Source organism: Cyprinus carpio, chromosome B1 (genome assembly GCF_018340385.1).
Source record: "Cyprinus carpio isolate SPL01 chromosome B1, ASM1834038v1, whole genome shotgun sequence".
Classification (NCBI taxonomy): Eukaryota; Metazoa; Chordata; class Actinopteri; order Cypriniformes; family Cyprinidae; genus Cyprinus; species Cyprinus carpio.
The window spans coordinates 10,281,652-10,425,830 of NC_056597.1; the positions used below are offsets into that span (position 1 = coordinate 10,281,652).

Here is a 144,179-nt window from a genome sequence, read left to right on the forward strand (position 1 = left end):
GTTGCTTAGATCCACATGCGATTATGGTAACAAAGTTTCAGGCTGCGCTGTGTGTAGGTGCGTGCCAAATCAGAGGGTAAAGAGTCCTGGAGCCGACCTTTTCTTGAGCATCCCACGGCCCCTGAGGGCTCCAAGGAGGGGTGGCCTCTGAGCCAAATTAACTTATCTTGTCCATTTGTTTCTCCTAAAACAGATTACAGCGAGGGAGCCCACACTGGATGCACTTGGGCCCCTCACTCACTCACTCCCTGACTGAAGCCCATGGGCGCTTGACCAGCTTTTGTTCATGGTGCATTAACTCTGTCACACATTAGCACTGACCATAGCTAATTGACTGCACTTGAGTCAATTGCTGTATAGAGTCCATATTATCAGCTTTAAAGGGTCTTTAGCTTCAGCTCCCTTTAAACTAACCATGCTACTATGGAGTCACTCTGAAAGCTCTGTGGGAGTAAATATTTTAATGCAGACTTCCAGATTTTGGTCACTATATCAGTTTAGTACAGAAACACAGAAGTGTGGTTTATTTCAGGGAGCTTCCAGAAGTTTTCTTGGATAGCGCTGTTAGGAGAGCAAACAGTTTGGAAGACTGCTGGCAGGGAATCAGACGTGGGCCTAGGAAAATTGATGAGTGTCAAGGAGCCTAAGCTCCAGCACGCAGACTAAATGGCCATATTTATTAGATGTTACAACAACAAATGGATGCTTATTGCTCTAATGGCCCTGATTTCCTTCTTGTCTCAAGGAAATCCGCAAAGAGCAGATGCACGGTGCCATTAGTAGTCAGTCATCTGACCTTTAAAACATTCAAGTCACTTAGACAAAAACAAACCGCAAACAAACTCTCACATAAAGATTTTTGCCTGTTATAGCATGCATATTTATATTTATTTGTTCATATATAGTTGTCAATGTAATATGCTAATTAAGTGCAACAAATTAAAAATGTGTTAAAATACATCTGAACACAGCAGGATACACAAGCCAAACCTGTCAGTCTGCACATGTTCATAGACAATTTATAAAACTGTGCAGATGGAATGCAATGTTTCAGTGTAAATGGTTCAAAACATCTCTAAAATCGAGTGCAAACCAAATGGATTGTTGTGGACTGTGGGTTCAGTTATGGAATTTTACGAAAAATATACAGTTATTCAAAGGAAGGAAGATTTCTGCTTTCAGGTTTCTACTTTTCAGAGCCACAGGTTCACAATAATTAGCACTCAATATAATTAACAGTTTATAAAACTGTGCAAACAAAATATATATTGTCATATGATAATATAATGTTGTTGAATTGTATTTTGGGGGTTTTCTCAGAAAATATTTTCTGTATTTATTTATGCATTTGTTTTGTTATGTGCTTGCTTTGATGATATCAAGTAATTCATTTCATTTAAAAATGCTAAACAATTGAATGCCCTAAATCACACTATTTTAAACAGATCTATAACCAAAGCATCATACAAACAACATAAGGATTCTTTGACAGGGGAGTGTGCGTGTTTACATATGTGTTTGCAGATAATGCATATTAGCCTCTTGTGAGTTTCTCCGTGTTCTATAAACAGCTCAGTGCTATTTAAATCTGGGTGTGACTGAAAAAGCCTTGCAGCATGTTAAAATAGAGGCCTCTCAGTGCAGTAATTACTCCCAACAGGAGGGATTGTTTGACAAGGCACAAGGCAGGGGTCAAAGGTCACGCCCTGTCTGCCTCCCTTGTTTGCCAACATGGACACAAGATCACAGCCCGCCAAGGTGCTGCACGTTCTGTCACATTTTGCCTTCTTGCAAACAACAACAACAGCTCTCAGGAACCCTGTGTCATTTGGAAACACGAGTCTCAGAACTACACATTCTAGTTCTGTTATAAAGTCACTCCTATGTTTGCCATTTTCTTAGCTTCTTAGTCGGCCTCATTGAATGTGGCTGATTAGTAATTATGATAAAGCGCTTGTTGCCGCGAGCAAATTGAGTCCTGGGAGTCGGCCATCCAGTCTGTGATTGATCATTAGTCTGTAACTGGCTTTGTCTCAAACCAGGGGTGTATTTTTAAAGCCGATCACTGGTAAAGAGAAATGTGGCATGAGGCATGATGCCTGAGGCCTTAGTCACAGAGGAGATTGTGTGGACCTTTATCTGCTGGTATGCTGACTGATGAAATATGGAATACAAACATGGTCTGATAGATAGTAAAGAAGTAATTATGTAAATGAACAGATGATGGACAAAATCTGCATTTCCTTAGTACTCTTTTATATACATGTAACTATTGAGGTGTCCTTGTTACAGTAATCATACATTTAAGTACTGAGTAATATCAATTAACTACATGTACCTACTATATGGTTGGGGTTAGGAATAGGGTTTGGTTTAGGGTTACTTGCCTGTAATTATGCATCATTTATGTGTAACAATGATGCTTTAAAATAAATGTTAAACAATAGGAAGGCAGATTGGTTTTACTTTGTAAATCTGTCAGCTCACTAAAACAACTGACCGATTTTTTATATACTGTATTTTTTTTTTCTTTTTTCATTTCCAAATTAAGTGCATTACTACATGAATAACATATATAATAATATGTGACAGTGAGATTCACATATTGGTGATATTTCATACTTGTGTGATGTTGAATGATAATAAAATGCTACCATACTGTTGAAAATTACATTACTTTTTTTTTTAAACATCCCAGAGATTTGTTTTATGAATCAATTTACTATCAAGAAAACTTTTCCCCATCATTTACTAAGGTGATTTGTGTGCACTATCTTTCAAAAACTGATAAGAATTTTGTTTTTAATTTTTTGACAGAAGTGTCTTATGCTTATTAAGGCAGCATTTATTTGATAAATAATATAGTAAAACAGTATTATTATTATAATGTAAAAGAACTGTTTTCTATTTAGCATAGTTTCAAATGTCATTTATTCCTGTAAAGACAAAGCTGAATTTTCAGCAAACATTTCTCCAGTCTTCAGTGTCACGTGATCCTTCAGAAATCAATCTTTCATGTTGATTTAGTGCTCAAGAAACATTTATTGTTATTATCAATGTTGAAAACATTGAGTTATATCTTTCCAGAATCCTTATTATTATTTTCAGAATTTGTGATGAAAGGAAAAGTTATAAAGAACAGCATTTATTTAAAATAGAAAGTTTTTGTAAAAATGGAAACGTTTCTTTAATTTTAAGCAATTCAATGCATCCTTCCTTAAGATACAATCAGATAGTACATAATGTACAAAAGTTGTTTGCCCTAAAACAACAGTTTATTCTTAATAAACCTTACTCTCAAACTGTAAGGTGTTACCTAACGCAGCCCTACTATTTCTACATAGAATGAACTTTCATTGACATTTCAACAACTAAACAGTAAAAAGAAAAGAAAAAAAATTTAATGAAACTATGCATTTAAAGGAGTGATTTTGTGTTATTAGTAGAGTGAATTTAACACTCTCCCACACAATGGAGCATTGCAGTGTTTGAAGGGTGTAGTTGTTTTACTGAAAGGGCACTGGCTCTAAACCATTTACTAGTCTCCTTCAACTCTTTGTGATTTGTAGTTCAAGCTAATCTGTGGTGAAATTTCTGCTACTACCAAAGGATCAAAATGTGGCTGGTTAGCACAATTAGCCCCTGCTGGTAGACACTGAAACTACCCATTTAACTTAAAAGATAGTTTTCCATCTGAGTATCTGTATGAGCAACTGCTCTGGGAATGGGAATGCTAATGGATAGCTTTCTTCAGATTGTATAGAGCCCTTTAGCTACTAGACTTTCCTGTAAGGAGAAACAGTGAAATGATCTGCTGTATATTTACAGTACCAGTCACTACTTTCTCAAATTGCATGGACTGGAAAGCTTGAAAAATTTTATATTCCATCAAGTTTTAAAGATGCTGCACACAGTAAAGTTTCTTTTTCTGTCACTGAAAATTTCTGTATATGAAATCTGCTTACAAACACTCATTAAAAGTGGCGATTTGGGAACTAGGCAACTGCAGCAGATTGTAAACATGCATAACCAAAAACAAGTGAGCCGCATTATTTCAAATTGGATGTGCGTCATAAAACCCACAGCAAGCAGTCTATTCAAAAGAAGGGTAACAGCACAATCTGTTTCAGAGTTCAGAGTGAAATTTTGCAGAAATTGATGCACTGCTGTTTTCTAGATTATGACATGGTGGAGAATTGGTATTATCACGCCAAACAATTATTGAAACAGATAGTGGACCTTATTCATAAAGCACAACCAGAACATATTTCTGTAAAAAATAAATAAAAAAAACCTACTTACAAACTACCCATATGCAAATATATGTGTATGCATATTACATTTCCATACATGAAATACATTGCCATTGTAAAAACATATATAAAACCTGGAAACTGGAACAATTTCATGTATTAACATACTGTCAATTTTGGACATATGTATCATACAAAATGAGTTTCAAAAAAATTATATCACAATTTTGGACATATGTATCATGTACATGTATCCTAAAACCTGTCAATATATGTTGATTATATTATATTATATTATATTATATTATATTATATTATATTATATTGCAGTTGTTGAGATATGATTGCAACATATAGTACCATATAAAAACTATCATATAGATATTATTAACATATGTACATAAAAAATTGATAATGGATATTTTATATATGTCATAACTTACATCTTTATCTACCTGGAGAATGTACATATTTGAAAATTTTATACTGCCTTATAGGTAACATGTATAGCTTCATCACTTATGGGAATGTATGTTATATATTACATTTCTGAATAGGTACATTCAGATTTATCCATTCTGCTTCCAATAAGCAATGAAAAATTATCGGTATAAAAAGGTGGGGGGGCCTGTAAATCCAAAACACCCATCAAATGGACTGCCTGCTGACCTTTGCCCACTGAGCAGCATTTGCGTGCACTGAAGCTTTGGACTACAGGTGAGAAAGCTCTGACCTGTCAGCGGTGTTAGACCCCTCTTCTCTGTGCTCTTCAGGGCGCCAGAGCATATGTGAGGCTGAAGGGAGGAATGTTAACAGTCGTCATTAGTATCTGGGCTTCTGAGGGGGAGAGGGGCCCAGCGGCCCTGCTGCGAGTATGTCACCGGCTCACGCTGCTATCTCTGTTTGGGTTTTCCCACGTTATGTCATGCATAGACACGCATGTATGCACGCACACGGAGTCGTGAGAAGCAGGTAGGGATTTTATTTAGTGTTTAGAGTCCATGACTCCAACTGAGATTTATGGTTGCAGGAATGTATAGATTTCACAGGAGGGTCTGTAGTTCATGTTCAGTGTTTAGAAGCCATGCCCTTTAAATGAATCATTTTAAATTATATTAAATAGTTCAAAATAAAAAAAGTAGTTTCAATATATCTTGGATGAATATCCAAAAGCATTGTAGTATATCCAGTGTATATACAGTAGTATATAGTCAGTACAATTTATTTATTTATCTCTTTATTTATTATTATTATTTATATATATTATATATTGTTTTTATTTTTGGTCCCTTTATATTAGGTGGCCTTGACTACTATTTACTTACATTTAAATTAAACATTTAAAACAATTTGATACAATGCACTTATTGTGTACATACATGAACGTACATACATATGTTTTTGTTTTGTACTTATATTTTTAAAAATACCTCCATATAATTACATCTTTAATTAATTCCTGTAATCTATAATTACACTGTTGAACATCCCTTACAGTCTAACCCATCCTTAAACCTACTCATACCCAAAACCTGTCCCTAACCTTATCCGTTTGTCACCTCAATAGCAGCAAGTGTTTTTCAATACAATATGAACACAGTAAGTACTTTGTGTTAAACTTTATTTTAAGGCATCCATGTTACAGTGTAATTACACATTTTAGTACTGAGTAAAATTAATCTACATGTACTTACTATATAATTAGGGTTAGGATTGGGGTTTGGCTTAGGGTTGCTTGAACGTAACTATGTATAATTTACCGTTATTATAATAGTAAGTACATGTAACGTGTAACAAGGACACCTTAAAATAAAATGTTGCCGTACATTTTTGATAAGTTCAGTCCACCTAATATAAAATGGGACCTTATTTATTTATTTAAGAAATTAATAATTTCACTGAGAAAGGTTAAATGAAACTGCAAAAGACATTTGTAATGTTAAAAAATTATACTGAAAATAATGTGTTCATAAAAGAATATGTGGGAAAAATGATCACAGTTTACACAAAAAATCTAAAGCAGTACATTTTTTAAGCAGTACATTTCTTAATAAGAAACATTTCTTAAGCATCAAATCAACATACTAGAATGATTTTTGAAGGAGTGTGAGACTGAAGACTGAAAATTCTGCTCGGCCATCATACATACAATCTTCTTCTTTGATCAGTTGTAACTCTAAGAAAAATGTTCGTTTTGTAGAATTACTTGCAACTTTTGGTTGTGTCAACTTTAAACTATTCAAACTGCAAATTCCAACCCCATCGTATGTTCACACAAGTGTTTAGAGAGGTATAAACCCTAGAGTGAACACTAACAAACAGAACATTTCTCTTTATAGGGAACATATGACCCCATTACCCTGTGTGACCACCTTCACGAACAGCACCGTCTTGATTAGCAAATGTGTAACATTCCTTCGAACACTTTATGGACAGTTGTGCGCTGAAGTCTGAAACCTGGCTCCCAGTTTGCAACATTAATAGCATGTAGAGTGAATTTATGGTGCGGTACACTGGAGGGTGAGATGGGCTATCCCGGAGGTCAAGCTGACCAGGGCAGATAACACGAACTGATCCAGGGCACCACAGACCACTGCCCCCCCCCCCCCCCCCCCCCCAAAGCCATTCCATGGACCTTCAGCCCCATCTGTGGCTCTTTGAAGTACCTGTGATTTAAGGTTATGAGAGGAGGACTCTGGCAAGGCTTCATTGATCTCAGAGTGTATCAGCGGCTGTGACTCTGCCACGCTTTTGTTGTGAGGAGATTGACCTTAATTTCATCTCTCCGTCAACGTCTGATGACCGGACGGTGGATCCAACCTCTGGCATCTGGCTTCTCTGAAGTGATGCTGTAGAGTGAAATACTGAGTGAGCGGGATAAACATTTGCTTTTATGCTGGAGGTGCCGGAATTCAGCAAGCAGATCTCGGACATCGAGGAAAGCACATGTGGGCTCTAATGGATGGTTGGTTTGAAGATGATTGTGTGCTTATGTGATAAATAGGATTCTGAAATGGCATGAGATTCCACAAATCCTAATCAGAAACTTTTGAGCAAGAAAACCGCTTGCCAAATTGCGGCAGATCTAGTTACTCCAATCAGATTATTATGGTGATAAATGTAGAAAGCACTCGCACACATCAACATTACTGGCTTGCTTGTTGTTCCAGCACCACTCACAATCCTAAGCGTGTGAGGATGCGTGCCATGGAAAGAAAAATGGCTGCGGTAGTTGTTCTTGTCTAATCCATACAGCCGAGCTGCTTTGAAATTTAACAAGCAAAAGAATTACAGCTCCCGAATGTCAAGCGGTTTATTTAGTTTTAATGCTACAGGAAGCAGCTGCCATCTACTGTATGTACACAGCTGAGCCTCTATCATCCATACTGCACTCTGCATCACATTACATTAGGTCTCTGCTACAGTATAGGAACACTACGATGCTCATTCTCTTTTTTCCTCTTTTTAAAAATTGTAATCATTCCTTTTTTTTTTTTTCTTTTTTGCAAAAAGTCACGCTGTCCTGTTGTTAAATCACAGTGCATAACAATGTTCTGTTGTTATATGAGTCAATGGCAAGTAAGAGAGTCCACAACAAAAAGGCTTCTCTGAAGTGATGCTGTAGATATATATATATATATATATATATATATATATATATATATATAATATATATATATATATATATATATATATATTATATATATATAATATATATATATATCTTTGGTTTCGTATTGCTTTGAAAAACCTATATACAATAGACAATAAAGGTATAAATTTAATAACTCTAAAAATGTCATGTGGTATAAACATCAAGTAAAAAGAAATAACATATTTCCCTATAATTTTCTCTAAAGTTTTAGATGTGAACATGCAAATGTTGTCAATGTTTTAATTTTCTTGGTAATATTTTTTGTTTGTTTGTGTGTTTGTTTGTTTTTTAGGATTTATTAAATGTGAAATATCATGAATCATTCATTCATAAATATCATTACGTTTTGTGATAAAAATGTCAAAATTATATTGGAATTTTGTTTTTTTTTACACAGTCGTGAGGGTTTGAAAATGCCCTCTCTGCTTTATGTTGATTGCACTAGATACATTTGATTTGACAGACAAAAGTTTTATTAATAAGCAGTAAAGAAGTTTTGTTAAAATATTGAAAAAAAGAAATTAGTAGTAGTAGTAAAAGAATATGCCAAAGTAATTAATAATTTCTTTTCTAAAATGCCATTTTTTTAATGTAATTTTTAATGATATTAAGACACTCTGTACTGTGTCACTCTGACATCTTATACTTTATGCACTCCACTAAAATATGAAAACTTATTTTAATACAAACATTTAAAACATGAGGCTTTTTAGCATATTAAAGTGATTTGTTGAATATTACTATTTTGTTCTTAGTACTCAGCTCTGTGTTTGCTATTCCAGGAAGCAATCTTTAGTTATTGTTGTGACTGGATGTATTAGGCTATCAGGCTTCACAACAGTTCTCTCAGGTAATTGCTTGTTCATAAAATAATTGAATTATGAAGTCACTTACCACACAAAGCTCTGCTAATTCCCCTTGAACTCGGAAATAGTTTAGCTTGTAGCAGCACAGCAGTCTGTCATGGCCGTTGAGAAGGCACTATTAAAAAAAATTAGTTATAATTGTGAGAAAACATAAACTCTTCATGACCAGATGATCACAGATGGGGTCTCCATGGCAATATTTCCAAGGAGCTGGATGTTGATGCAGAAACAAGATTCATTGTGTTTGCTTTTCTCGAAATGGATTTTCACACTGGTGTCCTTGGTGTCACTTCGATGTTGAGATTCCACACCTATATTGTGGAAAGCTGCCCTAAAATGATTATATACTGCATATAGCAATATGACTTTCCAGAACAAATATTTTAAAGGACATATTCCCAAGGCCTCAGAGCTTAGAAACCACTCCACACTGACATGATCTAGCGGTTAAGTTCTGTCACCTTTCAGCAGAGCTCTAACCACTGCAATGCTTGATTTAACTGTCAGTAGCACTTTGCAAACATGGACTGTTTCACTGGATCCTCCACTGCAAATGTTCTGTTTCATAACAGCACTTCCTAAATCACAGCTGTTCGGGGAAAAAGGTGAATAGAAGGGTCCCGTACCAACCCCTTGTAGCTCTCAGTCTCAGATCAAGGTCTGTGATGTTGTTTGAGCTTCTCAAAATTGAGTGTGATTTATATGTCATAGGGAAAAACTGTCGTTTTTTGCAATTTTGACAATGATGACCTTATGAGTGGGGAATGGTGGACTCCAAGGGGCCTTTTGGGAGACAAGCTGCTGCTTCATCCCAGACAATGGAGCACTGTACTGCATTTCTTGATTATTGCCTTGGATCATTTTTAAACGTATTAGGTCACTGTGATGTGGTCGTTTCATATCGCTGCTCTAAAGCTGACCCTCTGATCGAATTCAAATTAATGATCGTTTTGAGATCAAAAGATCATCTGTTTTTCAGAGATGGATGCTCATGTGAACAATTACATCAACTGTGTAGAATTAAAAAAAATAAAAAACAAAAAACAAATGAATGATTAAAGATCAGCCCCAGGTTATCCACTTATGAGCTCTGACCACATTCCCACAAAATGTCCTTTTGGTCTACAACTTTCTAGGATTTCCATTCACATAATTTTTCTTCTGTTTGTCCATGTCTAATAGTTGAAACATATCTCTCCTGAGTAGTTCTTCTTGGCAGTCGCCACTAACTGGTCTGCAATGGAATGAATTTGGAACAGATTGCAGATTAAACGCGAGGAGGTAATTAGGCCTAAAGAGGAGATAATTTTGCTCCAGCCAGGCTCCTGTTGTTTTAAGTCCTTCTGGAAAATGTGGATTTTCCAATGATGGCCATTTAAAGGTGTCACTGTGGAGCCACGGTGAATTAAAGGGAGGCACTACATAGTCTAAACAAGCAATCTTCTCCATTATCAACAGCCTGACAGGATAATAGAGTACAACTGGTCATGTGACAAAGGCTATGGTGACAAAAGACCGGCATCTATCATTTAGCCGTCTGCGTTGCTGCCCACTTTTTGAATGAATCAACAGGAAAGCAAAAGAAAGGAGAGTGATAAGAAAAACTTGATGTTTATTTGCTAATATCAAAAAATACTTATTTATTTGATAAGAAAGGCTTGGAGTTGATATGAAAATATCAAAAGCTTTTCATGAAATAATAAAAAATATATTTATTTATTTATTTATTAAGTGATAAGAAAGGCTTGAAGTTAATATGCTAATATCAAAAACATTTCATGACACATAAAAATATGTATTTATTTATTTATTTATTTGTGTGATAAAGGATTAAAGTTAATATGCTAATGTTATATTTTTTTGTACAGGTTTCGCTATTATATTTTACATGAAGCTGTTTCTTGTTCTTGTCATAGACTTAACCTAGCGCTAATACAGCATCGTTACCTTGACGAACAAAGCAAAAACTACCACATAAGTTCAAGAGGTTACAAAGGTAAATGATTTCATCTGCCTGGCCCAAGCTACGGCAATGAGCATGGGCCAATAGCAGCACAATGAGCCGGTCCATTCCTCTCTGAGGTGAAAACGGCTAGTTAGAGTCCGTAATCTCCAGAGACTCCTCCAGCTCGGCCCATTCCCGAACTCCCCCGCCAGCAGCTTTTAAGTGGAACCTTCTGAACATCGAGCCAGCGTTTGCTGGATAGCAGGCAGCTGGACTTTGTCATGCATGACCAGGGACATTCTTGTTAGTGTAGTGTAACCTTTTCTGCACTAACACAGATAACACTGGCACCTAGCTGGGTCCTAATCTGCGTGCAGTGCCCAAGCAAGGGGAGGGAAACCGGGGGCAGCTAAGAGGTGGTGGTGGTGTGGGGGTTAAATTATTCCAAACAGCAGGCCAGCAGCGGTGGCTTGGGACCCTGGAACCCCCAATGCCGGTGGTGACCTCACCGCGCTGAGAAAACAGAATCCCATTCAGGGACATTTACTGCATATCTGCTTGAGATCCTGAAGCCAAACTCCTACTGTAGAACAACACTGGTGCCGTTCCTCAGCCAAGTGCTTGACATTCACTTCCCTTGTTTTCCTATCATAGTGCTCAGTTTGTCAGTTCGCATCTGCTTTATGCTGTCTCAGAAACCTTGAGAATGCAAACTGTGGTTGTTTTTCAAAAGCTGCCCCGACAGCATGCAGTATAAATGAGTTGTAGACACATTGCCGTAGTCTGTGTATTTAACTCCTAGCCGCTCGTGCATATGATCCGCCGGAGGATCAAAGCATCGAGAGGTTCTCTATCACATCGCTAAAATGTTCATCTAATCTCAATAGTGCTGTGAGGGATTCACTGTTGGTGTGGAGAGCTTAGCTGCTTCAGGGAGAGGGGCCTTCAGACAGAGAGAGCCAACATGTGTACTCCAGATGCCCAAAAGCAGAGGTGGGTGTGAGCCACGCTAGTGCTGACAATAATTCGGGGACAGCGGGTGTCAGGCTGAGAGAGGCCTACACCTCATCACCCCGCCGGCTAATTGATTTCCAAATGAGCCGCGGTATTTCTGCACAGTAATCTTGAAAGGGGGTCATAAAAATGTCCGGGGATACAGGGTGTGCTGTGCTTTTATCTGAAAAGCTAAAATGTCTCTCGCTTTCCTCTCCTCTATTATTTCTACAACCGCTAACCTTTCTCTCTTCCCCTTTTCTTCCACTCACGCTTTTTCCGCTTTACCTCTATTTACTATTTCTCTTTACAAGCTGGCACACCTGAATTATTTGCTCACATTCAGCCCTTCTCTTTGAGAGGAAATGTCTGAAAGGGCAAGAACATCCAAATCAGAACCATATTGGTGCTCTCCGAACAGAAATATGTGTGTGTATAAGAACAAAGTGAGTACGCATGAAGAATTCCAAATCCTAATAGTGTTCCAAAAACAATGATACATTGTTTTTTCCCATTTAGCTGCTGATTAGGTGATAAATCAGTATGGGGTTTGGTGTTGTGACATTAGCCATCAGTCTCCAGCATATTGTGGTAAATGAAAACCAGGAACTGTGAAAAACATGCCTCTGACATCTTTATCTTTTGTTCGTGTCATCTTTACTGTGAAAATGTACTTTCATTTTTTGAAGATACTTTTATATACCTGATAAAAAACATTTTTGAGAGTGGTGATATAGCTGTCAGGGTACAGTGGAAATGTGGGAAAAGTTAGGAAACATGATCAAATACCACCTGTGGTGTCCAAAGAAAAACTGTTTCAGTGTTTCTTCGACTGTTTGAAAAAGGGTAATTTAACACTGTTTGCAAAACTCTTTCTCTCAGTGAATTCCACTGAGTATGAGAAACAGCAATAAAACCCTAAAGTACAATAAAATGCAGGTCAGCATAATAATCAAGCTGACTCTTTTTTATTATTATTATTTGGCTTTTGTGCTGTAGGGACATTGCTTAACTTTAACTTCTGGGGATAATTTTGGGGTCAAAAATAATATAAAGACAAAACATTCACTAATATAAAAGTGTTTTTTTATTTATTTTTTTATTTATATTATCTTGATATTATATATTTAATGTTCTCAAAGTAAGAACATTTGTATTTCCAACATGTTGTAAAATATTGTAAAGATATTGTACAATTGCATTATTTCATAGATTATACATTTATATACATTATGGTCCGTGCCCACACAATATACACGACAATAATATTATACAATTAAACAACCACAGAATTTAACATTGAATATATAATTATATCAAATAAATATAGAAACTGTATAAATGGTATACCTTAGCCTTTTCAGAAAATCAGAATATATATATGCAAATTATAATTTTGTGTAGTCCTATAAATTTGACTTTATAATGCAGTGTTTGAAACAACAGGCTGTTTCTTTGATTCTTTGACGTACAGAAATTAAAAAAAGAGATGTAAACAAATGTATTCATAACACTTATTGCCTTAACTAAATTTAAACAAAAATTGTAATGAGCTCTGATGATCTGTCATGGTGTAGAATATCTCAAAGCGAATGTTTCCACAGATTACTCAGATCTGCTGTCCGCACCGCTTGGAAAATTTCAACTCTGCAGTATCTTTGGGTAGAGCAGAGGCTGGGCAGAGACATTATACCTGGCATAGCTGACAACTAACTGACCACTTGTGGCTCTGCTGGCATTTTGCCTCTCTCCATATTAGAGCCATCCAAATGTAAATATTTCCTTAGTTACCTTGCTTGTTGATCTACAGACCATTTCCATATTTATATTGGACTCAAAACATTTACTGGAGACAATGTGAATGGACTAAGGTGTTGTTCCATTAACAGTAACAAAACAGTTTGCACACAACTCCTTTTCCTTTCCTTTTTTTTTTTCTCTCAACAGGGAGCTACTGTTCCCTACTCAAATGTGACCCTGGACCACAAAAGCAGTCATAAGTAGCACATGTATATTTGTAGCAATAGCCAACAATACAATGTATGGGTCAAAATGATTGATTTTCCTTTTATGCCAAAAATCATTAGGATATTAAGTAAAGATCATGTTTCATGAAGATATTTTGTAAATGTCCTACCGTAAATATATCAAAACTTAATTTTTGATGAATAAAAAACAACAAAAAAAAAAAAAAAAAACCCTACCCTTTTTCTTTCCACCATCACAAAAAAAGAAAAAAAGTCGCAATAAAATAAAGCATTAGTACAAGAAAATAGCAGTACTTTTTGTTAAAAAAAAATAGTAGTATTAGTCGTTATTATTTGAAGTCAAGCCCTGTTTTTATTTCCTTGAGAGCTAAATCCTAAAAAAAAAAAAAAAAAAAAATTCAGAGTCTGCATTCTGTGAACCTTGTTTCCTGTTTGTCTTTACGACACTTAATACACAAACCAGACCAAACTCGCAGTTTAATCAGCAGCTTTCTGGAAACAGAAACAATTAATCTAATGACTAATCTTACATGGAGCAAAACTGACACAAAATTATATCAACACTGATAATAAGATCAGTAAACAATAAGAGATTTGACATTGAAAATACATTAACCTTTTAATATGTGTGTGCATTTGTGTGGTGGTATAAAATAAATAGAAATGGCAGTTTAAAATGCACAATTAAATACAGTATATTAACATTTTCATTTTTTAGATTATGATAATCAATAGAAATTTCAAATTTCAATCAAAGCGTTAAAAAAATCAGTATTTCAGAGTGTAAATTTCCTTTATCTCTGGACTGATGGCTCCAGAATACGCAGAGCTTGGTGGCTCCTTCTTATCAGAGCCTTGCTGAGCCTATCATCACTTTTAGGAACTACAAGGTGAACTTTGACCTCTGATCCCTCTCTTCACTAAGATATGGATAAGAAACCTAGCTCTGCCAAAACTACTGATAATTAATTGCTAACTTTTAAAAGCACATATTCACAGAATGAGTGGAGTCTGGAAATGTGAAACTTTTGCCTCCTCTTAAAAGTCAAGAGACGCATTAGAGTAAATGAAGCAGAATTTTAAGTACGGAGGCATGGATGGCTATCATATTAGCCAAATGAAGGATTTGAAGGCTAAAAAAAAAAAAAAACATTATGAGATTGGTAAAAGCAACATTATGCCATTGATTCAATAAATCACAGGCAGACCACATCACACCATGCAGAATGGACAAATAACAAAGTCAGCTAAGACACTGTGTCTGTTTCACATTACGATTAATCGTTGCGTATACAATATAACCATGTTATCAACTCTCCCTCTCCTGTTCCAAGAACAACCATACATGCTGGCATCAATTACCCATCCCAAAATTCAGTTAGCTCTTCTTTTCATAAAGCCAAAACAAAAGCCGATGGCTATATGCAGAACCACAGTGGGGCCGAGGCTAAACGGATTAGCACCGGGGCTGCTGGGTATCTGGTGAGTGTCAGCAGTTGCCTGGCCAGGGTTTGAGTTTGCAAGCGTGTGTTCGTTGGACTGGCTTTAGACATCCTCTCTCAGTCCTGAGGCTTCATTCACTGATCCGTTGTTTCGCGGAGCCGGTTTTGAAATCGGGTTAGGGCGACAGGGAGAGAATTCAAGCATTTGCTCGCTGATTTGATTTAGCGAGGGCAATCAGTCGGGCAGTTTGTCTGATTTATAGCTTCCTGCTTCCCTTTTGCTCTTCACGTCGCCCTCTCACATACTGTATCATGCTGCTAGTGGATGAGGGCACTCATACTGACCAAAACATACACGCTTGGCTACTTATCAGTGGTCACTTAAACACTGGGTCAGAGCTAAATTTATTTATTTAAAGATGAAGAAATGCTTCCCACACAGCAGTTAGGGAAATCCTCAATGGCTTTCTGGCAGTCGGCATGCAAGACTTTTCGACTCAACAATATCATTTATTTCTGGCTCGGCAGTTGCGAGGTTGGATAATGGCGGTCTTTGACAATGCCACCCGCAGACTGAGAGGGACAGTGGAGATGAAAGCTGGCATGCTGCTAACCTTTGTGTTACAGAGAGATGATTCTCCTAATTGCTTGTGACTGCACGAACAGCCATGAAGATGACTGCAGTGCGGACAGTGTTATTAGGGTGTGCCCGATGCTTGTGTGCCCACACACACAGTGCCGTACAAAAGGCCTTCAGAGCTGCAGAAACCAGAGTAGCCATTGTGTAGAACCGCTATGATTTACACATGGAAACATGGAGCCTAGAAACGGTTTCCAAGATTTTCAGTGATTGCATATTTTTCCCACAGATACCACAGCATTGCCAACTCCAGTGTTCTCTCACTTTCTCCCTTTTTTTTTAATCATGGAAATTGCTGATGTTGGTCATTTAATATGATAATGTTTTATACAATTTATATTTTATATAGTGCACTGATAAAAATGAATCATTGAGGCTGCATGTATAGCATTTATTTATTTTATTAAAATTTTTTTAAATGAGTAGTCCACTTAAAATGAATTTGTAGTTAATTTTTTTAGGTTATATATTATTAAAACGTGTGTGTTTAAATTGAATTTATCTAAAATATTTGCTGATAGATTTGTTTATTGCAATGAACCATTTAAACATTTGATGTAATCAAAAATAAAAAATTAACGATTTCAGTGCATGTTTACTTTAATATTAACAGTGAGTTATTACATCGTATATGTTCACCTATAAACATGGTTAAAATTGATATATCATTGATTAATATAATAATAAGGTGTTTGAGAGCTATGCTTTAATATTTAAAAAAACAGCAAAAAATGTAACAATGAAAAACTAGAAATCCTGCTCTATAATCTAAACTTACTACTTATAAACCAATATATATATTTTTTTTATATATTATAGCCATTACCGAATTACACATTTTAAACAATTATTAAATAATTGTGGCCATACTGATAAAATAAATCTTATTTTGTTCAGTATGATTAAAAAAAATATGTTAACCTGCAATTTGTGTTGAATTTTCTTTGCTGGTTATTATATGGCTTTTGGCAGAACAATAGTTGTTAAAATGTTAATGTTTCAATTAAAGTAATAGTTCACCCCAAAATGAAAATTCTATTATCATTTACTCACCCTAACATCGATCCTGTATTTTTTGTCCATACAATGGAAGTCAATGGTCAACAAAATTGTTTGGTTACCAACGTTCTTCAAAATATCTTCTTTTTATGTTCCACAAAAGAAGAAAACTCATATGAGTTTGGAACAACATGAGGGTAGGTAAATGATGACAGAATTTGCATTTTTTGGTGAACTATCGCTTTAATGTGTTGATCATTTTATGTCTGAATTCAATTAACACACTTAATAATTATTTCTGCATTATTACCCATGAGAATTCAATTTGATGGTAACCTGTTCAGTGTTACTCATAGGCATACAAGCAATGGGTGACCCAGTTATGGCCCATTAAGAGCCTCTTATTTCCATCCACAGCTGTCCTCAGCCCAGCCTGCTGTCCAGAGTCCAGCCACCTATCTACCAGCTGGCCTTCAGTGCCGCTAAAGCCTCTGGTTTTAGGGTATGAGACATCAAGGCATCCACGCAAAGGCCTAATCACGTTAACATCCACAACCAGACGCTCCACTCATTTGACTAATCAAAGAGAACAGCTCGTTCAGAAAGAAGAGAGGCACTGTATGAGGTACTTCCTATCTCTTTTTCTTATCTGTTCATCCCTGTACAGCACCTATGCAGCATGCACTTAATGTGGTCTGGACTCACTCATTAACTTCCACATGTAACCTGAAATGCTCTGCAGTGGGGGAAGGTTTGTATGGCATATACTGATGGTTTTTTAAAGGCAATGGGTGAAAAAAAAAAAAAAAAAAACACTCCATAGGTATTATGGTATTATGAATTTTATTAATGTTGTTTCTCTAAAAACAATTGAATGAAAAAAGAAAGTAATTTTTAAGCATATGCACTGTTAATCACATTTTGAGGTCAAATCACAACGACAAAATTAATGTGGGCTTTCATATATAATACGACAGATTTAATCTTCATTTGTTTAAGTAAACATTTAAAAGCAATGAATTTTAACATTAGCATGCAAATGTTCTTTCTGTGTTTATTTTTATTTATTCTACATTGTGTTTTTGCAGAGATTGCGTTGATTTATTACATTTCTGAAACGTCCATATCTACTTTATATTTAGATCAGAGCTTCAGTATTATCTATTGTGCCTATATGATTTTAAGTAAAAATAAATTTGTATTAAAAAAAAATATCTAAATTACTATACAGAAAATAAAGATCAGTCTCAGCAGAACATGAGAAAATAACATTAATTGAAAAATATAGTAACAATTCAAACTGATATAAAAGATATAATAAAAACAACTTATTTCCCATAATTTCAGTCATCAGTTTTGAAGCATGGACAGCATTCCAACATCAACACTTATCAGAGACTTTTCAGCAGGAGCCATTTCTGCACAGAGCGAAGATTGGCCCTATCCTGGTGGTGAACGATCTCTATAATGTTAAGCACAACAAATGACAAAACCATCCAGGCGCGCACATCAGCGCAGGGGTCAGGGAAGGTAAGGAAAAAGAGGCCCTCTATGACATATCTACTGTGGGAAACGGGCCGCAGAGATAACCGAGCTTTAGTGTTTCATCTCTGCTTCATCCCATACACATTATCACTGACCTTTCACCCTGCAATAAGAAAGGCTATGTAACCCAGAGAAACACACAGCCGTAAATCTCTCTATTCAGCGCTGTAAAAATGCAGGATATTCAAATGATGTGAACTGTCGAAACAGGAAAGCATAAAAAAAAAAAAATTTGCCTTTGTCCCAGTGTGGAAAAGTAAAGTTAAAACGGAGAAGACACGCAGCCACAGGAAATCCAACATAACTACATACACACCACAAAGCCAGTTTCAAAGCGATAACGAAAAAATTTGATAGCTAGATTGTTTTAGTTATTGGCCCTAATGAGACAGTTTTCCATGAGAAATGATCCCACAGTGAGACAGGGACATCTGTTAATTGGTACATACACAATTACAGCATGAAGTACATTCATAATTGACTCTTTGCATATCACGATTGCCAGTAAACACAACAGATATGTATCACTTATGCCTACATAATAGTATCTTAGGAATTCAGTAATATTTTATTGTATATTTGTAAGACTTTTGCTTATAATTTATTTTAGTTTCTTTCTAAATATAAAGCAGTAAAACAGGAATAAAAAAGTCATTTTAGTTTTAGAAAGACTAAAAGGTAGGTTTGCCGTGATGTCATAGAAGAACCATTCCCCAAAGAACCTTCCAATAAAGCATACACACCACACAGCGATAAAGGAAAAATGTGATGGCTACATTGTTTCTGTTTTGGGTCTAATCAGATTTTATTCTTGTTTTTATGCTTTTTTTTATCCTTGAAGATTCTGATAAGTGCTAATATTGGAATGTTGTCCAAGCTGCAAAACTGATGACCAAAATTATGTGGGAAAACTTTATTTTTATTATGCCATTTAATGATTTTAATTTCACTACATGTAGTTTATTTAAAACATAGCCTGCAATAAAGGTTCCAAAAGTGGGGGTTTTGCAATGATGCCATAGAAATCCATTTTTTCATTGAACAGTTCATAAAAGTACTTTAGTGTGAAGAATATTTTAATAATCTAAATAATGCTTTTCCACTATAAAGAACCTTTTGTGTAATGGAAAGATTCCATAGATGTTAAAGTTTCTTTGCGAAACCACCGGTGCTAATAAAGAACCTTTATTTTTAAGAATGTAGATTTAAAGTGATAGCTCACCGAAAAAAAAAAAAAAAAGAAAATTCAGTCAGCATTTACTCAACCTCCTGCCATTCCAAACCTCTACACATTTCATTCCTTTGTCGAACCCAAAAGAACATTTTTCAATAAAAGTTAGTAATAGTTTTTGTAACATTTGTATTGGGGTGGGGGTATACAGGCTCATATAAGGGTGAGTAAATGATTATAAAAATCTGGGGTGAACTATCCCTTTAAATACAAACATTAATTAGGTTTTAAGCTTTAAAAGTCAAAGCCGGGACATAAATTTGTAATACACAAAACATACTTGCTTTATTATTGCAAAGGCAGGTAAAAATGTCCTGGCTTTACTCGTTCAAATGCTTGGATGGGTTTTATTTCAGCTAATGAGGTGTGAAGCCTTACCCTGAGTGTGTGTGTGTGTGGTGCTGCCCATAAACCAAAAGTGAGAAACAGCTTGTTTGGTAGGAATTAGGGGTTTACGTTTCCCTTTTTCCACTCACTGAATGGTTGTCCATGTCTACATTTTATGCATGAATTTGAATTACTAATGGTTTTTCAAATATACTATTACAGATTTGTGTATACGTTATATTAAGCATATCAAAACAAATTATAATGGAATTTGAAATTTGTGAGTCAAGTCGATGAATTAATTTCATAACCATCTTGCTTTCTGAAGCTTCTCTTTAACATGTCTATTTTAAGAAGGTATTGCTCTCAGTGGTTTATTAGTTGTTTTGGCCTCTCTTATTGTCATCTCATGCCTGTCTGTGTCTCGCAGACATGGGGCCCCTTACCAATGCAGCCATTAACTAAGGTCATTACAGAGAGAGGCTTTGTCATTAAGACCACATGGGTTCTACATGAGTCATGCTAATAACTTTTTGCATTTATCGTTTTATTCTGTATATTCTCCTTCACTATTGATTCCCTCAAGGGTTTAGGCAAAATTGAAGTGAACATAGTATCACCTTCAAGTGTCAGGAGAGGTGTCTGGGTCAATGTCATCCTCTCAGACAAACATCCTTTTAGTGGCTCTTTGAATAAAGCATGGCTATTGTTCCGCATTGACAGCACATACTTGGACCTGTCAGTCAAAGTGTCACGAAGGGCATATTGACGAACACAGAGGTTGCGTTATCGCTGAGAGTAATAAATCTGATGCCATTTAATGCAGTGCATTTCAAGTATTTTAACAGCTATGTAATCGGTGTGACAGAAACTGCCAGAGCTGTTATGACATGGGAAAGTTGCCTTACCACCCAGGTGCTAACACCCTTTTGAGCAGCTCTGCTTAGCATTGGCGTCTCCTCCAAAGCTTTCAACAGCACTGTTACTCAGTGGTGCTTTACAGACTCGCAAAGACCTCTGGGAGATGCAGTCTTTTGGAAACCCAACGAATTTGCATCACTCATAAGAATCCTGCTTGAAGAACATTTTGCTGTTGTGTTCAGAGCTTAGCCTTGAGCACAATCACAGGCTGGAAAACACAACAGATTCCTCGCGTTCATTGTAGCCGGGCTGGTAAATGCAAGCCGCCATCTGTTTTTTTTCAGTGAATGCCAAAAGTAACCCAAGGGGATGGACGAAGCCTGTGATTGGGTCGGCACCCTGTTGCTTCAGAGGCCTGGTCTCTGTATCAAACAACGCCATGCTGGAGGAAAGACCCATGGCACAGGGGATACTGTTATGGAGGCAGTGACCTGGATGTGTGTCAGTAGGGAGTGTGGTTTATCTCCTTTCTATTTGTCATTTGTTCTTTTCCTTTTTCTATCACTCCTCCCCCATTTTAAAAGGGCAGTTTTGCTTCCCTGTTCTACGTCTTCTTGTTTTCCATCTGTTTTTCCATGAAATCACTCGTCTGTCACTAGATCCTGGCCATCGAACACAATTCAATTGTCTCAGAGGACGTCGCACAATGAGTTCCTTGTCCTCTTTGATGCTTTTGTCTCGAATGAAGCCTGAAACAAAAGCAGTGGTGCTTTTAAGCATGTTTAGCCTCTGTTTGTTTTATTTCAGTCTGAATTGAAAGTTGACCTGAGTCTCATTCGTATCGCAGTGCACCATTAAAAAGCCTCATGGACTCCCGGATTTACAACTCACCGTTTTCCCTCAGGGCTTTGGAGGCCATATTATACCTGACTCAACTGATCCCCCCCATCCCAAAAAAACTGAACTCAATGCATTCTAAGCCACTATAGGCGGTCAAGGCCCATAAAAGCCTAACAGTCTCTGCTGTGGCTGTTGGTGGTCTGCCTTGTTCCTTGCCCTTTAGATGGCAGAAGGGGCCTTTTTGACTGTGTGTGTGTGTGTATACGTACGTCTTTTGCAGGGACGTCTGTGAGAAAAACATCAAAAGGCAACATAATCCAGGTACAGGGCTTCACTTTTAACTTTTCAGCAACTAGTGTCAGAGGCAGCTATAAAACTGTGGCCACTGGGATGAGAAATGTGATTGATGCTGAGCACAGCTTGATTATAAGAGATTTAGCTGCTTGTTCATAATATAGGGGTTTGGTCAGTACTGAGATTCATTCAGGGTTGGATCTTCATAATTTAGCTAGTCATTCACACATATAGGTGTGTGGATTGAGACACAGGATTCTGAGAGCCAACCATACATACATTTAAAGTGGTTCATGTTGTAAAAATAAAGAATGCTTAGGTAAGCATTTAATGTAGCCTATTGTTGCCATCTCTTCATTTCCTTTTTGAATTTTTATTAATGTTACTTTTTTTTCATTTGGCAGTTGTACATTATACAGTTCAAAGAGGCGGGGGAACGCAGCCTTCATGTGGCCACCTGGGTTCTTCTCAAGTCTGACCCACTCACAGAACACCCATAAAGGTCTGGGTGAGTAAGAGAGTTTCTTAGGGACAATTTTTCTTGTAAGTATACAAGTCCGGTTGGAAAAGACATACAGAGGGAGCTGTGAGGGGGGAAGTGAAAGAGTACACTTTGGGGGCTTCTCAGGCTCTGTCATAATCTTTATTGCATGATGTGATAGAAAATGAATGTTTCTGGATCATTGAGATTGACATGAGCTTACAGTTTAAGGGTGTATGACTGCATAACATCCAGTTTTATTTTTCTCTTTCAGTGTCATTCACATGCATGTGGTTTTATGGTGACCTGGTTTTATTTTGATCAAGTCTAGAGGGATGTTAAAGAGAGCGCTTGAAAGCCTTCCACTAAACCACATGGTTGAAGAGGTTTTTTATCTCCACCTAGTGGTCTAAAGGGTTAAATGTTACCGGTGAATACTTTGCAGTGAACCTTCTCAGTGATCTATTACTGTATGAATGCATGCGCTTGAAACTGTTTTTAGAGGCACATTTCAAAGCAATATTTACACCGAACCAACACTGAAAGCAACAGTCTTTTTTTAAAAGGAAAAAAAAATGTTTCCAATAAATTAGAAAATGTAATTTAACATAAAATCATAAAACTGGTGCAAGAGGACAGTCGGCTATGTCTCAGTGTTTTTGTAAACAGTTATGAGGGTTGGTGTAATTTTCATTGTAACGGTAAAATTTAATTGTAAATGCATTTTTTTCTACTCATTAAGCACCAAGTGAATGTTATTTTCTGTTTCTTCGTTAAATTTCCCAATTCATGGTGAATAGAGGTTAATATTTAAAATAAAGAAATAGTTTCTGCTCACATTTGAGAACTTTTTTTAATTAAAAAAGTTATATTAAATTTTAAATTTTCTATTTTTATTTTATTTTTTAAAATGAATAAATGTTGTCAGTGCAGCATATTTACCAGTACAGCACAAAACAATATGCGTGCAATATCTTTATATAAAGAAAATATTACTTTCCAAGACACGGGATTTATGAATAAATATATTTTTCTCTACCACGAATTTACGGACTATACGAAACCAAATCCATATAAAGGGCATCGATATTATTGACATAATTTTCGATAATGTGCTGTTATTATATTTTATTGTGTCCTGGTTTTGGTCTTTATTGTTAGCTATACATTTTTAAAAATGCACGCGCACATTGCACATTCCTGAAAACAATACAGTTATTTTTAAATCAGTTTGTAAAATAATGTAAAGAAAGAAAGAAAGAGTAGTTATAATGTCTTGATTGAATATTATTCTTTTCATTTAATACTCACGATACGATAGTATTTTGTGTTAAAACCTTTGTATAAAAATAAATGTATATGCTATTGTTTTTAGTCCTCAAAACTTTTTTTTTTATTTAGTTATTTGTTTGTTTTAATCTAATGTTTTGCCACCTAATTGGCCGTCTGTGCATGGCATTATCGGTGATTACGGAATGATCTTGTATAGTCTAGTCTTCATATTTGGTGATAAATGTTTTAGACAAGCCACTCTTGACATTCTTACTCAATATCCTCGATGAAGCCATAAAGGAGAGAGCTGGAGCTGCAGCAGAACCTGTTCTTTCTCAAAGCACATTCGAGTCACTCTGACTGCACAATGATGAATACCCACTCCAAACTTCTTCAATTTGCGTCCCAAATATAGATACAAACATTTAACCAACAAAAACCCCAAAATACCTCCATAACAACTTCACACATACAATCAAATAACATCTATTTCTCAACCCAAAAAATAAAAATAACTTCACACATTCCATTTAATGTCATCTTTTTTGTCAGTTTAAGAATAAACACCATGACAAAATTTCGTTCTCAAGTAGGCCTATTCAACACATCACATTATTATTACTGTATTTATTTTAAATAGGATGACAGTAATCGTGATCAAACGTGAAAGAGAAATGGCTTGAGCCATGTGTCGTATTGGCACTCTGTCCTCTGAAGTCAGAATGTGCTTTCCGTGTATAATGCACACACACCTCTGAGTTTTATTAACTTGGTTTCTTTTTTACAACGTAGTAATGTGTGAAAATGGGGAGGGTTCATAGTCAATTAAGACTAGAAGCAAATCTCCACAGCTTTGCACCGAAGAACTCTAATGAGGAAGATGATGATGCTAATAATAAGAAGAAGAAGAAGAAGAAGACAAACCATACAATCGCACTTTACCTAAAACCAGTTGCATCGGAAACCTTAAATGAAACTGTCAAAGTGAAATCCGTGCGCTGATATTAGCAGATGAGATATGCATAATTGTGATCATCAACTTGATGAGAAAATTGGATAGGCTATTAAATTAAATCCTTATTAGAAGTAGCTACAAAGCTAAAGACTGAGATGGAGCAGATAAAATAGTAAATGATAAATCAGCAGAAGTCTTTGCGCAATATTTATGGTCAAAAAGAAATAGGCTATATCAAATACACGACAAACATGTAGTTAAGTTATGTGCAAAACAATGTAGCTGTGGCGATTTTCCAAACAGTGGACTTGCGAACGTAGTGTGTTTCTCCAGCAGTGTTGCCACCAGAGATCAAACAGTTTGACACTGGCACAATGAGCGCAGCTTATGAAGGGGATCCGAGTGCTGTGTTGGGTGCTGGCTGGGGAAATGTTATGATCTTGTAATTACGGGTCTTGGACAGATGCATTATCCAGGCTCAGCGTTGGAGCCACTGGATATTATTGTAGCCAGAGAGCCGGAGGGCCAGACACCTACCATAGGGGAAAGGGGCTGACCCTGCTGGCCCTGCACTACGGCTCCTGCGCCATATTGCACATTTAAGCACGAGGGTTTTCCAAGTTCACCGGCGTTGTTGATTAACAGGCCAGCTTTGAGGTGAAATGATGTCTGCATTCTCCAAACGAGTTCCCAACAATCCACACGCGGTGAGGTCATTCTGATCTATAGGTCGTGGGTCACTGGAACGGCAATATTAACCCGTTTTGTTTCATGTTGTCCCCTTTAGCGTTTGTTCAGATCTGTCTGCAGAGGAACATCCAAAATTACAAGCTGTTGTACTTTTTCTTTCTTTCTTTCTTTCTTTCTTTCTTTCTTTCTTTCTTTCTTTCTTTCTTTCTTTCTTTCTTTCTTTCTTTCTTTCTTTCTTTCTTTCTTTCTACTTGGGATTTATAATAGTGATTCATAAAAACATCAAGTTAATTGCAAATGCTCTAATGTTAGCTATATGTTGTCTTTGCTTACATTTTCGTAAATTTCGTAGAAAAACTATATGGATTTAATTTTTTTTTTTTTTTTTTTTTTTTTTTTGGTGGGATATAACTGATATAGGATAGCTAATTTTCCACTGTCTGCAAACACATTTCAAACATAAATTGGAAGCAATTAAAGAAATAAGCAATTAACAACTAATTGCACGGTAATGGCCTATGTTTTAATGAAAAGCTGATTTATGTAATATTTAAATCTAATGACAAATAAAATAATAAACCAAAATTATACAATTTACAGCTATTTAATAGGTTAAAATGGTGGTGTTACTGTTTGGTGTGCAGATTTGGCAAACTTCAGGGGTAATACAGAACAAGGCCTTATAAGATAGATGCATAAGAGAAAGAGTTATGATATTTAATTTGTGAATGTTTCTTTATTTTAAATAGCTCATCCTTAGACTGCAGGACTTCTTGTTAATTCCGTGCAGATAACGGAGCTATACTACATTAATTCAAATCCACAAGACAGCATGAAGCAGTTGAGCAGTGGATGGTTATACCTCTAGGCTATATAAAATGTCATGCTCTACATGAATGTCTTCCATCGGCTTTTGGGTCCTGGAATAACTCTTTTCTTAATCCCACAAGTGTCAGACACCGGCAAACGTCAAGCGTCCTGTATGTCATGATGTGACAGTGGACAGCCCCTGTCAAAGAGATACGGCTTCATGCATAAACAAACCATAAAACATACCTCTGCGATCACGGCCACGGTAATATTTAAGATGGGCTTCAATAACTCTACTTGCTTGTGAAGAGCGCTTGCTCGTGTCTCACATGAAAAGCTCACCTCAGACAGGTAAAGAAACAGCTCTCATGAGCACAAGCTTACAGCTGTGGCACACCTGTGTAGAACTGTGCGATGGACAGAGTTCGTGAAGGTCGTTATAGCGTGAATGATAAAAGACTCTATCTAAGCATCACGGACCTGAGACAGGCAACATGCTCAGCTCGTTTAGGAAGCTCATATCATCTCCACTGTTCTGATCTTATAAGGTGCGATCATGAATAAGAAGAATTTTGATCAAAAAAACACGTTACTTTAATGCCCATATGAGATATAACCTAGTGTCCTACCCTTTGATATTGCCTTTATATATATATATAAAAAAATGTATAAATATATATATTATATATATATATATATATATATATATATATATATATATAAAATAAAAAATAAAAATAAAAAAATTGATTGAAGCATAGACTAGGTCTGTAAAAATGAATTTAAATCAGCCGCAAATAAATTAATCTGCTCATATATGTTCACTTTTTAAATTCCTCCCTCCCCCAAATTACGCAGTGGACTGCAAATGCGCTGTTTTGGAGATTTATTCTTTTACGCTAATTTATTATTATTATTTTTTTAAAAGCCTAGTAGCCTATTGCACCATATTATATGCATTAGCATAATTAATTATTTATTTGGGCTATTTATTTGTTTAGGCTATTTCTTGATTCATTTATTTTGAAAACATAGATGTAGAGTCAGTTCTGTAAGGTCTATTTAAATCATGCATCTTGCAAAAGGAAATGATGCAGTTCCAGGCGCGTCCATCATCAGCACCACAGTTGATTTCATACTGGCCTAAATTCCTGCATCCAAATGAGCATGACTATGAAAACATGGAGTAGGCTAGGGCATTTTAATAAGCTAAAACAGGTAGACAGTATAGGCCTATATTAAATTCTTGTGAATTTTAAAAGCGTTAACACTATGCTGAAAACAAACAAAATCATCTTAAGCCAGCCTGAGGTAGTTTACTGGTCTTAGCTGGTTTAAATTAGTCTCACACTCACAGCCTGGACAAACAACCTTGCTAAGCTTATTCAGCACGTTTCTTAGTTTAACGAGCTTAAAAGTGACCTAAAACCGGCCAAAAGACCAGCGAGGTTGGGAGACCAGGAAACTTTGACTGGTAACCTTTAAAAATGAAGTAATTTATCGCATTGTCTCAACCATGACATATGACTAAGGTAGTTAATCAATCTAAATAATCACTCACTCAGAAATTCTTGATTATTTAGTACAGAAACCTACATTGCGTTTGAGGCGGTGGTCGCCGGGTGATGGTGGGGGTGGTTTTCAGGAAACAATTATAGAAACAGGGGCACTCCCGTCCTCAGGACAGGGTCTGGGTTATACCCGCATTATAGAGGAGGACACCTAGAAAGAGGACCAGCCTAAACAACCTGCCGTCATCACACAAAACAGCTATATCCCATGTCAATATTTGAATTTACGTAGTATTTTACATATAGAATTGTTTCAGAACTCACACAGGTGTAGGCTTCTGGCAAACTAGTGCGAGATCATAAAGAATGCAGCATACACAAGATCGTTTTCCCCCCGGCAAAAAGCGTTTGAAATCAAATTCGTTTATTCGAAACAAATTTAGACGATATCAAGGGTAAATCAGGGGACAAAACTGAAAAGAGAAAGAGAGAGAGGGAGAGGGGGGAAAACAGACACACTCTTTGTGGCCTTGTCTCTATTGGAACGGATTCAACGCTCCTGCCTTTCAACACAGAAAAAAAGACAATTTATCGACTTCAAAGAGAGCAGATCGAACTAGCCTCTTCCATGGGCCCGACAATAAACGTTAATATTAAACTAAAACCAAAAATCCAATTACTCAAGACATTTGCTATAAAAGCGGAGAGCTCCGGGTTGGCAATTGTGGTTCCTTTTTTTTTTTTTTTTTGAGCATCATGACGTTTGGCATCTGCTTGGCATTCATGCCGACGAACGAAGTGCGTGACAGAAACACTATTAAAATACACCAAAGCACTTTCCCAGAAGAAGCAGCATTTCCAAAATAATAATATCAGAACATTCATGATCTGTTATTCTCCTTAATGTTGCGCAGATCAGCTCCTGCTTCCGATATTATTTTATTAATGTCTAGGCTATAATAATTCTCGGATGACTCTTAATATAATTTAGTATTTAGATTTGATGATTTCTTTCTTTTCTTTTTCTTTTTTGTAGCCTATTTAAAACATATTAGCCTATTATTATTATTATTATTATTATTATTATTATTATTATTATTGACATTTAAATAGCATAGTTTAACAAGGCCACGGTTACCATTTCTCCGTCATCACAGAAGTGTCAAATCACAAGGTCTTTGTATTTTACTCCGCGGTGTCAGGTAGACCAGACGCAATTTCAGGCGTCAGAGAGGCTCGCGCTGGTTTTGAGCCAGTTGTATTGATAAAATGCAGTCATAGCGAAGGCAAGGACTTCATCAATCATGCCAAATTATAGCCAAAACTCTGCCATTAGACCTGAGAAACATAACGTCACCACAGATAAACAACATTTTAACGGCACACCTTTGATAAATCCGTGGACAAAACCGAAAAAGGATGGGCCTGCTATAGGTCATATATTTGCAAAAATACCGTGTATTTTGATTGAATAAATCTTTTATTGTTTTCACTATTTAACTTGTTGATAACATATATGCTATAGGCTATTCAAGGTCGGGCAAAATAATAACATGAATCATATAGTTTGTTTTATTATAAGAAGTAAGGGGAAGCCGGGGACAATTGTCACACTTTTTACACCAATCAATATAATTTATGGGTGCATACCTAAAAGTTTTGATTACAAAAAATAAAATAAAAAAAAAATAAATAATAATAATAAAACAAACAAACAGATGCTGTTCTTTTAAACAACAACTTCTTGTTCTCCCAATCGTAATGGCATAAATGTGTATTTAAAACGCATTTTATATCCGTGCATACAGTTTAGTCTTATAATATATCACCAAATATATCAGTTAGGCCTCCATGTATTCAATCTTAAATAGCTTATATTGCACTGTAAGTAGCTTTGGATAAAAGCGTCTGCTAAATGCATAAATGTAAATATCAGAAATGAACAGTCTTAATAATCACATACTCTTTTTCTTCAATTTCAAATTGGACCTGGAAACGATAATTATGTCGTGATGCCTTTCCTATGCAAACTAATCTAGGAAAAAATAAATAAATAAAGTACATCACACTCAATGCGACAATAGTATTCGTTTGTCTGTCCGGTAATTGTTTGTTCTCTACTTTCCAAAAATCAGTGGCCTCTCATATAGATTTAATAAAGGTAGTCGCGTAATTTATTTAAGTTGCAATTTACGGAAAAGCATTCCTAACTTAACTATATATTATATAGCCTAGCAAATAAACGTCATATTTAAACGTTTTTATGCTAAGGATCAGTCAATACACACGTGACTATGCAAACAGCACTTTGCAAAGTTATATTTATTTTTTTGATACAATCTATAAGTGCATTAGTCCAGTGTTATAATTCTGAAATCTATATTAAACAAATCTTTTTTTGCAATTTAACTACAGTTAAGCAGATTTGTTTAAACAGAATTGCATTTGATGGATACATACCTACTTAATGCAGAGCATAGTAAAAATAAAGATCAAAAATCAGAGACAGGTGAGCTGTTATCTGTTATTAAAAATACAGTTCTTTTAGCACTGGATAACAATGGTCAGAATTATGTAGTTTTTGCCATGACATTTCACAAATAAATGCTGCAGCAGTTTTCTGAGTGGTTGAGTGCTCATAGCATCATGACATGGTAAATATGCCAAAAAAAGTGCAAAAGGACAGAATTCACTCTTTTAATTGAGAGAAAAACACAACTCTTAGTTAAAATACTCCAAAATAAAATGGAATGTTTATAAATTTCTGTACTTAAATATATACATTATGTGCAAATAAAATGTCCCGACATTAAATTAAACTATGCAGAGTGTGTGAATAATAATAATTTTACATTATTGTGTATATAGTTAGTATTTAATCCTCACTATTGGCACCCAATTGTAGTAAGTCTGAATAAAAGAAAAAAAGAAGAAGAGACACATTTATGAACTGAGAGTAAATATTCAACTAAAAGACAAGATGCCCTATGAATTATTAGAGAAAAAGGACATTTCTCTGGCTGAACATACTCAAATGTTTACATGAAATGGATAGCTAATTTCTTTTGCATTTAAGTGTTTGTGTATATAATTTAAACATGATTGGAAAATGGTCTAACATAATGTGATGCACAAAAAAAAAGGGCATCAACAATCCGTGGAAAGGAAGATGACGACAAAAAAAAAACCTATGAAAGATACTTAATAAAAATTCAGTGCATACAATGTCTCACAGGGTTTTACTCTTCTCAAAGAAGATGAGACATAAGAGACAATGCACAAACACAAAGCCCCCTAAAACAAGAAAGTACACACAGAATTAAAATAAAAAAAATGCTTTTGTTCATAATCAATATTATAGGTGTGCCGTTTTAGTCTGTCAATCCTTTGATATCACAGTGACCATAGAACTGAATGTCTCAGACTTGCCTGAATTTTGTAGATATGGCAAAAAACCTGACATTCATTTGATAAGCACGAGAAGTTTCCAAATTAGAACGAAAAAAAAAATATATATATGTCTTTGTAAATATGACGCAAGCCCCATAAAGTCTACATTCAGCTTTAACTGACTTCATAGCTTATCTCATATATCTTCATGTAGCTACACGGTTTTGCATGTTTTAGAGGTTTGTGGTAGATAAACCTTTGTGGCTACCATTGCTAGCCTGCTAACAACTGACTCGCTTTAGCGGATTCTTCACATTGTGGCTGTCTTCCACTCCTTTGCAATGCAGCACATCATATCAAGGGCTTCACTCATAAGACTTCAGTTTAAAATGACCTGGAGAGTTCTGACAGTGTTTCTTCCAGCTTCAAGCAGAATCCTTCCTAGTCCAGTCGTTAATGTTTTGCGTGCCAGCAGTCTCTCTCTAACACGTCAAGCGCTGTAGTGCCTAGGCCGCCACGTGGCCGATCAGATAGATGTTGTCATAGAGGTGCCCTACAAAGTCCTCGCTGATGTTCTGAGCAGCCCGCCGTGTATTTCGGATAAACTCCCTCTTGGACATCTTGTTCTTTACGTGAGGGCTGGTCAGATCGATGGAGAGAAGGATCAGGGAGTAGCACAGCACATACACTGCATCTGCAAAACCAGAAGAGAGAGGTGTGTTGTATATGACGCTTAGCACAGTTAACAGTGTAACCCCTTCATCAAATAAAAATGCCTGCATTATGCAGAAACATCTTTAATAAATATGAACATAGAATGATGCTAAATGGATGACAATTTCCGAAATGTTTCAACAGCCAATTTATAAAGCATCCATAATTACTAAACAGTTTCCTAAATGCAACTATTCTTGGAGCATATCTTGACTTGAAGCGCGAGTTCTGTCAGTAATTTATAATAAATCTTCCTGCTTGCACAGTAGCACACATGCACTACAAGTCACATGTTATTGCAGAAGGTAACTGTGATTGGTTGGACTCAGAGCAGGGTCGTCTTTTGTGAACACTTTAAGCCAGCAGGCTTAGCTCAGCTTTAGAAACAAACGACGGTGTTAATACAAGGATTTCTCACTTGTTGCTCTATACAAAGACAAGATCACACAGATCTGCTGCTAATAAATTATGGTTGACAAATCAATACATTACAATACTAATCCTGCAATCTGTGATATGTATGTACCAATACTAGAACCAGTATTTCAGCTTTCATTTTCGCTTAAGGCAAAAATCAGTGTATGTCACTTGTGATCTGCTGACACACCTGAGAACCAGCAAAGCAAATCACAGTGTTCTTGATGTCACAGTTACACACTAGATCACTCTGTAGTATAAGTGCCAGTCTGGGATCTTTTATGACTGTGTTGTACTTCACTTACCAGGACTTAAGCCCACTTCCTGCACCAGAGTGGGGTTACAGGCACAGAAACGATGAGAAAACTTAGTGATGAGGGTCTCCAGGTACTCGCCCCTCTCCTCCGGGGCATGAATGTGTCTGAAGAAGTCTCTCAGTGCATTAGGGAGGAACTGGTTACTAAAGTTATGAAGTGTGACAAGCTCGTCCAAGACATCTCGCCTGCAAACAGTAGTTTCATCCACATTTGTAGTTATTATCAGCAGCCGAATACGTATAATGTATATTTGTGTGTATAAATATATCAAATCCAAAATTAGCAAATTTCATGGTATTGATATTCACAGCTCGTCGGAAGTTATAAATCTGCACATCTTCTACATTAATAAAAGACATAAATAATATACATTTAAACAAACCGTTCATCAAGATAAATCTGCAGCATCTTCCAATTCAGCATTCTGGTATAGAATATAAACTTGGCAATTTCCTTCGGGTGGTCCACAAGAATACCTCTGGACATGAAGTAACTGATACCCTGAATGAAAGAACCCACATAAAACAGGGTGTGGGGATTAGGAGGAAAGAGAGAAGGAGGGGGCACACTTTTTACCAGACACCGCGATTTGGTCCGGAGCAAGGCTATCGCATGTCCTTTAAGTGGACAGCTAAAGCTTTGCTAATCTAACCTAAGACACGAGCGAGGGGGAGTCAAGACAGTCGAATGCATCTCTGAACAGAAATGATGTTTTAAGAGCAGCTTGCATGAGAAAAAAGCCATCCATTTCATTTTGATCCAGGTTGTGGTCTAAAAGCCTATGTCATGCACCATTATTCATTCTAGGTGAGCTTGTAAAAATAATATCTTTAGTCTCCAGTATGAGCATTTCTGGGTTATGTGGGAATTTACAGGGTGGAGGAGGAAACCGTCATATTAATCATAGCTAGCTGGTCAGAATTGTATTTCCAAAGCACGCTGTGGCTATGATCATTTCTCTGTTTCTTGCCCATTTAAACATTAAACGGTTTGCCCTCTAATTAAGGAGACGTTATTGTGGCGAGGCAGAACAAAAGCTTGTGTTTTTTTGTACCTCTTGCGGGTTGGCGTTGAAGGTTAGACTTCCTTCATCTAATTCCATGTAGAGTTTTCTGTATGAAAATCCAGATGGAAGCCTTCGGTTGTATATGGAACAGTGACCCCAAGTGGACTTGCACAGGCTAGAGGGCAGACAAAGAAAAACAAGAAACTGAATTGGAGAAATGCTAATACACTTTCTTAAGTAGTGAATATTTAAAAAATAGGTCATATGTCTTTAAAATATTATTTATTGATTGATTGAATTGCTGGAAATCTAAAAGCAGAAATAATTCATATCATTTAGTTTGCATAAAATCCATTGAAAAATTACACTACCATTCAAAGTTCAGAATAATTAAGATTTATTTTTCCTTATACTCACCAAAGCTGCATTTATTTAATCAAAAAATATTATTTGAATATTATTGGAAACTGTGATACATTACTATTCAAAAGTTTGGGGTAAGTACAATAAGTAAGAACATTTTATATATATATATATATACATACTTTTATTTATAAGTGAAAATATAGACATTTATAATGTTATAAAATATTCCGGTTTCAAATAAACGCTGATCTTTTGAATTTTCCAAGCTTCAAGGAATCCTGAAAAAATTATTTATTTCAACATATAAATAATAAAATAAAATAATAATAATAACTGAGTACCAATAATAACTGATAATGCATTTCTTGTCTCCCTTATGTAGTTTTCCCTTATTTATTATTGAAAAAAATATTTCAGTAAATACTCAAGATTTTATATGGAAGCTAAACCCCTCACTAACCCCTGCCACAGGTACTCATCATTCCCCAAGTCCTGCCACACGCAGGAGGCCAGGCACAGGTCGGTAGCATTCAGGTAGGAGAGGATGGTGATGCTGAGTTCGGGCGGCAGCATCTCTAGATCGATAAAGCCCCGCTCCTCTTTGCCCTTGCGGACGCGCAGCAGGTAGCTGATGTCGGTGCCGGGCACCTGGCACTGCGGTGTGCGGCGCTGCTGCAGCGGCTCAGCCAGCGGGGGCCCCACCCTCCGGCCCCGCTCTCTGTCCCGCTGCACAACACACTCCACAGACCCTGACCCATCTGCAGATCTGAAAAATGTTGCATTTGAGGGAAATTCAATACTCAATCTGTGGAATGGCAGTGCATGACGGTTTCAAAAATATATATACATATCTGGCTTTAGCTCTCAATGCATTAAAATAGTATACTATAATACTAGTTTGTCTGTAGCGTGAGAAAAAATATAGCATGTATTTAACAGTACACTCACTGTCTAAAGTTTGGAATGTGTGAGATTTTGTGTACTGTTTTGGAAAGAAGTCTCTTTTGCTCACCATTTATACAATTAAATTGTTTTCAAATAAAAACAATTTAAAAATTCAAATCATCAATTTAAAAATTTTCAGCATGTCTTTCTATTTCAACACATTTTAAATTTTCTGTGATGGAAATGCTGAATTGGTTTCAGAATCCTTCAGATATCATTCTAATATTATACCATTATCGGTTATTGGTGCTCAATATTAATAAGTTTTTATTATTATCAATTTAGAATGCTTTAAATGCTTTAATATAAATGTCTGTACTGTCACTTTTAAACTATTCAATTTTTCAACATTGATAATAAAAAGAAATGTTTCTCGAGCAGCACAACAGCATATGTGGAATGGCAGTGCATGACGGTTTCAAAAATATATTAATTATATATTTTCAACATTGATAATAAAAAGAAATGTTTCTCGAGCAGCACAACAGCATATTAGAATGGTTTCTAAAGGATCATGTGACACTAAAGACTGGACTTGAAAATTTTTAAATAAAATATTCCAAAAGTATTCCAAACTTTTGTCCAGTAGTTTAAATACAATGTTTTTCAAATTTAAATTTAAATTTGAAATTGAGTAAATTGAGTTCCAGCATTACTGCTGATCTGTAGAAAACTGATGTGTTGCATGTGTAACATACTTTTTTTTTTTTATTTCTGAGAGTTCTGGTCTTATGGCAGATCAGTTTCTGTTTTTGATTTCATATACATTAAGCAGAAGAAGCTGATGTAATCTCAGCCATCTGAGACATTTGATATGGACAGGCCAGCCTGCTTTTATTTCTTGTTTTGCTTAACGCATCTGAATATCATATAATATCTTTTTGTATTTATTTATTTATTATTAAAGGAAAGCTTTGTGTCTAAAGCCTTTTATCTCTCTGCCTTCTGTAAAACTAAACCAGAGTAATCCAGAGGCCTCAAGCTCTCAGCACTTTATTCTTGATTTAGATCACTTCAGTTGGGTCCCCGAATCCTTACCTCATCAGAACAAAACCGCCTATAGGAAACTGTTTTTAGTGCTAGTGTGCAGTAGTCAGTTGGGAAATAAAAGCCCTGATGGCAGCTTTATCTCCACTGCAGTAGCACTAATCCTCTCGTGGAGATACGCATTAAGCTTTTTTATGTGGCCTCCAAGGACCTTGCCCTCTAAAACATGTCTCTATCTATGAGAAGCCTTGTTATTCTTGTCTCTAATGGCCTCTTGAATGCTCTCTGGTTGCTCTCCTTGTCGCCGAGTCTCTAGCATGACAGGCCTTCTTACGTGAACTAGACATATGCTTGCTCGGGGCTGACGTAATGCTACTACACCTCATCCTTGGCATTCTGTAGGAGGAGCTTGGGAATTCTCAGACCTGCTTAAAACATGGACTGGAAATCTGAACAAGGTCAATGAACTCTTACAAGCAATTTCCCTCTGCTTTGTCTAAGAGGAGGGATTTTTTTTTTTTTTTTTTTTAATTACACTTATTAAAGTTCTTTTATTTTTTTCAGACTTGGTTTAGCTCATCTAACTCTTGTTGTGTTTCTATTAAAAGTGAAAGTAAACAGGTCTGGCAACCCCATGCATGTTCTAATCGTGTTACTCTTGACAACAAACTGATTACTGTAAATTGTGACAAGCTATAGAAAAAAATCCTACAGTATCTGGGAAAAAAAATACATTTTGGGTCAGTTTATTACGCAAAAAGTACTTAAAACGTCGTATAAACCCTGACCTAAATTTCTGCCTTTATTTGAATATCAGTAGCCTTTCAGATTTCAGTCCTAACAAAGGAGAACTCATCTGACACATTACTTAAGTATAAAACATATAAACTTAAGCTCTGAGACGTTATGTATTAAATAAACATCTCTTATTTAGAGTTTCATTCTTATAAACTTGTGAGTGTAATGACTGGCAAACAATTTGAGGTTTTCTACAGCTTACATTCTCTTAGCAATTGGTCTTCCATCATGTTTAACCAAAAAACAAAGCCCCTCCCCAAAAATAAAAATTAAAATTCCAAATTCAAACATAAAACATAAACCCGAACTCTAATTTGAAACAAAACAAAGTGACGCATGGAACTCTACTGTTTTTATTTTCGCAGCGTCAATCGCTCAGAACAGCACCACCCACCTCTGTGTGTGTGAAATACTTCTACCGCCGCCGCGACGAAATGACTCGCTGATCTGCCTCTGTCTCGCGGATGAAATTATCGCAGTCCTTTAACAGGAGCCCAGGACAGCCATCTTGACAGCGCCAACGCCGCTGATCGAGGTGAGACAGTCCTGTGACACTATCATTCATCAGTCCACTCGCTCCTCCTGTCTGTCTCTCCGCCTCCTCTCCACTCTGGCCAGACTGACGTTTCTTGTTATTGGTGGAAGTGACGCAAATCTCTCAGAGTAAATCAACCACAGGTACAAACAAAATAAAATTCTAAAACAAAATAAACAAAATTATTTATTTATTTATTTATTTATTTTAACCATGTTTGTCAAATTCATATGCTTATTTAAAATAAAAGAAAGTGAAATAAAATAAAATGCTAAAATAAATAAAATAAAATCTAAAATAAAGACACTGAATGAACGAAGTAATGATTAAATCAATCAAATAAATACATAAATCATGATTTATTAAATACGTGAAGTAATGAAATAAATACACTAGTAAATAAATCGTTTCATGAATTTACATTACCAAATTTGCAAACATGTGCTTTACGTTTAACACAAAACCTATTAAACGGAAATTATTTAAAAGAAGAAATCGAAGGCGTGAATGTGTAGAAGTGAAACACAGGTTTGAACCGTCGTCTCCAGTGCATAGAAACAAGTCACAACAAACCCGAATATTTCAGCGGCAAAAACAAAAGGTAGAAATTAGCTATAACTCTGGATTACTATAAAATTCAGCCATCGGTAAGACACACAATTGTTGTTGTACTACAAACGCAATTCAAGTGCGAAATATAATCAAGTAAAACAAAAGATTTAACGTTACTTGTTAAAACAACATGCCACTATCTTTTTTTTACATTGTATGGTCAATGAATAGTAAATTGACGGCGGTACATATTACTAAAATGTAATTCTTGATGAAATCCATCCTGAAAATGGCAGAGATGAGCACTGGTGATCTGAAAGGATGTCTGAGAAAGCTGGAAGCTGGTCTCCGTTCTCTGAAGTATCCCAGAGAAGTGGACTATCAAAGGTATGAAACTTGATGAATGTTAAAGGAATAATGCTACCAGAAATAACAGTTCTCTCATTATTTGCTGGAATCTAAACGTACAAAGAAAACCATTTACTTCAGATGGGTATTTAAATTCTACAATCTAGATTATTTTCTTCTTTTTTTTTTTTCTTTTCAGAAAATGACACATTTTTCATATGTTTGACATACATTTAAAATGTAGAAAGTCATCTATGACTGGATTAAACTGTAATAAGATTCAGTTGGCAACTTATTATACTCCGGGGAATTCAGGAGTGTGTAAAAATGTTCAATTCAGAGTCAGCATTTTATAAATATTAATTCTTGCGGAGCATTCATGTTATCAACGATAATTTAAAACGATCATAGCTTGCTCTAAATATTATAATGTGAATGAGTCCTATGGCAGCCCTTTTATGTTTGGGTGACCTAGAGGGGGAGAAAGAAGCCTCGGCTGGGGAGCTAAGGTTGAAGAGGTTGATCAGCTGGCAAAGAGACAAGAAGGTGCAGAATATAGTAAACGAAATTCAAAATGTTTGTTTACCATGTATCTTTTTACTGTTTAAAGCAGGTTTTAGCCTCTATATAAGCTCAATTAAATGAATTAAGGGACCTCCGTTAGTAAAATGTTACCACGGGATAAATCCTAGATTTTGAGTAGATACAAATCTCTGTCACTACACAGGACTCAATCAAGGCTTTATGAATTCATAGCTCTTCTGAATGACTTTTTCATATGCAGTCAGCGGAGACGATATATAAGGGATGTAATTCATTAGACATTGACATCCCCAGCTCCAACCCCACTTTTTTTTGGCCTAGGCTTTAAACATCTTGACTCGTATAAACATCCAAGATGGGGCTCTGCCAGTGTTTCATGTCCACATTTTGTTTTGAAGTTTGGAAAGTTGAAGACTTGTCCAGAGCCTCTCCAGTGCTGAGATATCTTGTAAACAGGCTTTACAAAAACCAGCTCAGTTTCTCCACCAGGAACCCAAGCTGCACATCAGATGCTCAGTGAAGAGGTTTTGATGTGAGATGCATCAAACACAATGTGCTTCTCAAAAAGACAGATCCATTTGGCCTGTATGTGCTGGAGATGATCCAGAAATATGACTTAATTTGTCTCCAGCACGACACTCAAAATAGCTTGCAGACAATTTAAGACTGTTATTTTGTGCTGCCATGTTATAAATAACATTTATATTTGATTTAAAACCTTTCTGTGGCGTTGATTTTGTGATGCTTTTTAATGTGTGGTTTGTCAGTACCAGTGCTTCATAATTTGATGTTGGGTTTTATGCTTCCAGATTGGCTGTGGGAGATCCATCAGCTTGTCTTCCTATTGTGAGCTTCGCCTTCACGTCCTTTTCCCCCTCACTCACAGAGTGCCTGGTTGATTATGGCGTGGAACTAACCGGATTGAATGATTTAAGATTTATTGAGAATGTTTACAAGGTGCATTGCATTACCTTATATACTACTATATGTGACCCTGGACCCAAAAACCAGTCTTAAGTCGCTGGGGTAAATTTGTAGCAATAGCCAAAAATACATTGTATGGGTCAATATTAATGATTTTTCTTTTATGCCAAAATACAATAGGATATTAAGTGAAGATCATGTTCCATGAAGATAATTTGTAAATTTCCTATTGTAAATATATTAAAATTAAATTTTTGATTAGTAATATGCAATGCTAAGAACTTCATTTGGACAACTTTAAAGGCAATTTTCTCAATACTTCTCAGATTTTTTTGCACCCTCAGATTATTACTCAGCCAAATATTGTCCTATCCTAACAAACCATACATCAATAAAAACCTTATTTATTCACACATAAAATAATGTATAAATCTTGCAAAAATGCAAAATTTAACACACAACACTTGACTGAACTTTGACTTAAACAAACAAAAAATTATTAAATATCAATAAATTTCATACATGCAGAACACAAAAGAACATGTTTTAAAGAAATGAAATTTCAGACAAAAATGTATTTGTTATTTATTTATTTTTTTTCTGCAGAACACAAAAGAACATGTTTTAAAGAATGTTGGTAACCAAACAGTTGTGAAACAACACTTTTATATTTCACAGAAAAAGAAATGAAGACTTAATGTTGACTCCATTTTCATTTGTGAGCTATCCCTTTAAAATATATTCATCCCATTCATCGTTTAGGGTCAGAGTTATTGGATAATTTTTATTTGAAATCAACTACAGATCTTTATTAGCATGCATTTTTTGCACCCCCCTTTAACTGGACTTTTATAAACTGTTTGTAATTTCTTTCACGAGCTAGTGGTTTTAAGGAATTGGATGTTTTAAATGGATCAAAGTGGTTGTAGCTGCTTTGTCTCATTCATGAGGACAGAAAGTTCATTTTTCGAGGTCAAACTACATAGAGTTTAGAACTATGAACGAGTTATTAATAATGTTCTTTCACTCCGCCTTTAATGAGGTGGATTTCTTTGTGAAAAAGCAATTTCACATGTAATGAAATTTACTAAGCCAGGCTTTGGGTTGCCTGTCCTAATAGCCTTATTTACTGGCACTGTCCCTGATCTGGGAGGGTCTCACCCCACATCAGAAATGCAGGTCTCTCCAGAGCTCTGTGATTCACAGCATCTGTAGCTCTATTCTCCGGCAAAGCATTCAGATGTTCAGCTGGCAGCTCTTCTCCACCAAGTCTGGAGTAATTACAATTCTCTGCTCATGTCTCTCTCCTGCAGCGAGAGAAGAAAAAAAGGAGGCTGGCCTTCATGTTGGTCCAAGTCATCTGATCTCAGATTTACTCAATGCCGATTCTGTACGCTTAGCCGTGCTCTGTCTTTCGGCACTTCCTCCTGTTCATTGACCTTTCATGCAGTTCTAAAAGAGATCTGGCCTTCGTCCCAGGATAATGTGCAGCTCACATGAAATATTCTGGGGGGAATTAGTGGTCCCATCATATTACCTTGAGGACCTTGGTGGCATTTAACAGGAAATATTTTTCCACTCGTCATTTTCCCTTTGCACTACAGCTCACTGTTTACATCTGGTTTATCCCTGTGATTAGTTTTGGTGGTTCCTCTAGAGTACCTCCTGAACCAGAAATTCTACAAATCAAAACTTTTTTGTCCACTTAGGGGATAATTTTCTTCCAGTTCTTTTAATACATTAAACCCTGTAAGTAAACCATTTATTTTATCACTGTTTTTTGTTGTATCTGCATTTTCATGGGAAAATCTCTTAAAATATAGGTCTTGCGGGATGTTTTCAGCTATAAGCCACTGTTAACCAAACAGCAGTTTCTTCAGTTTGGCTTTGCTGAGAGGAAAGTCATCATTCTCTGTGATATCATTGGCCTTGTTCTCAACAAACACAAAGAACTCACTAAAGAGAGCAAGGTATATGAAAGATTTACCCACATACAGTTTTTTTTTTTTTTTTTTACATAGAGATTTGGTACCATTTCAATTATTGGCCTATATTTATTTATTTGTTTGTTAATTCAATTGATTGTTTGTTTGATATGGTTTATTTTAATTTGTAGTGTTTTTTAATCTATTTAGATATAATATTGCAGATATATAATATAATTTATTGATTATCTGCCATATCGTAATAGGAAAATATATTATCACCTTATAATGTAATATAATATAATATCATATTGTATAAGTAGACATATTGTTTATTCTGTTTTCTTACAGCATGTTAGTAAGCCAAAGAGAAGGCCTCAGTTTAAGAGCTGCACTAAAAATGAGATCTCTTCTGCTGAGAGTAAATCACTGGAGTTAACAGGCCTGACAGTAAGTGATTTGATAATAATAATGATTATTATTATTATTATCATCATTATTATTATAGCTGTTTCCCTTCCTCTTAGTTCCCTCAGAAGCAGCCACTGGTAGAAAGGCATCTTGGCAGCAGCTCAGCACCAGCTCCTCAGAAGCTCCTCAGATGCTCCTCAGAAGAGCAGCTACAGCAGGACGAGGAAACAGAAAAGAGGGGCTTAGACTGCGAGCGTTTTGAGGACTCATCTCAAACTGCAGATTCAATTGTGAGAATGCGTATTCTGCAACACATTTACACTGAGAGAGGTGCATGACAATCAACTAGTCAAGCATTATTTAAAAAAATATTTTTTACCTCAAATGGCTTTAGGAGAATCATTTTGTGTTAGAACTCAACTATGCAATTACTCAAAATGCCAATTCCTAGTACAAAGAATCTTCTTCAAAGTTCTGAACTTGTTCAATCCAATCTAATGCACATGCTGTCTTTGTTAGGAGTGTGTTTTAGAGAGCCGGCTGAGGGGGGTAGAAGCAAGCCTTCTGGAGAGTGTTGGCAGACTGGAGCAGCGGTTGGCCCTTATGGAACACACGATACATGCTCTGGAGAAAAGCTTGGCTGGCAAGATTATCATTGAGAGCAACCAGTGGGAGAACTTGGAGAGTCGCGTGCTGCTGCTGGAGACCAGGCAGGCTTTGACCTCAGCACAGGTATGGGAGTTTAACATCTGTTTGGAGGTTTGGAACTGTAAATTTCAATTTCTATTGCAATTGTGGCAAAATGCTGCTTTCTCCCAAAACTCACTTTGATGATCAAGCTTGCGTTACGTGATGAAAAGCAGTGACATGCTCCAGTGCAGATACACATGCACTAGCAAAGCTCTCACATGTGTTAGTTTCAAAAATGGGAAATTAATTTGGAAAGTACAGTATTTTAGGAAGACTGCAAACTGTTTAAAGGTCAAATAAATCCTTACGGTTCATGAGCGTGTTGTTTTGGGATTTGTTTTAATGGCAAGTTGACATTGCAGAAGTAATGAATATAAGATGAGTTAATGTGTTTTTTGGTGCTTACAAAAAGTTTGCAAAGTTTTTACAAAGTTCTCTCTACTTCTGTAGGGTCTAACTTCAGGAGATGGTGTCCTCAGCACAGACAATGGTAGATTCAAAGAGGACACGGGTATGTGGCAACATTTTAGCTTTAAAATTGCATACATTCCTTAAATCTAAATTCTTTTTTATTTATTTGTATCCGTGTTAAAGTATCTGTGAGTGGTGTTTCTACTGCGATTCATCCACCATCTGACATCAGTGATATCGGACACACTCCAGCAGCTCCCCATCCGAAATCCCACCAATTCACCCACCAACCAAACTATCAATACAACTAAATTTTAAAAATCAGCTATATAAATAACGGCTATATATTTTTTCTTCCTGTTTCTTAGAATTTTAAAGAAAGGCTGGACAGAATAGTTCACATGTAAGTGTTATTTTTATATAAACAGTTTAGCATTTCTCTTGAAGGGTTGTGTTTTGGGTGTGATAAAGAAAACTTGTCACTTAGACAAAGGATTGCACATCAATACATTGTTTTGTTTTTTTTCTGTCCCATTTCAGGATGAAGGATACATCTAACATTCTGCAAAACATAGAACCCACAATGTAAATTTAATCTTAGTCCAGAGAAATGTATTTTAAAGGAATATAATTTTTCATTAAAAAATTGACAAATTCTCATATTGTTCCAAAATTAGTGTACCAAAAACTTTCTGATAAACAGACCAAAATTGTAATTCGTTAAAAGTATTGCCCAATACCATATGGTGGCAACTGTATTTCAAATAAATCAAATAGATACTTTTTTATTAGTCTTCATTGGTTCTTGTGTGTCTCATAACAAAAATTATTAGTGCCACATGTGGCACCATATTTGATTGTGAGTTTTTATAAGTGGCAGATTGAGGTAAAACTCCAACATTTCAGTCTGTTCCACACACAAGCGTGTTTATTATTATTATTATTAATACATTTGTCAATTTTGGAATTTTGTGAATTGTATGGGAAAGATCTGTGTGAAGGGTTCCACTGAAAAAAATAAACAACGTAGAAGACGTGAGGGTGAGTAAATGAAAAAAAAAAAAAAAATTATATATATATATATGTTTTAATATGGCCTACATCTGATTCTGCAGGTTTATTAACCAAAGTGTCTAGTCCTCTAGATGTCACTGCTACCCATGTAATACCTAATGGTAAATTACTTTATGGCGCCCTCTGAAGTCAGTTTTCTGTATTGCACCCTTTCCTGAACGCTGCATTAGTCCATTGCCACACAACAGATGTGCATTCACATGAATCTTAGATAAAGTAAAATGTGTAATGACTGGATGATGTCTTTGTGCATTAATAATAATGCCATTTATTTTTTATTGAACTATTCTTTCTTTAGAACATGCTCCAAAATAGAGAAATAATTCTGAAGTTTAGTTAAAATCCAGTTCTGTTATGACACGCTCATGTATGTAATTGGGATACTACAATCATTCCAAAATCTCCAAATGCCCCCCCCCAACCACCATTTAGGTGCCATTCTGGGTTTAGTCAGATGTATATAATTTTTCTACAATGTATATAAACATTGTGGCTCTGTGGTGCTATTGAAACAGTGCTTTGTTTGTTTAAACATCCTGAATAGTTTATGGCATAGGCTTTAACCAATGGCTTGAGTTTTGGATGTGTCTCTGTGTTTGGGAAACTTAATGATTTTTTTTCTGTTTGCTGTTTTGGTAGCACAGAAATGTTCCACATAAGAAACCTTCTCCTGTACTCATCCAGGGCCATTTTCCCACCTATTTTCCTTTTACCTGGAGTTAAATGTAATACTTTAGGCAACAATCTAAGCACATGCCTGAGGTCAGGTGACCTTTGGATGGTCTCTTGGTGTAAGGCATCATTGTACAAGATATCACATTTATCAGATTTCAATTTGTGTAAAAGAAAAACTTGAAAGATACCTAGCAATGTCTCAAAACAAGACATCAGAGGTCTGACTTGTTGGTCTCACAGGACAACTTTACTCTTCTCATATTTCTTTTTCTGTATGAGGCATGATGTAAAACTGTTTTTCATCAGTGGATTTTCTCTCTGCAGTTGACAACACAGAGAGGGTCACTGACCTCTGTTCGTTCTTCCAGACGTTCCCTTCAGTGCCCTATATACTGCAGACACTATGAGAATCACTCTGAGATCAATTGGACACAAAGCATTCATGGAGAGGAAAAGAAAGGTCAGATGACCTCTGTAATTATGTTGAAGGAGAGTGTGTGCATGTATTTGTGTGGTTTGTTAACAGAGCATGCCCGTGACTGTCTTGTATGTATGTTTGGTGTGTGTGTTTGTGTGTGTGTGTGTGTGTGTGTGTGTGTGTGTGTGTGCGTGTGTTGAATAGGAGTCAGAGTTGGGAGAGGTGCTCAGACAGATTGTTTGGGAACTAAACTGAAGGTACTGCACATTGTCTCCACTAGACACAGAGTTTTGCTGATGTCTGCATATGGGTCAGTGATGTCTTTTTAGTTTTATTATTGAAAATTATATATGTTAAAACTCAATGTTTTAAATTGTAATTTTTTATTTATAATACCTAATCAAAACTTAACTTAAAAAATAAAATTAAATTATCTAAACTAAATTTATATAAAAAAAAAAAAAATATACCATATCAATATATATATATATATATATATTACGTATATATATATATATTAGGGCTGTCAAATGAAATCACGATTAATCACATCCAAAATAAAAGTTTTGTTTACATAACTATGTGGCAGACATATTATTATGTATACATGCATGTAATATTTAAGAAGAATGTTATGTTTATGTTAAATATATTTATATATTGATATAAATATAAGAATATAAATATATAAATGTATATACATGTAAATATTTTCTAAATATATAATTTATGTGTGTGTATTTATATAGACATAATAAATATACCCTGTACACAACATACATTATCTAAACAGGGGCTTTTATTTTGGATGGATTAAACGTGATTAATCTTTGACAGCCCTATCTGATACTGCATATATAGGTTATATATATAGTATATATTATATATATATATATATATATATATATGTTTATATATATATATATATATTACGTTGTCATATCTGAAAACTTTTAAATCCAAACATTTCCAAGAACTTGGCAGACAACTACATGTTTAAAAGTTTTGTTCGTATATGTCATTGAGTCGTATCCTGACCTTGCTACATAACATCATAACTTGGGCCCCAGAAACCCCCTGTGGAATCAACAGGCCTCTGGCAGGGGCCAGATGTGAATGGAAAACTTTGCTTTGCTCTCCTTGAGACTGCATATTAATAATATTATTAAATCAGTCCAACTAGAAACAACATAATTATCAATTAAAAAAAAAACATTAAAAATAGTTTACACAGCAGAAAATTAAGAAAAAAATTAAGAAAAAAATAAAAAATTATTTGACACATTTAATAACACATTAATTAGAAAAATTATAAAATAAATTAAACACCTTTCTTCTTCGTTTTCTGTACATTTCAAATGTAGACTTCACCTGCTGTTCAAAAGTTAAGGGGCATTTTTTTTTTTTTTTAAGAAATTATTATTCAGCAAAGACGCATCAAATTGCTCAAAAGTGACTATTAATACATTTATGATGTTAGGAACGCTATATTGTTTCTAATAAATTCTAATAAATTATTTTGAACTTTCTATTCAACTAAAGAATCCTGAAGAAACTGTATCCCAGTTTCCACAAAAATATTAAGCAGCACTGTTTTCAACATGGATAATAATAAGAATATTTCTTGAGCAGCAAATCAGCATATTAACAAAACCATGTACTGAAGACTGGAGTAATGGCTGGAGTATATTGCATTTTAAAATATTCAAATAGAAAAGTAATTTTAATTGTAATAACATTTAAAAATATGTTTTTGATCATAAAACACTTCTTTCATAAAAGGCTTATTTCAAAAGCATAAAAAATTCAACCTTAATTTTGTGAGACTAGAACATATGATTTTTTTTTTTTTTTTAGGATTTTATTAGGCTCATCAAATCTCCATCCATTTCATCAATTTCTGCAGTCAGTTTGTTTAGTCTAAACTTAAGAGCACAGGTACAGGCAGCGCACCTTATTTGAAATCCATCCAGCCATTTTGACATGAAGACTGAATTGAGAGAAAATAAAGTGTCCCACCACGCGCAAAACAATTAATCTTTTAAACTGGGAAGTTTGCTTTACTTTTTGACTGTAACTGGATAGTTTGGAGCTGGATCATGATGTAATGTGTTGAAATGATGGTTCCTAGATTGCAATAATAATCCTGCACAGGTCTTTATTTGAAAAAAAGGAGAGAGTGAATGAAAGATGAGAACAGGGATCCATTCATAATGACTGTGTCATTAGGTTTTGTTGATTGGCCACTGAACGCATGGCTCTGTTGCTCTCCAGTGCTGTTGTAATCCCCTGCTCTCATTAATCATTGTCCTGAAAGAGAGGTGGGGGAGATGAGAGAAACGACTTGAAGTGGGTGAGAGGGAACACTTTTTGCATTCCTCCTCTTTCTTAAAGCATGTATGTTTATGCAAGCTCCCCTCATTCCATTCCACCAGCCTGGCCATTCCAGATTCCTCCACATTAGGTTCATTTTCACTCCTAATTAGCAGGACCTCATGCATGTCTATGAACTCTTTACCTTCCTGATTAGTTTGTCGCAGCCATGCAGGCATCTGCACCTCTTGAGCAGCACTAGGCTAATTGAGCTAATCGCTCAAGTTAATGAGCGTATTTTTAAAGGGTGGAGGGCATAAGCAAACGAGATGAAGAGAGCGAAATGAGAAAGAGATATAATTAGAATCACAGATGAGTTTACTTATGATGTCCTTGACTTTCAGCTATAATAAAGCTGTATTTTGCTCAATCTGAAATAATTTTTTTATGTAAGTTAAAAAGCTACAGTTAACAGGGAACATTATTATAACATTCTAGGTTCTCTCAAAGCCATTAAAAAACGTTCTTTCAGTAAAATCAATAAAACATTGGATCAAAGTTTTCTCATCATTAATAGCATTCTCAAAAGTAAGTGCAAAATACATCATTCATGAAAGTTATTTTCTTAAATGTTTTAGTTGGACATTCGTCTAACATTTTTAATGTTATACTACTACTTGTTTTAGAACATATAGAGAACATTCAGAAATATTGCCAAATGATAAAATGGAAAGTTAATATAACATTCGCATAACCAAGAAAAACACTGTTCAGAGAACAATCAAAAATAACATTTTCAGAATTTAATGAGAACATTAGCAGAACGTTCTTAGAAATTTTTTGTTAGCTGAGTATTTATTGAGACATTTTCAGTTTGAATGTAGAATATTTGCAAGAAAATTTACAATATTAATGACATCAAGCTAATTGCATTACATGTTTTTGTTGCCTTATGGGCTAAATATTTGTTCTCTGGGAGGCTCTTTTGCTAACCCCCTTAAATTGGCGTTCATTGTATTTCATAGTTTTGTTCCGAAAAGAATTTCCTCCGAGTCCCTTGATTACAAATTTACACCACTCTCAATGCTTATTTTCTTTGCCAATAGGAGGCGAGTTATTATCCTTGGCCAGCCGCCAAGACCTCATTGCCTGCCAGTCAGAACAGTTTTCACATGCGCATGGGAAGCCCTACAATAACATCTTATCATTAGAAACGAGCACATAGGCAAGTATTTGGGCCACTTGGCTCCCCTGATGTAAAATAAACATAGAGGTTCTCGGTAAACCTGCGAGCTGATTGAGTCTCAAGTCCTTAGCAACACCAGTGGGAATGTACAGAGTGATACTTTCCACAAGCTGCTCTCTATATACGTCTCATTCTGTGCAAATCGTCTTTCACATGTCAAGTTTTTGTCTTCAGTTTTAAGATCTGAGATCCACTCAAAATGCCCTGTTCAGATGTCAGGCTGCTCATGCAGCATTTGGCAATGTGTGCAAAAGCAGCAGAGTTTACAATGCCTACAGACACAATCCCAAGAGACCGTCCCTGTTGTGTTTACATTGAAGATTTCTCTTGTATGCACTACTGGAACTGGCAGAAAATAGAATATTGTGTTAGATTTTCCCACCATAGTTCGTAAAGAATATATGAACTAAACACCTCATGCTTATCTTAGATTTATCTGCCTTTCTGCCAACGATAATGGAATGTTTGCACATTTCCTCTTCCCTCTGACAAGGGAGGACACTTTTGGGTCATCTAGATTTTTGCTTCTTTAGAAATCATTTATATGTTAAAAAAATTATCTGAAGAAAGTAAAAGTACACTGAAATACTAATTTGAGAAAACAAACAGCATATATTTTAATATAAATAAAAATAAGTATTACAATGATTGTAAACAAATATAATAAAATACAAAATTAAAAAAAACAAACAGCATATATTTTAATATAAATAAAAATAAGTATTACAATGATTGTTGGCTTTATGGTGAATCACTTTGTGTAAATTGCTTTGGATAAAAGCATCTGCTAAATGGGTTAATATATATTAGAAAAAAAAAAACATAATAGAAATATACAATAATTCTGAAGCCAAGTTCAACTTTTATGTATTGTTTGTTTGTTTCCTAAATAGTATTTCGTTCTTGAAATTAAAATGCACTACTTCATTGAGCAAAACTTACTGTATCAAATCTATGAGACCAAACTTTTTGCAATACTTAAAGTTGCAATACTTTGCTAAGGACTGAGGCATGCTTGCTACTAAAATTGAATAGAGTTTTTTGCTTAATAAGGAGCACCATTAACTCTTGAATGATTCAAAACCAGCAGTTAACTGGCTCTTATCCTTTTCTGAGCCTTGCCTGTCCTACAGATTGCTTCATACTGTGTCAAGATGCTTCCAGTGACAACTGAACTAGAAACCTCTATTAACTGGACGGGTGACGTACAAGGGAGTGAGACATCGCAGAGACATTTCATGCCACGTTTAATCTTAGGGGAAGGGATGTCTCTTATCACAGCTTTTAGCTTTCCTTTGTTGCAAATACTCAAGTCTATTTTTGTTTTACCTCAATTTTAATCCATTTTGTCAAGGACAGATTTGGAAACTGAAAAGGCCTGTCAGATATTTCATTGTTGCAAATACTCAAGTCTGTTTTTGTTTTACCTCAGTTTTAATAGATTTTGTCAAGGTCATATTTGGATTTGGTAACTAAAAAGGCCTGTCCGATATTTCATTCATTGACCAGGGCCAACCTGACCTGAAAACAAAGATTCTTCAAAAAAAGCAAGGTGAAGCATTTCAATTTCTATCTATCGAGATATATATATATTTCTGTATGGGCTGTTATACACATTTAAGAGCTGTTCATCTGTCTATATGAATTTTACTTATTTCTGGGTTTCAGGCCAAAGACCTTGAGGTGATAAGTCCCATTGGCCCATTATGTATTATGTCCCGTGTGACAGTTGTTTGTAGTTCTAAACAATGTTTAAAAACACTTAAGCCGGCACTGTCCAGATGTACTCAGAATGACGCAACAGCTGCATCAGTGTATATAAATTAGACAGCGTTTTAACAAGATTTAACTTTTTTCCCACAAAAATATTTGCTTTGGACTTGACCAGCAATTTATTTTGCTTTTCTAACATGGGTTCTCAGTTAAAAAAATAAAAAAATTTAAACAAGCTTGGAGCATATATGTTTCTGAAAATAATTGAATGGTTCTCCATCCATAAATCACTGTAAGACATCTACTATACAGGGAAGTGTTTTCAAGAGCAGATCCTTTTGAGCACGAACTTGTACATCTTAAACACACACTAAAAAAGTCATATCTATATCTGTCTGTTTCTATGTATTTGAATTGTGTATGACTAACAGTATGAAAGTGTGGAAGTATATAAGTTACTACATTACATTGTTTGGTTTTTGACCTAACAGCCATCTAATTTGTCCTGAGGGGGGCGCCAATAAACTATCAACACGCTGTCAAAAATGAATTTATCTGTGTGTAAAATGACCTACATAATCCCGGATTACTGGGTTGTGTCAGTGATTACACTCGTCAACCAAAATAACGGACTGAGTCACAAAATTCACATTCTCAATCACTGTTTAATTAGAATGATAAGATAATATTTAGTTAATGTATTTAATAATAGTAATAACAATAATGTGTCCAAAACAGGATTATACCAAATGCATGTTAAATCTGCTGGTCTTCTTCTTCAAGTATTGTATTTGTGACCAAAAGCTAAACATTTGCAGAGATCACACACAAACTGCCAGAGACAGAAGGAAACACTCAACCTCTCTCCTTTCTCAGAACTATTACTCATGGAGGAGTTCCAAAACACTCCAGTGAAACTTCCAGTAGAATATTTCTGTTGCTTTCTAGCAAATCTGTTTGATTGCACATTGATTGCCAAAGTGAACATGAGTTATATGCACAAGGGTCAGGAAATGACCAAGGCTTTGGGCTAAAATACCAGTGATAGCTCTGCAGGCACTGTAATGAGCTGTCTGACATATGTGTGTATTCATTTTTTCAGCAGAAACAAAGCGTTCTCTCAGGGGGGGGGGACACACATGTAATTGGGGGAGTAAAATAATATCTGTAGACACACATGTAATTGAATCCAAATTTTTGTATGATAGACAATATGAAGCTGTACAATCTAACAAAGAATACTTTTTTAAATGTTTTTGAGTACAGCGTTTATTTATTTTAGAACATTGTTAATTGTAAAGCATTATTGTTGTTTTCTAACAGCTGTAACTGACCAGACATTTTTTCAGTTTATTAAGTTGAACTACATGAATGCAAAAACAGCCTCTGAATCAACAGCCAATTCCAATATTGTCTCGTCATGAAAGAATTTTTGACAAACTGCGAGCCATATCATTCAACACTTCTCATCTGTTTAACCTGCACTCAAACCCCACCCAAGCTTCCTCGCGGCCTTCTGTGTGACCTTAATGACCTGACTCATCTGGTCTCCTCTCACTTCAGTTACTGATAAAAGTGTGTGAGAGTGTTTTCTCTGTCCGTTTCCCTTGTTGAGAAGACCAGCAGCCTATGTATACAATATTCTGTATGTTAACATTAATTATTATAATAGGTATCATGAATGAACATATGTAACTTGTTATGGTAACTTGTAATAACTTAATGTTATGGTATACATAGAAATGAACATTGATTAACAAGTGGTATAAAAGTTGTGGATTTTTTTGTGTATTGCATTGCCAGAACTATTGCATACTGCAACAGTGTTTCTTTAAAAAAAATGATGATAACATTTGTGGTTCAGTTGTTGCTTTTGCAAGAACTGTTTGTATGATATAGAAGCATATCGAGAATTCTTCAGATGTAGATAGAAAGCTCTGACTATCAAACAGTCAGCTTTAAAAACGACTCCCTCCCAGTCCTCATAGACTTTCATATCTTTATCTGCTGTCATATCAAAGCAGAGTCACATCCCTGTGATGTTTCATCAAAGGAATTTTGTAAAGTCACAGTGTAAAAAGTGAAATTCTGGATACTCTGAGAACTGTTATTGTCAAATTGAACCCCTGTAACCCACCTAGGGCACTTGTAGTTTATTTATATAGAACTGGACTTTTGTGTAGACTTTGTGATTGTACTGATGAATGTTTTTAAAACAGATAAGCCATGTTTTGATTGACCAAGATAATGTGTGCCATGTCACAATATATTCTATTACTGAACCATTTGCAATTGATACATTTTTACTTTGGATGCATTTACATGAGTTCATGAAAAAAAAATATTCTTAGTATGTATTTAGCAAAATAACTTGTTAGATTGAAACCAAACTACTGGAAATAGAAAGACTTTACCTATGTAACTAAAATGTGAAGCCACCGGAGTTATCCATTTCTGGTAATGTGGTAACTGTAGGCAATTGTACAGATTCCTGGACATTACAACTGCACTGATGTAAACACAGCTGCCAGGTGACACTTGTTTCTGGATTTGCATTCCAGAACAGTGCATCTTTTAATGTAGACAGGAACGCAGCCTAGTCTCAAAATCTGTAAGACTACAGATTTGGGATTAGTTTTGGCTAAAACACATATGCTATACACATTTAGCCACAACAAACAAAGTAGGAAACTAAAAGAAGAATTAACTAATAAACTAAACATTTTATTTGTATTTTCAGATATTTATTGGTTGATTTACACATAAGGTATACATAATAAAAGATACTCTCTTTGCAACAAAGATATATATCTAAAATATAATACAAAAAATATACAAAAATTAAAAAAAAAAAATCATTGGTATGCGATATTGAGGTATGATTGACTCGAAAACAATAACTGAATTATTAATAAATATGACTTTCTTTTCTCAAAACCATTTACTCACAGTAAAGCAGTTTCATACAAATTAATGTTCATGGGCACGACATAAAAATGAAAATAAACCGGTTTAGAAATAAGCCCGAATACCAGTATGCAGTCCTTTTTGGTTTTCAAAACTCAAATAATAGACAGGAAAACTTATATCGTCCCTTTTTATTTCTTAAATGTGCCATAGGTTTGTGTCATTCAGCTCGCTGTTTGAGGTGTCTGCACTGGACTTCAATAAAATAAGTGTTCTGATGAGGAATGGAGAGGAGAGAAAAAAGACAAACGTGTTTGATGAAGGCATCACTCTCAAGCTGAGAGAGGTTCATAGGTGTGGAAGTGAATGCCTTTAGAACAGGTGATCTTCATCACTGCTCCGTTTAGGCTTTCATCTGTTATCATTCGCAGCATTCCTTCTGCAATCAGAGATGGTCTGTAGACATAAACACAGACACAACACGGTCATATTTCACATTTTTTTTGTCACTGCTACATGTTAAATCAGCACTTTCTTGCCTGTAAAGGATGTTTTTTTTAAAAAAAGCAAACAAGGCCATTCATGTTTACTGTTTAAAATCAGTCGTCTTGCCTCAAACTTATCTTTTCTATGTTCTTGTTGACATTCTTTAATTTTTAGTGTGTCTACAGAGTGTTTGAGGAAGACATAAATGTTTTATTGGAAAAAATAAAATAAAACAATTTCAGAAACTCCATCAAGACCAAAATAATAGTGTGAGGTGTGAAAAAAGTTTCAGTAATACTGAAGGTGATTTGTTGGCGTGGAGGAGGTTGATTTGATTCAATTTTAAGTGCACGTCAAAAGTCTTGCAAGCAAAACATATGGTTTAATCCACCTTTAATCAGTGGGCGGTGCAAAATGAATGTCTAGATCTTCCAGTAAAGGCAAGTTTAAAGGTTTACAAGCAGTTCATCCACTGATTATTTACTTGCAGTGGTTAAGGTCTGGACTGGAAACAGATTTTTGCCGTTTTCTAAAAAACACTGTTGGTCTCTGCCCAAGCAAACTGTTTATTCAGTGGACTGAATATAACAAACAAAGCTAAACTACTAAGACAATCTAAAACAGCAGAAACAGGTAGTTCAGCAGAACTCTGCTTACTTGAGAACACCATACTTGTCCATCCGTTGCTTGAATTCATCTTTGTACTTGACAAACTTGCCCATTGTTTCCTCATGCTCCACAGTGCGAAGGAGTTGGGTGTCCACGAAGGCTGGGCACAGTGTGTTGATCCTCACTCCATAATTGCCCTGTTCAGATGCGTCCTGCCGACAACAAAACGTGTCCAAACACGGTCAGCCTAAATTACACACACAGCGCAAAGAATGCGTCAACACACAGGGGTGAGAGATCCTATCTGTGATCAAACACAACTACTCTATCAGAGGGAAAAAGCTGGGCTGTGCTGGAATGTACCATATTTCAGTTAACAGATTTACATATGGTTCCGGAAAACTTTGCTTATGGTAAACTGGTGAGACAGGATTGATGTACTCACTGCAATGGCTCTTGAAAATCCAATCACCCCATGCTTTGTCGCTGTGTATACTGGCTGGTGAGGAGAATGGAGAAATGCTAGGAAGAAACAAAACAAATACTAATTCCAAAAAGAACAATATTTCATATGTAAATGCAAAATTTTTAAAGGAACTTTAGAGTATGACCATGATTTTAGGCTCCAACAATGCACCATAAATGTAGCATTCTGAAACCATGCGGTAGATTTGAGTGACAAGCAGGCCAAATTTAAGAAATTGTGATTTCAGAAGAACTCTTCTGCTCCAGTGAGCTGTCAACTGCTACCAAATCATTACTCCTTGACTCAACAGTACCAAAGAAACAGCACAATTAAGGAGATTATTAGGCAATAATGACTAAAATTTCAATGTGTTCCTTAGTTACAGCTCACTGAAGGAGATTATTAGGCAATAATGACTAAAATTTCAATGTGTTCCTTGTATAAATATTTTTTGAAACAGATACTATCACTTTCTGAACTGAAAAGAAATACACTAAAAAAAAACAGAATATTCAAACAAGATTCCACAGATGAAAAAATGCAGACATGTTTGGAACATTTTGAAACAATATTAGTTCATGACTATTATTGCACTGAATTAAGGGTTTTGTAACCAGGGCTGCAATACTAGAGTCAAGCAAGTTTTTTATCTTATTGAGACTGTAGCAAAACAAAGCCTGTGAATGATTTTTAATACCTTCGTCATGGAAAAATCTCTGAATCTTCCAAGGCTGAGGATTTCTTTTTTAATTCACGCATGAAAATCCTAATGGCTCTTGAGTCTGTTTAAAGTGAAACAGCTCTTTGGAAACATAAAGAGCTGAGAACAATTTCCTAAACTAATGTTTTAAACTTTATAGGGCGCTTCATGGGCCTATATAAAAATACAACTTTCTGTGGAAAAGTCATCTGCATTCTCCCCCATCGTCTTATGTGTACACATATACATACATACATACATACATACATACATATATATATATATATATGTATATATACATATTGTATGTATGTATATATATATATGTATGTATGTATATGTACATGCAGATGACTTTTCCAGTTATATATATATATGTGTGTGTGTGTGTGTGTGTGTGTGTGTGTGTCTGTGTGTGTGTGTGTGTGTGTGTGTGTGTGTGTGTGTGTGTGTGTGTGTGTGTGTGTGTGTCTATACAGGGTTGAATTTATACTTTATCTTATGTGGAAGGTTATTGGAAAAGTCAGATGGAACAATGTTTTTTTTTTTTTTTTTTTTTAGCGTTCAGGCTTTGTTATAATAAACAACATTTACAAGCCGCATCAAACCTAGGCAGCCAAGGACGGCAGGGGAAAATACCTGAGACAGTATTTACAATTAAACAGTTATTGTGTGTTCTGGATGAACAAATCTAAGCATAGCATTAATGCACATGCAGTGAATAACCCATTTTACATAAAAGAAGGCTCTGTTTCCCATTCTGGCTGTATTAACATCTTGAAGAGTGTCATCAAGCTTTCTTGCCTTTAAACATTTTAATTAAGGGGTAAGATCATCATAAAAACTAAACCAAACAATGAGGTCATCCTAAAAAGACATGTTTCCATTTAGCATGGTTAGGTATTTCTGCATAAATCCAACAACTTTCCCCTGCATGCTCAAAAACTAGATCCTAGACATATGATTACTTTTGTAGACTGCTTTGTGTATCTGTTCTATGTAATAGTTTTTTGACAAATTATGATTATATAATTTAGATTATATTTATAATGTTCTATTTTTAGCTACATGAGGTCTGTTTAATTTATAGCACCTGTCTCAGGGCAGCCTAGTTCATTCTTTCACAGTTTGTGAGAGTTGCTCATGGCAATAATGAAAACAAGTACAGATACAATAAATAGTTATTTTCATTAAGAAATTAGTTTCTCAATTATTTTAAAGTTTCTTGTAAATATTTGTATATATTCATCATTAATACTGATTCAGTGCTATCAGAGGTAAAGGGGACTGAATCAGGCCCATATTTGAACTTAGTCTTAAAGGAACAGTTCACTCAAAAATGAAAATGTACCCGCCTTCAGGTCATCTGAGATGTAGATGAGATTGCTCATCAGAACAGATTTGGAGTAATTTAGCATTACATCACTTGCTCACTAATGAATCTCCTGCAGTGAATGGGTGCCGTCAGAATGAGAGTCCAAACAGCTGATAAAAACATCATAGTAATCATCCAGTAATCCATATGACTCCAGTCTGTCAATTAACATCTTGTGAAGTGAAAAGCAAAACTTGTTTGCAAAAAAACAAATTGATCATTGAGACTTTTAACTTTAAACCATTGCTTCTGACCAAAATATCACTCCATAATCCATAATAACGCTTCCTCCAGTGGAAAAGTCCATCCTTTGTTATCCTCTCACATCAAAATCCATGCACTTACATATTTGTCTAGAACTGTTCTGGAATTTTTTCTTTTGATCTGTGCATATTTCTCTCCTGATTTAGATAAGACAACATTTTTACTAGAGAAAGTAATATTATGGATAGAGGACTCGTATTTTAGTCATATAAGCAACAGTTTGAAGTTTAAAAAAAAAAGTTTTGATGTATTTGCTTATTATAAACAGACAACTTTTTGTTTCACAAGACATTAACTGGTGGAATGGAGTGGTGTGGATTACTTGTGGATTATTACTTATTGTTTTTCTCAGATGTTTTAACTGTATTAAACTCTATTAAATGTTCTGATGGCACCCGTTCACTGCAGAAGATCCACTGGCAAGCAAGTGATGTATTGCTAAATTTCTCCAAAACTGTTCTGATGAAGAAACAAACTCATTTACATATTGGATGGCCTGAGGGCGAGTACATTTCTTTCTTTTTTTTTTTTTTTTCAGGTAATAATTAATGCAATGCACTGTGTGGTTAAACACAATATCAAACTTCCAACTTTAGAGGAGAGGGCAATGCAAGAAAAACAATGTATCCTCATCAAAATTCCAAGCAAATCAATCTCCAGATACAGTACAAGAAACTAAACTCCATTAATGTAGCCACAAAGTGAGAGTTGTTCCAATCACAAAGAGGAGTAATCACCTTCGTTACATTAGTTAAAGAAACCTGAGAGGTAGTGAGGCAAATAAACCATCCTTTATCCCATCTCTTAGTTGGTAAAGAAAAGGCTGTTTCAAATCCAAGTCTAAAAACCTGTCTGGAGTGTGTTGGGGGTTATAACAAGTTCACTGTCAACCAGGCACAATTCATCATCCAGACTGTACACACATACTGTATATATACAAAATAATAATCATATCTTCAAAACAGTGCCCAGAATCAGGTTATCTATGTTCCAACTGCTCAGTGGCACCAAAACACAGGTATTTGATGACAGATGGATAAGCTGATAATAGCTTTGCTGCTGATTTATGATTCTGTGGATTTTTTGGCATCTTTTGGGGTGCTTAACTATAAAGTTGGTGATATTTTTTCAGTGGGAACTTGGCTTTGCTGGGCTATTGTTTGAATAGTCACAGAGGAAGAGAAAGATACTGTTTTAAAATATGAAAGTATGGTATAGGGTGAACAAACCTCATGTTTCTTGTCCTAGCTTTCTAAATTGCCACAAATGTCTGGGTTTTGGCTTTGCTTTCCTATTGTCTTCTTGACTTGACTTTTTCAAGGTATTAAAAGTTTGACCAATAGCATGCAGGCATGCTACAACAAAACAAAAACTGAGTTTATAAAAGCAGACACTTTTGTAGGTTAAAGTGTCTATATTGTGCAAGCTGTTGTGAGACTGCTATTGTTATTTGCCTTATGGTCTTCCGAGTTCATTTAAAACTGCATTCTTAGGAAAAAAAGGTGTGTCCAAATGACCTGTTTTGCAAAATGTTCTAAGTCAATCATCAAGTAAATGCACAGTATTTATTGTGCAATTTATTACATTTTGGCATAATAATTGTGCATGTGTCATTTTTCAACAGTAGGTACAGATCCTTGGCAACAGAGACAACAGCAGCCCTTTTAACCGGGTCAGATATGTTTGCTTTAGTGTGAGCAAACATTTGACTCACTCTATAGTTTGCTAATAACCAAAAAATACTGTTATGTAATCTTCTTAAGAACAACTCTCTCTCTACAGGCTACAAAACATTTAGGCTAACTTTTTCAAAAAAACATGCACATATATAAGACACATGAAAAAGTTATCAGTATCTTACCTGCCATAGATGAAATGTTGATGATAACCCCTCCTTCTTTTCCATACTCTTTACTCATGTGTTCTAGTGCTAAATATGTCCCCTGTATGACAGATGTCTGAGGAAGACAACAGTTGTGTAAAACTGCTAGCACATAGTGAACAGACATTTTCTATGAAAGTGAGATTATGTTGACATTGACCGGCTATTATGAACAAACACATTATTATACTGCATTATGTCCATTATGAAATCACTCTGCAGAGCATGATTGATTTAAAAGATCTGTAGATTATTTAATACAGTGCATATGTAGGCCTACAAGTGTCATATAATGGTGTTCCTTCTACTTCACGTACTATTGTGAAATCTTTTGGACTGAAAGCAGGGGGTGGAATATTTTTATTGAATTTGTAACTCCTATCCTCCTGAAGTGTGGATGAATGTTGTGCCTTAAAGCACCAAACGTCGTCCACTCTTAGCATGTGTCCAGTGATATGAGGTTAAGTTGAAATGCAACAGTTTGGCATGACCTATCCATTTTTTACAAGTTGGATTACATAATGATTTTTAACTCACCAAATTTACTTCAATGGTCTTTTCCCAGTTCTTCTCATTGTTGATTCCAGCATTATTGATGACAATATCCAACCGACCAAACTTCTCTACTGTGTTTTGAAAGGCATCTAATGAAAGAAAACATTTTCATTTTTCAGTTTTCATTTATAATAATAAATAGCAATGTTTCAATAGTGCCACTTTTGACGCTGTGTAATCAAACCAAATGAGCAGTCCAGCAAGTCAGTTCACCAGGTTTTGAAACACAGCCAGTGTCAGTCTGCATGTGCCCTCACCTGACTTGCAGCTGCAGCATTCCACAAAGAAACATTTAGGTAAGCGTGTCTTTAGAAACAAGTTTAACAGGAATGAACAACCCATTCACCACCGACCCATAAACTCTTGTCTTGGAGAAATAAAGCAACCTAACAAAAGGCTACACATTTAGTGGTAAAACTTCAAAAAACCCAGTAGCATTCCTCAGTGATGACCTGGGGGCCTATGAATGTCTAGTATGACCTAATTCACTTCCCAAACAATCAGGCATTGTTTAGGAATAAGATGCGCTGCACATATGCTACAGGTGCGCAATATACAGTGGAGAATTGCTTCGTTCTAAGAAATCTATTTCAAACTGTGCCAGACTAGACAAATATTATACATTTCCTAACTATAAGAATAAGTATATATATATATCTATATATATATATATATATATATATATATATAAACAGGTTTTACCTCTAAGTTTCCCCGCGTCAGTCACGTCACATTGGATAAAAATACAGTTATCCTCTCCAAACTGGCCATCTAGATCACTTTTACATTCCTCTCCAACGGACTGGTTCAGGTCTACCAGTGCAACCTGAATTTTCAAAAAGTAAATTAATAACGTAATGCTAAAACAAATTATTAGGCCAAATGAAGACGCAACGATGCATGATGAAATAAAACATAATCGGCCCAAAAAGGCAACTGAACTAGTTATAAAGACGTTTTGCACTAGTTTTCCCAACAGTTAATTGGGTTAATCCGCGAAGTCCTTTTTAAAAAGAAATTTGACAAAGCGAAACCTTCGCCCCATTCTCCAGGAGATGTTCCACCCCGGCTCTTCCGATGCCTTGCGCGCCGCCGGTGACCAGAGCCACTTTCCCGTGGAGACTCATGCTGCTCACCGCCGAGCGCACCGCGCAATGCTTTATGTAGGCGTACAGTCAGAAGGGGCGTGTAGATAAGTATTACTACAGTAAACACAGACGGCCAAGTGTCGTTTTACAAACTGACATTTACACCAAAGAGATGATTACTAACAATTTTCTGAGCGCTCCGTGCGTTCGTTCTTCAGTGCCCTCGGCGGCAGTCGAAAAGTGTACAAGTACACACATGTGGAGTGAGTACAATGAACGCACATAAATGAGCAAGAGACAACGGATGCTTTTATAAACATCTTTATTTTTTTCAGTCTTTCTCAGAGGGCTCTTCAGTAAACATATGAAAAGAACTTTACACTTTACATTACAGCGTTTATGTTAACGCAGCCTATTTACTTGACCAAAAATAAACACAAACGTATTTTTTTGTTGTTGCAAAATTGTAATACATTTCGTTATATTATAACTGTTCCGTTAGCTATAGGCTATATACTTGTGTAACACGGACACTATAAAGTAAAGTGTGGCCAGAAGTATTTACAGATGTACACAGAAGAACATACGCGCCTCACCTCTTACAATAGCAGCGAGAACATTGACTGCTGGTTCAATTCACACTGAAAATGAAGTTTAACAGACTTGAGTTCATGCATAACATTTAATAATGTTTGTACAAAATAAATTACAAATGCTCTTGCATTATACTGTAAATGTCTATGAACTTCTTGTGTCCTTTCCATGATGAATGTATGCCAAATGCTGATGTAAGATAGTGTTCAAAACACAGCAGCACTGCTCTATTTACTCTTAGGAATGTGTGAGACTAGATATGCTTTGATCATTTGTATGGCACAGTTTTTCAGCAGATACTTTTGAAAAGAAAAGACATTTCACCCAGACAAAGGGACAAACCAAAAAAAAAAAAAAAAAAAAAAAAAAAAAAAAAAGAAAGTCTAAGAAAGTTTGGTCCCAGCATTTGAACTGTTTTGAACAGTGTTTATAAGTGAACAGACAATTCTGAATTTCGACAAAATAAATATTGATAAATTTGTAAAAATCCGATTCCAAGTACACATTTTCCCATGACATGTTTTTAAATATATTTGCAATACCTTAGGGATATCTTCAGAGGCAGAATTAAATATTGTTCTCTTTTAGAATAATTTAATAACGTCTATTCAGAATTCATAGTTATACAATCCCCATACATGCAGTTAGATTAGTTTAAAACCACTCAAATTATGTTCATAATTATGAATCTCATTTACATTTTTTTGCATTATTATTATTGTTTTTTTTTTTTTGTCTGAGGACTTGTCTCAGAAAACACATTGACTGCAACATTATGCAACACATGTATGACATTATTCACTCCCAGCTGCATTATATTTCTTCTTAGAAAAATAAAACTTTTATGTATGACATTATTCACTCCCAGCTGCATTATATTGCAGTGGCATCATTAGTTTGAAGTGACTGGCAATGGTTTTCGAAACAATAACGCTTTTGTTTGAGAAAAACATGGATGGTTTCAATTTCTTTATGGTCACTGACAGTACACTACCCATTAAAGTTTTCAAAATGTCTTTCCTTGAAGCAGTTAATGTTAAGGTGTTCATATAGGCTAGCTGTAAACACAATTGCCTTCTTTGCTGGTTCAGGGTCATTCTTGAGATTTAGCTCAGAATGTTTTTGGCCTGGATGCTGGTTTCTACTAGAGCTGGTCAACAATCAGGTTGGGACAAAATGTTTAGGGACACATTACGCTGACCAAATGCTAATAAAAACTAGTTAACTCTTCCTTATAAAATAATCAACATTAGTAGATTGTGTTTTGATATTTGTATAATATACATTTCTGCTCTTGCACTCTTGCCATTTTTCAATAGCTGTATATCAAAAATACAACACAGAACATTGGCAGTAAAGTTGTAAGACAACAGAGTCGACAAAACCAGTGCAAGACACACACATCTGTCACTACGAGGGGCTGTAGTCAGTATCGGACTGTGCTTCTGTGTTAAACAGGTGTGTAGAAGTGCTGACCACTTTTGTTGGGGACAGGTGTGTCAGAGGCCCTACGGATACCTATCCATTGCATAGTGAGTGCAGTGTCTTCGTATGGGTGTATAACACAGACAAACTATTGAAATAAACCACCGGTCCTTGACATCACAGTTTCTCATAGTCATGTTAGCATAGATCCTGGCAGGAAATATCAGACTTCATTGATGCAGCTTTGCTGTGTTACTACTGTACCTCCCAAGGTGCAACATGCCATGTTCCATCTATGGCTTGTGCACGTCCTCGTGACGTAGAATTTTGTAAAGAACCCAATAGAAAATATTGAAAAACAGGAAGGCCAGTGGGAATCCGGCACGGGACACAGTGTCGATCTTCTTGGCTCTGTCGATGAAGAGTTTTCTCATCTCCTCATGACTCTTGCCGGCAGTAAGGGCTGGGTCAGAGGGTGTTGTGGCCGCATTATTAGCAGCTTTGGGCACGGCTCCGTCTTTCCCTGCATTGGGTGTGAAGCTCAACCGGCTCTCCCGCACTTCCTCCTCTAGAAAAAGGAAAGGGTACAGAAAGAGAAGCAATCAAGGCTCTAGCACTCCTACATTCACAGAACCTGTTGCTTCCCTTATAGGAAATTCTGTGATATAAGATAATATTGTGAACAATAAAATACAGTATTAGCATTTAGTTTTTATGATGTCCCTAACAACTTTAAATAATTTATGGAGAGGTTCTGCCTTTCTATTGCCTTGCTAGCCAGCAAATGTTAAACCTCAGTCAAAGAGCTGAGAAAAATGTAAAAAAAAAAACCTTTTAAATAAATAAAAATCTTGCTTTGCAAAGATAATTCACATTCTCTTCTGTTGTCTGTGTGATTTTAGACAAATATAGAAGACTTTGGTGGAAAAAGGAAAATTGTTTTGGTAGAACTTGAAATCAAACCTATAAAACACAAGCTTTAACACACAGGTGTCTTATGCTCACCACAAATGCATTTATTTGATCAACAACACAGTAAAAACAGTAATATTGTGAAATAATATTACAATTTAAAATAATTGTTTTCTATTTGAATATATTGTAATGTATTCCTGTGTTTGCAATGCTAAATTTTTTGCAGCCATTATTCCAGTCTTCCGTGTTATATGATCTTTCAGAAATCTTTCTCACACTTTATTTTTATGTCCAATTCTCGTTATTAACAAACCAATAACTACAACCTTTGCCTCAATAAACTCCCAATTTGCTGCTTATTAATAGTTAGTAAGATTTAGAAGTTAGAAAAATTTGAGCATTGGGTATGATTAGGGATGTAGATTATGGTCATACAGAATATGTGCTTTACAAATACTAATAAAGAGCCAATATGTTAATTATAAGCATGCAAATAAGCAGCTAGTTAACAGTGAGAATTGGTCCCTATACTAAAGTGTTACCATCTTTCTATATTTTTGCAGCATATTTTGATTTGCTGCATAGCACTTCCCCCCATGTGTATGTTAAATTTATTCACCTAAATTTATTAGTATGTAGACATTTACTTCCATACAAGTTATTTTATTATAAATTGAGGCTTACTGTAAAGTATATGGAAACAATCATATAACACTTGTATCATATGAATCCATAATCATATGATTAATAAAATACTCAAATGGGTGTTTTAATATTGAATATTGATCACTACTTATCTGAATGTTAAAATAATGTGACATACTGTTTCATGAGGGCTGGACCTGAATGAGCATGGACACATGATGAAGTTGAGTGACTGTATAGTGAACTCATCGGTCAAAGGCATGGACAGAGATGAAGTGCTGTGCTCTCTCTTTACCCCGTCATTGGATTCGTCGAGGTGGCCCATTGATCCATAAACTGGCTCGGCACTGCATAGGCCATTGATGCGACGCAATGACTCAGTAAGCTCCTCATCAAATGTTTGATCGAAAGTCTTTCAGCACAGCAGGGGGATCGAACAGAGAAGGAAAAACAAAGCATGCAAACTAATAAAATATAATGGCCCTCCACATGCAGGATATCATGCAATGTAAATACATATGAACCAATAAGTGGCATTCAAAAATAATAGTATGGGCATGTAAAAGAAATGAAAATGCATAAAAACAAATGTATATTATTCTGAAATCAAGTGTTTTCGTCTCAGAATGCAGCAACCAGTATTGTGGCTGTGCCTGAACTTACAATCTCCTTTGAACTTGTACTGTATAACAGGTTTTCTGCCTTGAAATAATGCCATGAAATATGTTATGCCATAAGGATGCACTGACTACTTCTGTCCTCTAGGAGGCAGTGTTGTTTATGTGAAGGCCTAACAGTGTAGTGGTTTGTGTGATTCCAGTGTAAATAAATGCGACTCTAGTTGATTATTTCAACTGATAGATGCAAATGGCTACATTTTACTGTGTTATATAATCAATAACATATTAATAATCATATAACAACATAATCAACTGATAAACAGGTGTTCATTTTCAATCTTACATGTTTTTCAAACTTAACGTCCTTGCTCCTAGCATCACATCAACTCAACATGCCTGCCAAAACATGCATATTCAATTCATTAAACTGTGTTTGGCTGTGTGTTTTGAATTTATCTGAGCAGAGTCGAAAAGGCACAGAAACTCTGTCAGTCTCCCAATCATCTGCTTCACTTACTGTCAAGTCCAACTGCAGTGACAGTTTCTCCTCATAGGGGGTAAACTTCTTCCCTTAGGATTTCCAAATTTGCTCTTTGTTTTAGTGCTGTGAATGCTATTGTGTTCTCTTCAGAAGTGTTAGGCCTACTGACTGATTAAATTTGTGTGAATGTTTTCTCATTTAAAAGTGCTAGAATATTTAATTTGCTTTATTTTTATTCTTTATATTATATTATATTAAACTGTTTTACAGTTTACTGCTCATTGTTATTCTTCTTGTTATTTCCCTATAGCAGCTAATGAACCAGAAGTCTCGCACAATGACAGAAAATGGCTTACTTCCGTGTTGAAAAATAAGGTGGATAGACCTACAAGCAGTCACGCTTGCAGTCATGTTGTTTTCCCAAAGCACTTCAATTACTTGCGTCACTCGGCGTGAGTCAGCACTCATATAAACACTTTCTTCAAAACTTTCTTTACCTTTCATGATTTTGATGGATAATAGGCAAAATCTTTAACATTTGAGCATGACACTCAACACTTGTGTGTGACAAAACACAGGGATGCAATTTATCTTTTCATAAATGTGGGTTCAGTCCATACCTTGCCAGACTTCTTCCTTTTCCGTCGGAATCGTAAGAGTTCTTTGTGTTGCCGTGAAACAAAGTTGACTGCAGCATACTCCAACAGGGCAGAAAAGACAAATAACAAGCACACAGCCATCCAGATATCAATTGCCTTCACGTAAGACACCTGCACGGCAGAAAGAAACAAACACATCCGTTCTCATATACCTTAGTTAGCCTTTGCCTTTTCATTCCAGCCTGCATAACAACAGCCTAGTCGTTTTATCAGGGATCTGTCAGACTATTGTCCTAATCGCAGCTATGAATCATAGATAATTCTCTGCCAGGTGAAAAATACTTTATTTTTTTCTGGAATGTTTAATTGTGTTACATAACTCAATGTAGCATTTATGAGTTTTTAATATGCAATACACACTGCATGCCAGCTTTCACGCATGGATGCACTTTGCACATTCCACTCTGAGCTGCATTAATAAATGATAACTGAGAATGAATGGCAGAAAAAGAGATGCGTTGAAGTGCTAATAAAACTTACACCATTATACTGACCAGTGATGCAGCATCTTTGTTACAAATGTGAATAAGGGTCTCGCTTTAATACCGTATGCGCTCTTACCTTAGGTAAGGATGTCCTGGATCCAGAGCTCTGAGTTGTCATTGTGAGCACTGTGGTGATTCCGAGGGCAACACGGGCAGGAGCAGCATCCATGTTGATCCAGAAGGAGACCCAGGACAGGATGACGATGAGCAGGCTGGGAATGTACATCTGGATCAGGTAGTAGCCCATCTGTCTTTCCAGGTGAAAACGTACCTCGATGCATGTGAACTTGCCTAGCAGAAAGAAAAGTGGACAGAGGGCATATGAAACTATAGATGAGGATTTATGCTTCTACGATCTGGTAGGTTTGGTTATTTATTATACATTTTTAAAAACAAAAAAAGTTTTAATGCTTTGCTGTATGCTAAAATTATAATAATATACACACTACTGTTCAAAAGATTAAAAAAAAAAAATGTTTTCATAATGGGTCTCTTATGCTCACCAAGGATGCATTTATTTGACAAAAAAACAGTGCTGCTTAATATTTGTGAAAACCAAGATAAATTTTTTTCAGGACTATTTTATGAATAGAAAGATAAAAAAGAACAGCTTTTATTTGAAATTAACAATGCTAAAAATGGTATTCTGCAACTGTTACCTTAATGGGGACCTATTATGCAAAAATCACTTTTATACAGTGTTTGGACACAATTGTCTGGCCACAGCGTGTGAAAACAACCAGCCTAAATGGTAAAAATCCATCTACTATTTTTTTTTAAAATCCCACTAAATCATAAACAGTCTCCCAGAACAAGTGATTCCAGATTTCTCCCTACACACAATCCAACTTAAAAAAAAACACCCACCCATTACTTACTCTCCCCTACCAACAAACACACACACATCAGCAAAAAAACAACAATCAACCAACAATATTTTCTTGCTGTAGCTGCTGGACGTACAAGTGTTGTGTGTTGGGATGCACCAATGAACATAGGGGTCTCCATAGACCCCTCCATCTGAGCTGCTAAGGACACTGTGATTAAATTTCATTTTCAAAGGAAATGTCCCAGAAAAAAAAAAATCGGTAAAGACCACTATAAGTTTAGGGATCAATGCCAACGCTTTGTGCGTGAATGTCAGCTCCAGACAAATTAAGTTGCCTTTCTGAAAGAGCTTCTTGGCACTCTGTAAGGCTAATTGCTAAAGCTACCATTGTCTGTTTTCACTGATGCTGCCTTCACCAGAATGATCGTGAATAGTAATATGGTAGCTAAAAGTTACATATGAAAGCAATGTGAAGTCGACTGCTTGAATTTGCTGAGCTCAAAATCACAAGTGGGACATGGAATAGCAATGGCACCGTGAGACCAGCTATGCCATTACTTTTATCGCGCCATGTTCCCCATCTGTGTAATTCATAAACACAAATTTATTATGCACAGTAAAATCAGATGACTGACTTTCAAAACTGAGTAAGACTAATATAAAAATTACAATCTTCAAATAACAGTGCAATTTTTCAATAGCAAAAGCTCTTGAAGCTCCGCCTTCTTCTGAAAAGTGGGTGGGAGCAACAGGGCCATACAAAAAGTGGGGAGCACCAGCTCATTTGCATTTAAAGGGACATACAAAAAAAAAAAAAAAAACATGCATTTTGGCTCATACCCTAAAATTAGCAATTTTAACAAGCTAAAAATTTTCTGTTGGGTATTCTGAGCTAAGACTTCACATGCATACTCTGTGGACATCAGATACTTTTTTTACATAATGTAAAAGGGGGCATATTAGGTCACCTCAAAAAGCTTTTTCTACTTTATTTAACCCATAAAAGTTTGTTTTATTGGTATAAATATTAAGGCTGATTCAGTGATGTTAATATTTTAGACATGAATAAAACCAATTAATTTCCTTTTTGTTACGTTACAATGTTACTCAAATGTAGGTGAAATATCACAAATACCGTTTTAGTCTGAAAATAATGTGTAAATAAGGATGAAATTGGTCAGACATTGCAAAACCACAATGTCTCCAACAGAAAGTGTGCTCATTTAAAAGTAGATATTTATTTCATGTGTGGTTGATGAAGAGGCATTACAGACGGTTGCGTTTATATACAAAATCCGCATGAAAGGTAGAGAGCACCTACTTAAAAGGTCTGAGAGCTTTCAGCTGCAGTCTGTCTTTTTTGTTCTCTGCTACTGAGCCTTTTCCTCTCTCAAAACAAATTTCTGCGAGGCTTGTCTTTCCTGAAAAGCAGGGAGATGGCTTTCACTATTTCTGTCTCTTTTGTTCCAAAGTCCCTGGGAGATTTTTGCTTGGTAATATTCCACACTGCCCTGCTCTCTAGCTGGAGTACATTTGGGGAAAAATACACTTAAACTCAATAAATGAATGAAACATCTGAAAGCATAAATGTTAGTTTATTTGGAGCCACATAATGTTTGCTTAAAACTAAATATACATGCAATATTGAATATGTGCCTAAACAAGTAGTTGTTAAGGAGTTGTGTAAGAGTGTTTTTGACAGAAATTTTCCCTCTGGAATGCAACCTTTTCACTCTCAAACACACACACTAACACAAACACACACTTCTAGTCTCCTCAGGAGTTTGGATGGTTGGAGCTGTCAACACTGTAGTTGAGGTGACCTGAGAATAAAACCCCTGAGAGACTAAATGAGAGAGGTGAGAGAAACAACAACAGGAGGAAGAGGAAAGGGAAAAGAACAAAAATCAGGAGACAGTCTGTGTTATGGAGCCTGACAGCACCTAGCATTCACAGGACAGAAGTGGGATGTGCTGCAGGCCCAGGAAACAGCACAGCAGAATAAACCTGGGATATTACAGTGGAATGTAGACTTATGTAGACTTATGGATTTAATTTACCTCCTCAGTTTCTGAGCAAATTTATATATATACAGTCGTGGCCAAAAATATTGGCCCCCTTGGTAAATATGATCAAAAAAGGCTGTGAAAATTCATCTGCATTGTTAATCCTTTTGGTCTTTTATTTAAAAAATCCACAAAAATGTATCCTTTCATTGGATAATAAGAATTTAAAACGGAGGGGAAATATCATTTTGAAATGAATGTTTTTCTCAAATACTCGTTGGTCACAATTATTGGCACCCCTATAAATTCTTATGAGTAAAATATCTCTGAAGTATATTCCCATACATATTCACAATTTTGAGCAATCCAGCATGATTATAAACATGAAAGCTCTGGCTTCCTGTTTCACAGAAATATAAAGAGGAGGGAAAACAAAGCCCAAATTCCCTTAATCATCCATCACAATGAGAAAAACCAAAGAATATATTTCTGATATGCAGCAAAAGATAAATGAGCTCCACAAATTAGTGAAGTGGCTTTAAAAAAAGAGCTAGAGCAGTGAAAATTCCCATTTCCACCATCAGGGCAATAATTAAGAATATCCAACCAACAGAAAATATTACAAAACTGCCTGGAAGAGGACGTGTGTCTATATCGTCTTAATGTGTGGTGAGAAGGAGAGTTTTAGGAGAGTAGCTAAAGACTCTCCAAGGGTCACAGCTGGAGAATTGCAGAAAATAGTTGAGTCTCTGGTTCAGAAAACCTAAAAAAAATTGTCAAACAGAACCTACATCAACACATGTTGTTTGGGAGGGTTTACAAGAAAAATTCTCCTAGCTCATTCAAAAAAACAAACTAAAGCATATTCAATTATCAGCCATGACTGGAACTTTAAATGGGAATGGCTTCTATGATCAGATGAAACTAAAAAAATGAGCTTTTTAGCAGCAAACACTCAAGATGGGTTTGGTGAACACAGACAAAAAAAGTACCCCATGTGTACAATGAGATATACTGCTGTATTTTTGATGTTGTGGACCTATATTTCTACTGGAGGTCCTGGACATCTTGTTTAGACACATGGCATCATGGATTCTATCAAATACCTACAGATAAAAAATCAGTAAGTGACTGACTCTGTTAGAAATCTTATAATGGACCATGTTTGGATCTTCCAACCTTACAATAATCCAAACACAAACCTCAAAAACAACACAGAAATGGGTCACTGAGCTCAAAACCAAGCTCTGCTATGGCCATTACAGTCCTCTGATCTAAAGCCTAGATGAGAGGAATGAACTGAAGAGCAGAAAGCACCAACATGGAGCTGGGAATCTAAAGGGTCTGGAGTGATTCTGGATCAGGAATGGTCTCTGCTCTTGTCAGGTGTTCTCTAACCTCATCAGGCATTATAGGAGAAAATTTAGACCTGGAGGTTTCAAAAAGTATTGAATAAAAGGGTGCCATTAATTGTGGCCAGTGTGTATTGGAGAAAAACATTTATTTCATAATGATATTTCCCCCCATTTTAAATTCTTATTATCCAATGAAAGGATACATTTTTTGTGATTTTTTTTAAATAAAAGACCAAAAGGATTAACAATGCAGATGAATTTTCACAGCCTTTTTTGATCATATTTACCAAGGGGGCCAATATTTTTGGCCATGACTGTATTACTGCTGTCAATCGATTTAAACAATTAACTAAATAATCTCACATTATTTTCTGAAATTAATCAAGATTGAATATACTAACATTACATTATAATTGAGAGCTATCAATCTTAACATTAAAGTGAACTTACAACAATCTTTACATAAACCCATTATAATAAATGTCATATTTACCTGTGCCCTTTAGCAAGGAAGAAATATACAGAAATTTAATAAAGTTATCAAACACTAAATAGATAAATTCTTAAAGCTATAATTGCTATAATGCTATAAAGTTATAATGTTCATTGATGAAGAGACATCGCAGCAGCTGGGTTATTAAGTTATTTGGCTGCTATTACTTTAAGATCTGCTGCTACTGAATGTGACGTGGATCTGACATGCACACTCGTAATTTAATTTGTGCTTTAATATGAAATGATTCAGGCTACAGCGCGTGCCACTGTATTTGTGCGTGCAACTGAAGAGCATTCACTACGAGCAAAGTATATTGGCTGACAGGGCAGGAAAATTAGTTTGTAATCTCATCTGACCACATTTCACTGTTGTTCTACTGAAGCTCTTCGTCACCTGTACTGTTTCTGTGCTTGTTTGACTAGTGTCTGGCACTGAGATGAAGTTGAAGTGCACGTCTGAAAAGTCTCCGGTTTGAAGTGATCGTGAAGATGTTCTGCATATAAGTTAATGCAGAGAGACAGAAGCAGCAGTTGTGAGTAGGATGGCCAACCCTAGCTCCACCTCTGCATTAATTGTGTTAAATATTTTTAACACGTTAAACTGGAAAAGTTAATCACCTGTGTTAACACGCTAATTTTGACAGCACTTATATATACATATATATGTTATATTTGTATATTAAATAAATTTTTATAAAATTAAATTATATAAACGTAAATATATACATTTAAATACATGTAAATATTTTCAAAATATATACTGTATGAGTGTGTACAGTATTTACATATACATAATAAATATACAGAGTACACACCCATATTATGTAAACAAATAACAACAACAACAAAAAATAATCGCGATTAATCGTTTCACAGCACTAATATATGAAGAGTTTGGTTCCAAAACACGATAAAAAACTTTTAATAAAATTGAGTTTCCGCCAAAATCTGTATTGTATCTGGTCGGTATTGAAAAGTCAATTTTTAATTTTACGCAAAATGCGATATTAGCAAAGTTATTAGGTCATGTTTTCTCCCTTTTTTTTCCCAAACGTGAGAAACGCCAGTCTCCCTTTTTTCCAGAACGCGATATATCCTCTCAACCAATCACAGCGCACCATTCCACGCACTCTAGACAGTAATGGCAGCTCTTCGAATACACCCGGCATCTTAGTTTTCCTCATCTACTTTGCACTTTGTGATCAACAAACAAGGGCTGCATGAAAAATTGCATGTGATTGTCACGTGCATCTCGTCAGTAAAGCCAGTTCTGTGATTAGTAGTACCGGACCGGTAAATCTCAATCACGTGCTTTCAGATGAAAATTATTCAGATGCATTTAATACACAGAGCCGTAGATCACTGACAAGCTACACTACAGTATATCGCGTTCATTAGATGAATCGCATTAGATTATGAAAGCGATATTGCATAGCTTGTCAGTGTTAGTGTTTTTATTAATGCCATTTATGTTTTTGTTAATACAACACATAGCACTAGTCAGCTAAATTAATTTAATTTTGGAATTTCTGTGGTCTAATGTGATATTATTCATGTTCTTGTTCATGATGAAATTTTATTTTATTGCTTTAATTAATTTATAGCATTAACAAGATGACCCGTTGAAATCATTTTGGAAGTGATGACTGATGAATGTATTTTTAGTCCAGTGCCTGTATATAAGATTAGTATTGACTAAGTTCAGAGGCTGTCAAATGTGGATCAACTTACTATGTTGTGTATTTTCATCATTTTCAATATGAAAAATATCTTTCATATTGATTCAATGGATTTATTAAATTTTGAGAAAAAAAAGTTTCATGGATTTATTGCATTTTGGGGGAAAATGTATAATAAATCTTTGAAAGTCAAAACCTGGAATTGAATTTTTTATGTTATTATAACCTAAAGATGCTATGTGAAAGTTTGAAACAGAAAATAGTGATTTTCATCTTTCCACCTTCTTGGTAAAGAAAACACATTTTTACTTAAATTAATCAAAATGGATTTATTGTCTTTTGGAACCAAACTCTTCATATATATTATAAGCAGTAGTCATAATATCAAGCTCAATTTGGTTTTACAGTGGTAATCTTTTTTTTCTGTAGTGGGAGAGATTGTTCATTAATCATAGATGTGTCTTTATGTTTTAAACATATGAATGTCTGTCATATATTGAATGCTGTTGCTTGTTGATTTACATATACCCTAATCAAGCTGGCTAACATATATGAGATTTTGCTAAATAGTGTGAATGATTTGAAATAGTGTTAGAAACACCAGTAAGATATGTTGCAGTCATATGCCATAATCCCCCCCCCCCCCAAAAAAAAAATTAAAAAAAATAAAAAATAAAATAAAATAAAAAAGTTTGTGCAAGAACCCACATTATAGCTGTCAATGAGTTTCACAATTTTAGCTACATTTAAATTTGCCATGGGGTTTTATCAAAAGTGATTTGCATGACATTCAAGGCGTTCATTAGCTGATTCTCTGGGAATCAAACCCAAAGTCTTGGCATTGTTAGCATCATAATTGACTGTCTTAGCAAATAAATTGTTGGCAAATAGATATTTTTGTTTTTAATATTTATAAAATTATGGAGTGGAATTTATTTATTTATTTTATTTATTGGATATCTAAAAATATATATCCGAATATTTTTTTTTCACAATATATTTCACACAATCCTTCAGAAATCATTCTAATATGCTGATCTGCTGCACAAGTGACATTTCTTGTATTATCAAATGTGCTGCTTAATGTTTTTTTTTTTTTTTTTTTTTTTTTTTTGGAAACTCGTACCTGCAAAAACAAAACAAAACAAAACAAACAAACAAACAAAAAAACGTATTTTTGGAGCTTGGCATAGATTAATTTTTAGTGCACTGCTTAATTTGCATACTTAGGAAACCCAAAGGATCCTCCATCTTTTCACTGACAGGCTTGTTCTGCAGTAGATCAGGGATGAAAACCCACTGTGACATCACTAAAGCTGTGCCATGTGGTTATTTCACATCCCTCATGACTCAACTGACAGAAGATGCGGGAGCTCTGAGCAAATGTATGAGTGTGCAGAACTACATGACAGAGCAGGAAGTCTTGTGTGGCAGAGGAGGAAATGTGTGAGCAATCATGCAGAAGGCCCTGTGTCCATCCTGTCACACTAGAGAGGGGATATCACATTTAAAGTGTTAATGAACCGATGGTGAAAGTAAAATGTCATTGTGGTGTTAAGGATAATGCGATTTTTAGCATCTATTGTGCCCCTGTACCCTTTGGTATAAAAATCCCAAGGTCATCGAGGGCTGATTGTATGAGTAATAAGATTAGGCCTATAGGTAAAAGTTTTTTTTTTTTTTTTTTTTGGTCATTATTCTGCTTGCTTATCTGACAGATCCCAGACTTATTTTGCAATGTGTAACACCAGCATGTAAAAAAGTGCAGTATATTTTCAGAATGTGACAGACTGACAAATATGTGGTCTGTCAGTGAACTGAAAGATGTTGAGTATTGAATTATTGATTCCTTTCTATATAAATGAAACAGAGGTACGGTGGTTTTCAATCAAGCAGAGATGCCTATAAAATATGCTAAGAGATCGACATACTGTATACTGGACAGTGTGAATGAACACCTCTAAACTGCATTCAAACAATCAAATTGAACTACTCAGTTTCACTGTACAAACCAGACTGAGCCAGCATCCTATTACAGTTGTAATCCCACAAAATGCAAACGTACTACACTTAATTATTTGCATCATACTGTAATGAACTGGCTTTTTAGTGCATAAATTGTAGTAATAGTACAGTAATGTATTCTTTGAACATATATTTGCAGACTAGAGTGGCTTTTTGTCTCCAGGGATCTTTGCTCTTATACTCTTTCCACCAAGGAATACTCAGGAAGGAAGGGGGCCTGAAAAAGGGGTTACACCTCTGATGAAAAATATTGTGGGACACTACTGAAGCCAGAGACAGAGCCACTGTACTTGACAGAAAGTCAGCTATTTTGTCAGCCCTGATTACACTGGTTATTTGGTCTGCTCTGATTTAAAATTTTGATAGAGCAGCATTAAACACAACAGTTTACCAAGGTTTCTTCTCCAGAAGCCTCTTTAAGTGTTTGTTTGCAGGCTTGGACCTGTGGCATTTATTACAGGTGTATTAAGAAAGCTCAACGAAGTATTAATCAGTAACTGCCAAAGAGGGAGTGATGAAAAAAAGAGAGAGAATGAAATAAACAAACAAACAAACAAACAAGAAAATGGGTTAGACATCTGTAGATGGTAATTGCTTTGGACTTTATACTCAAGATGTAAGTAAAATAAAACAATATGAATGACATTTATAATGATTTTCATGTGAGTTCATGGCTCTAAACTGCATAGCACATAAGACACCTGTCACATGGTTGAATCCTTTTTAAAAAAAAAAAAAAAATATATATATAATAAGTTTGCCAGCAGATTACATCTCACACCTCCTATGTAAGTCAAATGGTTTCTCTTTTTCCTCTTGAAAGGTAATATGACATTGCTAAAAAGAACATTATTTTGTGTATTTGGTGTAATGCAATGTGTTTATGTGGTTTAAGGTTCAAAAACACAATTTTCACATAATGTACATTATTGTTTCTCCTCTATGGCCTGCCTTTCTGAAACGCAACGATTTTTACAAAGCTCATCGTTCTGAAAAGCACTGTGTGCTCTGATTGGCTTGTTATTCAGTGTGTTGTGATTGGTCGAATACCTCAAGCGTGTGACGGAAACGTTATCCCCCTTATCATACTGTGATGTCGTGTCCCGGTGTGACGAGACAAAAACAATAAAAACCCATTACAAATGAAGCATTTGTTGCATCCAGTGGGGACATATACTGATTATAAAGACTTGTACTGTCTTTTTACGTGTTGCGTTGCATCCTGCCGTGTAAACATAAAATCATGCCTGCATTTCTGATCAGAAAAATGACAAACGACAAACAAGCGCTACTCTACACTGCTCAAAACTCACATTTGAATCATCAGTGGCAAATTCTTTAAATATGAAAATGTACTTACAGGCTGTGAGTCAGAACTACCGGCATTGTAGGCTACTCTCCCAGGTTCAGGAAACAGTTCTCCGTAAAATGTGCTGCACACATCTGAATATTTGGGTTTAACTGTTTTGGAACAGTGTTGTAAATACAACTTAACCACTGATTTCTATTTGTGTCCTCTTTTGGAAGGCCAAACAATGAAGTTTCACTTTCACAATGAAACACACAGCGTCTCCATAACATGGTGGCGGTGGCAGCAACAATACTACAGCGAGAATCAAAGTTACGCCTTCTTTCTTTGCGTAAACATTTGGGTGGTGTTATGCAAATCTTCCCACACAGTGACGTAGACATGTGGGGTCATGTTTAAACGAGGAGTTTTAGGAGGGCGTGGACAAGTCTTAACTCTTGTAAAGAATAGCTCTTTGGGTTTGAGACTTTAGTCTTTGCAACTTTAGGGATCTTATCTATGCACAAATAGCTTGTAACACTCCAAAAAGAATGGACAACTTGAAATTGCATCATATGACCCCTTTAATCTATATGCATATAAATTATATTATTTCTCCCTGTTGAATACATATAGAAATTATGTTATCCATAAACTAAATAAATCTGAATTCCTTTAAAGCTACATATATTAGCTAGGACCTTTGCAGTTGTCTTACCTTTTAATTGGATGCTCATCTTTCAACTCAATCCATATCAATATGCCTTTGTGCGCCAATATTGATTCAATTACTAAATGAGAATTGAGAAATTTGAAGGGAGTCCAGGGAATAATGTGACTGACATGTAGCTCCCTATAGACACATACAGTGCCCTAAACACAACTGGCGAGATATTTCCTGTCAAAAAAGAGACCTTTGAATCTTTTTTTGAATCTTTGAAGTATTTTCACCCATCCCACTCTGTATTTCTTTCATTCTTTTTCCCCTGCGGTTTTCCATTTCTCCTGACTCTCAAGTCTTTTACGGGTGGTCTCTCTCTCATTTTGTCCTTTTACACTGTGGACAATCGTTTGAGGCAACCTGACCTTGACCCACCAGCATCTGTCATTCATCCTGTCAGAAAGTCCCTCTGAGGCAAAACACACAGGGAGACAAAAGCACACACCTCTTCACCAGGGATTGTGTGGCCTATGACTTCTGATATGTGCACCACTGATATGACCACTAATATCAGGTTTCAAAGGCAAAGAGTACTGACCAATTAATTTAATTACATCTGACAAGGCTAATGAGAACTTGGTCTCTTAAGGACTCATTTGCCATGCTAACGTGCACAGTAGATACGTACAATTCTGCAATGCACTGACATGGTTCTTGGCCGAAGGCAGAGCTGGCCGAAGGCATAAGCGAACTAAGTGGCAGCTTAGGGCAACCGGGGCCACCAGAGGGCCCCCAAGAGTAGCCTACATGAAATGACAGTTTATTTTATTTTAATTTGTGATATATTATGTCAATGGACAGTGGTAATTATACGAAAGCGCAATATTAAATTGTTAAATAATCTATATTAATAATCATTTTATTATTTCCATAGCGACGTGTCATGCAGGCACAATAATGACCATGTTGATAATATGCGCTGGATGCTGCCATGTGGATGTATTGGATTAACATCACATAAAATTCACCTGTTTTTCCCCAAATACATGAAAGTAAGTCGCCAGTTAGCTGGAAGTAAACCGGAGTAAACTTTGTAGTAAACTACACAATGTGTATTTGATTGAAATAAAACATGTCGTCCATTAATTGAAAGTATTACCCACTTTCCATAGAAATCAGTGTGAAACCTTTTTTTTTTTTTTCTTTCGGTTGAAAACACAACAGATATTGTGAAATAACAGTCATTATTTTCTTTGAACTATTTTGGTAATGACAGAACTTGCGACCATACTTGCTTTTGGGAAACACAGGATCAGACCCCCCCCCCCCCCCCCAGTTAATTAGCATAGGGTATCTTTTTGTTTTAGGGAAGTTCATGTTTGAACATCAAAACATCAGCAAATAGACATCTTAATATATTATAATATAACATTTTACTTATAGTTTTAGATTAAAGTTTTTGTATTCTGCGTAAAAATATCTTTCCTGGGTATACATTTTTGTAATAAAAATAAGCTTCTGTTTCATAAACTGATAACAGCTTATAATTATTTACCTTAGCTTTTTGGGTCTTTACTGTATTCCAATATCATTATGCCTCAAGATATATAGCTATATATAGATATAGATTTAGAGTTGTTGTTTTATATGTACAGATGTTCTCTGCTGTATTTAATATTTATTATAAAAAAGTATGACTTGTAATAAAAGTGCAACTTTGATTAATAGTTATGTTTTGTTAAAATAACATTTTGTTATGTAAATGCATTGTCTGCTGGTTTATTTAGCTACTTTTCAGCACACCACATTAAGTATGCCACTTAATACTTTAAGACTTTGAATGTTAAAGGGGTCATATGATGCTATTTCAATTTTTCCTTTCTCTTTGGAGTTTTACAATGTCTTGGTGCATGAAGAAGATCTGTAAAGTTGCAAAGACTAAAGTCTAAAATCCAAAGAGATATTCTTTATCAAAGTTAAGACTCTGCCACGCCCCCCTAAAATTACTCATTCAAACACGCCCCCACATGTCTACGTCACTATGTGGAAATATTTACGTAATGCCACCCAAATGTTCACGCAAAGAAAGAAGGCGTGGATTCAGTAACCGCAGTTAGTGTTGAAGCAGCAATGTCAGGGAGATGCTGTGTTTCTAGGCGAAAGCAAAAGCACTTTATTTGGCCTTCCGAAAGTAGATGCATTTAGGAAGCTTTAAGATTACTTACAACAGAGCAGTAACGCATTTTATGGACGACCGTTTCGTGAACCTAAGAGAGCAGGTAATTCAGACTTTGCTACAACAATCTGGCGCTTCTGAATCAGCTACTATGTTTTGTTATTAAAGTATTTGCTATTGACTGTTCAAATGCGGAGTTTTGCGCGTCATGTGTGTGTGTGTGCGAGTCAGCTGTCTTAACCGTCCATGTCTTGTGTACTGCAAACAAATACGAGCATCATCGCTGTGTCTGTCACGTGACTTTGTTCTCCTTTCGGGCTTGAACTGATGGTAAAATAAGGATATTATTAACTATCTTTACATTTATTTTGAAAGATGAAGCTCGCGATTATGGAAAGGGGCGTTACATTTCTGACAAGTGCTTGCGGTGCTCGGCCAATCACAATGCACTGGGTCAGTTGGCCAATCAGAGCAGACTGCGCTTGTCAGAAGCAGGGACTTTGTAGAAAACGACGTGTTTGAGAGAGGCAGGGCATAGAGGACCTACAATAATGTACAGTATTTGAAAAATAATGTGTTTTTTGAACATTAAAGCATGTCAACATATTCTGTTACGTCAAATACACAAAATAATGATCTTTAAAAAAGCATCATATGCCCCTTTTAAAGTGCAAATTAACACCTACTCTTGTAAGTTTGCAACTGTTACAACTGAAAATCGTAGAAGGGTAAAAACATGCCAGGCAGACAACGGTATGATGTAAGCAACACAGCTACAACAAACAAAACTGAGAATGGGTGTGTTAGATTTATAGTATGTGAATAATCAAACTTTGACAATAAGCTTGGCACCAGTATTGGCGGCACCGAGGGGCCCCCAAATAAAATTCTGCTTAGGGCCCCATAAAGGTTTGGGCTGGCCCTGACCGAAGGCATGTAGAAAGCCTATCCAAATTAAGTTTGTTTTTCAAAATCTTTCCTTAGTAATTCTCAGAAGTCTTATGACAGTGTTTTGACCAGTTTCCCAATATCATGCATGTTTTAAAGATTACTTTTTCTAAATTTAATTTGTGTGTGTACTTCAAAGCTACTAAGCCAAATGTGTTACATAAAATTCTGGGCATTGTATAACTTTATTTTCTACTGTAAGTCTCAGACATTGAACACTCACTGACAGTATTTTCCTCTCTCACACACTTGATGTTTATGTGTCAACCACGATAAGGCCAGGTGTGCACTGTGGATGCATAATTAAGACACCAAGAGATGCGATAACAAGCTTTTTCAATAATCATCTGATAAAAGCTGTTCCTTTGCCTCCCATTAAAACACAACTGCTAGAGCATTCCCCTGGATTTCTTTTTTTGTGTCTAAATTAGTGATTCTCAACTAGTGGCCATAAAAAATTGGGCCACATGTCTGGACATATTGAGGGCAATAGAGAAGAGCAATGATAAATGCAAATAACCGAGCAATGATTTGCAATTAATGAAATGCTATAATGCTGAAATCATGCTTGCTCTAGTCAGCACAATGGTTGAAAACACTAGCCAGATAATCTATCAAAGGACACATCCAGTTGAACTCAACCGTTGCGTATGCAATGTGTTTTGTGTTGTGAATTAATGATGGCAACATGAACAGGTTGCGTGACATTCCCTCATCCTTAAAAACCATGAACGAGACTATGCAATGTGTTTTGTGTTGTGAATTAATGGCTTCTGAAAGCATGAAATTATCAAAATTCAATACACAAGAAAAATACAACAGTTTCTAAAATCAAAAACACTAGACACACCTATCTGCACATTTTGTATGTCTTCTTTATTTTAATGCACTTGATTCAGATCATCAGCTCAATAGGAGAGAGCAAGTGTGTCAGATAAGAGAGACATACAAAATGTGCAGAGCACCCAGGACCAACGTTGAGAACCACTGTATTATAGTGTAGTAAAAGTTAATTTTCTTATTCAGTCTAAATCATGTAAATTATTGATGTTGCTGATCATTTGGAGTTTCTATCAGGCTATTAAAATTGTATTATATAGCATGTTATGAAAATTACCTGTGTTGTAGTGCTTGGTGCAGTATCTTAAATCAGAATCATCCTTGAGGATGAACTGTGGGAGTGTCAGTCCTTCTGCAAACTGTACAGGTCCCTTCTCTTGCCACTCAAAGATCAGGTCATTCATTGTGTAGCCAACTAGGAGGAAGATGAAGATTATTATTTTTTTGTTAGATTTTACATGCTGTTTTCAGTATTACTATTTCATAATGGAGAGGTTAATGTGGTAAAATTATCCCTTTATGTATTCTGAAAATATTCCAACAACAATTAACAACAATATTCCAGCAATATTGCACTTTCATTAAAGGAATCTTTCACATACATATTCTGTCATTAATTACTTGCATTCAACGTCATTCCAAACTTGCATGCACTGAATCTTCATAAATATTCATTTTGTGTTCTGTAAACAACATGAGAATGAACATTTTTTTAATTTTTGGATTAACCCAAAGGCGTTTAGCGGCCTTTTGTCCCACAAGGGACTAAGAGGATTAAGTAAGTAAATATTCCTTTAGTTAAACCATTCTGATGGTTTAATTTAAGATCTTAGGTTTATTAATAAAAATGCTGATTTATTTCAGGCCAAATGAGAGGGCTGTTCCAGAAGGCTAGAACATTACAAAAACCATTTACTACATTTCAGATAGATATTAGCAATAGCTTCAGAGGCAACTAATGAACAGTGAATTCAGCTTCAGATTCAAAGTTTAGATTCTAAGGCACTGATGTGATTTTTTTAAAATACACATATATGTAAAAAGAAACCAGCTAATTGTGTTTTTCCCTCTCGATTGTTGACTTAAACTATGACCATACAACCATAAAGCATGTTAACTGGCGTGCATAATAAAAAGGCACACAGCTTCAACATGAAGATAAAACATATCACAACGCATTAAGCAGTTCACCAGCACAATATCCTCAGGGTTGCAACTGCACCGGAAAATGTATGGTGTGATGTTGAAATGGCGGATATAATTATCTCTGTTTCTTCATATAGCTCTGGTGTCACTTGCTTCTCTTGGTGGTACCACTTTACCAGAGGGAAGGTGAGTACGCTCATTGTTCTATTCTATTCTATTCTATTCTACTGAATGCTATTCTAACTATTTCCAACAGAGATTATCTCTTCAATTTAACATTGTTGTCTATCATCAAGAGCCTCTCAGAGAGCAACTCTCTTAACGACATGAACATGGACATGCTAAAATATGTAGTTATGAAGACAGATTCCCCATGGCCTTTCTTTAAAAGCCTCAACCCCAGCTTAGAGCAATAGTCATGGGGGAGATTGATTGAGCTGTGGCATGATTTCAAGTCAACAGAAAGCTCTAGGAATAATGTACCAAACACTTTGATGACTAGCTTCACTAATCTTTAACCAGACAAACGGCACTTAGTGTGTAGAGAATACTCCGTGTCTGTGTCCTTAAGTTACTGTCTAGAATGGTATATAATTTCTCCATGATAATTTTAAGGATGTCTTCAGGGCCCTGCCCATCCATAATGACATAATTTGGTATGACCCTGCCAGGTGAATGCCAGTGTCAAACACACTTTACATCAAATCCGCTATTTACCTCATCCTGGCTACCGGCTGAAGTTACACTATGAAATGAGAAACAGTGTCTGCTTTCCACAAATCTGAACAAGGGGTGGGGGAGTTACGTAACAAGCTCTTGATGAGAGGAGGTCATACAAGATTACTCACAACTCTCCAGCTGCATTATGCACGTCTGCACATCCATGGGGAAATTCTTCAGATCCATCGGACATGAGAGCGTCAGAGTCAGTCTAAAAATTGGACGGAAAAAGGCATAGATTTTAAAAATTATACTCACACCTCTTGTTTCTAATACGTGCTTTTCCAAGTGTAAAACATGGTAAGGAAATTTATATGTGCAAAAAATTCAAATGGAATTCCATCTACATTCTCTGAATGACTAATGTGTAAATCCACGACTCAGACTAAGAAGGGAATCAAAGTGGAGGGCTTTGAGCATCTGAAGCTGCTTGAGTGGTGGGATTTCTGAACGGGGCCACTAAAGCATAGGAGAGACAAGTCTGACAGCCGCAGATTGGCCATGTTTTAATTACACTCCTTTTCCCTCAGGGCACCACGTGGATTTCAGTTAGAGTGAATCCTCTGTCGTCTCACATCTGCACAGCTTTCCGTCATATCTCCTCAAAAGCCTGAAATGATTTACCTCTCACTGTTAACTCCAGCACTTTCCTTCTATCCTATGCTGCCACAGTGAGATTGTATTTCTATGGCTTCACTGCACTGATTAATGTTGAATGACACTGTGATTATCCTGGCATTTGTTGAGGGGTTAGTTACATTTTAGAGTTTGAAGGTATGACTTTAATGACTGCATCAGCTGAGGCATTTGATTACTAGTATGGTGGATTATTATTGTCAAATTTAGGAGCTAGTACAAAGCAGCTGTTTTCACAGACCATGACCTTATACCTACTCAAATGTATGTGTCAAATGTCAGTCAGTGTTAACTCTCAGCTGCTGCTTACTGTAACTATTTGATTGGTGCTGAAGTCTCACCTGATTGAATAGAGGACATTTCCATTCTTGAATATTCTCAAGAGCTTGTTGTCAGTGGTGACCTCATGGAAGTGCGCTCCCTTCTCATTGGCGAAGAACAGATCAGGCTTCCAAATGGAGTCTAACATTGAGGGATCCAGGTCCAGGGAGTCATCTGGGTACTCGCTGTAAGCTAACCGAGGGTCGTTCCATTGCTGCCGGAGAAATATGTTCACTCTGTAATCCTAAGAATAAATGCTTAGCATCAGTCAAGGCAAATAGCACAGGAGATGTACAACAGGCCTCTCTGTCAGTTTTATATCAGATATAATGGGTATTTGCACGTACAAGCATGCACAGCTGACACAAATGAAATAGAAATGAGCATCATTGCTTAAATTTATGGTACATTAAAATGCTATATGAGATTTTCACATATTCAATGCACTGCTGTTTACATTTTTGTGTTTCACAGCTGTAAATACATTAAATCAGTGGTTATCAACCAGTATGTTGCTACTTAATGTTCGTTCTGATAGGGTTGCAATCAAGAGAGAAAAAAACTGGTAATTGCAAATAATAAAACGAAGCAAATTGCACGAGTATGATAGCAAACAATCAGGCTTATTAACGAGGTAGGATAAAATGTTACCCAGATTTTTTTTTTTTTTTTTTTTGGTTGACATTAAATTCACTTGATAAAAGCTGGTTAATTAAGCATAATGACATAAAGCATAATGACAACATGGGCAGGTTGCATATACCCTCTTCTGAAAACCGTGAGCAAAATCCCTCAAGGGCAAAGCAAATATGACCCAGATTTCATTAAATGTGGGTAACAAGTTTAAGAAGCATTACTTTAAATAAACAGATTTTGGACATACTGTAATAAGGTGTGTAATATCATCAGTATGAGGTTGTGACGGGCCATGGAGTATAGCCAACTGTTACCTTGCCAACAGTTATGTAAGGTAAAATGGAAATGCTTTTCGTTTAACAAAGTTTATACCTACAAAAGAAATCCAATCATTGGGCATGTAGAGACACAATCATCAATGAGATATGTTCTTGCCTGCTGTACACTCCATCATGCTCTTACATTTGCCTTGAGGCACATTCAAAAACAACAAACCTCTTAAATGTGGTTCTTAAATTTACAGCTCACAGTCCATATTAAATTAAAGTTCTGTGGAGAAAATGTGATAGTTTTATATATGCCATCATTTTTGGGATATTTGCCTAGATGCCTGGCAGAATTGCATGAGTAATGAAGACAGAACCTCAACAATAAGCTAGGAGACAGATTTACGATAATCTGAAACTAATAAAAGCTGAAATAAATGTTAAAAATGCATCCAAGGAGAGATTGAAGCTTCTGCTTTCTTGACAACAACAGTTCTTTTGTTCTGAATTTTAAGAATATACTATGTATAATCAGACTGAACTTGCCTGAAAGCAACTAAGATAAGCAGCCACTAATAATGAATGGAAGGTGACAGCGCGTGGGTGATATAATTTGTTAGGCAGCAAGGCGGATGGAGAACCGGGCGGTTTTCATATCTTATCTGTGTCTTTCTAAAGCACTCGAAGAACTTCATTAGAAGGTCTGTGCGTCAGAGTGCACGAGTGGTGGGATATTTATATGGAGTTTCACATGGGAAACTAGCGTAACATAGTTAGTGACTAGGCAAACCTCAACTGTGTCAGTTCCCCATTTGTCAACATCCAAACAACATCTCAAGGCTGAGGATGTCGTGTTTAGCAGAAACAAAAAAGAAGTCAAAGCATTAGTTTTCTGCTCCACTTCCTAAAACATCTAACCTGGTTTGTTGACAAGAACATAGCTGACGCTCACAGATTACAGATCACCGAATTGGCCAACATCTCAGCTGATGAAGCATGGCTTACTTTCATCATAGATGTCACACCACTGCTTTGTCAATCTCTTGGTTGCTTTGTCATCAACTTAGCGGCTAATTCTGTCCTCTGCACATTTCTTTGCAGTCGGTGCAGAGGAGCTTGACAGAACCCATGCATCGCATCTGCGATCACTCAACCAACTGCAGGCCTTCAGTGGCTCCATGGCAATCTCCACACATCTGCTGTGTGATTGCCTACTCAAGCGGGACTCACTGGCATTGAGGGGGAATCTGCGCCCATGTCAACAAGCCAACAATTAATCACATCTCCATATGTCTGCGGTTTCTGTACAGTCAGATAGTCCTGTCAATACATTGACCGCTTTGTTAGTGACTACTGAAACACTGAACCTGAATGTTGTCAGCATAACCGTTGGCAACTCTAAGCCTGCATGTTGTCAGCATTTGCCAAAATGAGCAATGGTGAAAAAATTTGTGCCACTTGCAAGTAAAAATCAAGTTCCGCACCTGTCCAGACATGCAAAACCACTCTTCAATGTGGAGATGGAATTAAAAACCTATTTTGGTTGCGCGTTGATTAAATGGAAAATTACACCATCGTAACTCCACTTTATGAAGCCGCAGATAATCTTGAGATTATCGTTCTTATCAGTTGGTGTATAGAACTGGGCTGCTCAGATCTTAATATCAGGATTCTCAAAGACCAAAGAATAATCATACTGTATATAGATGTGTTCAACAACAATGCCTTAAAATTATGTTTTGAAACCACAGCTACTTGTGTTTAGACCTTAACAACCTTATAATCACACAATAGAGGAATAGTGGATTGAATCAGTGGAATAAGAAAGATAATACATGAGAAAATTACTCCTTTTCAAACAATCCAAGGTTTGAAATGTTTGGTAATTCAGTCACACATTTTCAGGTGTTTAGATGTTCCTGTCCTTTGATTTCCTTTCATTTTAGATAACAGTTTACAGAAAGTGGCATATGAATATCAGCTGTCTCGTTCTGGGAACTGAGGATTGTCCAGAATGATGTTCTGTTAATGCAGTGTCCTTTGTTCCTGGATGTTAGGATTATCCCATGACCCTAATGCTGAGGGAAGGCGATCTCCAAGGGCCAGATGGTTAAGGGCAGGGAATCTAGGAAGGGTTACTATAATCCATATGTGACATCGGTAAGCAGAGAGAGAATTCCTTTACATGGCATTTTACCCACTTCTTCACTCTTAAACATTGATTATCTCCTTGATGTTCTGTGTTAAAATGTTTACTTGTTTACCTGTAAGTTTAAAATATTCTAGGGATTCTAACAGAGTGGGGTATGAGTGGTTATGAACAAATGAATGAAATGCATTTGTCTGTGTTTTACTCCACCTCGAATCACACTCGCGGAAAGCGCTCTTGTGGCTTTTTTAGTCTCGAGCAAGACTGTACAACATTCACATTACATGATTTGTCAGATTTTTACGTAGAAAGGGCGACAGCGCACTGCATTAAAAGAAATTATCGTTCATGTTTTCATAACTGCTGGCCAAATTCAAAAAAACGAAATTAAAATTAAATCATCTTGGAGAGCAAGGGGGCCCCTGGTGTTTTGGGGGCCCTACACAGCTTGCGTATTTTGCATATAGGGAGGATTACTAATGTTATTCCTTATAAAATTTGAAAACCTGAACTAAACTTTTCATGCCATTAAACAATCATCTTATATTTTTTTACGTACTGACCTTGTCATGCACATTCATGAGAGTCTACAGGGTCATTTCTGTCATATCACTTCTTGTTTTATAGTTTTCTTGTTACTTGACAAAAAAAAAAAAAAAATCCTGCATGTCTTCAAAAAAAAAAAATAAAAAAAAAAAACAATTCCACTGACATACAAAAGTTTTCATCACAGAAACATATCCATTACAAAAGAGGTGCAATAAGGTCAGAGTCTGTATGAGTTGCTTTTTAAATATATTTTTCAATAGCTTAATGAATCCGGCCCAAAAAATAGTGTCATGCCAATGAGGCTTATTACATGGAGAAATTATTTCTCAAAGCCCAGCTGTACACTGGATCACAAAGAACAGTTGTTGATTGAGTAAATGACAAGAGACTTGTACCCTGCTTGAAGGAAGGAATATTTATGAAGAGAAGTCCACTCAGAGTGAGGAAAAAGCTTTGGCAAAAGCACAGTCTCTTCAGACATAATTACTTCAGAGTATGTGTGCCATCTCACAGCGCATAACTTATTCAGAGCAAGCTGAGGGATGAAGGCGACAAGGCACTCTCAGTGTGTGTGTGCTGAGCATTTGTGTTCACAGACAGCAATGTTGGGACACTTGTGTAGATAAGCTAAAAGCACATCTCCTTCTTGTGTAGTTCTGGGTTGTAATGGGGTGTAATCCCAAATGTGTGTTTGTTTGGCCGTCTGCAGAGTAAGATGTGATCAAACATCAAAAAGAAAAACAAATAAATAAATAATATGCAACATGCACAGTGTTCCATTGCTAAGCACACCTGGAGCCTGTTTCAGTTCAGCCGTGGTGGCATATTATGGACAAACAAGATCCCTGTAGGGATGAACTGCACAAGTAAGAACAATAACCGCTTTCTGCCTCTCACTTACTGATTGCCTGGAGGTTTCAAGATATGGCTAGCTGAATACAAGCAACACAAACCCCATACATCCGAGGCTGGGATGCTTTCTTCTGCATGATTTCTTATCTGAACCATTCTCGCTTTTCTTTTTCCTGGTGTAATTCATCCCAAGGGTTGTTGTTAACCCAAACTGTTGTCTCCAGCTCTATTCGATTTCTATTTGTCTTGAAATTCTTGAAAATAAAAATTTAATAAACAAATATAAATTTGATATATCATAAAAACTGCTATATATACAAATTGATTAGTAATATTTAAACATTTGTCTGCCAAAGGCCAGGTTAGTTCAGGTTGTAAATTGGCATAATTAACTTTAGAAATAACAATCTACTGTGATTTTAGCCCTCTGATTTGAACACTGTTTAAATGGGTTGGTTTATTTTAAGATAAGTTAAGTATTACATGTGGAATTCTTTTGAAAGATTTCTTTAAGATGATAATGTTGATCATAACGATATATTTAGATCTTCTCACGTTGCATAAAATGTTGCAGCATTGAGCATTTTAGCCAATCACAGTAATGTCTACACTCTGATGAATGCGCTTTATAACTAACACAGTGCAAATATAATGTCAAGAATCACTGAGGTTTGTGCAGCATCATTCACGTTTTGGTGAGAGTGCAGAATGCAGTCAGTACTGTATGATTGACAGCTCCAGTGATTATTTTTGCTTACTTATTGTATATAAATTAATCACAATTTAAATAACAATTGATTTCCATGCTACTACGAGGAGTAGTGTGAAGTTGACCATTTAGTCAATGGCTTAATTTATTGATGCATAAATGCCAATAAATGAATGTCTGACTGTACATGACTCCTTACATTTCAAAAGTCACTGATCACAGATTAGGCTTTAGAATCAACACTCTTACATGTTGTTTTTTCTGGGTCCATATCTTTCTGTAAAGGTCTGTTTGCAAAATCAGGATCTAAGTCTGACTTCAGAAAAGAATGCTACTGTAACAAAATTATGTTGTTTAATGATGTAGCAGGATGATTCAGAGTGAAATGAATACAGATAGCTTACTGTAACTGCTTTTTAGCAAACATGAAGACAAAATAACATTTTAGGGTACTGAAAGCTCAAGTTAATTGCAGACTTTAAGGCAGGCATGAAAGACAAAAGGGGTCTAAAGGGGGTCCAAACGGTCTAAAGCCCTCACAACTTTGTCTCACAAAATGACTTCCTAGAAGCCTGGTGACGGAAGCAAGTTTGCACCCCTTATGACTTTCAACGGGTGGACTTCCTAACAGTGTCCTACAGTCTTTCTCACAAAAGCAGAAATGCTCCCTCAATACAAAACACACAAATTTGAGTGTCTGCTATATACTGTTTCCATTTGAATTTTAATGACAGACTATTAGTGCATTAATTACACCCTGTGGGAACAATCAACACAGTGCTAATATAATAGCTATGATTTATATTGGGTAAACACTGCCATGGGGCATTGGTGCATGAAAATGCATGCATCATTGCTGGATTAGGAATACATACCATAGTTGTCTCTGCAATGGAGCCAAAACTGTTAATGAATATGTTGCATGATACATTCACAGGCGGACCTGTGGGGAGAAGAGTGAAATCAGTCATAATACTGTACAGTCTCTACAAAGATACTTTCTATTACACTCACTAGTTCATCATTATATATGTGTGAGTACACATGAGCTATTTAATACTTGTCTGCTTTAATATAACCATTTTTTTTTTTTAATTAAGATGTCGATAAAATGTTTACTTTGTTGAAATTACAACAAAATTAGGTCAAGACTTAATGTGACCCTGGACCACAATACCAGTCTTAAGTCAGTGGGGTATATTTTTAGCAATAGCCAAAAAAACATTGTATGTAACCCAGGTTGATCGCATCAAAATAAATACATTATACATTTTATTATCTGCGCCACTGAAGCTGACGATTATCAGTTGTCTTTTGTAGTGTTGACTAGCCAAATCACACGTTGGTGGGCGGAGTGACGTAGTATAAATAGCTTCAGCCAACAAGGCGGGCTATTTGCACAGTGTAAATAGACACTCCGATTAAGTAAAGATCATGTTCCATGAAGATATTTTGTAAATTTCCTACTGTAAATATATCAAAACGTAATTTTTGATTATTAATATGCATTGCTAAGAATTCATTTGGAAAACTTCAAAGGGAACTTTTTTGCTCCCTCAGATTCCAGATTTTCAAATAGTTGTATCTCGGCCAAATATTGTCCAAACCTAAGAAACTACACATCAATGGAAAGCTTATTTATTCAACTTTCAACTGATGTATAAATCTCAATTTTGAAAAATTGACACTAAAGACTGGTTTTGTGGTCCAGGGTCACAAATGATTGCATGGCCTCCTAATGGTTCAGTTGTATCTCGGCCAAATATTTGTTTTCACTCTGCTTTTTTTTTTCTAAACAGTATAGTACATATACCCCCGGTTTCACAGACAAGGCTTAAGCCTAATGCTAGACTAAAATGTAAATCTGAGTTGTTTCAACTGAAAGAAACTTGCTCTGACTGACCTTAAAATATATCAGTATCAAAATGCACACCAGTAATGCTTTTTCTAAGGTACGTTTATAAAAAATACTTAAATGTCCTAATTGTATTATGGCCTAATCCTGGCTTAATCTAAGCCTTGTCTGTGAAACCAGGCCTAAATGTATTGCTTTATTATACATCTGTTTGTAAGACTCCTACACCAGTTTTTTTATTTTTATTTTTATCTTTTTTTTTATCTCCCTTTACTTGTCATTTATGAATTAGTGGCTTCTGTAAATGAGCTTCCAAAGGGGAAGTCCTTTGCAAGCTTAATAATTTAAGAAAGCTCAGGCTGATTTATAGTTTGAGATAGTTTGGGTTCATGGCCATTCTGTACAGCATAATGAATGAATGTTTTCAGGGTCATGGCAGAAACGTCTAGAAGCAGCTGGAACTAGGAGATGTGCAGCATTATTACATAATCATTTCATAGCATAAAACTGAATATAGAGTCACATCTGCATTAGCTTTGTACCGTATAAAATATGAATCTTATAGACACCAATGATCACTGTTACTAAAGGTTTTAAAGACAACAAATCAAAAACAAGAAGTGGTGGTAAATAACCATTAAAGACAGCACAATGTATTCCTTCAAGGGGAAACAGAGTAAAGGGTAAGGAGAAAGAGCTTGTTTGTACTACCTTTAAAGTTGGGCCTAATTCTGGCATCGTAACCTGAGGTTCTTCCCATGAGCTTGTCAAGGAAGTCAGAGGGTGACGATGCTTTTTCTCCTTGAGGGTTTTCTGGTTTTTTTGACGCTACCAAACTGAGGAATAAAAAGAGAGAGATAAAAATGGGGGGAAGATTTTAGCAAATCAGCTACGACAGTCACCAACGCTACAAATGTAAGAGGCAATACTAATGTCATCTGACATCAAATATTCAGGTTTTCCATTTGGGGCATTAGACAAGGCTGTATAATAAACAGCTTTTGTTCACTCCAACATATTAAGGATGAGAATATAGATATATTTAGGTCTGTACAGTCAGATTTGAAACAGATGCCCATGCATGAGATTTACTGAATTGCCTTAATGCTACCAGTATAATACCCAGCAGAAGAGACATAGATATTATAAGAGTAGTATTTCATCACAATTTCATTTCATTTTGAAATGTTATACATGTTATATAATTCTCTGTGCTGACCTATTGCATTTAAAGATCATACATGGCTAATATGCAACATAAACAGTTGGTCTGCAAGTAAAGCTGTTGAACTCCCAAAGAGAAAACTTCATATTGTGATACACAAAGGAAAACTGTGCTGCCATATTTCCCTTTAGTAATGACTGAAAGACAATCATTTTGTCAGGCATTATTTCTCTTGATAAGGAGTAAAAGGAAGTTCTGTTGGCAGCAGCAGATAAGGGATAAATTATGTCTTGATTATTAGCCCAGTTTTGAGAGGTGCTATTCTTTGTGCGTGTTTATGTGTCTATGTTGGATTTTTGCAGTTGCACGCATCTGTTACTCAACAAGAAATTCACATAAGGCATGCAGTGATAGTCCATATAGGTCTAAGGAAACTACATACAAATGCTTGCCAGTGAATTTTATTTTAAGGAGGATGTGGGAAGGACACTTCATTGATCTGTTTGGTTTAATGAAAACACAAGGCATATTTTCAGGGATTTGTGGACATAAAATTTCATTGATTTCTTTTTCTTTTTTCCTTTTTTTTTGCCTTCATTAATCAGGAGTGAGATGCTCACATAGGAGGGGGAGAAAGACGTGGACAAATATCCATGAGGAATATCCAACATTTAAACCTACTTGGTTTTTATCATAGATTGTTGCATATAAGGATAATGCATACAATCACAAAGATATACTTGTGATGTTTTGTTTTTTATATTTTTATGTATTTTAAAGGAGTTAAAGTACACATCTGCCCACTGTAGTAGACACAATTCATCTAATGTTACAAGGTAAGCAAAGAATATGCCCCTTTTAATCATTAACTTGACTTTATATATGGATATTGAATTTATGCACAGTGCTGAAAGAACATGACAATGACAAGACTATATTGTTTCAAATTTACCTGAATGTTAAATGTATTATGTTTGTATTATAAATGTATTCCTCTCTACTCTCTTTCCTGCCCAGTGTATGCCTATATACCCAGTTTCTGGTGGGAATATTAATCCTAAAATTCAATGTGGTAAAACAAATGTTAGAAAATCTAAGTTAAAATTATTTTAAAAAATATAATTGAAAATGTTATTATTAATATTTTAATATTTTAAATAAATATTTTAAATATACTTTTTTTAAATGAATAGACGTATAAACATTTATGAATTTATTCATCTAGTGTGTTCAGTGTGTGGGTGTTAACATAATGTCAGTGCGCTGAACTGAGCGTGAACCATGATCTGGCTTCATATAGTGTAATCTGTGACATTTCGGGCAGTCGTGTATCAAGTAATGTGACAAGATTGTATCTACAGAAATGCTTGTTTCTGGCTACTGAAGCACTCATTAAGTTTCTGATGAACATAGGTCAGAGGTCAGGCAGTAAGATTAGGATTAAAAGTATGTGACGCAAAATTACTGATACTCGCTGCTCCATCTTGTGAGATGAGCTCACAAACACACACATATCCATCCACACACGTTCACAACTCAGAGGCTGCTTTGCTCAGCACAGATCAGCTTTGCTCACTGCTGTTGACAGTGACATTCCTCTGAGTGCTTTGTTGCAAGTTATTCTCCACCGGTTTCCTCTTTCTTATTTTGCTATGGCTTTGAGTTCTGTTGTTTCAAAGCTTTGAGACTGAGTAAAACTAGACCAGTTTAGAACAAAGCAGAAGTGAATTAAACTTGAGGGGGCTCTAGAGTTTATTTAGCTGAAGCAGCATATAGAATGAAGATGGTTTGCTCTCTATCTTTATTTTAAAGCCAACTGCAGAGAATAATCATAGCCTGGAGTCAACAAGGAAGACCACCCTTGACATCTTTCCACATCTGGGGTCAATATACTGGATTTTGTTAAACGATTTTCTATTTGCACTTCATAAAAAAACGGATTTTCCACTCCATCTGAAACCTTAATAATGTACTTTGTTTACTTGTCTGATCCCCAGTACAGAATTGAATTATATATATAAAAAAGGAATGAGCAGAAAGCCTGTGACACATTTAAACAAGGTTGTGGATTATATTCGAAACTAAAGGCCATGACACACCAAGGGGGGACAAGCACCCCCATTATGTGGCCAAAGATATGACCCTCCAACCGAATATTTGATATTTTTATATAATATTTTTATATAATATAATATTATATCTTATATATAAACCGCAAGACTTGTTTTCATCTCTTAGAACACAAATTAAGATATTTTTGATGAAATCCGAGAGCTTTATGACCCTGCATGGACAGTAATGCAACTGACATGTTCAAGGCCCAGAAAGGTAGTAACGACATCATTTAAATAGTCCAAGTGATATCAATGGTTCAACCTTAATTTTATGAAGCTACAAGAATACTTTTTGTGTGCAAAGAATAACTTTATTCAACAATTTCTTCTCTTCTGTGTCAGTCTGGTGTCATATGGACTATTTTAATGATGTCCTTATAATGTTTCAAGGCCTTGAACATAGTTGCATGGCTGTCAATGCAGGGCCAGAAAGCTCATGGGTCAAAAATATCTTAATTTGTGTTCCAAAGATGCACAAGTCTTACAGGTTTAGAATGACACAAAGGTGAGTAATTAATGACAGAATTTTCATTCCTTGATTTAAATTATTTAAATCCTGTAAATAAAATTACCATGTTGAATTGACATTGGAGCAATCACTGAGAGAGATCATTCTGGCTTTTCAGCTTACCAAACCAGTGCATATAAAGAAAAATTAAAGTGAGCAAACAACAAAGTCATAGAGGGCACATACAGAAGGCTATTTTAAATGTATCTGGGAATTTCAGTAAGCAACTATTTTTGTCTGCTATGAATAAAGTAAAGACTAACTGACCAACATGATTCATATTTAGAATTGTAAGCAAGCACCACTTTGTTTACGGTTTGTATATCTGTAGTCTGGTTTTCCCTTGTTGAATGACAAATACAGATTACTGCCACCTGCTGGTATGGATATTATTTCCTCTCATGCAGCTGCAGAACCTCCATGCTATTTGGCCTCTGGCTATGTGTTTGCAGTGTGTTCAAGCGCAAACTTTTTGGCCCAGACACAGGCAACAACACAGTCGGCTTTCGTCGCCACTAGTTCTTTGATGTCAGCTTGGTGTGGAATGGCCTTAACCAACAGTGATGTTGCTTCTGAAACTGACAGCAAGTTCTGCATCTGTGTAAAAGCCTCTGGCTATAAGCATTGTGTGTCTTGGCGGTGGGCTTTCCTGACTATGCAGAATTGTGAAGTCAAGAGTGCACATCCCACCTTTGCTCCCAGGAGCAGTAGGTAAACTGCAAACCTCCAATTACCAAGCTCCTTCTCAGCAGAAAGAACCAAGCTTCCAGCAACATTCTCTCTCTCTCTCTCTCTCTCTCTCTCTCTCTCTCTCTCGCTTTCTCAGCCTGAAACCCTGGTCTAGGCAGAAACATCCCTACCAGAGAAAGCCATCAGCCATGGATTTGCTCTTGCAACCCCTGGAAGGAGTCACCTCTGGGTCCAAGTGTCTAAATGGTTTCCAGCAGTCCTAGATATATTGTCCTTGACACTTCACATTCCCTCCCGCCAATACCAACAGAGGCCTTGAGACAGTTACCATGGAAACCACAGGCCAATGAAGCATCAATGGTGGTCAGCAGAGCGAGGCAGTCACAGAGGATCCTCATGTTGGAGCCGATCGAAGGGGATTGAGGGAATGGCATGAATGTGCATGTGTGGAGGCAGAATCGAGAATACTGACATCCACAGATTGCAATCTACCTCAGTGCACTGACAAATCAGTGACAGAAATAACATATGGTTAAAGTTAACTAAGAGTTCACACACAGGCTGTCTCTCTCTCTCTCTCTCTCTCACACACACACACACACACACATGCAAAACCTTTCTCTGTGGTGTCTTCTGTTGTATATATTTAAAATGTAAAATTTAAAACGGTGAAATGGAAAGTTCTTTTATCACTAGAATATCACACCTCTGGAAAAGACTCTCAGCCAATCAGATCTGAGAACCAGAAATTGCTGTTGTATAACAGTTTGTATTTATGTGACTTTCTGCTGTACAACTTGCATTATTACAGTGTTTATCGGTACATTTTAAGGTTAAAAGCTGACATTGGCGCTTTTGAATTTTCAAAAAAAAAAAAAAAACAACAAAAAAAAATAGCTGCAATTGGGAAAATTTCGCCAGAAAAATAATTAAATAAATAAATAAAATAAAAAATAGTGACAATAATTCTGTCATTATAGCATGGCATATTGGTGCCTGTATATTTTATAACTTACCATGTATTTAAGTACATTAAATAATGTTGATGTACCAGTCTACTTCTTATCCTGCAAAGATTGCTGGCAGCGCCAGATTTATATAATATAATATAATATAATATAATATAATATAATATAATATAATATAATATAATATAATATAATATTTTTAGTGTAAATTTGACTGTGTGTGAGGATGTTGTATTCACTGATAATCTTTGGTTTCAAACTTTCACTAAGGATGAGCCCGATGGCCAGTATCATAGCATCAGAATATGACAGACTATTGAAATAATGGTTAAAAAAAGATAAAATAAAGTTCAGAATGGCAGATAAGTTGAGAGAAGGACAGGACAGTACTTCAGACGAATTAGGAGAGGAAGGGGAAGGCACTGGATGTTTGAAGAAAGAAAAAGAGACAGATTGAAGGAGCATATCAATGATAGATAGAAACAGGATGGCTGAGACAATTAACTGAAAACATCAGCCCACAGTTCAGTCATTATAAAAGAAGAGTTATAGCTTCACCTTTACAGTGTGACAGCTCTGACTTAATCAAAAGCACTTACAATTCACACACGGTTCACTTCACATTCAGTCCCAGTCAAGAATAAATGCCAGCAGACACCCTCTGCTCAAATTCACACGCAACATTTATCCACATAGATTGTATCTGAAATATGAATGTTGCGTATTGATTATCTTGTTAATACTTTAATATTGTTCAATTACACAAATTACTGCAGAATGATAAAAACAACACACCTGCATCAGCATGTTAGAATGATATATATATTTAATTATTTATATATGTATTTATAACATGCAATATATTTAATTATTTATATATGTATTTATATATATATATCTGTATATGTATTTAATTATTTATATGTACATATGTACTTTTTTTAAAGAATGCTCTTAATGCTCACCACAGCTGTTTATTTAATCAAAAACACAGTAGAAACAACAGTACTATTGTAAAATATTATTACAATTTAAAATAACTTTTCTTATTAAATATGTTTTAAAATGTAAGTTATTCCTTTAATGGCAAATCTGTATTTTCCTTCAGAAATCATTCTAACATGCTGATTTGCTGCTCAAAACACATTTCTTTTTATCATAAATGTTGAAAACAGTGGTATTAATATTCTTTTGTGTGAACCATGATGCATGATTTTTCTTAGATTCATTCATGAATAGAAATAATAGCATTTATGTGAACAAAATAAATGTCTTTACCATAAATATCTTTACACATCAATTAAATGTGTCATTACGTAATAAAAACATTAAACTACTGACCACAAACTTTTAAACACACACACATACACACGTGTACGATTGCTTTATTTGCTGATTTTCATTTCCACCAGCTGATTTTAGTTTTAGAACACTATGTATCACAATAACTACAGTATACAACTATTAGCTACATATCTTCCATCTCATTATGCCTAGCAAGTCTGTGAAATGCATCCAGTTAGTATTAGGAGAGTATAGCTGCATATTTGTTGTCACTCCCTGTAGGCTTCAGTCTCATTGGGTTGTCATTGCTATGGGACAAACAACCCGCTCCCCCACCCCTCGTCTGCCTCCCTTAACGTGAATCCACAGCTAAACTGCTGGATTGGTGTGACCTGTCCTGTCAGCATGGTGTTCGCTGTGTTGTCTTGCTCTGCTAATGTGAGGAGGCTGGACACAATTTTGTTCCTTTGTTTTCTAGTGGTTCACCTTCTCTGAAAGTTGCCCACTGTCATTTTAGTGTTGCATACTGTGTGAGATGCTGATAGAACTCGTGTTGTTTAGCACATGGGCATGCTTCAGCCTGAGGTGTGCTGGACTTGTTATGGTGCCTTACCTTATTAGGTGCTAGTAAGTTTTTAATGTCAATGAGTAATGTTAATGCATACAGGAAAGTGTTGCCACCCTGTCACGCACAATTTCACTCTGTAATGGAGCCCATAGAGTCAAAACGAGTAAAATTAACAATAACATATAAAAATCCAGTGGCATCAGCCAGCTGCAATAATACCTCACTCAGAGAGTGGTACCACTGACTGATTCCAAACCATAGAGTCAAAACGAGTAAAATTAATAATAACAATATTTATAAATAAACATTGAATTGACAGGGATGTGATTTTTCTGATTTCAGCATTTTCCGACCTGAGAAATATGTCACTGACAGTTGAAAATGCAACATGGCAACACAACCATGTTCCCAACTTTGTAATAAGAATTGTTTATACAGCTGTTGTCAACAAAATATAAGCTTCAAGGTCTCCCTGTGGTTTTCCTCCAAAATAAAAGTTCTGGGCAAATAAATTCAAACATCCATACATATTAGTATTGTAATTTTACTGCTGTTCTGTAAATTATAATTTTGTTTACTATATACTTATTTTTTATTGTATAGAACAACATTGTGAATACATATTTTTATTGAGCTGTTAATTTTTTTAATAATTTAAATAATAATTATTATTATTTATTAACATTTTCCTTTCTTTTTGTCCTTTGCTCATCACAAAAACAAACAAACAAACAAACAAACAAAATTTTTATTTTGGTAGCTGCAAACAAGAGAGTATGCAGCCAGATACATGTACTATAAATGAACAAAATGTATGAAAATTCCCCCCTACAGAACACAAAACAAAAAGGCTTTTCAAATCTGTCTGCAGTCTATTTCAGTGCTTTAAATACACGTCTTCACAAAAAATACTTTCTCAAACCATGTTTGGATACTCACGGCCAGTTTCACCGATAGTTGTGATGGTGGAATATTTTCCAAGTACCCATTAACTTTACCTATTTGAGTTGTTTAAGTTATAAAATAAGTTATAAAAAATCCTCAAATCCCATGATGGGAATCCATGTAAGGTTCCATATAGAACCTTTTCTAGAGTGTACCATTCCAGTCATTCCAATGATTTAAATATTTAGTGATGCAGCCCATTAATGAATAGTGCTGAATATATTGTGTATATTTAAAGTGTAAAATATTCATTTATAAATAATGAAGAAGGGATTTACATGTGAGGAATGGTGCAAAAGAAGTGGCTGATCCAGCATTACACTTTTATGGAAAAGCAAAAACACCTAGTGTGCCATTGGTAACTGATTTCCTTAGAGAAATTCCTTGGAGATACAAGCACTCTGCTTTGTCAGCTGATTGGTTGACATATTTGGTAAATTGGATCAAGACTGGAAGCGGTCAGAGGCCCTCCCCTCCCCCATTGCTCTTTGATATTAGGCATGCAAACCCTTTCCAAAATAATCAAAAGGGTGTGCTCATGTGTGTCTATGTGTGGTCAACCACAAAATTGGTAGTAAAGATAACTGCTGTTTGGGTGAAATGGCTTCCCTTGCTTGGAGGCAATGGTACATCTCAACAATAGTTTTTGTCATTATAGCTTAACAAAATTAAAACTCTAGCAAACGCAAACAAGAAACCTTCTAGTAACCACTATGCTTGAGGTCAGCATAGCCGCCAGTTGTAACAATCATGTTGAGCACAGTCACAATGGTCTTTCTCAACCAGAATCATAAGAAACCAGATTACTTTACAATGGCTGTTTCTGCATATAAAGTGAGAAATGTATTTTCTTCCTGCCATAAATTGCATTCATCTAACTTAGTGTTTCTCAACGGGGCGTTCGGAGAGCATCTTGGAGTGCTATTACCAAATACTATTCAAAAGATGTATCAGCTGAAACTTGCAAAAGAATAACAGTATTAAAAAAAAAAACATTATAAAAACATAAACTTTTGTAGAAAATGGTCTGCCACACCCTAACACCATCTCTACACACTGGATGCATCAAAGCACACTTTCTATATCGTTTGTCAACTTCTGGGTAGTGCAAGCCAGTGGAGCGTGGCAGAGAACGCGGAATCCGTTAATGTATCTGTCCTTGTCAATAAAAGTATTAATTTCTTTCAAAATAAGAAGAACAGTATTAAAATATAAACATTTGTAACATCATAAATTTGGTCAGTTTAATCTGTCCTTGTCAATAAAAGTATTAATTTCTTTCAAAATAAAAATATAAATAAATCAGATTTACTAACCCCAAATTTTGGAACGCTAGTCCATATCTGTCTATGTATGAACATATTGAGCTCTTGTAAACCACAATTAATTCCTTGTTTGTTGTGTAATGCTGATTCTGCATTCCTTTTAATCACAGTCTTTACAGGTATCTGTCAAAACTGGGCCTTTCTTTCTTTTAGTAACACACAAAGCATTATTTCACCCTCCCCCACTTTTGCTCTCTAACTATAATGAATGTAACATGAAGGTGCTTCCAAGAAACTCCCCTGGAGCCAGTGCAGAGAGGCATGTGAGGGCAGAGATTATCAATTTATCAGGGATCATATAGCCACCAGATTATTCTCTGGATGGATGGTGTCCATCACAAACACTGAATATAATTCCAGTCAGGCAGAACATGATCTCTAGACTAAGCAAGTGGGAGAGCGGACAGTTTGCCGGTGACAGTGTTGGAGTGCAACCTACTGAAGATCTATCTATCTATCTATCTATCTATCTATCTATCTATCTATCTATCTATCTATCTATCTATCTATCTATCTATCTATCTATATTTTAATCTATTAACATATTATAATATAATTAAATCTTTCCTACTACCTCATTACTATTGTTTGCTCATTCAAAAACCCTCATTGTTTTGTCAAAAATGAGTCTGTAATTAAATTTTAAATTATTACCATATGGTTATATACTTAAAAGGAAAATGTCTCTTTAAATAACTTAACTTTAGCTAGCTACTTTAAATTATAATGAGTAGTTTTGAGCTTGGCACTTTACAGTTTCAAAGCAGCTGCCAAATTAACAACACTGTACAATCTTTCCCATATCCAACACTTACAGTCTTTATATATAGAAACACTTCCTGGTTTTAGAGCTAAACAGGTGTGAAAGCTCCCTTCTGCGTTTGTCCTCTGGGAGCTCCTCAGCAGGAGAGATCTACTGGATGCTATCAGTCAGAATCCAAATGTTACATATCTGATTATGTGACAGAAATACTCTTTCTCTTTTTACCCAGCACAGACATGGCAATTGTAAGATTCAACACTTAACTTGTGCCAGTGAGAAGAGTTTAAGTTGACAGTGAAGGTTTTCTGTGCTTCTGTGCTTCTGTGCATCTGTGTTTTTCTTCCAGATGACTATCTCATTCCAAACCAGTTATCTAGTTTATCATTTTGGGACAAGTGCTAATACACAAGGTGATTCTCCACATGCTTTCGATTTTTAGCCCTTATGTCTTTTTTGAATGGGGAAAGAACTGGGACTTTGTTGTTTAGTAAAGATAAGTCCATACATAGCTGTTATTAAAATTTAAACACTGTTTCTGAGTAATTGCATACACTCTTGCAACTGAAATGACCAGCATCCCCTGGGATCCTCTGTCTCATTCTCCATATTTCATGTAAGGTCCTCATTTCCTTTTCAGTCAGATAGCTAATACGCTGAATGCATAAATCACTTGCTTTCTAGAACACTGAATTTTCCTTTGCCCGATGTTTGAGGTATGGCTGATGCACATGTGATTTCTGTTTCTCTGTAACCCAACCTCTAGATCTTTGCCCTTAGCTGCACTTCCAACAGCATTCCACTAGTATCACAGAATTCCAGCCACAGAAAAAACATCTGAAAATACTCCTGACAAGAATTAATATATGAAAACATAACAAAAAGAAAGATAAGTAATGGAATACTAGCTAAAAAAATATCTTCTTTAAATAGTATTTGAATGCTGCCTCCTAAGATACCTTCTTTTGGTCAAATTCAGGCGACATTGCATGTATTATTTACTGAGAATGTAGTCAGAGAATTTTGAATTTTAAATAGAATTTGATCAATACTATAAATAATGATTAAAAACTATTATACTAAAATTTACCATATATTGTGCTCATTTGTGATTTGCAGCGCAGTTCCCCTCCAGTGAAGGAGGAAGCTTACTTGGTTCTGGAACTATGGTCTCATAGCCTACACAAACTTACATTACACTGAACACACACATACACTTAATATTCTGTTGCCATCACTAACAATGGACTGATTATCTGCAGCACAAAAGATGGAATGAGGATACACTGCATCAATACTCAGATCAATGCAACCACAGATGTAGAGCTCTGCTAAGATCTGCACCTTTCATCTCCTCTTCATATGTGGGGTAATGTTATATCCTTTATGTGCACACACCAGCGCACACATAACGGACAGATATAATTTCAGCAAAACAAGGGGGAAAAAGTAGTGCACTTGGAAAAAAATGTAGTGCACTTGGAAAAAAATGTATGCAGGCATCATGCTAATGATTATTTAATTTAATTAAAAATTTGCATTTAATGTGTGGTAGAATGATTATTGGGATTTTAAAATTATTTTTTTATTTTTTATTTTTTTACAAAACCTGAAGAAAATCATTATTAAAGGAAAATCATGTTTTTTCCAAAAATGAAAATGTGCTCACCCTCTGGCCAGTGGCCATGCATTGGTGCTGTTAAAACGTTGTCAAAAAGAAACAAATTCATCTACATTTTCAGCAAATTTTCATTTTTGGGTGGACTATTCCTTAAAAAAAATTATTTATTATTAAGAATGGTTTGCAAAATCCATCACATAAAGAAAAACTATAACAATAAAAAAAAAAAAACTACCATTTAACAAATAATAACTCTATTTAATATATAATTTGTTTAGAAAAAATGATTTGTTCCTCCACCAGCTAAACAACTTAAAATGACATAGTTATAGGATTTGTGTTTGTCGGGTCTTTCTAATAAAGGGCCTCATGGGTCTTTATTAACAAATCATAATAAAAACATGCTCTGATGTCAAATTTTATTGAAATATAACCATAGCAATAGCAGCAAAAATATGTTGGGCTTGACTGTATATCAAGACAGCCAGAGTGGCTCAGGCTCTAATCTGCTCAGGCTGGTGTAGATACATACACAATTCACCGTTCACTGTATGTGGATTTGGCTTCAGCTGCTCATAGCATTGGATCGCTGCAAAACAAGATTTCAAAACTTGTCCCTGAAATTGCACAGTGGTCTTCAAACCTACAGCATGTTCCCAAGCCAAGAATAGCTTTTATAAAATTAACACACTTCTGTACTTTTAGTTTTTCAAACATTCTTACAAGATACACTTCACCCAGGTTAGTCTGTGTATCGTCAGGCCAAGTGGAAACAGGAAACAAGTTAAGTGGACAGGAAAGAGCTCTCCTGCAAGCCCAGAGAGGTATTTTATTGATGGAGTAGATGCAGCTTTACTAAGCATGAGCTGAGAAAAACAGGAACTCACACTCCACAGTATGTGACAGCAGTGACACTGATGTCTGACAGAGGTTTGTGCTTCACGCATCAGCTGTCACACAGGCAGCTTAAATGTCACAGTTATAGCTTATTTTCACCACTATATGCAAACCGTGACCAGCACGCCTAACTCAGGTAAGATATCCCATCCTGGCAGCTGGTTTTACTGTACTTCACCACCACACCACTGCTTCATTACTTAGTATTGACATAACTGCAGATAATATTAATGGTGTTTTATGTGGCTTTATGAGGAATCATATAGAGATTTTAAGAGTTTTATATATGTTTTTGAACCAAATACATACACTACCACTCAAATTTTTGGAGTAAGATCTTTATCAAAGTTAATACATTTATACAGCAATAATGATGCATTAATCAAAAGTTCAAATAAATGTTGTTCTCTTTAACTTTCTATTCATCAAATAATTCTACACTTATAATAAGAAATCAGCATGTTTGGATGATTTTGAAGGATTGTGTGACACTGAAGACTGGAGTAATGGCTGCTGAAAATTCAGCTGTGCATCACTGGAATAAAGTTTTTAAGTATATTAAAATAGAACGCAGTTAAGTTGCAATAATATTTCACAATATCACTTTTTTTATCAAATAAATACAGCCTTGGTGAGATGGTAAGATACCTTTCAAAAACATTAAAACTTTTGAACAATAGTGCACTTTAATAGGCTATAAAAAATCATACTATAAATTTAAACTTTTTTTTTTCCAGAGCATCAGACTATGATGAAATATTATGCAAAATTAAATTGCTTATATCATGAAAGCATCGCTGATAACTTTAACTGTTTGTTGAATATTCTTCATAGTCTTATTAGTGTTTCCTTTTATCTTTTAGAGAATAAAGTGTCAGATGTTTTATTTGAATAAGCATTCAGTATAAGTTTTTAATAATTTTATGTCAAAATTTGCTCTTTTTGTTTCAAGCACTTACTTAGATCTTACTCCATGACATTCCTCACACAGAAAACCTTTATGAAAACTTGAACATTTTTAAGCTGCTTAAAGAGGCGTCCCTCTGTTCTGTGCCTTTCTCTGGACTTCAAAAACTCTGACGAAAGTATTCAAGAGAAATGGGGCTGGCAGAATAACTCAAAGCGCAATCAATGCTTTGTGACAAAATCTTATCAATAATTCAACAGGAGCTACCTAATCTGCCTTCTACAATACGCAAAACTGGCACAAGAAAAAGACTAAAATACCCCTTGACGGCAAAGAAAAAGAGAGCATTAGTGCTTTTGGAAGCCAAGTGGTTTGTTAAGGAACGAGAGCCAGAGGGTAAGGCTGGCCAGTTGGTCCTAATGCACACGGTGAAAGGTACACTGGCAGAAAACAGAAACTATGAGGTGCTCTTCCCGCTGGGGGTGGGCCACTCTCATCTATTGGAACATTCCGCTCCAGTGAGCGGTCCAGCAGATGAAAATGAAAATGAGAGTAGCTGCAAATATGAACAAACATCTGGCTTTACATTGTGCATGTGTGTGTGCATTTTTTATTATCTTCAATTATCAAGAGACACTTTTGTTAACATGTCTTATGTCAGAAATTGTTATTTTGTGTGTGTGTGTATATATATATATATATATAATATATATATATATATATATATATATATATATATATATATATATATATATATATATATGAAAAGTTCAGATGCAAAAGCCTCTAAGTGCCATCTGAAATTTCTAAAATTAGCATTTTTCTCACGCTCCTATGTTTATGTTCAGTATGGCAATGAGAATAACAAATTTATAACAACAAAACTGAAATTAAATAAACTAAACACAAAAACATCTCAATAAAAAAACATTTTTCGAAAAACATTTTTCCAAAAAAAAATACTTATTACCGCCAATAAATGCACATATCCTATCCTGCAATCAAACAAAACACACATACTTCCATCCAATCCGTCAACATTTTTGCCAACCAGAAACTACTTATTCTAGGTATTTCAAATACGTAATTAGACTTATAACACTTAAAAAAAAAAAGTATTTAGACTTATAACACTTTAAAAAAAAAAGGATATACAGGTCCTTCTCAAAAAATTAGCATATTGTGAAAAAGTTCATTATTTTCCATAATGTAATGATAAAAATTAAACTTTCATATATTTTAGATTCATTGCACACCAACTGAAATATTTCAGGTCTCTTATTGTTTTAATACTGATGATTTTGGCATACAGCTCATGAAAACCCAAAATTCCTAATCTTGAAAGGTTTTTCTAAACGAGCTATTAACCTAATCCAGAATCAACTAATTAACAAACACCTGCAAAAGATCTCGGAGGCTTTTAAAAACTCCCAGCCTGGTTCATTATTCAAAACCGCAATCCTGGGTAAGACTGCCGACACATAAGCGAAGGGTAAGACACAGAAAGAAATTTCTGATTTCCCCAGAGTGCTGTATCATTGGGAAGTCTGTGGAAAGGAAAAAGTACAAAAAGCGCTGCAGAGATATCCAGGACCCTGAGAATTTGGGAGAAGGACAATAAAGGGACCTGCGGAAGCAGTGGACTATTGGGTAGAAACATCCAGAGCCACCCTGCACAGGCGAGTGCTTTTGAAAGAAAAGAAGCGCCTGACCTGGGCTACAGAGAAGCAGCACTGGACTGTTGCTCAGTGGTCCAAAGTACTTTTTTAATGAAAGCAAATTTTGCATGTCATTCGGAAATCAAGGTACCAGAGTCCTGAGAACTGGGGAGAAGGAATGCCAAAATGCCTGAAGTCCAGTGTCAAGTACCCACAGTCAGTGATGGTCTGGGGTGCCATTTCAGCTGCTTGGGTTGTCCACTGTGTTTTTATCAAGGGCAGGGTCAATGCAGCTAGCTATCAGGAGATTTTGGCGCACTTCATGCTTCCATCTGCTGACAAGCTTTATGGAGATCTTTTTTGGAGCAGTGGCACCTGCTCACAGTGCGCAAAAACTACACTGAATGGTTTACTGACCATGATATTACTGTGCTCTGTCCTGCCAACTCTAGTGAACCCCAAGTTATTTTAGTGAAGAGTTGGAGACGCAACTGCTTAAGCGCTATCGAAGGCACAAAATGTTGCCCTAAATAAAAATTCCCGACAGTAGCTGACAAAGAAGGTTGACAAAAAAAATCTCTGTCCTTCTAAATTTTTTTTTCATGTGTATGCCAAAATCATCAGTATTTCCAATCACTAAAATAATAGTCTAATTATGAATATTTTTTATCATTGAATGGAAAATATGAACAACAATATGCCCTGTACATCTAAATATTTTCCACAGCATTTTTTTCTTGGAGCTTGACGCACAGTGACCTACACTGTCTTATACATATAAATTCTTTATGTATGCAGTATTTCCTCACTCTCAATAGTAATTATGAAGACATGTTTGAATCCAACATTTGCATAAAAAGAGTAATTATGAAGACATGTTTGAATCCAACATTTGCATAAAAAGCATTTGAATAATTTAACTTTTACTCATAACCATATAGTTACTGAAATATAGCTCTTGTGACAACTTCCCCATATGACAGCTAACCCCCGTCGCCCTTATTTGGGTTCCTAAAGCTATTGAGAAATCAGATTAGTCATCCGTGAAGCCACCAACAAGTTAGAAACTGTGACAATATTCAATGTCCAACAAAACAGGGTACGACAGAAAGACTCTGGGGCACTAAACAGGCAGTTTTGATCCTTTATGTTCTTAAAGAAAAGAACACTTTCAAATCTATGTCAGCCCAGAGGCACATAATGACTAGCTAGTATGGAGCAGATGCATGTAAACCTATGCTGAGTGGTGTAGGGTATAAACACTACTCCTTACAGTGCCGTATTCCATTATCCTTTCTGAGAATAAACTGACAGCGGAAATATCTGTCCGTACTCATTGTCACTGTGTGAATGCCTAAACGCGTGAGTGCTGGTGCCGTTTGTTTGATGGTGGTTGAGGATGTATTTGTGTTGTCATCTGTGGCGATGTGGTGAGGACTTCATGTTTTGTTTTCTTTTCTTTTCTTTTCTTTTCTTTTCTAATCTTACATTAAAATTCTCAATGCGTAAAATATGTTCTCCATGCGTAAACTTGTAGCCTTACACTTACTGTGCCTGAATTGCGTAAACTTGTAGCCTTACACTTACTGTGCCTGAATTCTCTCTACCTTAGTTTTTCATAATTATTATATAATAACTACATAAAAAATAAAAACATAAAAAAAAAAAAATAATAAAAACAAAAATGTTACATAATAATAATAATAATAATAATAATAATAAAAATAATAATAATAATAATAATAAACTAAAATGACAAACACTACAAAATTGCTGAAACTTTAACTAAATGAAAACAGAAAATATGAAAAATAAATGGTATGTTTTCAACTGTATTATTTAATAGGGAACAAGCATTTTAATCTATCGACGTTCTACAGCTGCTGTCGACTGATAAAGAACCAAAACATCCCTCATTAAATTATCGCCATTTTGAAGAGTATCTTAATGAATTATTATGTGCTAAGAGGATTTATGGTAAACCCAAGTCTGTATATAATACATTGTATATAATGATGGGTATTTTTATTCAAGCATTTCAATTCAAGCAGATCATAGGATCTAAATCATCAAAGAAAATTACAAATATGCTTTGCCAGGACACACATCACTATTAACACATTAATGAGACTGAACAAGATTCTATCAGCTATGAAAATCAGAGTTGAGGAGACACTTTTCACAGTCTATAGAGCCTGCAGATTAAATCTTTTTTCACCAAGATATAAGCGCATCGAGAGGAAACTCAGACGACTACCACTCAACACCTTGTTTGCTGACACTGCACCTGTTGCATGATATCAAACAGAGATACTCCTTTTCCACCTCCTCTGCTAAGCTATTCACTGTCCATAAAGACTTTGCCATCTCTGAAGATCAACCTTATTGGTGAGAAGCTCTTGTAAAAAGTTCTTTGCAACATAACACATTCTAAGTTAGATTAGAAGGATGAATGTTTCCTGTACACTGTAATTAATTCTGAATTGTGGAATGAGGCATATCCTGGTTTTCTTTGAAAACGATGTCCTAAGTAATGGCTTTAGGTAAATACTCTCCCTCAAGGAACACTGAATGGCAACCAATACAAAGGCGACATAGACAGTGACAACATATCAATAATGCAAGGCATTACGCTTGCATGGGCCCAAGGATTGTCAACAAATGAAACATTAAAAATTCATAACATCATCAGCTAAAAGAATTGTGAGGATTCAGTGCAGTTCAAAGGGACCCAGAACTCTTGTCTGTGCCAATTTCATATTTCGGGGCTACTTGTAAGTCTGGGCTGAACAGTGGTGGAAAAAAAAAGAGCATGGCAGAGTCAAAGTAATCACTCAAACTAAGAGATTTGTGACTGTGCTTGAATGAATATCAGTCAGGATTCATATGAAAGTAAAGTTTCACTGGGATGTACTATCAGGAGTCCAAAAATAAAATTACATACTTCTTGTTAAATTGTACTTAAAAGATCCATTTACTTCTTGCAAACCATTTATTTCTATATGAAGAAGGAGAGAATTACTGATCAAGTACCTATTACCTTTTCTTAACTTTGCAGCATTTTCTATTTTGTTTTCCATTTCCATTAGTATTTTCACATTTCTGACATTTGGGCACAAAAGCATCATCTACATTTATTCAAAACAGCATAAATCAGATTCACAGAAATGATGAAAAGTCTATTTTATTTCAGAAAGCAATATGTTTAATAATTATTCCTGAGCTTTAAATGAACATGGCAAGATATCACCTGTTACACTGAAAAAAGCTGCTTAAAAACTTTACCTGCCATCAATAGCAAAAATAAACAGTGGTGACACATTACATTACTTGTCTTCTGTAGTGATAAATTAACATGAAGTAAAATATTCACAAGCAAAAGAATAGAATCTGACTCTCAAATGAGTCTGTGTGGCACAGGCTTTTGATAATTTCAACCTCCACAGCTCACAATCAGCTAAAAAAATCCTGACACAAAAATGTATAAAAATAAAAACTCTCCTTTCATTATTCTTTCCTCCACCAGGGAACATATTTACTCTTACCTCGACATGATTCCTATTTGCCACGCAATGAATCCCCAGACAGCCACAGAACGCAGCCTTTTCCGAGTCATCTCAAGGCTTGATTGGCATAGACATACAGTCCTCTGTGAATGCCTGTGCTCTCTTCAGCACCTCTGGCTTCTTGACTTCAGGACCCTGGACAGCGCTCCAGCTGTTCTTCCTTCACCCCTGTGCACTGTAGGTTCGTTACGCACGACAATCGCAAAATAATTCCTCATAATCTTATGATGCAAAACGGCAAACATGAAACTCTTCCCTCGTAGCGGCACTGGACGAGATGGAGTGCTGTTTGAAAGCGTGCTGCAGCTGAAGTGATTCTTGACTTATTCAGACATCTCTGAGCAGAGACCGCCCCACACAGCGCGCTTGACTGACAGTGCGCTTCTCTCTCACTACACATGCATTTGCAACGCTTACTTACAGTTACAGAGAACTGATTTTGAATACTTCCCCTTTCACAGCTGCTTACTCACGTGATTAATACTATGCGATGGGATTATTATAGCTGCGGGATATATATATATATATATATATATATATATATATATATATATATATATATATATATATATATATATATAAATATAATTAAAAGTTAAAAGGTGATTTTGTATCCCAATAAATAAATTATATATATATATATATATATATATATATATATATATATATATATATATATATATATATATATATATATATATATATATATATACATTTTTTGGGATACAAAATCATCTTTTAACTGTAATTGTATTCATTTTAACTGTAACCAATAACTGTATTCAAAAATAAATAAATAAATAAAAAGAAATGGAGTAATAATGTGTTTAATAAATAATAACCCATTTCAGGTTTGATTATGGCTGATATTCAGTATATCATGACATGGAGTTATATTTAATATTTGTGGGTAACAATACACTCATTGCAGTCTAACTGTATCAGTAAGCAATGACGAAACTAAGCGCAATGTAACTTGTGAGTCATACATGATGGCACATGCTAGAACGCATGCTGATTCCCTTGGTGCCGAAACATGCCCGGTCCAATCTGGCAGAGGGGCCCTATGTTGTATTTAGGTATATAGGCCTAACGCAGTGAGCTCCTGCCTGTTTTTGATTTACCCATGAAATCATTGTTGTGTTACAATGAGTGACAGTGTCTGGCATAGGCTGCCGTAGGCAGAGTCTATGGCACAGCTGAGACTGGGTGCATCTGCGCAGCGTGTGTGTGCATGTGTGTGCCCACTCCTATTTATTGTGCCACGTTGACCCTGTTCCCAGCTTTTTTTTTTTGCCATTGCTCTGGAATCGGGCGATAAGCTCAAATGCTCTCGCCTGCCAAAGTGTGGCATTAGGGAGCTTGGGTCTGCTTTTTTACTTTTCATTCATCCTCTTCTTTAAAAGTTACTTTTATAACAGACAACAAAGACTAGGGCTAAATAATTATGTCCAGTCTTGCATAGTTGTCTCTTGATTCTCTATAAATAGCTTGTTATCTGCCAACTTATTGGAAAAGCTTTATAATAAAGTGTTCCCATTCTTTGATGTTTATTTTTATTCAACAGAACAGATTTGGAGAAATTTTGCATTACAGTACATCACTCGCTCACCAATGGATCTTATATATATATATACTGGAGCACTTATAGTTATAGGTTTTGAACACATAATTTTTTTCGTGGCAGATCAGCCCGCTGATTGATTGCAGCTGAAGAGTGAGCAGGCAGGCACTGTGTGGGTGGGTGAAGGTGAGATGGATGGGAAGAACACTGATAATAGCCTAATGTGTACACTGTCAATTACAAAGGCCTCTCTGTTTAGCCCTCAGATAATTTCCCCTGCCCTCCTTGAAAGAACACTTCTGTCATGAAAATAACTGTTAGAGTTAGAGCTCTTTTGTAGACTAATTACTGTCAGCGCTAAAGTCCATCAGTATCCTTCTGTCTCGAGAGACAATGGAGTATCTGCGCCTGGGCCAGTCTGTTGTGGAATTGCAGTGCCTGCTGTGGCTAAACAGTCCAATATGAGAGTGGCAGAGTCTGTTGCAGTTACTACAGGTGAAGTCTGATACTGCTTATTTGTACGAGAGCGGCAGAGTCTGTTGCAGTTACTACAGGTGAAGCCTGATACTGCTTCTGTGGGCACTGACTCTACTCTCTGCCGTCTGCATTGCCTTTTCTCCTCCCACTGGTCAGCTCTCTTTCCTTCGCTTACGGCGAGCTGCCAGCCGACACAGTCTGTAGTAGCAGATTCCAAGTCTGCAGGATTCAGGCTTCCAGATTTCTGGTCACGTTTGCAGACATCTTTGTACCGAAGCACTGGTCTGCCTGTTGGTCTGGTGCCGGAGGCGAACTCGCCATACATGATGTCTTTAGGAATACGGCCATCCTGCATTCGGCAGACATGGACAAGGCAGCGTAGCCGTCTTTGTGAAAGTAGTGCGTGCCTGCTCAATGTTTTTGCCTGGGCCAGCACTTCAGTGTTTGGGACACGGTCCTGCCAGGTGATGCCCAGGACCCTTCTCATGCAGCACAAATGGAAAGGGTTAAGTCTGCATTCTTGCCAGGTGTACATAGTCCATGCCTCACTGCCGTAGAGAAGAGTGCTGAGTAAATTGGCATGGTACACTTTCATCTTGGTGTTGGTGGTGAGCATGCTATTGTTCCACACTCTCTTGGTCAGGTGGGCCATCGCTATTGATGCCTTGCTGATTCTGGTGTTCAGTTCGTTGTCCAAAGAGAGGTTGCTGGAGATTGTGGAGCCAAGATATGTAAAGTGCTCCTGATTTCTCGGTATGGCAGTCAGGGCAGCGTCACACCTTGGTCTTTGCACACAGACGTGCAAGGTTGAAAAGGTTGCCATCGCTCCTCTTCTGACTGACTGAAGGCATGTCGCAGCAGCAGAGAGAAGAAGATGCCGAAGAGTGTCTGGGTGAGGACACAGCCTTGCTTCACACCGCTTCGGATCAGGAAAGGTTCTGAAGATAAGCCATCATATTGGACGGTACCTTTCATTTCATCGTGAAAGGACATGACCATCTTCAGAAGTTTTGGGGGGACATCAGATCCTGTGCAGTAGTGTGAAGAGGCCTTTCCTGCTGACCAAGTTGAAAGCCTTGGTCAGGTCATTTAAGGCGATGTAGTTTGGCTGTTTCTGCTCCCGGCACTTCTACTGTAGCTGTCTTAGTGAGAAGATCATGTCGATCGTTGATCTCTGGGATCTGAAGCTGCACTGCGCCTCTGGGTAAATGCGTTCAGCCAGCACTTGGAGTCTGTTCAGCAACACGCGGGTGAAGACCTTCCCTACCATGCTCAACAAGGAGATGCCATGGTACTGTAGTTGTTACAGTCACTGCGATCTCCTTTGTTCTTGTAGAGTGTGGTGATGTTGGCATCTCGCATGTCCTGAGGAACTGTTCCCTCCTCCCAACACTGAAGTAAGAGTTCATGAAGGTGGTCAAGGAGGACACTCTTCTTGCCAGCCTTGATGACCTCTGGGGGAATGCCATCACTGCCTGGAGCTTTGCCACATGCTAAATTGTCAATGGCCTTGCTAAACTCATCTACAGTGGCCAGAGCATCAAGGTAGTGCTCTGCCCATCTCTCCATCTGCTTACCACAGTCCATGATGATGTCGCCTGAGCGATCTTGATGGTGCTTGGGCCAAATGCTTTCTTCATGCCCTCATACATGGCACGGATGTTCCCACAGTCTGTCGAGAGCTGAATGCTCTGACAGAGGTTCAGCCAATAGTCATTGGCGCATTTCCTGGCAATCTCCTGGGCATCATTTCTGGCCTTCTGGAGTGCAGCTAATGCCTTCTCTGAAAGCTTGCGCTTGTAGTCTAGCAGAGCTGTACATTTGGCTGTGATGGCTGGCTCAAGTTTGGTTATTCCTGCTTCAAACTAGTCTGGGTTTTTCTTCTCCCTCTTGCCGAAGGATGCCATGCCTGAGTTGTAGATGTCCAATCTGCTTGAAGTTGTGGATCCGCTTGGGGTGAAGGCGTACCTTGCTCCCAACCAGTGAGTGGTCAGAGTCACAGTCGGCGCTGTGGTAGCTGCGGGTAATAAGAACGCAGTTCAGCAGGGGTCTTCTGGTAATGACAAGATCCAGCTGGTGCCAGGATCTGGAGTGTCGCCAGGACACACGATGGCAGGGTTTGGTTGAGAAGAACGTGTTTGAGATGCACAGGTCATGGTACGAACAAAGTTCTAACAGTCTCTGTCTATTTTCGTTAAGCTTGCCAATGCCAAAATGGCTGATACAACAGGGCCAGGAGTTGTGGCCGGCTACCATCCGGGCGTTGAAGTCCCCAAGGAGGAACAGGTGTTCATAAAAAGCTCTTCATAAAATTCGTCCTTTGACTCAGCTGAGGAACAGAGTGTAGGAGTATAGATGCTCAGGATATTGACTGGACCTGAAGAGGTAGCGAGGCGGAGAGGATTCCGGGCGTACCTCAAGAAAGTGGTTCAATTGAGGACAGCATGGAGTTCCTCACTGCAAATCCAATGCCGTGTATTCGAGGCTCCTCAGGCTCCTTTCCCTGCCAGAAGAACTTGTAGTCCTGTTCTCTGAGGCTGCTATTGGAAGGGAGTCTGCTCTTCTGTAGAGCAGCAATGTCGATGTCCAGTCGTTTCGAGTCATGGCTGATGATGTCTTCCTGGCGTCGTCAACTTGTTGTAGTTCATCAGAGTGGCCAGGGCACTTGGTTCTGACGTTCCAGCTTGCCAGCCACAGGGCTGGCTGTTTGTTTTGTTTTTTTCCTTCTTAATTTGCCTGTTGTAGGTTTTGCAGTCTGCTTTTCAGTTGTTTCCCTTAGCTCCAAGCACCCATTGAAGCAGACAGACAGCACCTTACTGACTGGGGGCTGCCCAGCTTAAGGTGGGCGTTAGCTGACCAGTGGGACACGATGATCCCTCCCACCGTCAGAGACAACCCATAGCACCTGAGCTTATGCCAATCCACTCTGGGCTTGTAACTCATAACTGCCATCTCCCATGTTGTGTTGTCACCGGAACAGTGATGCTGGAGTGACCTCTCCAGGGCGCAAGCCTGGGCGGAGTGTATGGAGATCCTGGGGTGCCAATTCTTCGAGATCCCCCTCTTGATCTCACCGATGTAATGGAATGTAAAGGAATGCAGAGCAGTACATTTGGTACCAGCCGGAACAGTGCGTGAAAACAGGCATCTGTCCACCTTCGAAACTCCACTCCTGATTTGGGGGTTTACTCCATTACACTCGGCCATTGGATCAGTCCAGGATCTCCTCCGCCCTTTAGCCGCTGGTTGCCAGAAGCAGCTCATTCGCCTAGTGGTGCAGTGTGAACACCACCCCCTAACATGGGTCAGCCCACCAGCTGAGGCGGTTTGCTGGGGTGTAGCACTTGGAACCAGCACTTGAGAGATTTAGGAGATGTATGAGGACCAGTGTTGCCCGGGAGCAGCTGCCGGACAGCAAAGGTACTATCTCTGTCCAGACCCCCTACACCCCAGCTAAAGTAGACTGTAGTATTTGTCTCACCCAAGAAACAGAAAAGCGTTATTTACAAATTTACTTCATAAAATATTCTTCTTTGTGCAAAAGTATGCTCTAAAATGGATAAAGGGACATTCACATTGAACAGGCTCATTTTGCTACTCTGGAAGTGAACCACCATCGAGCAGTGTGGCATATTGCAACACCCGCTCTGTAGGTGCTCATCACATTATAATGCAAATGCATTTATTTGGCAACCAAAGAGACGCGTGGCATTTACTGAATCAGTTCTATATGGAGAGATTATTGCATTGTATTGGCTGGGAAAAAGAAGAATTGCTCAGGTGTGTGGCGAGTCATTATAAATCTCGACCCAGCACATTGCATATTAAAGGCCCTTATTTGGAAGCCACAGACACTTTGGTAAAAAAATTATTTAGAACCCAATCAAAATATGTTAAATAAATTATGTTGTAAAAATGTTTTAATGGTGTTACTTTAATTATCTTGAACTATTGGAAGCTCAAACCTGTAAGGTCCAATTCATGAAGTCTTGTACTTTTGAGCAAGAAGCTTAACCCTACATTGCTCCAGGGGGACTGTCCTCCATAATATGTATACTATAAGTCACTTTGGTGCAATGCCTCAGCTAAAGTGCTTCTTACTAGTGCACAATACACCCATTTCATAAAAACAATAATTTCATAAACCTGCATAAATAAAGCAGCAACCTTTTTATTTTTGGTATGTCGTTTGTGTCTCCATTCCGAAAATGGGGTGTAATAGAGATTGGCTTAAATCAAATCAAATATACAATGAATGTGGGACACCATTTCTGTCCACCTGCATGTCTCACATCTTCCTCCTGTATTCACATAACAAATGCACTTTGCTCAAATGAAATACACATCTTAGTCATGACCAAGGCAGACCACATCATATTAAACACTTTGCCTGAATGCTAAATTAAGTATCTTCTCAGAGCTAATGGTTTAGTTATTTCCAGCCAATGGGCCGCATGGCACTTACTAAATGGGTCACACCAGCAATGAAAAGTTCCAATCTGTATAGTGGATCCATCAGAAAGGGACTTTAGCCATGACTGCAGTAATAGTTCTGAGCAGATGATTAGAAATGCACTCTGCTGTGGCACATTTAGTCGTTAACAAAGCCTTAGTAATCAGGGTTGAAGAAAGCTGCATTCTGACTCAATCTTAAAGCAATAATGCCTTCTATTGCTGGTAAAATGTAACAAGTTCATGCCAACAGCTGTTAATCTTACATTTGTTTGGTCAAGAGGAATGTGGGTAGGAAGGTAAGCACACTGAACCACACGCTTCAAGCTTCAAAGCTTTGCTTTGAAATGTGACCTTATTTAATCTACTGCAATAAAATTATGTTAAAACTGGAAGAAAATTCCAAAATGTTCACTTTCCTAACTGATATTTTTCACTTTCTTGAGATCTTTTGTGATTTTGTGCTTCCCTGTGTTTATTATGGGGCCTAACGGCACATAGAACATTTCCTTCCAGTTGAGAAAGTCTTTACGCTTCATTCAGCTGCCCGAGCTCCATTGAGGTTTACGATGGTCACAGAATTCCTGAAAAACATATGTCCAGGCAAGGCACTGACTCATATTGGTGGTGCTTGCTGAAACCATGAGGTTGTTCTAGCAGTGGAGATGTTGCACCAAAATGAGGGCAAATTAATGATGCAATGCCCAGAGAGCTGCATTAAATGACATGTTTAATTCAGCTGCCTGCCAATGGATGCTAATCCCTTTATTCTCTATTCATGCAAATCTTTCCCTGGACACCACGGCTTTTCTAACACCCGACACGGCCACAGTTTAATGAAGTACAGATAACAGTTGTATTTTGCATGATCACCAGGATGCATCTGGACCATGCAGACACTTCTAATCATTTGCTAACTACAAGGAATTAGAGAAATGTCAATCAAGCAACATCTGTTTCTCAAAGGGGGATGGGGGGGGGGGTAAAATGGTGTACGTCTAACAAACCATATGTTCAGTGGAATTTTCACAGCATGTAAAAAATTATGTTTACCAAGTGCAAGTAATGTTAAAATTCTTTAGTAATCTTAAAATTATTTAATACTAAAAAGTCTTATTTAAAAACACTGGCTTTTTGTCCTCAGTTAGAATAGAGTTGGATTCCTTGGAGTGCAGGGTTAGCAAAACACTTGATTACACACATTATGATGTCACGTAGATTATTTCTGTATCTGTTAAATTCCGTGAAGCGAGTGTGTGAGTATAGTTAGATACAGCATGGGATTGTGAGTGCTGTTATGTAATGCAGAAGGCTTGGACGCTGACTTTTTGTTTGGGTAAATAGTAGCATAAATTATAAAAATTAATAAGCTAAAAAAAGAAAAAAGCAATAATAATATTTTTCCAGTCATATCCTGTGTAATTATTATGTAATTCTTCCTTTCTTACATTATATTATATTACAGGGATGGATTCATTACTGGCGCCTCATGCCAGTTATGTCAACTGTTATGTCAATTAACCACATTCATAATTCACACTAATGATGATCCCTGACGGGTATGGAAGCATGAAAGTCCTGACCTGTCAGCAGAACACAACTTAAACCCTGTATTGAGCAGGACAAAATGATGAAAGAGTGTCCATATATATATGGACACTATGAGAGAGTATATTTATATATACATATACCCTCTGTCATGGCAATGAGATTAGAATAGAGACAATTCTTCGATGTGTGGTTTTCAGTTTAATGGTGCACTTGTCCAGCAGCCCTAATCTCACCTCCCTTCTATGGCTAATATGATCTGAATTATTTTTTTTATTTTTTATTTTTTTTCAACTGAAATAGGATGTGCAGGATTGCTCATGTAGGTTCTTCTCATGCAAAAATACATACACACACACACACACACAAACACAAAAACACAAAAACACACACAAATCCATACACACACACACACACACACACACACACACACACACACACACACACACACACACACACACACATATTCCTGCTCCTGCCCTGGCTGTAAAATAAAATGTCTGTGCCACGATGATAAAACTTTAATGATAGGATTTAGAGTGCTTAAATAATAATAAAAAAAACGAATGCCTCTTCACAAGGCATTAATTTGTATAAAGTGTTCATTAATTTAAACACAAATTTGTATAAAGACATGTGTATGACAGGTATTACAACGTGATTTATAATTTACAAGGTGATTTATTTGGTGTCCTTGTAATTCAAAATGCTTAAAAACATTAAATTGTGTTTTCTTTTTTCTTCTTCTTTTTTTTATCTAAAAATGCTAAAAGTTTCCTGTGAGGGGTAAAGGTTTAGGTGTAGGGCGATATAAAATACTGTTTGTACAGTATAAAAGTCACTATACCTATGGAGAGTCCCGGTAAACCATAAAAACCTGAAGTCAGTTTGTGAAATTACATGGTCAGCTGCAGCAGCTCTTAATGTAAGGTCACATAGCAGGGTTACCAAGTGCTGAGGTGTATGGTGCATGGACTCACCAACGCTCTGCTGATTCCATAGCTGAAGACTCCCACTGAAGAGTTCCAAACTTCCACTGGCATTAATATCAACACAAGCTTCGTGGAATGGGTTTCCATGGCTGAGCAGCTGCATGCAAGACTCACAATGCAAAGCGTTGGATAGAGTAGTGTAAGGCACATCACCACAGGACTCTGGAGCAGTGGAAATTTGTGGTGTGGAGTGACAAATCATGCTTCTCTATTTGGCAGTCTGATTGGTGAGTCTGGTGAAAAGTTTGGTGGAGGAGGAATAATGGTCTTTCAGGGGTTGGGCTAGACCCCTTATTTTCAGTGAAGGGAAATCTTAATGCTTCAGCACATACTTCCAAGACATACTGGAAAAAACTATACTTTCAACTTTGTGTTTTGGGGAAGGATTTTTTTCTACTCCAGCATGACTGTGCCCCAGTGCACAAAGCAAGGTCCATAAAGACATGGTTGAATGGGTTTGGTTTGGAAGAACTTGACTGACTCACACAGAGCCCTGACCTCTACTGCACTGAACACTGTTGGGATGAACTGTAATGGAGACTGTGATCCAGGCCAACATCAGTGCCTGACCCACTGATCTATATATAATGACTGGATCGTTTCATTGTTCATCGTTTCATTGCGTTCTAAACTGATGACAGGTGGTGAAGCCACCTAAAGTGTTCAAGGTCCCATCTTACTATTCCCTACCAGCAGAGAGCACAATTGACCACCAGCAAAAACACTGACCGAAAATCACCCAATTTGAAAAGCTTCATGTCTTGAAGTCTGTACCATATGTAGTCAGCGTTATTTCTCTGAATAAGTTATAATGTGTATATTTTTAATGTCCTGATTGAGAAACATCTATTTCAGACCCTCCAAGATTGCGCAAATATGGCGTTTCACTAGCATTACCATTTACATGTAAAATATTGTGTATATTTGTTAAATTAATAATTAAACCAACATTTAAATCATTACCTGCTTCAAAATTAATGTTGTTAACTAAATCTTTTTTGAAACAGGCTATTTGCAGTTAGCCTACTCTATGAATAAAATCCAGTTCTCTATTATAGATCAGTGGCCTGACCTCATAAATGCTCTATTGGATGATCTTTGGAATTGGATGATTCCAAAATCTTGTGGAAAGCCTTCCCAGAAAAGTGGAAGATATTATAGCTGCAAAGGGTGGACCAACTCCTGATTAATGTGTATTTAAAATGTTCTGTTATTAAAGTCCCTGTTGAAATGGTCAGGTGTTCCACTACTTTTGTCCATATAGTGTAGTAAAAATGTAATTCAGTTGGAAGATAGAAGATAATAACCACTTTATTTTTAACCTGTTAGCCAGCACCCCCCATTATGGGACTCACAGCTGAAAGTGCCCTACCTAACTTAAAATTGTAAAAGTTCCTTACTTCAGTGCGTTACACACATAATTTTTGTGTCTTTGGAAAGAAGAACCTTTGGGCTGTACTTTTTATCAACCAGAGTTGATAATGCTCAAAAATATTTTAAAAGTTTTAGACACTGAAGTGCCTTAAAAAATTTTTTTTATTTGATATAAAAATACATTAAATCAGTCCTGGAGCAATCTAGAAAAGTAATGGGTTGAAAGTCAAATGTCTCATGAGTTTCTATTTCAAATCTGACGTAGATACCATGAAAAAATGAGATTATGCAACCACACAAATAAAAAAAAATATTCACCCCACACCACAACCACACAAAAACACTAGACAGAAACCCAACTGTTTGAAGGGTTCTAAAACTATTTTAAAACACTAGACAGAAACTTAGACATCATATAAATGATTTATTTGAGCACTAGGAAAATACAATAAGAATAATTTGAGTAAGAAAAAAAAAAAATATTTAACTTTGTATCTGGCAAGTATCAGAACATCCTGAGATTGCTATAAATGCAGCATTTACAATGGATTACAATGAAAATACGTGTTGATGTGCTGATGGCCAGTTATAGAGATGGTAATCATATAAATGCGCCATAAAGTCAATAAATCGCACTCTAAGATATAGATGGCGTTCACATCGATAGCTGTGATTACACAGTATAGCGAGCTGATTTGCACTCAAACTGATGGTAATCATGCAGATACAGGCACATTCAACATAAAACACACTCACACATATATAAAAAATGTTGAAAAATAAAAAATAAAATAAAGAAAAAGGCGATCGCTAAGTCCCGCCTCCATCAGATGACAGGTGCGTCAGAGCGCGCGTCACGAGAGAGCGCCAGAATTCAAATAAACAATCTTCCGCCTATCTGTCCCTTTTTTTTGTGGATCGTCTCATTCTGTTTGTGACACTGTATGCTACAAAACCATGCCATTTTTTTTACTATCAAGACGCAGTTTTTGAGCATGAATTATTCCATAACGGACACAAACAATTCTGTCCCTGAAGAACTGAAACGTAAACAAAGGAATTATCATCCATATTACAACATTATTGCTTCGTTGGACTAAACGTGCTCCATGAGATTTCATTCAATGGGCCCTTACCTTTCTAACTAAACCGGGATTTACAGCTGTGGATGTGTTTATGACTCGTTATTACGACGAATCTGGTATGTACTGCGTTTTCATTCTTCATGTTTTGATGTGTAGCCTACTGCTTACACAAATTTAGCAAATACATTCTTTATAAGCTTTCCATTGAAAAATAGCGATATGTCGTCGATGCTTGAGGCTTAGATCTTTATAATGATATATAGTTTGTCAAGATTAAATGTATCCCGTTTAATTTAATCTATTCGTAAATATTGACAGTGCAAACAAGGGGAGTTGAGGACGCAGGCGTCTAGGTGCAGGTTAACAGGTTTTAAACACATTAAACTCTAGATTACTACAAAATTGTCAGTCTCATTGCAATTTATAACCATTTTACCTTTTGGTCAATTGGTGGCTCATTTGTACAGTTTTGTTCGATTTGCTTGTGCCCAAATGATAGATATGTTTAGGGATGGAGTTAGGGGGTGTTCTTTCATGCTTTCACAATACTCATTTTTAAAAATGTGCAGGCTAAAAGGCTTAAAATGCAGCAAGACATGGCGCAGCATTAAACAACAATCTTTTCATCTAAAAATGGAAAACTTTTTATGTTTTATCATGACACCAACGTCTTGGGGGCTTGAAAAACACAAACTTTTGAAAAAGTAATTTAAAGTGTAAGTTTTTGAAAATCCATACCATTATTGTCTTGTGAAAATGGTGACATTATGGTTATGCGTATTATGCATTCAGTCTATAGGTAGGACACAAAAAAAATACAAACAAAAAAATCCATATCCATATTAACCAAAACCATTTTTGACAACATTGTCATTACATAATTTTTTTTGAAAATGCAAAGCAGGAACTTGGAGCTATTTTTTTGAAAATGCAAAGCAGGAACTTGGAGCTAAACTTGAAGCTAAGTTTGAATTGTAGGATCCACAAATGCTCTGTTTCAATAGTGCAGAGTTATCAAATCATCTCTATTAGAATTTTAATGAGCCCAAAACAAAAATGTCAAGTCAGCGTGAACAGACCTTGCACATATGCTCATACAGACCAATCATCATATGCTTTGTTCAAACATCTTTTCAAAACATTAATTTACCAACTTCTCATCCAGGAAAATTGCCAGAAGCAATTAAATGGTATTTCCTTTTCACAGTTGATCTTTTAGTTGTAATTTACCAGCACTTTTTTCAGAAAGGTTTGTATGTGTAAAAGCCCCTACAATATAGGCTACTCTAGATATGATCAGTTTTCAAATACTAAACATGATAAAATGAGCAATTTTTGAGGAATTATTTAGTATACACTGATCTCAATATCTCAGTGTTTTCAAAAACTCTAGTCAAAGTGCTTGAAGAATTTGAAGCAGCATATCATTCTCATTTAAAGTATAATTTAAAGGCTTCTGTTTGCATTATTCATGTTGTTCTAAAAGTGCCTCCCATAAATAAGAAATGCATCTGCCTAGCTTACTAATGTTTAGCTTTCAAAGACTGGACAAATATGGTTAAATTAGGGATTGTGTCAAAAAATAACAAAGAAATGAAATAAATATGGACCACCCCCTTTTTATTTCATTCCAAAATAGGTTAAATTATGAGTTCAAAGTTTTTGCCAAATGAGATGACACAAAAAGTTTTAAAGAATCAAAAAGGGGAATAAATGATTAGAGCTGCCCCTCCAGATTTTAACAAGAAAAAAATAAAATACTTAAATATACTAGATGAAAATACAGTCAGAATGCCCCACATTATTATAATTCATCCTTTAAATTTAATCCTTTTAGTAAACACTTAAACTAAAAACAGTCAAAACTTAAAAAAAGGAAAGCTTGCTAAAATTAATTTAGGTTAATTTAGGTAATTACATACTGTAATAAAAGAAGTCAAAATGTACCACATAATATTTTTTAGTACAGTTTCAAATATTTGCAACTGGGTTTTCTCTACAGTCCCCACAACTCCAGCGGCTCCAGTGTCAGTGTATTTAAGGCACGTCAACACATCCCCTCTCCAGCAAAGTACAGGATTTCTTCAGATACAAGTACAGCCAATTAAGTCGAGGACCACAAAACACAACATACTTCTCTTTTCAATATAAATAAGTACAGCCAATTAAGTCGCTAGATGCTGGAGTTTAAGTGAGTTCAGCTTCTTTTTTATGTCCTTAGGGAGAAGACACCTAGCAAACGTGGTTGCAGATGTAATCAGCGTGGGGATTGTAACAAACAACCTTTTTAAAAGTAAACGTAAAAAAACATAATAAGAACTCCACAAAACACTCTTACAACAACCACAGTCTTTTCTAAACTTTATTCACTACAAACATTCACATAACAAAAAAACACTTTATTAATAAAAACAATCACACAAATTAAAAAAAACACAACAAAAATTATTCTTGTAAAACCACATAGCGATTCATGTAACACCTCTTAACTGCCTAAAAGTTGTTTATCTTATTTACATTGCCTGAAGACATATCTCAGGACTGCTTGTTTTTTTCTTCATTTTACATTGCCTGAAGAAGGCATTCTCTCAGGAATGCTGTGTGAAGACAAGGGGTTAACTGAGTGGACTTTTCCTTGATCAACATCTGTTACAATATCCCAGTATTATTAACTTTATTAATAAAGTTACATGAAATATATTGATACTTTTCACTTTACAGTCATAGATTTGATTTGAATAAATTAAATCCAGTTGGACAGTCATATACTGTCCAGTCAAAATTTGACTGAGATCCACAGTGAGTTTGAACTCCACGCACCCTCTGTGTTAGTCTCCATTGGAAATGAATGGCTTCCACTCTGATGTCCTATCACAATAAGCAAATTCTCATCACGGTTTGTTTTCTCTCCCAAATCGGGACTGTGTGGGTTAAATTTGTTTTATACCTACACATGCACATTGTAGATTCATTTTAAGCATGCTTTTTATGTGAACAGCTTAAGCATATTCCCATCACTTCAAACACATTCTAACAGCCTTTTACTAGATTATACTCTGGTGATGAAATATGCATAACCCGAAAGGCTATTAACATGCTATGGATTCCTAGTCAGCATGTAAGAGCCTGCTATGAATAAAATAGTATTTACTGCATTGCATGATAAAAAAAGGAACAAATTTCGAAATACACATCCACACTAAATGCACAACTCCATTTGCATATAGAAAATTGCTACAAAGTGCTGCATTTCTTGAACTATATACTGTAGTACATCCTCAAAATCCAACATAGTCCAAATCATGCACTATAATTGGCTGGCAGAAAGTATTTTGTGATAAAATAAGTGCCCACCAGAGTCTAGGGCTTTCATGGAGAGAGGTGTCATATCTCAAGACACCTATTTAAAATCTAGTAGGTGAATTTTATGTGAAGTATTCAAACAGACAGCATATTGTCAGAACATTTAAGCTTAAGATGGAATAAATAAATAAATAACTTATAAAACATAAATTTTGATCCTCACAATTGCAGCTAGAGGAGAAAATAATAAATGATAAATAAATGACAGAAAATCATCCCTCTGTCTCTTTCCCCCTTTGTCAAAGCTGATAAACTGTGATCTTAATGGCTCATTGTAGGGGTATTTGGGGTAAGACATTAGCATGTTGAAACATTGTGCATATATTTTGCTAAATAATCTAGTTCCTCTTGGCTGTTACACAAATTATGCAAATATAAAATTGGCCTCACTTTTCAATCCTTTTCCCTTGTTTAGTCCATTCTGTTGTTGACAGTGACATGCCTTAACTGACCTGCTGAATCCCACAGACTCTCTGGCTAGTGTGCTTAGTATCTGAAATAACTACCCCACTCCGAGCAGTGAGTGGAGTTCATCACTGAGTAGCTAGAGGAGAAGAGTTCTGTAGGGCCTGTGTGAGTCCCAGAGCTGTGTTAGAAATTCATAGTGAGAAAAAGGTGTGTTGTGCTTTTGCCATGATTTTCCTGTCAGAATAATCAACAAGTAATCCGCACAGCTCCAGTCTATCAATGACATAAAAACGGCATGTTTGTAAGAAACAAATCCATTATTAAAACATAATGGCAGATTTTTTTTACAACCACGCTTTTTACTTCACAAGATGGTAATTGTTGGACTACTGTGGTGTGGATCACTTGTGTATTATTGTATACACAATACTTGTGTATATGTTTTCCATTAGTGAGCAATAGTGTAAAATTTGTTTCGATGAAGAAGCAAATGTTTGTGTTTGTGTGGATTCCTATTGGAATGACTGGATATCAGCTGGGAAGATTCACAGAACAACAGTACATGTGACACACCTTGAGCCACCTACCCAACTACATCCCCCATCTTCTTCCTCCTCCTCCTCCTCTGCCTCCTCTGAGGGCTCCTCGGAGATAGATCCAATTTTCTCAAGCTGCTTTCTCTCAATGACTCGACTCTGAGGCATATAAAATAGTGTTGGGTGTTTCATGAGATTGTGAACAATCCTAGCATTCAACCAGCCATGGGGGCATATTACTTTTTTTTGTGGATTGTAGATAAGCATTTCAAAAACAGTATTTGAGAGAGTGATGTATATATTTGTATTTTTTTTTTTTTTTTTATTTATTGATTTATTTATTTTTTTGAAAGAGTATTATACAATATAACATAAATTGCACTGCATATTTTACGCTACTGGATTCCAAATTTTGTATGATGCTTTAATGCTCAGCTTCAGTCATTGTCATCTTTTGTGACAGGAAGAAGTTTCATTATTAAGTAATTAATGCACTTGTGACTGCTGTTGGCAATTGATAGTGAAAGACAAATGCACTTTGTGTCAAATTGCAGCAGACTGAAATCAGTTTTTGCTTTTGCCTAAGCAATGAAAATAAAAACTTAAGCAGCTTTACTTTAACACTCTCTCAATTTAATAATTTAACTCACAGAATGTCTCTGTTTTTATACCTGCGTTTATTCATGGTTCTAATAAATGAAAATGTTAGTAAATGTTTAATACATACCAAGGTTTCTGCAAGTTTGAGGCAGCACATGAGGAAGCACAAAGACTGTTTTGGAATCTTTCAAGCAAGCAAGAAATTAACCCTTTGTCTATCATGTAAGCCTAAAAACGAAAAAATTACCAATCAAACAACAAACCTTGATCCTCCGATCCTCCTGGGGCTTAAAATTACAACAATAATTTTAGAGTGTGTATTAGAAGGTATATAATAATATAAGATAACCGCAATACTGACAGTTTTTTCTGATATTGTACAGAGTTTTACATGACTTTATTATATAGCATGTAACCACCATTTATACCATTTAATTAAAAGAATTAAAAATTTAAGTATGCGATTATTATTATTAGTATTATTTTTAACTGGCTAATGCTATTGGTTAATGTTTAGCTGCCTTTTTCTCTTTTGCCATTCTTTACTTAATTGAATTAACAATGTCACATGCTATTGTTAGGCTGGATAACTTGCCATAGACTTTTATTGAATTGATGCAACTGTGGTGTGTGTTTAAAGATCTTTTAACTCTTGTTCTTTTAAATAACTTAATCTTCTGTGAATTTGAAGGTACTCACCATAAGCCGTTTAGGGATATTTAATTTTTTTTTTCCACCAATCTTTTTAGCATCCTGACATATTGCTGTGGCATTTCTTCATGAACAGATTGTGCCTTTCAGTGCTGTGTGAAAAAGGGAAACATCTTGGCTCATGCTTGCGTCTGTGCAAGAAACAATCGCTTTTGTCAGCTCGCTGAAACAAGATTAGCAACCAACTGTGCCCTCTGAGGCTTCAAAGAGGAGCAGTTCAAGAGGAAAACAGATAGGTGAGAGATTGCAGGCAGTTGTTTGTTGTGGATAAATCTGCTAATGATAAGAACGCTGCACAGTTGCCTAAACTTTGAGGTGAAGCTTTAAACGATGAATCACTGTGCTCTTAGAGTCCTGTCATGCTGGAATGGAGCCTAAAAGGGATTTAGACACAAACACTTGCGGAAGACCAATAAGTGCTAGTGCTTTGCCACTAGGGGACAAGATCATCAAAATGGACCATCTCTCAGCAGCCTTTTACCTGGGGGTCATTGCAGCAATCCAAATCTGTCAAGGCAATTTACAGCCCAGTCTGATCACCAGCATCTGCCGCCCAACTCATTATGGCTCCCACCAGTAGCTCAATCAATCTCAACCCCACCTGCATCCAGATCAGCTGTGCTTTGGGAGAAAAGGCGAGTGGGTTGTGAAATCACCGAGGTGGCAGGAGCACTGGGGGCAGTAATTGAAAGTTTAGAGATCTTCCATGCCATAATGTCAGTGAAAAGGTTTTTAATGTGATTTCACACGATAGGGTTGCAGAGGAGATCCAGCTGACAGTCCTTGAAATGGCTTAACACACTTAGCACTGAATCTTCCAGACACACCTGGCAGCCTTATTAATTTTGCATTTTCCATACAGCTTCCACTTTATTTACTGATAATAAAGATAGAGGGGTCTGTGAAAGCTGCATTTATTTAGTGCTACGAAGCAGAATTTGACAAACAGTGACTCCATATGGTAGTTTAGCTGTATGGTCTTTCCATTTGTCTGACTCTGTATCTCTTCTTAGTGCAGTATTGGTTGAAAGGGGGTGAGCTGAGTATTTGTTAGCGTGCACCAGCACGTGCAGATGCTGGCAGCCGTGGGCTAAAAGGTCTGTTATTTCTCTTGGGAAACTCCACATCGCAACCTCTCAGGTTTCGCTCAGGTCTCCATCAAGCTTTGGGACAGTCTGACTGAACATGCCAACTTCAGATTGATTCACTCAGACATGATAAACCAGAGGTGAGGTTGGTGGCATCGCTGGCTTCTCTTTGAATAAAAAGGTTAATTTTAATTATAATTCATCATTTGATTTTGAGTACCAGGTTTCTATCTTTTCCCTCCAGTAATGTTTTATTTTACAATTTGAGCACACATTTCTCTAGGTTTCTCAGCTGCCACTGATAACAAACTTAGAGAATACCATTGCTTAACAAAATGAAAAAATTCAACATTGACCTAAGATCGGTAAGCCCCTCCCCCTGAAATGTATTCAACCCCAATCACAATGAAGATGAAATCGCTTTAAAGGTGTTTAGCTACAAAAATGGAAAAACGATGTGCCTAGGGTACTTGTATTCAACCCCAATCACAATGAAGATGAAAACGTTCATTTTCTGGTTGTCATACTCTCATTAAGTTACACTTTTCATCTGCTCAAGCAGAACGTTAATGTCATTTTGTGCTTCAGCAAGGTATATCTGGCTAAAACTAGTTAGTGTTAAAGTTAGTGAGTCCATGCTACACACAAACCTAAATAGCGAACTGTTCTCACGTCATGTACCGTGCAGTGAAAGTCAAAAACACATAAACGAAGGTCTAATGAGAGTGCCTCTCCATGTTTATCTGGTTAGATTGTAAAATAATTCAGTGATGTTTATCTGTATCTGTATTTTTACATATTAATTTTAAAATCCTTTAAATATCAAGTCCCACTTGAAGGTCCATATGTGTAACAAATTTATCAGAAACACTTCGGAAGAAGTTTTAACTGACAACTGTCATTGTAAGACAGTGAACAACTTGTTTGTCTGAGTGAGCAACAGTAACTAAGGGGGGCAGGGCTTACCGATAGGTCAATTGGAGATGCTTCCTTTGTTTAAGATACATCCCTGTTGCAGAAAATATAAATTTTATTTCCTGATGTTAAGTGATACTTGGAGGGCATTATTAATCTTATATAACAATCAATAGTCCCCCTGGAGTGATAATTTCAAAAATACTGCTAATTTCTTCTTCTAGAGATTATTCGTATACTGTAGGTGATTTATTGCCACAGGATATGCTGTTCATGTGCCTCTTTGTAAATGTGATTTTACTTTGACATATTAAACCATGTTTACAAGTTAATGGCTTGTTTAACTAATCAGGTCTTTGAAGAACATTTTTTTTTTTGTTCTGATGGATCACGCCACAAGATTCACCACTTTGGCTGGGAGGAGCCAGAAAATGAAGGATTTAATGAGGGACTTAAGCCATTTCGCCATCATTACTGCCTTCGACGACGAGACGCTGAAGTCCCTGTTCAAGATTGGGGCTATCTGCCACCAGCCTGTCGACCTCACAGACACCACAGGACTGCAGTGGAGGGAAGCGATCCTCCAGTGTCTGGAGAGCGTCCAGCCCTGATTGCGAACGCTGCTTGACCCAGAGCCCAGCCCACTATCACCCCGCTGTGCGGAGCAAGATCCTGAGCCCAACGCTGACATAGAGCCAGAACCCGCCGCGACCGATGAGCCATCGCCAAAGAAAGCGACAGTGCTGAGGATCGCCCCGGAGCTATAGCCCAATAAGTCAGACCGCTGCGAGAGCCAGCTATAGAGCTCATCACGTGGGAGAGTGTCATGGACAGTGAGAGCGTGGAGGGAAGCTCCGCCCACTGCACCATGGCTGAGGGTGAGCCGAGCTCAGTGGACTCTAATTGTGATTTATATGCAGACATGCCCCCTCTTCTCGTGACTTCATCTGAACTATCTGTCTGCCCTGAAATATCCGCCAGTGTTGAAACGACCATGGAGGTTGTTCCCCTATTGCTGGTGCTCCCGGTGCTGGGAGTGGCCTTGTGGTGTGTGTGTGTAGGCAGCACACACCTTTCCTAAACCCCCTGAACATTCTGAACTCCCACCCAGCCTCCCTCTCCCACCTCCTTTATATCAGTCCTCACCATCGCCACCACTGTCTCCTGGCAGCCACTCTGCTCACCCTCAGCCCACCATCTGTGCGGTGGGATCACCGTGGGTCTACCATTTTCCATTGACATCGTGGCTGGAGGATCCCTTGTCTCCGCCTCCAGCCTCTGAATCCTGGACTCCACCTCGGCCCTTCGACCCAGTGACTCCACCGTGGCTCCTAGCTCCCTCCTCTCCGCCGTGGCCCATCAGTCCACCAGCTCCATAGGGGCTCCCTCGTCATTCCGGCTCCACCTTGGTCTGTCGTAGACCATCCACCCTCATCAGCTCTCCTATTTAAGTTATGTTTAGTTCACTGTTTGCTGTCCGGTCTACTACGTCCCTACATGTGCATCCTGCCTGTCTGTCCTGTATCTACCCTCTTGTGGATTATTAAAGACTATTTGCATTCATCTTAATCTTCTTCATGCGTTTATCTCACTATAGTACACCAGCATATAGATGATTTCAAACAGACATGGACACAAAATATTGCTTGCTGAAAACAGTGACAGAAGGATCTGATAAACAATACATAACAACCACAGCAGATATCTGGATTGCTCTAGAGAGGAATACAGTGTAGCATCTGCTGAAATTATGTATCCATGTGGGAAATTTATATGCCTGCAGTGTGAATGTCAGCAGAAAGAAATATGCAGAGTGTTTTTTTAAGGTGGAAAATAATCACATTGATACAGCATAGCCTAAATATATTTCCTGTTAATACCAGGTAAAAAAAAAAAAAAAAACCTTTTCTGAGAAAATATGCCATCAATGTTTAGCATGGGATTTTATTTGGCCTAGCAAGTTTATTAACCATATTCCGCATGTTTTAGACTGAAAATTTCTAATTTTAAATGTGAGGACAAATAATCTTATAAAATAAGGGCTCATATCTTTGATCTAAGGAGTTGTAAATGTTTAACAGAAATCTAAACTTTCCTCAATCCAGGGCCCCAAAGGAAGAGAGGGACATTCCAGGGGCGTCGGACTGGGGGTAAAACCAGTACTGATTACCAGGGGCCCAAAGGAAGAGAGGGCCCTTGAAAAGTCTGGAATATATTTTATTTATGGGCATGGAGGCCCATCAGGACTGCCTATGCATAGGGCCCGGGATCTTGTGCAACGCCATTGAGTCAGACACATTTTCAAACAGATTTTACTAAATCTAAACGAGTCCAAACCATAGATTAAAAAAAACAAAACCAAAAATCACAATATCCACAAGTAATCCACACGGCTCCAATCCATCAGTTAAAATCTTGTGAAGTAAAAAGCTGAGTTTTTAAGAAACAAATCCATTATTAAATTGTTTTTAAAATCCAAGCCATTGCTGTCGATTAAAATATGAGTCCCCTATCCATAATATCAACAATCAAAGACAGTCTCAACTGTTCTAAAGAGCTATATATATATATATATATATATATACATATTTTTTTTTTTTTTTATGGAGGAAGTGTTATTATGGACTTGCATTTCTGCCAGAAGCAATGGTTTGCAGTTAAAAAAGCGTTAATGATGAAATATTAATTTCTGCCTGAAATATTCCTTTAAAGACATTTATATTGGCTTTAGCTATTTTGAATAAGTTTCAAATGTCCCAATTTCTTACTTTAGCACTCAACAACCAGAGTGATATTTATAATAAATGATGTAACATATTTAAAATCTTATGTTTATTGATGTGGTTGCATAATAAATGCCTCTTCCTGATCTTTTGAAATATTTACATTTTCAATGCAAGATGTGTTCCATCTTCAAAACCACATGTGATTTTAAACATGGAATGTCACACAGAGTATGTGCGCATTCAACAGAGGTACAGCCTTGCTCTTCATTTGGTCCCACTTTAGACTTTACTGAGCATCTATCCTAAATGCTCCATACAAAACTGTTACGTTTAAGTTGTGCAGCTTCCTGCTCTCAATTGTTGTAGATGAACTCTCTAGTCTAGTGTTTGCTGTTACTAATTTGTTTTATTTACTATAAATTTGGTTTCCTTTCAATTGGTTATTTTATAAATATAAAAATGCATATATTTATTTAATATATAGAATGCATTTTTAAGTAAATTATTGGGTGAATCATTCTTTGTTTTATTTACTACTTTATTCAACATTTAATTTTATAAACATTTTAAATATTTTGGCTGAAACATATGAAGGTGTTTTTTTATTCAAATGTAATATTTACATTTTACAGAGATATGATGGCAAGGTAACTATAAGAAAATAAAAAAATAAGAGATTTAACCTCTCTTTGGACCCATTAAAAAAAAAAAAATTAACCTATCTTTAAACCAAATAAACAACAGAAAATTATTTTAGGTTTAAATCACAGATGCCAGCAAATTTTTCTTAAAACTAGCAGCCATCAGATAAGCAATCATAAAAAACAAACCATCATGCAATTAACTAACATATCTTCTCGCCTCGTCAAGATCCGATAATTGAGCCATCTGAGCAGCTTCAGATATTTTGTTATGCAAGCATGTGAGGGAGAGACTGGTTTTACTCTTTGTCAACCTAATAGACATCACCCTACAGTAAAGCACAGAAAGGTTTCAGTTCATGAGGCTGAAAAGCAGCTATGACTTAAAGTGTTCCACCCATCCAGCATCGTGAGCAATGGGTTACTCATTCGAATCTTAATGCTCTCATTGACTACATAAAGTGTGGAGAGACTGGCCTCTTCGATGGGATCAGTGAGTAACAAATGAGAAAAGCAAAAGTTAACACCCCAATTTATCATTCTAAGTGACCTTCCTGTCCACCCAATTTATCATTCTAAGTGACCTTCCTGTCCACCATTCCCTAGGATTGCAAAGTATATACACTGATCAGCTACAATATTAAAACCACTGACAGAAGAAATGAATATCATTGCAATGGTCACCTACCTAAAGATTGTTGGAGACCATGTGCACACCTTCATGGCAGTGATGTTCCATTATGGCGGTGCCCTCTTTTAGGACAATAATGCCCCTTGACATGCTGCAAAAAAAATTTCAGGAATGGTTTGAAAAACATGACAAAGAGTTCAAGACATAGGGCTCCAGATTCCCCAGATCTAAATCAATATATCAATGCATCAGAGCTCCCTTGATAGCAGAAGGAGGTCCTACCCAATTTTATGGAGGTGGTTTTAATGTTATGACTGGTCAGTGTATAGGTTCCCTTTAAATGTACGCAACTGACAAGAAATGTAGTTCAAGAGCTTATTGGTGGCTTAAAGTTCTTCCACAGAAGACATAAAAGTGTTGGCAGAAGTTTCATTTTGGGAGAACCATCCCTTTAGTGCAAAAAGAAGCTGCAGACAGTGAATACTCATGAAAAAGTAAAGAGATTTCTTGAAATTAAGCTGTTTCTGCACTTATGTTTGTGTATTTCCTTGTTGATTCTGAAGCTTGCAGCAGTGGGCCTGAGCACCTGTCTTGGCTCCTGGCACAGAGGTTGTTAGCAAGGAAAGAAAATGTGAGAGGATTTTTTGGAGCAATAAAAGCATCGCTAAGGGCCCCTTTTCCTCAAGAAGCCCTGTTTCACCTCTGTTATTTTTCTTCTCCTGCTCGCTCTGTTTCTAGGAGCCACTCTAATCCCACACAGTACTCCTGAAATAGAGGCTCTTAAAAAGAATGAGCGCATATTGACAGGTTCCTATTTCAGCACTGCAGATAAAAAATAAAAACTGGAGAATGAGTGAGTCTCACAACCTAGTAATCTACGTTGTAAGTTGGGCTGTAAGTGATCCCATTGGTTCTACAGATTTAGAAGGGATATTCAGCTCTTCACAGCATATTGGACAGAAGACCAAATGAAGCCCATGGATCTTTTGATATGTCCTCATTAATGGGATTGTGTCAGTCTACCAGCAAAAGGCTCTATAGCTGCCTCCCACCTCTTTTCCCAATTTGTTTAATCACTTTTTTTTAATCATTCAGTAGCTGGTATTTCAATATCAGATCCGTCAGTATCCTCCAGGGGATGTTTGCTGATTTATGTTCGGAGTAAAACACTGGACGTCTAGGTTCAGGACCCATATTAACCCTTTACTATACCCTAGGGACATACTGTGGCATTATTAAAATATTTCTGCATTTATAAAACTTTCTACAAAAATATTTTCATTACTAAATCACTTTTTGTCTTTTAAATGAAAATATAGAGGAATTTAATATAGATTTGATCAATTTCTTACACCATTATACTCAGCTGTCATTTGGTTAACAAATAAACAAAATTACCTCAGGCTTTCTTCAAGGTACGCCAAAATAACAAACAGAAAATGTCAATCAGCATCAACTTTTTTATAAATCTTCACACTCCTTCAATGTGGGTGTAGTTTAATTTTATGTGATCTCTTTTTTTTTTTAAAAAATAGGAGTGGTCCTATTTTTTTCCATTCACTTTTTGTAGTTTACTTCTGTTTTCTCTCTCTCTCTCTCTCTCTCTCTCTCTCTCTCTCTCTCTCTCTCTCTCTCTCGTTCTCAGATTTGAATCAAGTTCTCAAGTTTGACTGAAAATACAACAGAATGCGATTTCATTCCAGGTCCTAGTAAATCCCATGTCAACAGAAACGTTATGTCAACAGATGACAAGCAATAGCAGTTTTACAAAGATCCCCATAAATATATATATATATATATTAATAAAGTTGCATGTTGGGAGTGGGAGGTGATGAAACTGAATCTTTGACTGTGAGCATGTCAAAGACTTTTTGCAAGGAAAAGTAGGTCACATTAAAATACAATTTGTGCAAATGCCTCATACCCTCAAAATGTTTTATGTACGAAAATAAGTTTGGACACATCCACAATTTCAAATTCTGTTCACATTTCTTTCTTTTTCTTTTAACAAAGTGTTCCGTCATTCATAGATGTGTAAGCTAGTCTTACCCAAAATCAATTTAAAACTAACCAAAATCACTAAAAAAAAAAAAAAAAATAATAATAATATGATAAAAAAAAAAAATAAAATAATAATAATATTAAATAGGACCATAACCTCAAAGAACTCCAATTACATATTGTTCAGCATGTTCTGTTCAATAAAGCAATAGAACAAAAGAAACATGAATTTCATTCTGCCTTTAAAAAAAAATAAAAAATAAAAAATAGAAAAAGCACATTTAGGTTCTGCTATATGCATATGATTACCATTATTAGGGAGAGAATGATTGGAATATGGGAGTTAATTATCTAGAATGATTCTTTCCTTTTTTCTTTTTTTCCTAAGTTGAGTTTCCCAACTTCCAAGGTTCAATTATTCTTATCACCTAACACCCTTCATTCTCATTCCAAATACATCCCTCAGCAGGTGGTAAATTATACTTTGGATTTCATACAGAACAGGTGTAGAATTTTATAAACCTGTGAGTACAGAGTGAAAACCAGCAGTGACAATGATGATATTATACAAATCACAAGGCAAATAATAAAATCTGTCTATACGATGCATATCGTGGTGCAAAATTCAGATTTCACCTCTTGCTCAGCATGTACCTGATCACATACATAATTTCAAACCACATTTCTCTACTAAGTCTGTTTAAAGTACTTTGGTCCATTAGTAATTTATAGCAATGTCTTTGTAACATAGGTCTTGCATTTGCGGTACTTGGCACTATGAACAACATGCACTTTTATTCACTAAATTCTGAGATGACAAGAACATGTTGACAGAGGCAGTGCCATGTCCTACACCATACGAAATGCTTTGCACACAGTAGTTACAAGGCAGTGTGGATGAAATTAGTGACTTTTCTTCCCACCTGTACAATGGAGATCCATACATTTGAAAACATGTGATATTTTCTTTTTGAATGATTATTTTTTTAATGTGTTAAAGATAAAGAATAGTACACCAGTTCCAACACACTAATACATGGATGCAAGTGGCCTTGGGCCTATAAATAAAAGCATTCCGATTTTAGCACATTCATTCTGCATAAACTTACACAACAGCAGGAGGTAAAAGTTCAAGTAGCTGGTTGAATAGGCTCATTTGAATAATCACTCTCCCAAATGTTCTATTTTTGTGGAAGATGGATTGTTTTAATGACAAGTGTATTCCATTTGTTGAGCTATCAGCCATTTTAAAAAATATGAATGAGAGATGAGTGTGGAAGTTTCTGTGTTTAACAGAGGGTAATGTGGATTTAGATTTAAGAAAATACTATAGAGCAGGGTTTCCCAAATAGAAGTTTGTAAAGAAAATGCATGGTGTTCACAAGTTGATGAAAAGCTAATAATTAAATTGAATATAAATATAAAATAGCGGTAGGTTTACTTTATTTACACACTTGCACAATTTCCAAAATTTCAGTGGATAGAAGTTTACAGGATTTAATAAGTATTCTGCCCAAATAAAATCTTAAACATTAAACATTTGAAAGTGAAGAAATATAAGATATAAATATTAATATTGTAACCTGCATAATAATTAAATTAAAATAAATAAATTATTAGGCTTATAATTATCTTTTTTAATTTTGCATGACAATGGTCATTTACAACAGTAATATTTTTATATATTCTTTTTTCTTTTCTTTTTCAATTACAGTTAAAGAAATATAAGAAAAAGTTGTTTAAAAAAAATGATTTTTAAATAAAAATGCATACAAAAAAAGTCAATGGTCTGTTTTACTTGCATGTTATGGGACCAAACAATTATTTCTGGCAATGCCAAAGTATTAAGATTAAGCTTAAAATAAATTTCCAGTTCCCTTCCAAAGGAATTTCGCACTGAACTCTGCATCCTCTGGTGCAGCGGTTCTCAATTCCAGTCCTTGCGACCCCCAGCACATCACATGTTTTTCTCTTATATCATCACATCATATTTCTATTCTACCCCAACATTAGTGCCCTGCGAAGTGGACATCACAGGATATTCCGCCATGATTCCAGTTTGAAGTGAACGTATAAGTTCCATGCAAAGTGCATTGAAGTGTGCGAGACGTGAATTTAAATTGTATTTATTTACAGAGGTATATGATGTCACACTTGTCCATGTGTGAAGACATTATACAGCGCAAATCCGTGAATGAATGTTCCGAAGTGAAGTAAACTTAAACAGATTTCCCTTCTCAGGGAGTAGGGAGCAATGTAGGGTATAAAAACTGTGTAGGAACCATGTCAATGGGAACACAGTTCATGCACGGAGCTCACTTCTAATGAGCTGATTATCTGAATCAGGTGTGTACTGGAATTGAGAACCGCTGCTCTACCAAACAAATCATCGCGAAGACTAGAATTCAAAACCTCAACTCTACTCATCAGATAAATTGGGGACTCATCAGCTCATTAGTGGAGACTGCAAGACCTGAAGTGGGTGTGTCAGATATAGGGAGACATAAAAACGTGCAGATTTGGGGGTACTTCATGGAGAGGTTTGAGAACCCCTGCGCGGTCACTTTGGGGAACACCTTAGGTGTGATCAGTGTACATCTAAACAGGACAATAACGTTGGCCAGAGACAGCCTATGACGTCACTACCAGTGTGACAACAGTATAAAAGGATGCCGAGAGAATACGTCATCCTCTTCTTCATCTTCAAGGGACTGTTTTGTTTGTGTGTGAATACAGGTAAGAAAGCTGTTCTTCTTTTTTCTACTATGGTGAGCACTAACAAGGCCTTTGAGAAATGTATGGATCCATGTCTGCGTTATCTGACACCTGATGACATGCACAATCTTTGCATCTTTTGTTTGGGTGAAGACCACATGCGCGACGTCCTTGAGGGGGCTATTTGTGCTCATTGCGAGCTATTTCCTATGAGAAAACTCTGTTTTTGTTTGTCTCTCTTTTCTAGGAAAGAGGGACAGCCATCGGTTCCCCCATTCCTCCGTGACCCGCTGCTGCTGAGGCACGGGGGAAAATGAACTTGTGGTGTTCTCAGGTGGACCTGGCCGATGAGTTGAAAAACTCCCGTTTTAGCGTCTGAGTGCTTCTCCCACTCCTGGAAGTTGGGCCCTCTACTCTCCAAGCTCCGTCTAGCAACCACATCAAGCAGTCAGGCTCTGCCTTCTTGTTGAGCTGCTCTTGTGGTATCTACGAGCATGCTACTCCTATATGAGCGTCTGAGTGCCTCTCCTACGTCTTGGTGTTAGGCCCTCTGCTCTCTGGAGCTCCATTGAGTAACCATGTCAGGTAGCTTGGCTACTTTTCGCCTCCCTGCTGGGTTGCTTCGTTGGTGTATTTAGTGTGCTCCCCTTGTTTTGTGGGTCACCTATGAGCATGCTGCTCCCATTTGAGCATCTGAGCCCCTCCTATTTCTGAGGGTCGAGTCCTCCGCTCTCTGGAGCTCTGTAAGCACCCACACCAGGGTGTTGGGGCTTGGCAGTGCTCCCCTCATCTAGGCGGTCGTCTATGAACACGCTTCTCCAGGTTGAGCGTTTGAATGCCTCTTCTGAGAATCAAGCCCTCTGGGAAGTCGGGCCCTCCACTCTCTGGAGCTCTGTCCAGCAACCATGTAAGGTTGAACTGTCTTTGTCTCCCTGGTAGGCTGCTCTTATGGTCGAGCTTAGCAGAGCTCTCCTCTCGGTTTGTGAGTTGAGTGCTCCACCCTTTAGAGCTTAGTCTAAAATTCATCTTTATGGTAAGTGCACACGCTGAACATTCTGTGCACTTTTCTGAAATCCATGTTTTTTGGTAGATGCACATGCAGTGCATTTTTCACACTTTTCTAAAATCCTTTATTGTAAGGGTGACACGATGCTAGCCTCATCCCTTTTTTGGGTTGGCTCATGCCCCGGGTTCTTTACCTGGGCCCCACTCCACTGATGTTTCCTTTGATACCTGCATGCTTGAGCTTGGTTGTGCTCCCCTTTTCCAGAGGGTTATCTAAGAGCACTCCCGACTGAGCATCTGAGTTGCCCTCTCTTTCTGAGTGCCGAGTCCTCTGCTCTCTGGAGCCCTGTAAGACTTACCAGGTTATTGGGCCTACTCTGTCTCCCTATGAGGGAGCTCTCATGGTTGAGCTTGGAGGTGCTCCCCTTGCTCTGAAGGGGTTGCCTGTGAGCATGTTGCTCCCAAGTCAAGTGTTTATGCTCTCCTCCGTGGGCATGATTATCTAGAGCTCCAGTCTTGTGACTGCTTGTGTTTGGGTTGGCGAGGCTCCCCTCAGCTTGTGTAGCAGTTCTCTTCTGGCCAGACGAACCTGCAGTTTAATTCCAGGCTGCAGCAAAGTCAGATTGTTCAGAGGTCTCACCTAGTTCCTGTGGTCTTTTGTCCCGATGGCCGTCTAGGGTAAGGGTGATGCAATGCTAGCCTTATCCCCTTTTCTCTGAGTTGGCTCAGGTCACGGTTTCTTGCGTTTGGCCCCACTTTCCTTGTGTATCCTTTATGCTGCATTTTTAGGCAGGGTGTTTGCTACATAAAATGTCTTGTGATCCTCTGGCAGCTTGTTCTAAGAGTGGAAGGGAGCCCCTTGGGTGACAAGTCAAGATATGGTTTTATCTCAACCTTGATACTCTGCCATATCCCCTTGAAGGAATCCCATTGATTTTGATTCCAAGCCTTTGAGCTCTGCCCTGGGCTCAAGCTTCCTCAAGCCATACAGCTCAGGCCTTTGGCCTTTGGCTGTAGGGGATGATGTCACTGACAGCCGTCGAGACATCCTAGGGGCAACTCACTTGGCTTTGGATGAGTTGGTACTTAGTGCTCTCCTTGGTGCTTGGCATGCACTCCCCTCAGCATGGCAGCATGGGTATACCGTTCCCCAAAGTAACCGTTAGAGGATGCAGTGTGAAGTTCCCTTGGAAGGGAACGTTTCAGGATACGTATGTAACCATGGTCCCCTGAGAAGGGAACAAGACACTGCGTCCTCTCTTTTCACCATGCTTCAGAAGCAGCGGATGATGTATTCTCTCAGGACCCTTTTATACTGTGGTCGCACAAGTGCCGGCCATAGTTATTGTCGTGTTTAGATGTATGCTTCAGACACCGGTCACACTGAAGGCACTCCCTAAAGCGACTGCTAGAGGATGCAGTGTCTTAGTAACTTCTCAGGGAACCATGGTTGCATACGTGACTTGAGACGTTTTGTTTGTGAAGGTTTTTTGAATATACACTGTTAGTGGAACTGAAAGTCTCAGTATGGAAATTAAGCTCAGACATGAAAGAATATTATGTGTTACTGAATTGTATTGTACATTGTTGATGTATAGTGTGTTTCAATTATTCCACTTGAGTTCAACATCTATATGAAAAATGGCCTATGCGGCTCTCTAGGGTGCTGTTTTATTTGTTTGTGTTAAACATAATCAATTACCGGAGCTCTTGGAGTCCCATAGGCATTTCCTCCAACATCCATGTTGACATGAACCTGATGGATGATGCCACCCATGACCGTCATGAACTGCCTACACAGAGTGATTAACAACATCTCATACATAACAAGAACAGATACACACCTAACTGTCTCAATGCTTATTTCTTTCTGTAGTATTGCAGCAAACACTGTGACACTTCAAAAAATGTCTGAGATTTGATACCGTGATAGGTAATGATTGGGAATTTGGGTTATTAATTTGAACTGTTACCTGCAAGTGTGTATCTAAATGTTTGTGTGTGTGTTGTCACCTGAGGTCTATGAGGTCATAGGCAGGGCTTGTTAGAAATATACTCCAGACACAGCACATCACTACACATTTGTCATGAATTTCATTCCATTTTCCAGAGGCAATCTCTGTTCAACTCATTTTGAAGAACAAATCTCTGACATAGACGGGTATCAGATCAAACCAGGATGCAATTGATTACCATAATACCCAAACAATGCCTCATCTTTCAAGTTGTATAAATGTCACACTGAAAATAAGTCAAGACTAATAATGTCTGATGGTAGTGTGGTCAAAGTAAATCAATTTCTTTTCCAAGGAACTATAACGATTGTATTGTTTCAAAATGTGCCTGCACAAGTTTGTCCGATATTTAACAATATTATATAACATGTTTACATACACTCCACTTGACAAAATAAGAACTGAATTAATAACAAAAAATATGAGTTATCATGACAATTTTATTTTAACAAAAAAAAAACAACCAAACCATATAACCAAAATTTAACACAAAAATTAAACATGAAATTAAATATAATGTTTAAAAAAAAAACATCTGAACCATCTAACCATCGTGTATGTCTAAAAGTTTACATACACTTGAATCTTGTGTTTTGTTTTAATGTTTTATGATAGTTGTTCATTTGTCCTGAGCAGTTAAACTGCCCGCTGTTCTTCAGAAAAATCCTCTAGGTCCTGAACATTCTTTGGTTTTCCATCATTTTCTACATATTTGACCCCTTTCTAACAATGATTGTGTGATTTTGAGTTCTATTTTGTTTTTTCATACTGAGGGGAATTTAGCAAGTCATACAGAAAGCAACTCGATGCATTAAGGTCCAGGGGGTGTAAACTTTTGAACAGAAAAATTTCATTTGTTATTATTTTGTTTAAAGGTCTTTTTCCTTTTCTTTCCCTTTTTTTTTTTTTTTTTTTTTTTTTTTTTTCAATTAATACTGCTCCTATTGAAAGTTACAAAAATACTTATATGTTTCCCGGAAGACCGAATAAGAACAATTTACCCCGATCAGCCAATTCAAAAAGCACTTAATGCATCATGTTGCCTTCCTGAGCATTAGAAAATGTCACCTTTGCAACTTTTTACTACTTGCTGTGTACTAGCTGAGTCCTTCAAGTGTGAAAAGATACTACTATTTATATACTATATATTACTAAAACTTTGAATGGGATATTTTTTTTTATAAATTCTAATACGAGTAGAACTAATAATAATAATAATAATATAATATTATTATTGTGTTAAAATTATTCTGCAAGGGGTATAATCTTACGAGTAGAACTGTGTTTATATGCATCTTAAAGTAAAGAGCAGTCAGTATGTGGCATATCAATAGATTTCTTAAGATTAAAGTTAATTAAATGGTTTAGTGTGAAAGTCTGTGGATTGATGTCTTAATCCAAATTACTTTAAGAATCTGTTAAGAAAGACAAGAGCCTCTTTTCTTTGTCTTGATGTGTTAATCTCAGCATTCCTTTCTGATTCCCACATCCACGGACAGGTGTCTGATTTAATTTGCAAGTCTTTCTTAAAGCAATCTGAGAGACACTGATGCCACTTGAATATCAAAAGAAAGTGTACATATAGGATTATGAAACATCTGGCAAGATTGGATGGTTTGTGACATTTTAAACTCTATTATTAACAAGTTAGTCATGCTTAAATGTGTCTTATCGGTTTCTTTAAATCTAGAGCACTAAAAAAAAAAAAACACAAAAAAAACCTTCATATACTTCATAGGATACTTACTATGATGTAGCTGATTGGGATCACTGCTTTGACCTCAGGGACCATATATCTAAATTATATAAGAACAGGAGTTCTGCTCAAGTCTCTGAAGCTTCATTAAACCAGCTCATGTCCATCGCTGAAGAGAAGTGAAGCACTGACTGGTGAATCCAGCTGACAGTTTATGACAGAGAGCAGTGTCTTTGAAATGACACATTCAGTTCAACAGAAGAGAGATTTGCCCACTGATGGATGTGATGAAAGTCGTCAAATGCTCTATTCCAAAAGAATGTCTTGCAAAAAAATGTTTTTTTTTTTATTTATTATTATTATAATTTTTTTTTACAATTTTAAGCATTAGGATCTAAATTATTCTAGCAAGAAATCATGCAAGTATTTTTTTTTTTGAATAACAAGAAAAAATGGAAGTTAAACAAAACAAACAAACAAAACTTTATAGCCTTTACCAACCTTTAACAAGTCAGGGCCTTGGGGGCTCTTGTGTCCTTTTCATATTTTCAAAACAAAAATAGGCCTATATGCATTCATTTATTGAAAAAAGAAAAAGAAAAAAAGAAACAGGAATGACTACTGGACATTGTAAATAACATTGATGCAGACTTCATCACCTGAGACAAATTAAAATTTTGCTGTCAGCAGCTCTACAAAGACAATAGCCATTATTCAGCTCTGTGTTGATTTAGTTCAATTCAATAACTGTGTAGAGCTAATTATGAAATGAGTTCAGTTCAGCTATAAGCAGCTCTACAGGAAACAATAGTCCTGTTTTTTGTTTTGTTTTTCTTCAGCTCAAATCTTTTCAAAATTGGTCCAATTCATTCCAATAACAGGTGAAGATGTTGCAAAATTCATCAAATCTAAAATGAAGACAATTAAGCAATAATGAGGCTCTATAAGCAAGCCAGAAGGTGACAGTGGCAAGGAACCTAAACTCCATCAGATAGAGAAAAACCCTTGGGAGGAACCGTGTAGTTTGTGATTCCAGGTTGCATCACAAAGTCATATGTATGAACTGATATTGTTAAAAAATGTTCCATCCAGCTCTTTCTGCTTGAAGATCAGAAAATGACCCGTCAGCGAGAGTTGTATAGTCTGCCCAGCAGGTTAAAATATGAAGAAACTAACAGAAAACAACATTACCATGACACTGCACATACTGTTATGAAGTAACCGCCTTTTATGAAAGTATATTTATGGAAAACTGTACCCTGATAAAACATCCGGTCTTTAACTTAGAAGAGAAGTGGCATGGCCAGATATAAAAGGAAAAGCTCAGGCTGGGTTTAGCTGTCAGGAAAGAGAAATGTACATTCTGCTGTTGGCATTCAGCAGGGAACTGAAGACCAAAGCACAGCTTCAACACAAAGCTATTGACAGCAACTGACAGAAACTGAGTCAAAGCCTCTACAGACTACTCTGCTGGCTGGAGAGCAATGGAATTAAATCACTTAGCTTAGCTTTAAGTAAATGGAAATTGTTTGGCTGTTTAAAGTGAGTTTGGCCTCTATAATTTAGCCTGTACTGTCGAGGAGGTCTATACTGTACCTGGAGAAAGCTAACCAGATATGCCACCTTTGCTCATGGGAACCTCGGAATGTTTTATCCAATTACCTTGAACTGTCAAGGTCATGTGACTAATCACTCTGAAGCCTCGGGAAAATTATGTCATGTCAATGCTGATTGGCTGATGGTGCCACAAGAGCATGCCCTTCATAAGCCCATAACTTGCAGCTGTATTGAGCTATGACAGTAAAAGCAAGCAGACAGTGAAAAATAGTTTAATCATTCATGAATGTTTTTATTTATCAGAATTATTTATAGAAACATAGATATGAATTTAAACAGTAAGCAATCTCAATAACAATATCAAATATTTAGAATATAGGTAATCAGACTCTGCATCCATTTAAACAGTCCATAATTGCAGTCTGTAATGTTCTGAGCATTACATTTGTAGAGGTAATGCTTTCTAAACTTTCTCAGAATAAGGAGAGCG

General features: G+C 36.4%; 4 protein-coding genes across 5 annotated transcripts; 1 reads left to right on the plus strand and 3 right to left on the minus strand.

Annotated features, from left to right (window-relative positions):
• Nucleotides 1–29,891: 29,891 nt before the first annotated feature.
• LOC109101673 (F-box only protein 8-like) lies at nt 29,892–37,103 on the minus strand. The gene is made up of 6 exons (XM_042717577.1): nt 36,958–37,103; nt 34,269–34,574; nt 33,491–33,617; nt 32,819–32,937; nt 32,425–32,621; nt 29,892–31,682 (listed from the first exon to the last, which is right to left on the minus strand). Exons 1-6 carry the CDS (start codon nt 37,101–37,103, stop codon nt 31,495–31,497), a joined length of 1,083 nt encoding a protein of 360 aa, XP_042573511.1. The 3' UTR covers nt 29,892–31,494.
• Nucleotides 37,104–37,570: 467 nt separating this feature from the next.
• On the plus strand, nt 37,571–43,660 carry LOC109101676 (centrosomal protein of 44 kDa-like). Its single transcript, XM_042717578.1, has 11 exons — nt 37,571–37,720; nt 37,922–38,012; nt 39,326–39,473; nt 41,264–41,410; nt 41,717–41,815; nt 41,893–42,066; nt 42,296–42,508; nt 42,917–42,977; nt 43,061–43,152; nt 43,246–43,280; nt 43,418–43,660. Exons 2-11 carry the CDS (start codon nt 37,924–37,926, stop codon nt 43,464–43,466), a joined length of 1,107 nt encoding a protein of 368 aa, XP_042573512.1. The 5' UTR covers nt 37,571–37,720; nt 37,922–37,923; the 3' UTR covers nt 43,467–43,660.
• Nucleotides 43,661–53,465: 9,805 nt separating this feature from the next.
• Nucleotides 53,466–60,842, minus strand: LOC109069809 (15-hydroxyprostaglandin dehydrogenase [NAD(+)]-like). 2 transcript variants are annotated; one of them, XM_042716533.1, is made up of 7 exons: nt 60,595–60,835; nt 60,263–60,386; nt 59,543–59,649; nt 58,985–59,081; nt 54,764–54,840; nt 54,367–54,530; nt 53,466–53,679 (listed from the first exon to the last, which is right to left on the minus strand). In XM_042716533.1, exons 1-7 carry the CDS (start codon nt 60,685–60,687, stop codon nt 53,556–53,558), a joined length of 786 nt encoding a protein of 261 aa, XP_042572467.1. In that variant the 5' UTR covers nt 60,688–60,835; the 3' UTR covers nt 53,466–53,555. The 2 variants fall into 2 exon arrangements, with proteins under 2 accessions (XP_042572467.1, XP_042572468.1); XM_042716534.1 differs by lacking the exon at nt 53,466–53,679 and having other exon boundaries at nt 54,368–54,565; nt 60,595–60,842.
• A 1,250-nt stretch (nt 60,843–62,092) lies between these two features.
• On the minus strand, nt 62,093–109,977 carry LOC109102266 (glycine receptor subunit alpha-3-like). The gene is made up of 10 exons (XM_042716535.1): nt 109,569–109,977; nt 91,325–91,449; nt 89,634–89,701; nt 83,618–83,841; nt 82,769–82,851; nt 81,052–81,189; nt 66,549–66,763; nt 65,949–66,098; nt 64,527–64,639; nt 62,093–63,240 (listed from the first exon to the last, which is right to left on the minus strand). Exons 1-10 carry the CDS (start codon nt 109,637–109,639, stop codon nt 62,961–62,963), a joined length of 1,467 nt encoding a protein of 488 aa, XP_042572469.1. The 5' UTR covers nt 109,640–109,977; the 3' UTR covers nt 62,093–62,960.
• Nucleotides 109,978–144,179: the final 34,202 nt, after the last annotated feature.

Excerpts from the sequence above, each read along its gene's own strand:
- LOC109101673 (XM_042717577.1), bottom strand. The coding sequence starts at position 37,103 with ATGAATGATAGTGTCACAGGACTGTCTCACCTCGATCAGCGGCGTTGG. Across the intron at positions 32,938-33,490 it reads TCAACGCCAACCCGCAAGAG|GGTATCAGTTACTTCATGTC; the intron begins GTACAAAAAAAC and ends TCTTTCATTCAG. Across the intron at positions 31,683-32,424 it reads GGAAGTGGGCTTAAGTCCTG|ATGCAGTGTATGTGCTGTGC; the intron begins GTAAGTGAAGTA and ends CTGGTTTTGCAG.
- LOC109101676 (XM_042717578.1), top strand. The coding sequence starts at position 37,924 with ATGAGCACTGGTGATCTGAAAGGATGTCTGAGAAAGCTGGAAGCTGGT. Across the intron at positions 38,013-39,325 it reads AGAGAAGTGGACTATCAAAG|ATTGGCTGTGGGAGATCCAT; the intron begins GTATGAAACTTG and ends TTATGCTTCCAG. Across the intron at positions 42,067-42,295 it reads CTCAAACTGCAGATTCAATT|GAGTGTGTTTTAGAGAGCCG; the intron begins GTGAGAATGCGT and ends TGTCTTTGTTAG.
- LOC109069809 (XM_042716533.1), bottom strand. The coding sequence starts at position 60,687 with ATGAGTCTCCACGGGAAAGTGGCTCTGGTCACCGGCGGCGCGCAAGGC. Across the intron at positions 60,387-60,594 it reads TCCTGGAGAATGGGGCGAAG|GTTGCACTGGTAGACCTGAA; the intron begins GTTTCGCTTTGT and ends TTGAAAATTCAG. Across the intron at positions 53,680-54,366 it reads GACAAGTATGGTGTTCTCAA|ACCATCTCTGATTGCAGAAG; the intron begins GTAAGCAGAGTT and ends TTATGTCTACAG.
- LOC109102266 (XM_042716535.1), bottom strand. The coding sequence starts at position 109,639 with ATGACTCGGAAAAGGCTGCGTTCTGTGGCTGTCTGGGGATTCATTGCG. Across the intron at positions 89,702-91,324 it reads AATTAGGCCCAACTTTAAAG|GTCCGCCTGTGAATGTATCA; the intron begins GTAGTACAAACA and ends TTCTCCCCACAG. Across the intron at positions 66,099-66,548 it reads CCAGGACATCCTTACCTAAG|GTGTCTTACGTGAAGGCAAT; the intron begins GTAAGAGCGCAT and ends TCTGCCGTGCAG.